Here is a 144179-nt window from a genome sequence, read left to right as displayed (position 1 = left end):
ATCAAATAAACTGTTGCTTGTGTCCTTTTTCTCTGGGCTGGGCTGCCTGTGTGGGCACTTGATTAATGGCGTTGCAGATGCCCCTTGCTTGTATATCTTCCTTTCAATTGACTCTGCGTGACCTGGAGCATAGTCTAATTCTAAATCAATTGGTTGAAAAGAATGTATTCAGAGTAATGGCATATATGAGAACCAAACACATTTGTCACACTGGCGAGAGCGTTGAAGAACAGAGGGAGGTGGCAGTGTGCATTTTGCTCAGTCTAAAGACGCGATATACATTTCTGCCTTTGCATGTATTTAGGAGTTTTACCTCCATTCTGTCATTTTGGAGATGGTAGAGGTCTTTGGACACATTATCTCATTATCTCTTTGCCTTCCATGCTTGTCCTGCCTGTTTGAACACACCCATATATATCCCATCATGCCTCTTTCATCAGGGCAGAATTCTGAAGTCTGTCATTGGTGGTTTTCAAGGTGGTGTTCCAAGAGTCTCACCCTACATGAAAAGATTTTAAAAATGAGCACACCAGTAAGCGGCTTCATATGAATTTGAGTTCAGTCAAGTGCTTGAAGCAGATGTTGCTTTTGTATTTATTGTTTAACCACTCTCTGTCACCAGTTATAATTCTCCTCTCTATGGTGTTTAATGACTGCAGATGAATTGCACATTTTCTCATTACTATTCTATAAAATGTCAATGATCGTGCAGGCAGTAGGTTCGCTGTGCTTGCAGTGTAGAGAGTCCATTGATTCCTTGGCCTTTGTACAGTCACCAAGTGCATATTTAGTGGAATAGAACATCAAGAGAATACAATTTCCTGGATGCAGAGCTGTTGAAACCAACATTATGTCATCACACAAGATCCATCCACGAAAGAGATCGCGTCACTAAATTTTGTTTCCTCCTGTAGATAATTAGTTCCGCATCGCATTTAATTGCATTGCTGTTTATGGTTTCCAGCACTGTGCTGCGTTCCCTTTCTCCTTCCCTTCAACGTATTAACCTCACGTGTCCCTGTTCCCTCACCCTTGAACTTCTGATGTGGCTCTGAGGCCAGAGGTGCATTAATGGCCTGCATGATCAACCAGAATTATGGAACACAAGGTTGTCATGTTTACATCCCGCACAGTATTTAACATGCAATGTGTCTCCCCCTGCGTCTCCGTCATTATAGCCCAAAGGAATAAAGGCTGTTATCCTGCTGTGCAGTCAGCAGCGTGGAGACAGAACAGACTGATAATTACAAGGTCATAAAACTTTCTACCGAGGAGGCTGTCCTTGCTGGACTGTCATTTCTTAGAACGTAATGAAGACTATAAAGAGAGATGAAAATATCGGATTCTTTGATGAGGAACAATACGTGCATTGCAGTAGCCATGCAATTAATGGATGCGTGCCCTTTAAGGAGAACATTACGATGTCCTCGTTATGTCAAGGTGTCTGGCAGCTTCGCCGGAAATGTAATAGCAGACATAAAAATGTAGCTTTGGCATGAGATACAGTTTTCCTTTGGCAGATAACAATAAAACCCTGTGTAATAAAATCACATGCAAAACACAAACAGCGTCTCGGATAATCCCGTTTCTGCCCAAATAGACTGCCCTTTTCCACAGAAAAAGTGACCTTCTCCAGCCTCAGTGACTGTCAATCTGAGTCAGCTGCTTTGAGGGTAAATGTGCTGGCTGACTTTGGCTCAGTCTCTGTAAGATGACTCTAAAGGAGACCAGATGGGGTCTGTGTGTGTGTCTCTCTGTGTGTGCCTACAGTCTATGTCAATCACCGCCCACCTGTCTGTTTTCTGTAATGAGACGGACCGCGTTACACCAGCTCATCTGTGGCCTGGAGGATTACTGAGAGCCACGGTCGGCTAACTGTTGACAGAGAAAGGTATCATCTTCCCAGCTCATCCATATTGCTTAATTATTATCATGCTCTGTAGTTCCTTGTGCTGTGAGGGACTAACACCTGCTAGAGCTGGCTAAAAAAGAGCGATAGGAAAGCAAAGAGATATGAAGAGGCCAAGCCATGAGTGCCATACTTTATGTCCATAATATAAGCTCAAGCATGATAATACATTCACCCAAAAAAAGGCAAAAGTGAGATATGCTACCCATAATGCTGTGCTTCATGTCATAAGAGTGCAACAGAGGCAGTATACATTCATATTTATTGACAATAGGTGGTTATCCCTGCTGGGCAGGGCACAGTGGGTCACCTGTCTCTGGTCCAGTCTCTCGATGGTGGCGTTGGCGCCGTAGGCATTGCAGGACTCCACGATGTAGTCGGAGCTGATCCCCAGCACAGAGCATGACTCCCCGCAGGAGCCGTCCGCCACCACGATAATGCGCGGCCAATCAGGGCCGGGGATTCTCCGCAGGTAGTCCTCCGTGAACTGCCAGGAGACAAAGTGTTTTAGTGCGTGTCTGTTAGCGGCGTAAACCTCAGGCTTCACCACGACAGGATATGAATTTGATTCTTAAGGCAACGCACTGATACGTGGCAACATCACAGATTTTGCTCTGATACAGTATGAACTCAACATGAAGTTGAGAGTGCAGAAACTTATTGACGTCACGGTCAACAAAAGAAAAAACAGCACTATCGTGAGCAATGGTGAGCTTAAACTGGAAACATGAACAATGATGTTGACTGTGTTGCTACAGAGCAAACTTCTGTATGATTATTTAAATAAATATTTTGCTGGGATTCATAATGATACGGGTCGAGTTCTGCAGGTTGTATTGATTGGATCGGATCGTTGCCCTTTGAATCGATACATCGTTCCAGATCAATGTATCATTACACCCCAAATGTCTACTGTCTGCAGTGGGGACTGTATCGATGGCACACTAACTTTGCAATTGGCTCATTTTGCAAGCTTGCATTGTGGATTGTAGCAAATATGGATATGTGAAGAAAATAAATTTAATTATCATCATCATGTCATCATCATCCATATTATCATCTTCATAACCAAGACTAAACAATGCTTTACAGGCTGAGTATAACACTTCTGAAATACTGTAACTGAAACTCATTATTAATGTTTACACTGCAATAGTGCTTCATTATAGTTTCCTTTTCTCCCTTTGAGGGGACCTGTAGTTCAGTTTTCATGGTTCAAAGCAATCACATTAATTTGCGTCTTGCATTAATCGCATCTTAATTTCATGTGTTGTCGAACGTCTGGAAATCTGAAAGCTATGAAAAAGCAATCAGAGCCTTGCACCTGTGCAGGCTTCAGATTGCTTTTTTTTTGGACCTGATTTTGTATTTCTTATCTCTTCATAGAGTGAGCGCACAGATAATGAAAACTTAATAGGAAATTGAAACTTCTCCATGTTATGTTAATTGAGTCAAATATTGTATGAAAAGGGGGAAATTGAGTAAGAATTTAAAACAAATGGCTGTTAACCTGGATGAAGAGATCTATTATTCAGTTTGACAGTGGCAGTGATGAAGTTCCCCATTAAAACTGCCAATCCATAAAACCCTCCCGCTGCTGCATCATATTAGACCTTAGACCTGTCATCCAGTGTATTTGAGTCATTTTGCTGTTGCCATGCATTCACATGAACTATGCCTACTGGCAGTCAGTATAAAATCAGTCAGACCAGGTCAAAACCTAGTATATGGCTGGACCTAACACACTTCATCCGGCCGACCAATGGTGTAACCTTATAACTCGGCCGACCTATGGTGTAACTTCATCACTCACATACTCACTCACTCATTCACTTAGTCACTCAGTCACAGACATTCGTGCTTGTAGGGCTGGCCCCGCTGTTGCGGTCCAGCCAAAAATGAAAATGAAGACTACTGTATGTGAACATGTGTTATCTCCAGTCAGCCTGTAAAAAATGTCCTTGATCAATATGGCACCTCTTTGTCACCCTCACGGGTTTAATGAATGTTTGCTTTGGTAGCGGTGATGCACGGAGATAGATCAGTTGATCCACCAGTGCTGGGCAGTGCAGGATTAGTCTAAAACAAACAGTGAGAGAAATCCTGGCCCGTATTTGCTCAACAGCCAAGGAGCTAACGAGTGACGGTCAAACACCAGCCAACATGATGCCTGTGTAAACCAGCAAAAGGATATCCTGTTTCATTATCACCAATGAAGTCCGCTTGCAGTTTATCCTGACAACGTAATGGGAAATTAAAGTAAACAAGGCTCTGTGGAATGAGTTGCTTAATTGCACAGGGGTGCACCTTGATATGTAATGTCTTGATGTCTTCATTATTTACACTTTACTATAAGCAATAAAGCAGGGCCTTTCATACTGTACTTAACAGGAGCATTGTAGGGTTAAATAAAATGTATTGTCAATGCATACACAGTATAAAAACAAAACACTGAGTAAAATATGGAGCATCGCGTAGTTCTGGCAGGTCACGAGAGTCAAGCGCTCCGGCCGAATCAGCTGAGGGCTCAGCTGAGTGATGTTAGCCTATCACAGTACATTCACTAACAGGGCGGTCTACTTAAACAGCCTCCCTCTACTCATTCGGCTGCTCCTCCTGCATGCAAGCGCTGCACGTTGCTTCGTAAATCCCCTCCACCACCCCAGCTCCTTCCCCATGCGTCAAGAATTTGCATTCTCCATCCTTATGTGTTAAGAAATTGCATTTGTTCCATTCCTATGTGTTAAGAAGTTGTATTGCTCCATCCTTATGTGTTAAGAAATTGCATTTGCTCCATTCATATGTGTTAAAAACTGCTTTGCTGCTGGATCTGTTCCGTGTGTACCCCTCTAGGGGGGGTTTGGCTGCTGGCCTCCCGGCCTTATCCACGCGGGCTGCGTGGTTGGCGGGAGAGCTCCAGAACAGAGCCATACCGCCAAACATAACTGTATTGCCTTTATTGTCAATAAAGTTCTACTTGATGACAGTGGCCCTGACAGAAATTGAAATAATATACATTCTCATCATTAGGAACCATAGAAATTCCTAGTCATGCCTAGTGACATCATAACCAGTGTTTCAATCTGATCACGGTAGACATTTTATTCTCAGAAAGTAATAGATAAAATGCAGGTACATGAAATTATCCCATGAAGGATTTGTTAAGAATAAGCTTGTCAGCACAAGCCAATATTACGTAGCAGTCAGAGAGTTGTACCCACAAAGTATAACATGGACACACCAAACACATCTCGAAATATTATTATAGAGAAAGGGTTTTGTGCAACATACTATTTACTGTTAGACAACAGAAGAACATCAGTAATACACTGGCATTTGACAGTTTGGCGAAGGATCGGGGGCGTTCTCTGCCAAGAAGGGGAGATGACAGCTTTGAGAGCTGGCATAATAGTGCCATTCATCAGCACTAATGTTTCCTTAGCACACTACAATGAATAAATAGAATTTAATAACTAGGCAACCCGTTGTCCTAATTTATTAATCGTCTTAATTTAATTAACTGTGAATTAACTCCAAATAGGCATGGACTATATTATGTAGCACAATTGTAAGATGCAAGATCATTGTCTCACCCTGTGAAGACACCTCACTACTCGCACCTAGCTCTACGGGAGCCTACCAGAATGGAGACACCTTTTTCCAAAACAAAGGAATTGATTGGTCAAAGGGTGGTGCTTTTATATGTTTCCATTCGTTAGCCTGAACAGGGATGAGGTTAGCTGTGCATATGTTACCATGGCAATATTCCCCAATTGAAAGTGAGTCAGCTTCACGATACGGAAAACCCAGGGTTCAATCTTGGACCAACCCCACAATCCCACTTCGCAGTACGCCCCCCAGGTCTGGCTGTTTGTGGTTGTGTTTATTTCCGCAGCAGAGTCTTACAAGAAATATAATATATGCTTCTTCTAAAAATGAACCTTTTGAGTGTGTTCCTGTAAGGGGGAAGAAAAGGCTTTTGTAAATGCTTGAATGGTCCTCTGCAAGGTCTCTGTTAGGGGGAGGGTGGGGGCGGAGGCAGGACCGACAGGATTCCATTGCCTGCGAATATAGCCCTGGCTCCTTTTGGTGTAAAACTGATTTTATCTGGTTGCATTTCCTGTCTCGGTGAAACAACACTGTGCACAACAATCTGTAATTCTTGAAAGCTGCACTGCTGAGCTCCATGCGAGTCACCCTCCTTTAGCTGCTCGTCAATCAGGAGACACTGGTGTGTAGAAGCATGGAACACATCGAGTTTAATAAAGCCTATTTCCCTATCACCAATTTAATATCTGCATTTAACATATGTATCCTGTTTACAAGACATTTTAAATTGTGCAGCATTTACTGGTTTCCCAGTTTCTTTCCATACCTTTCGATATAAAATTGTTTAGGTAGGAAAGAATCTGCAATCTTAGGGAACACGTGGTATTTTATGGGGTTATGCCTAGTAGGCAAGTTTCATTTTTTATCTAATGGAAGCTGTGTTTGGCCACTGGGGGAGAATAATGAGAATGGGGAAAGACACAGAAGTGGCCAGTTAGCCTTAAAAATTTGCAACCTGTTCCTAGGTCACCCAGGAACCCACATTTGGAAGAATATCGTATTGCATATACCTTCATTTGTTGACAGGTCTTTCAAGCAACTAATTAGACAGAGCTTAACCATATGCTGTGGTAGATTCTGTGCCATAGTGCTACGCCATGCAAGCTGTTCTGGTGGCATATGATGGCCCAACATCCTGTTAAGCGATTTGATATTGGTATCTGAACAGTTTTTTGAACTGTACTTTCAATGATCATTGAGGTCAAACAGGTACTGACATTAATTATATGTAAATCACTTCTCAAGCTTTCAAAACTTCAGCTCACAGGGTGGTGTTTATCTTCTGTATAGCACATAAAATGAAACAAGACTATAGCCCTTTGTAGTGTTCCTGCACTTTCCTCCTACATGGAATTTTCATGTGCCTCCAAAAGGCCACAATGCATCACTCTCAAACTTCACTTCTTATAGATACTGGTGGAAAGACCTGTTTTAATGCTCCACCAGTGTGCATGTGAGTAAACTATTGTATATCAGGAGGTCACAACTGTTCCTAGAGAGACAAGGAGTATGTTATTTTTAGACACAAGCCCCATAAATTGTTCATTTGCATGAATAGATGAAAAAAATCATTGTCCACCTAGACCAAAATTGTCCCTGTTTTCATGGGGATGTTATCTCATTAATGAAAGGTATTGTAGAATTTTTTAATTGGACATTGCCTCTGAGATTAAAACGGCAGATGTGATGATAATGATCATATTTCAGGGGATTCTGGTGCGCCATAACTGCTGAAAGGCAAGTAGCCTCATCGCTTCATTGACATTCACTGTTCCTCACATCTAAGAAAATTAGATATTTGCAAATAGCTTAAGTTTCCCCTACCTCTAATTCAATGCTGATCCACATCTGTCATGTAGTACAAGACTTTGACTCAGAGTAACTGCATTTTGAATATGATAAGAGTTACCAGCAGTCATGCCAAGGGATGCATATGAAACAAAGCACAATTATGGTGATGATTCATCTTTTTTGCCACCCCTGCAGAAAGCTCACAGCCTAAAAAGGACCAGCTGGCAGACTTCTGTTACACTGTAAATTACCCAGAATCGAAAGCCAAGAATGTCTTCCAAAACGCTTCCGTTCCAAACTACATGGCAAATTATGTTTTGAAATGTTAAATGAAGGAGCTGTCAGTTGCCTTAACGCCACTTTTTTCTAAAAATGACCTCTGGGGAAAGATCCAATTTTTGAGCAGTCGCTGTACGTGCGGTATCGATGCCTTGAACTATATTGGATGTAAAGCCAATCGAAACTTTCCTTGCAAATTGACCCTCCAAAAACATTAGCAAGGAAAGCTGAAAAATTCAATTGTTGCCTCCTTCACACAAAACCATTACTTGCGAACATAACACACATCTCTCCGCAGGGAGGTATTGATCTCCACTGAGAATAAAAGACGGTTTAAAATAAGAGAGCTAACTCGCTGACTGCCCAGACTGTAGTGTAGGGCAGGCACTGTGGTCGCACTGGTTTTACCTTTTCTCTCTTATAAAACCTTGGCCTCTCTGACCTGGTGGGAAATAAAAGCCACTTAATTAAATAAGAAATACCTGACATACCCGGAAGGCAAGTATTACCCTCATAATGATCAACGTAACAAGCCGAATGACTGCATCTCAGGGAGAGCCGTATTCTCTTCAAATAGAACTACAACAGGAGATAAAATAATGGCTCAGCTGAATCCTAATAAGAGTACATACAGATGAGAGTACTGTGCCTCAGTACATATATTTGCATGCATGCACACACAGACACAAGCACGATGCCAGAAATACTTTAGTCCCCTTTGACTTAGTGTGAACTTGGCTGATAAGCTGTGAATGATTATGGTTACAATAGACATTTTACTGTGTGTGGAATCAATACAGGGAACCGCAAATGTACACATGTAGATGCGTACTGTACGTGCACTTTTTACGTAATTATTCTACCCTTCAACAGTGAACATAGCCCCTCCCCACATTTTATGCCTAGACTATGAAGAAGAAGGTTACACTTCTTACACTGAAACGTCTGGAGGAGTTCTGTTCTGTTCTATTAAATTATATACACGCAGCTCGTTTTGAGTGCTCCAGTTTTTTACTCAGCTGGTCTCAGTTGTCTTGGCAAGGAAATTTGATAACCCTTTACTTGAACCCTGTGACATAAGGCTGATATAGCACTGTTATACGCCACAAAATGGCATAACATGATGTCAGTTTATGTCAAATGACATAAAACTGGAACTATTTTTACTGGTAAATGTTATGACAGTAACATAACTGGTATGCCATCTTATGTCAGCCTTATGTCAGTCGTAAGTTTGTGTTGCGGGTGTTTTGTTTTTCCAGTTCATCATCAGATTGGCATTTCTACCTCTGGTTACTTCATTTGAAAAAGCCGTCATATGCCACTTACCAGTGGAGACTAGCTCGTCAAACTTGTGCTTGGTGTGTTGTGTATAGTGATTGCTTCGTTTGACTTTTTGTATTTGACCCTATTTTGTTTGATTTCGATTTCGATTTCGATTTTTTTTGGTGATTGGATTTCGTGTTTGACCATTCGCTTGTTCTCAACCTTGACTCTTGTTTTGCCCTCTGCTCGCCGTATAGTGCTCTGGTTAATTAGTGTGTTCCCAGATGGATTACAAATCCTCCCATCGGGACACTACTTTGTTATTTTGCTTTGTTATGTCTCCTTTATTATTTTTGAAGGTTACACAGTGTGGAATTTTAGATCTTCGTTGGGGGTACGCTATTTAGACAATTGGTTCTCAGACTGCAGACGGATTGCCTCGAAGCTTTGTGTTCAAAGCCGCCCCATGCCCAGTAATGCTTCAAAGACTAGTCAGGTTTTGTTAGCTCTGGACAGACAGATACAGACCAGAGTTACTCATCGGTCTGCAGTACATTTCCCTCACCCATTCCCCACTCATTTCCCTTATCATACATCCTGTTACGGTCTGACCCTTGACCAGGTCATAACAGGATGGAGTAAAGAATTTACCGGAAATTCTTTATAGCATATTATTGGGCCTCCACCCTTACTGCTGTTTTATGGTCTTCCCGTGGTGGTGTGAACACACAAGTAAGACCTAATATGTTCCAAAATATAACCAGTCTATCAGAGCAGGGGATGAATTCACACCAGATACCTAATTCTGAAATACTCCTCCAGTGTGTCCGCCGTCGGTTGTGCCCCTGCAGGGGTGTAGTGTGCTTGCAGTTCCAGCCAACGCTCTTTGGCAGCTGCAGTGTAGCGTGCTTTATTGGCTGGGTTTCAGGGCAGGCACTCATCCAGCATGATTAGATAACATGAGCATTTGATACATCATTACGTATTTGCTTTTCTCAGTCAAATTATAATAAATAAAACCAATTTTTAAAAACAGATATTTGTTTTATTTTATGTATTAATCAGTTCATTTATTTTGTTAAATTCACCCTTATGTTAGTCCAAAGTAATAACCGAACCATGCAGTTATATAAAGAGTTCTCATTTTACCCAAACCCTTGAATGAATTTTGCCTTTATATTAGCTGAATTTTGAACTTAAAAGTTTCACTGCTTAAAGGTGCAGTATGTATGTTTGTTTTAGAATACTTTTGTTCATAATTAGTTACATTTCCTTCGCATCCTGACAGATATCAATAAATTAAAAGCTCTAAGAAAAAAACTTGTCACTGTGACTGCCCCAGGCTCCAAAATCAGGTACTCCAAATTTCACCACACCTGAATCTTTACGACCAATCTGGACAGCTCTCTGCAAGGACACTTCCCTAACTGCCTGTAAATCCTGTTGCACATTCACAGTGCTGCCAGGCCAGAGTAGACAGGGCAGGGCTACACAGATAAGTGCAGAGTTAATGCAGAAAGGGTGCTAAAGCTAGCTTGCTAATAGAAAACAATAGGTTGAGATTCTAGACATCTAAAACAAGAATGGCGCAGAAGAATCTGCCAGAATTACCAGTTCTGCCTTTGCCTACAACAGCTTATACTGAACAAGAAAAGGTTTTGACCAAAAATAAATTGAACTTAGCAAGAGACAAGACAGGAATGAACATTGGTTTGGCTTTTCAGGGATGGCAAGAGCTTGCTAGATTGGCAGCACCAGAATGATGTCAGTCACTGATGCAAACACAAGTAAATCGACAAGTAGCTTGGTAGCTACTGGCTTGGTTGCAAAGTTACTTGCAGCTGCTTCATCTACAAATGTTATAGGTGAAATGTTCTGTATAGCAAAAATTATATATAATTCAAAATATAGTCTGTGCATCATTGCCAACTTTCTTGTTTTTTTGGGGTTTTTTTTAAGCTTTTCTACAGATGCTCTACTCAACTTCCTACTTTTCATGCTGTATAGCTATGTCCTATCTCCAGTACTCCAGTCAGGCAGTGTGTGAGCATGTGTTTGGAGGGAGGGGCCTTGGAGGGAGAGCTGAGGGGAGGGGTGGGGTGTGGCGAATTTTTTTTCCTCCAAAATTCTTGCTAATTTCTCCAAATTTACATGCTTCACCTCTAAGTTTGTTTACAGCATACTGATTATAGACAGGATGAATCCATTGAACTGACGCTGTGTTGAGTATTATGCAGCCATATCAGGAATTGTCGCTGCATCATTTATCACAAATAGCCTACATTCAGGTTGCCATGTTGATGGTTTTAGTTGCTCCAGGTACTTTTATCCACCTGATAAGCAATAATCATCCAACCATGAAAATGAACCCATTTAATTAGTCTTGCATAGGATCCTAGCCAGTCTAAAAATAAATGTTGATTGTACAAAATGACCTAGTAATAAGAGGAATGGAATATAAATTTATAAAATAACATGTTTGAGATTCACATTCATCCTTCAACTCTTAATTTAATGAAAATGATCACTGAACAAAACCAACATAATTTAGTTTGTTATGTCCATTCAATTATATACTATTTGTGTGAAAATAATCACCTCAGTGAATGTGATGTTGTTTTATACAAAAATGCAAGCTGTAGGAAGCTGTGGTGTGTAATAAATTTAATTCTTAATCACTTATTGTCAACGGAGAAGTTTTTTTTCATGAATGGTTTTCAATGTGTTTATGATGCATAGGATCTTAATCAGCCACATTTAAGAAATAAAAATAATACAGGAGATACACACCGAATGGCTTGAAATATGCCTGTATTTGTATTTGCCATGTATGCTTGAACCAGTTACACAACAACTTAATTATATGGCTTTGTATAATGGACTTTCAGATTCTAGTTCAGATTTCTACCCGTCTACCTTCCAATACAAATATAGACGTAACCAGCAAATATTGTTAAGAAATCTTCTGACGATTAATTTGAACGCACTACCGGTTCCTATTCAGCGAAGTTGTCACTCATCTGCAAATGCCGATAACTATATCTATACAAGTAAATAGCCGTGAAAGTTGCATGTGGTTTAGAAACTATCAGTTCAAGAATATGAATCTCCCATCGTCTGAGAAGGTCACATAGACACACTTTTTTGTTCTTAGTAGAAACAGGTACGGCTTACCTTTGTCCCCAAATGGACTTTGATGTCAATCGTCTGTTTCTTTTGCTCCAGAATGCTTAAGAGATATTCTTGAAATACACCAATTTTAGTGAAGAAATGATCGTTGTGCCAGCACCCTTCCATATTGTCAAAATCCACCCCCAGTCCGAGGAGAAATTTTACGCTTGTGGGGTCCAACGCGATTTGCTGAGGTCTACAAAGAAGAGCGGTCCTGTAGCGCTCGTCCAGCACCGTCAGTTTCAGCACCTTGCCAGAGCGGACAGCGACAAGGGCAGCGGTGAGGCCAATGGGACCTGAACCCACAATAAGAACCGACACCCTCGCTCGCCATTGCCTTATCCCATCTAAACTCACTTTCACGACCACATACACGAGTACTGCCAGTAAAGTACTAAGTGCAGTGTCATAAGCCAAAGCTCTGTACTTCTCTTCCATACTGCTGTTGAAGCGGTCTCCGGAGCTTTCCATATCTACCCCGTTCATGGTATGACCGTACGTTAAAATTTACCACGTACAATGCATATTTGTCGAAGGGCACTATTTAAGATATTTTCACACATAATTGTCGCTCTCGACGTTTTTCATGCTTGACAATGTCCCATTGTGACTTGCAAAACCGGCTACGGCAAGTGTTTTGAGAAAGAAGGAAATGAAATACTGCTATCCAGTTACGAATAAAGATAACTAAGGAGCAGCAGAGTGCTGCAGAAGAGCTAAAAAAAGAAGAAAGATTTCTTAAAGTAGGCGTCATTAAACGGCCGCGGTAAGAAAACAGCGTTGAGAGTCCTTCCTAACCCCTCGTCTTGCCGTTTAGTTCGCCCAGAAGTATCAGCTGTGCGCGCAATGCGACTTGACAGGACTGCAGCAGTGCTTCCGACTCGCGCTTGCTGTGGAGTTCTTTGGAATACAAGGTCTGAGAGAGAGACTTGCGGGATCGTTGTCTTGACCGGATACTGGGGGCAGCCTGTTTTTCTCATGTGACCATGTTCACCACTTGCGCTCTGTAATAGTAGAATACTAGTACAATAAGCTGTTTTTTTTCTTTGTTTTTTTTTTTTCTTCAGTTTTAGTTGAGGCTGTCTTCTTTTAGAGTGCGCATTTCAAATTCCAGATTCCTTTGACTAACGAATCATAAAAATAATAGGCTGTTCTGAACATATGACTTCAATTATCTGGGCTATGAAAAATTGTTATGGATTTATATTTTTCCATGTAGAACTGTTAGGCTTCACAGTTAACTTGTCTTTTTTTCAAAATCATCAATCACATACGGTATATCACCATGGCACCCATAGCAATGTGCTGATTATGAATATTATGAGGATTACAAGCAATCAGAACTCAACATGTGAAGGCTTTCCTCATGTGAGAATGTGTATATTCCAAAAAAGACAACATATACTGATAGTGAGCTTTTGACCATAATGATATACTGTCATCTGTTATTCACCATAATGTCAATTTCTGACACAACCAATTTAAAAAGTCAGCTGAAATTTGGTAGAAGATGAAATACAGGAACTTGGTAATATTGGTAATAAAATGATGCAACTTAATACTGTAGATGGAGCTGACAAACTCTAAGCAGCAGATTTCAGGTAATGTGAGCTGGATCAAGGCAGCTGGTAATATGACTTCGGCCACAACAAAGACAATGCAATTCTGTGGGGAAAAAATCTAAAGAAAATTGCTTGTGTCAAGGGCAGTAAAGGCCCTTGTTTATGATGCTAGCACAGAAAGCAAGCCCACGAGAAAGGAAATTGCATTCTGTCCTTCTGAATAACTGTTGATGAGATCCAGTGTTTCACCAGCTGAAATCACTGTGAGATGTTTTCCTTTATTCTATTAATGCGGCATGTGCAAACCTGAAACCATAGCAAGACCAATCAATCCTTGAGCATTATACCCTGCAGGAGTAATATAGAAAAACAAACCTTATCTGAGAATTTTGCCAATTTTTGTTTTAATACCAAACACCAGATTGTATTTGTTGGCCAGCCCCATTTCTTGTTTAATTCAGGAGTGCACAGCTAGCCCATGTCCTCTGAGGCACATTCTGTCAGTCACTGGTTCTGTTCACCCTGATGCCCACCAGCGCACTGACAGATGACACACGAACAGCTAGCACAGTGAAGCTAGCACAGCTAGCAGACGCAGACAGCAGCCATTCGACTGACCCACAGAGCCACTCTTGTGAGATGGCAAAGAGGACAGTTTGTTAAATGGGACCATCCCTCCTGGGGTCAATTATAGGGGGCCTGAGCCACAATCAGCTCTAGTGTAGTCAAGATTAATTTATGGGCTTTGGGGCACATATACTGCTGCAGGAACTGGTACTTTAGTCTGACAGACAAACAAATAAACCCTTGTACATTATTATGCTCCCGCTTTCTCCATTTGAGGACCTATTTTAATACAGTTCTGTAAATAATATGCCAGCCCTATTTTAACATACATGATAATTATGATATATTGTAACCTTTCTGTATATTCTAAATGCTTGCATGTGTGCATTTGGCAGAATTGAAATCTGACACCAATTTACCACCCAGGCTAATAATAGTACAAAACAAGAGAGGCAAAATAACTATAAATGTAGAAAGGTAATGGTGCATAAGTGCAAGATAACATAAATCACAGGGTTAAAGATTAAAGGCATTACATTTCCCCAACCCCCCTCTGCCCATGCACACACACACACACACACACAAAGCAAGCATAATGGACCATAATGACGAAGGCTTTGGTTTAAGGCTTAATGATACCGAGAAAGTAAAATGGCTATCCGCCCAGCCATTGCGAGTCCAGCTTCCACCATTGCATGAAACTGTATCAGTCATACCTGAAGAGCAACACGACTCTTCAGACATTTGAATGACACCATTTGACACCATAGCCTGTGGACACAGTCCACACTAAAGCATCCCAGCCCAAAACAATAAATACAATTCTGCAGGAGCACTGAAAAACATTTCTTTATCTTTATCTCTCTTGACAATGTCGTACTTTTTCCAGGGCAGTTTGTGAAAGGGAAATATATCTTTGATGACTTTAGGAATATAACCATTATAAATAATTTCATTACTTGCAGAAACCCTTTACACAGGATGCATTATGGGGGATTGGATATTAATGTGCTTAATTCAAATAAAAAGTAAAAAAAAAGTATGTTCTAATTCACTGCATGGGACCACCTTGGTATATACTGTAAATTTGCAATATATATATACACTGGTTGGGACTGTACATATTATTGGACAGTCAAAGGAAGGAACCTGTTGGATCCCCTGCTATTATCTATCTTTAAACCTATAGTGCCAAACAGAGCTAATGCACTCAAGCTAATTGCCTGTTTTTATTAGTGCTCCCTGCCATCTAAGTGCACCCTCAGACAACCAGATAGCACTTGTCACATTTGAAGGAGGAGAAAAAATGCTAATGATTCTTGGAGACGGTGAAAGGGAAGACAAGCTAAGCCACCTTCAGTAATTGGTTTCCACCTCTGCTCTGGTGCTTGGCAACGTGCAGTCTCCGTCTGCTTCGTCAAAAGAAGAAAAAAAAAAGGTGCTAATTAGAGATACCAGGCAGAGACACATGCAGTACCATGAAATCTGACATGGAAACCAAATGTCATGCATGTGGTCCTCTGCAGCTCTGGCTGGATATCTAACAGACCTAGCTGCCCTACAGCTGCTATTCTCCCTTTAAATCATTACATTTTTTCGTGATACAAAAAATGTTGGCAGCAGCTGCTTCATCAGGCTCTTGTTTATGCAATCAAGCCTTTAATATAATTAGCAGCCTGAGCGGACATTTTGGACAGAAATAATACAGCATGCTAAAATGAAATGCTTTGAGAAAATGGCACATTAATGCTTGGATGGCTTTCACTACTGTGTATGACAAGGCAATGACAACTGGGTAAATTAGTATTCTATATGAGCAGATAATGAACTGTAATTACTCTCTCCATTATCCTGAATAAGCTGGTAGCTGTTCAGGAGCTTTGTCATTAAAATGTTTTTCATAAAACCATTTGGACAAGGAAGGCACCATCTGCAAAAAGTTAGAAGCAGAGTCATGCAACTGCAGATATCAAGTTGATTTTAACATGATACAATATAATTTGGAGATCATTGTTATCTATTATTTACATATATTAAATAACTAGATATGAGTATCTGATAAAATTCAGAAATTTCATATTTTCTAGCTACAACAATATCAGCAAGAGGAAAAATATCAGAATGAGATGGCTATGATATTATAATCATAATTTTTCCCTGCCTTCATTTGTTTGTCCCAAACAAACATGAGGACCTTAATTTCCAAGTGGTGACATTTAAGAATTCCAACATGTTGTCACTGCTGTTACTAATTAGTAAAAGCAGTGACAACCATAATACACACAAATACACACACAAACACACACACACACACACACACATTAACCCCTTCTGTATCACCCCCTATTTTAACACAAACCATCCCCAAAATAAAAAAAAATTAAATGGTTACTTTTCTTAAACCGTTTTGACTACAGGCATAATTCTCATCTCTTCTGAAAGGTAACCCTTGCGAGTCTGTTTTCCAAGAGTCCAAGTTACTATAAATATTACTGAAACAATGTAACGGAAGCTCAAACACAGTGGGAAGTGTAAGCTTGTTTCTCACCTAAAATATTTTATACAGATGCTTGTGGTTGTGTCTGGTGGGCTTAGAAACACAATACAGCCACAGCCACAACACTGGACAAATGAGCATTCTGCATTGTTTTTTCTGAGCTTTGTCTAGGCAGGTTTCCAGAAAGGCCATTTGGAGACTCCAAAAGGAACCCAATCATAGTATGGATCTTTAGAGGTGTAAAATTATATGTATTGTATATTATATGCTCATGGAAGAAGTATGCTTAAAAGTAGCTTGCTTTCACCCTGCCTGTCAATACTTTCGGTGTGCATGCAATGGCGCACCAGACAACAATGATAATTCCTTTGTAAAATTGCAAGTAAACAATAAACAATGGACATTCTATTGAGGTTTCTCCGAGTTCAAACCTTTTTGGGACTAAAAATTACTATGGATTTTTTTCGCTGGATTCCTGCTGTGACAGGAATATTGACTTTATATGATTTGTGTCATCTGTGGATTTCCATGTGTACCATGTTTTAAAACCATCTTAAGGAATGTGACACTGAATGTGACACTGGCTCTTTGCTGAAGAGATTCAGTGGGTACAAACTACACTTGTGCAGTTGTGTCAGATTTATACACATCCCTTCTTCTTGATAACTAATGCAATTTCTGTTGCTTTGCTCCTCTTGTCATCCCTACTGCATCCTCTTCATTGGTTACAGACCTGGATGTGGGACCAATGCCTCAATAACTATGTTGCCATGACAATCACCCAAGGCTAAGGCTTCATAACGCACAACAGGCAGTCAACACACAGATCCTTCACTGTTCTTCAGCTTCCACTTGGGAGGTATCATGTATACACACACACACACACACATATATGTGGCATGTGCAAACCTGAAACCATAGCAATATGTATATATATATATATATATATATATATATATATATATAACAGACATATATACACATATATTTAAGTACTTCCAGAACAATGCTTCCCAATCTTAGTCCTAGGGACCCACTGTGCGTGTTAGGTTTTCCTCCAACAGAGCTAATGAATTATGTTTTGCTGATCTTAATTAACTGATGAAGATTAATACAGTCATTTTCAAGCATTTTTAAGATATTTTATCCGAATCTAAACTGGATTAGCTTGCAACACATGCCATGCCACCATTGTGCATAGAAAATCAGATTTTCTTGACAGCACAGATTTTAATTGTACTGTAAAAATACATTGTTCAGTTAACAAATGACCAGAGGAATAATGGAAATAATCAATTGAACAATGCGCTACTTGATTTTGTCTTCTGAGTTACAGACACAGAACAGATAGCATTAGAAGTGGTAAGATGTCTTCAATAGGCATGTTGCTATGCAACTTGCTGCTAAACCAAACTAAATAATATTTCGTAGTCAAAAGTAGTATTACTGTGTTAATAAAGGTTCAGATTATATTGTTTGTGTATTGTATTTATACAGTGTTTCATTTCTCTATTTTCATTCGAAAATCCAAGCAACTTCAAACCACTTAGGATGTTAATATATATGTATTAGTCAGCGAACACAAAGCTGATATACAATGAGACAACAAGGATCCAAGCATGATACAGAACAGAACATGTGCATAACAGGAATTCAAATGCTTTTGTTGGAGAGTAGAGGACATAATGCAGTGAATGAGTCATTATCAGGGTGCCAAAGCTGTCCAGATCTTATAAGAGCTAATGGAATCAATCTGTGTGCAGATTTAAGTGCCTGTTCATTAGCGGGGAGAACATTCCACATTTAATCATTTGAAAGATGTGTGGACTGGACACATGTACAGTGGTGTCTTTCATGGTCTGGACTGTTTTTTTCCATCCCACAAAAGAAAATAATGGATAAAATGAATTTTCTGCATGGTTATAAACTGCGGTACATATTAACTGAGGTGTTCAAGCTCAGAACAGTGGTGGCTGTGGCCTTCCATCTCATGATTACACACTTGTATAACAGTTCATGACGTGGTCACACACATTACCTTGTGGTAACGTTTATGTTCCATAAATTATGAGCACATTACACTGTTAACAGGCTACCAATTTTACAGCTACATGTGCTGCTGAAGGTTTGATTAGTTCATCCTGGAAGGATGCTCCAATTCAGCCAAGGAAATACTCCAAGCCAATTAAAACATTTAGCACTAACCTAATATACCTACCTATTTTAAGATGTCATATCATCCCATTACAATTTAATTTATTTTCACTCTAACATTCTAGCAATATATAGAAAGCAACTCATTTTAAATCAAAATGGTTATCATTCAAAATATGTCAAGATGGAGGCATGTATACAAACACGGTGTCTGGCAGTCCATAGGGGGGCTGACTCTCAACCCAAAAGCAAATCCCCCACATGGCCAGGGGTTTGATTCTCCACCATGGCACTTTCTGTACTACGATCTGATTTATATCTGTAATTTGTATGTGTAAAGTGGATGGACTCTTCTGCTCTCCTTTAAAATAACACTGTCAAGCTGTTTCAAATGTAAAAATTAATAACTTATTTCCAGTGGTGTTGAAGGAACTAATTCTGAATTACCATCAAAATAACTGAGAAAGGGGGCTGGAAAGATTCATGCCTGATTCGCCATGGAGTCCACACCTCCTATAGACCAAGTTGAAGCATGTTGGCTGCAACGTGGGCCAATTCATTCATCAACAAGGTATGATTATGCCAATACCACTCTGCTGTGTTGGAATCCTTTTAAAGGCCAGGCCCTTGGACACCTAATGTCAATCGCTAACCTTCTCAGGGCCAATCTGCATTTCTTCATACATTCGTCAAAGGATGGCAGCAGCACAGGATCAATACTCATTCCCAGCAGGCTGATGATTTCAAGGGCATCTGGGCGCAAATCGTCCCAAGCTGCTGGGGCCTGTTGAGGCAGTGCCTCGTTGTATCAATCAAACTGTTGCCTGCAGTAGTTGTTTCTGTTGTCCTATTATGTTCTTTTTGCAAGGTAGCACATCTTGAAGATCACCATCACTCTTTAGTTCCCTCTAGTGCTGTAATGGAGACACCATTCCTTTGTTCAGCAGATGTCATTATTCGGGAAATTTTGCTCAGGGGTCCAAGGAACTTCCGAAATGTAGATTACAAATTCAGTCGTGTTACTATTGCTTGTCACTGCCCGAAACCTGACTGGTGTGAAAGTACATGTGCCTGGCTGCTACACTGGTGACATCATCAAGCCATTCAATTCTCATTTTCTTTGCACTTGAGGTGCAGATTCAACACACACTCCATCCTGATTACTGCACTTGACACTTGACAAGAAGGTTCTGCTCTAGCATTATGACAATCGCACATGCCAGCGCACATTCTGCCTTGTTGCAGTTGCCCAGGACATAATCAAAATGAATACTTTATGCAAACATGTTTCAGCAGCAATTTGCCCCATGTTTCAAGAAGGGCCGTTTGACACAAATGAAAGGAAATGTCATCCAGTCTCCAGGCCTCTGAGCCTCCTGGGCAGACAGTCAGCCCTACAGAAATAAATAAGTTTGACATTTACCTTTCCTAACATTTCCATATATTTGCATAATATGGTTCACAAATAATGCGCGATTGCTTAGATTATTTATCCTGACAGGGTTTAGGCACTTGCATCATCCACAACACTCAATATTTGCCATTTGGATTTTTTGGTCTGTGGTTCACCTGTTCAATCGAGACCATAGCAATAGCGAGCAGGGTCCTTTTGGACCAGTAAAATGGTTGACAGGAATCTTGACAGTGCATCTGTACTGCACCGCTCCACTTGATGAATAATGTGCCATTGGTTTCAGCGCAGGGGAAGGCAAGCTTTGGCATTGCATTTACCGAAAGGTCGGCTTGCCTTTTCCATCCCCGCACTAGAAAATAAACCTTTTGAACAGGAGAGACCACAGCACGGGGTAAGTTCACAGCACATTGGGGGAGGCGAGGGGAAGGGTATAAGATTCTGTGCCCAAGGAGTGAGGGGGCAAGACTCAAGCTGACCTCACTCAGCTGTGCGCTGGCCTTCTCAGGCCCTTCTGTAATGTCAGGGGTTTGAGAATTTCTCACCTCACTGCTTTTTGTGTGCACTGCCACACAGACACTGAGTGCTCACCTTCATGGGCTTAGTGATGAATGGGCCCTGCCACAGTGAAGTGCTAAGAAGGCCCGGGCTGCTGGTCCAAGCTGTGACACGAGTGTCCGCCCCCTGGTCGTCATGGTGCTGATGCTGGAGGAGAGCATGCCAGGCCCTGGCTCTACTCTAAGCTATGGGCTCACATGGCTGCATTCATTAAATGGCTTCTAGATCTTAATTGCCTTTTATTTGTGTTTGGCTGACATAGTAAAGCTATGGCCTTCCTTGCGTTATTATACATCAGCTACAATGAATGTCTAGCAGTGAGATTGAAAATAGCGTTTTGTTTTTTATTAGCTGCGACCGCAGCTCTATAGCTCTGTCTGTAGGTCGGTCGGTTGGTTGGTCGGTTGGTCCACAAAAGTGTCCCACCCCGAGCGGCCACAGTTTTCGCCCCAGGAGGCTGAAATTAAAATTTTGGCATGGAGGTTGGTCATGACCAAAGGTAGAGCTGAGTAACTTTCAGGCTGATTGACCAAGAGGGGGCGTGGTGATGGGCGTGGCCTATCACAAAAGGGTGCATAACTCCCGAATGGATTCACAGATTCGCACAAGATTTTGTGGAAAGGTTGGTCATGAGCCAAAGAAGTGGTCACGTGTTTGTGTGAGGGTGTGTGTGTGGATGCATGATGCATGCACACATGGATGTATGCGCGTGTGTGGTCGCAGCTATTGCGGATTCGCGCCTGTTTTTTTTTTTGCTTATATATTCTGTTATGTGTAATATATAATTTATTTGTTCTTAGGCAACATACCTCACCTGTTTTTATGAAGTTACTTATTTGGCTTTTTAATTAATGATGATTAGATTTTCTGACATGACCGAATAAGGACTTCCTCCCGGCATTTTCTTTGCTGCACTTCTCCCATTCAGTGCTGCTTCCCGACCGATTTCACAATAAGTCCTCTTGCTGTCATTTTATGGGAACATCTTTCTGCCCAGAGATACCAAATAAAGAAGCATTTGTATCGATTTTGAGATAGCAGTATCAGTCTTCAGTCAAAGACCTCTGGGTAATTTCTTTTTGCTGTGACACTGGGAAGAAATGTGCACAGAGAATCATTTCCTGTCTTTACAATCAGGTTTGACACTGCTTCAGCCTTGGAAGATAATGAAAACAAATCAAATGGGCTTAGGCAATGAATTAAAGGGAGGATCGTGTTGGTCTAAAAATAGGTGGAATATTTTTGTGTGAGGAATATCATGCTGAATCCTGTGTACTGCTCATGCTCTCATAATTCTTTGTGATTGCAGAGTGCTGACTGTGCATACAGAAGATCTAATCTGCTCTTAAATCAGAAATTTGCTAGCAATAGCAGCAACAGCAAACCAATTGGAAAGTGATTTGATTGAGGCTTTTAAATTCATAAAGGATATCAACAAAGTGAACTACAAGAGATTCTTCAGGTTGAGTTCTGTTAGTAGAACAGTACGGGACATAAATGTTAATTAGCTAAAGGTAAATTCTGTACAGACATGAGGAAGAATTTTTTCATGCAGAGTAGTCAATGTGTGGAGTAGCCTGCCAGGTCACGTAGCAGGGGCAACTCTGAGGATTTTCGAGAGTAGGCTGGATAAGGTGTTAGATGCTATCTAGTCTGTAGGTAACCAGAACACTAATTTAGTCAGGGAAATGGTGAGCATTGTTTGGCTGAATGGCCTGTTCTCGTCATTATGTTATGTTATCTTATGTTATGATACCTGCCAAATCAGTCTACTTTATAAAATTCAGAAAACAATAGAATATATCTGAACAGCCCATGTACAAAAACAAAAGCGGAACAGTATCTCACAGACAGTGTTTTAAAAATCAAATTTGAATAGAAAAATTCTTGTGTTTTTTCACACAGTAATGTTAATGAGTGTGCTTGTGTCTAATCTTGAGCAGTCCTTCTGCCAATCCTGAACTAAGGCTTGAGCATGGCCCGAAATGGTAACCATATATTTTATAAGAACAGCTTACCAAACCGGGCATTATATTTCACATTGAATGGTGTGGAAACACTGTAAATTGATCTGAAAACAGCCTAAAAATAGTTTGCTGCAAGTATTTGGTTTGGCTTGGTCAATCATTATGCAGATTACGGCTCCAGTATCAAAGGGACGTCACGGGAGGTTACTTTGAGGGGAACCTTGAACTCACTCATTAAAATAAATCTTCATAAAACCATATTTATTATGGGTCACTAATGCAGTTGCTCTTTGGTTATGTGATTTAGTGTTAATGTATTTTCTTCCGTCTGTAAAGAGTTACCTGAAAGCAAGGCTGTGCGTTTTTGCTGTCACACAGAAACAGCTCACCCAATCTGACCACCGTGCATCCGCCTGTGCTACCTACCCACTACAGTTGCCCCTCTGCATTTGCCTCTGAGCCTTCTTTCACTGCAGATGACCATCAGACACTGTCACGTCCTCCAAGAGCAGGGCGGCTTTACTGACCACATCATCACAGCATCAAAAGAAAGACAGTCCCAGTCACTCCATATATGGATTCTCCATTCTCGTCCCAATCACTACATGTAGTTTGATCCTCTTGTGTTCACCACATGTTCACCATGATATACAGCAACTATACTGTAACAGTCAAGAAGATGCCGATGATTAATTTTACAGTTATTTTTATCATAATCATCTTCATTGTCATCAGCTTGCGCTCTGTGTACTTCCACCCAGAGATCATTAATTAGGCATTATCATCTATTTATCCAGCTGGTTTGATTCACAATATCAGTGTAGGTGATTGCATAGTATTGCTCTCACCTCTGAAACATAAATTATAACAGAAAATGCATGCTGTATTAAAAATACATTAACAGCAGTTAGCAGTTTGCACGAAAAGTTCATAAAGAGTATTTTTGTCACATTAAGACAACTGCGTCTGTGACAAAGACATTTTTGTCAAGTAATTTAAGTATTAGCATATAAGCGTTAAGTTTTCATTTTTGGTTCCCAAGACATGAATATTAATGCGAAAAGTTATTTGTACAAAATGTCCTTACCTCTGAGCGTGGCTTATGGTAGCACTGTGTCCATTATTAAACAGAGCAGGGAGCTGGTTTCGCATTGCCTCCATCGCCTGGTCTGGTTCAGGCAGACAGCCATTCATTTACAGTGGAAATCCGATGGGGGTATAATTGCCTCAAAAATAAATAAATAAATGGACCTGTTCCACAAATAAATGCAACTGATCCACAAATAAATGTATTGGATCCACAAATATCGCTGCATTTATTTGTGGATCAGTTACATTTATTTATTTATTTATTTTTGAGATAATAATACCCCCATAAAATTCAGTAGTGTCATTCCAGTGAAAGGCAATATGCCTGAACATTTTGTCTCTGTTTTATCGAGATAAGACTATTTGTTCAGCCGTTATCATTCTCCTCTGAATGAAGTTCCACTGCCTCCTTGCAATCCTGAGTTTCAGGGGAATTAAATGTTTCTATAACCGAACCCATACGACAGAAGAGGCTCTTTGAGCTGCATGTTCAACCACCCCCTGGTCTCTTAAAACAAAAGAAACGTTACTCTGCTTGCTGCATTGTGTTTTTGTGACAAATGTGTTTGCAGGAAACAGCAAACACAGAGAATCCATGTATTTGGAAAATTCAGGGACACTGTGTGTTAGCAATATTAAGCCAACTAATCATTTTCCATTCATTTTTTTTAAAATAGAGGATTATTACTCATATTTTCCTTGTACTCCTGTATTGACATAAGTCAGCCTGTGAGTGAGTCACAATGCAAGATGTGCAAAGTCATTATTTGATTCTGAAAAGTTAATGATACAGAGAGCAGAAGGACGAGGATATCACAGAAACTGTAGGCTATATATTTTGTACCATTACAAAAGCCCAGCAGTTGGTGTAGCAGTAATCAGGAGCCTTTGTGAGGAGTCTATGATTGCTTTGTCCTACTGTGCAGAGTGAACAAGGACCACACCTCATCATCTATAACTAATAACTGTGTTATAGCTAGAGTGCTGAAGAAAAGAGGCTTTAAGAATTGAACTAGACTCCTTTTTTAATGCATTGGTGATTAGCCTGCTTCAGTTCTGAAGATGTTGATTTTTGAGGATTATGCAGCGACCTTGGAACAGCATACGATAATCTGTATACCAGTAATTGGTACAATCTGGGTTTCGGTTACTGTCAGTCACACAGAGTAGTGACTATTTGTCCCAGGGATACTGCTTGGAAAGTAAGACAGACAGAGTCTAAATGACTGACTTAGTTCGCAAGCCCTTGTTATGATTTGATTCATAAAAACTCCAAAGAACCGGCCGTGCTCCAAATTGGGGGCTGGTAATTAGGCAACGGTGTCTCAGACCTCTTTCATCAGCGGATGCATGAAAAACTGGAACGAGCCTATGGGGTTGTTTAGATCTCTTTTAATGACCAGCATGAAGAACCTGGGCACCAGCGGCCCCACCCGTCACCACGCCGACGCGCCGGTTATGGGATGAGGTATTCGCAAATGTACTTTTTGAGGCTGCGGCAGACCTCGTCGTGCCACTTGCCCTGGGCGGGGAGCGACAGCGCCACGCAGCTCTCCCTCTTGCCCCCGGTGGGCTGCTTCTTGGAGCGATCCCAGTTGAAGAAGCCGACCGGCACGCTGTTGACGTCCACGTACTGGCCCTCCTTCACGATGTCCGTCACCCCGATCCAGAACTCTCTGGAGCCCGGGGAGACCCTCCGGGCGTAGTTCCTCAGGTCGTTGTTCTCCAGCAGGTCCCGCGGGATGGCCAGCGTGCCGCCCTGTGCGATGCAGTCCTCGTTGGCCTCGTGGTAATGCTTCGGCTCCTCGATGGCCAGGTAGCACTTCCTGTGGGCCTTGATGCCACGGAGGCAAACTGAAAACAGAGTGACACGGTGACTCCATTACAGCATCAGTTACCCTGTTGTTGGCTATACAGTGCCATCAAAATGTATTTGCCCCCTTCCCGATTTCCTCTATTATTGCATATTTGTCACACTGCTCTGTACCAGAAAATTCTTAAGAATTCAGATTCCCTTTGTCTAATAATAGAGGAAATCCGGAATGGGGCAAATACTTCACAGCACTGTACATCCAATGATACCTATTCTAAGAAACAAAGGTCAAATTACCACTAATTGAACTCTGCAGACCTTTTGATGTATCATCACATTAGCAGAATACAAGAATTATGCACCAGTTCTCTGAAAACATTTTCCAAACCCATTCAACAGTTAACACATTAGGGCAAATATTCACCATGGAAGGCTCATATATTGTCCCTGAAAGTGTTTTGGCTTTTGTTTGATCCAGCCCAGTTTGGTCATTCAGGTCTTTTTCGTCTAAATGCAACTAACTGCTTAGCTGATGGTGGTCCGCTTAGGAAATCAATTCTGATTCAACAGAGTGATTACTGTAGTATGTGTTTTATTCTTACTTCTTAAGAAAAGCATCAATGAGTGAAGCATGTGGATCTATTTTAAAGCCTCTACAAACATTTGCTGAATGTTTAAACAAGCATAGCATTTTTACTATGTCCTCGTGTCCCAAACCAAGTTTCCAGTAGGATATACTGGCCCTTTCAGCTGGTGGAGACTGAGGGACAGAAGCACTCTGTATTTAATGGTAAACACAGATACAAAATGTTCTATTTCAAAATTCCTTCTCCCAACAGAAACAAACTGAAACATTGAATTCAGTATTACCACTACAAATAAATTACGAAGGAAAATGTGTCTTGATCAGCATGTGATAGTAAATAGTCTAGATGAAGTACTGAATGTCTGAACATTGAACTACAGGGATTTTACTCAAGAGCACACTTAGAAAGTTCTTGTTTGAAATTTAGCATCACACAAGTGAATAAGTTCACAGAATACATATACATTCCTTGCACTAGAGCTGATTGTGTGATTAGCTGCAAAATGGCTGCCAGACATCACCCAAGTGGGTGTTACACTATATAGATACTGGATGAAGTGAGTTATCCCCTCAGTGAAAAGTGCTCTAAGACTCTTTGAAAAAGGGGCCTATAAAAAAGAAATCATCATGACTATACAAGTACTACCATACCCACATTTATAATCAATGCAGTGAATGCTCTTGCAGGGTTCAAGCTGAGTTGTTGCTGACCCCTGCTGGCGAGCTGTGATATTGAGCAGTACCCTGTGTGGCAGTTCTACTACTGAATTGCGAGAGTATGTAGGTATGACCATGCAGTTAAATTTATAAAATAATATGTTTTTTCTGGTAAGGTATAGGTATTGCAATGCTAATGCAATGCTAAGCCTACACTAAAGCCCACACTAAAACCAATTACCTAAGCATCCCATGCCTCTCTGAACGATGTAATTGTGTAGACTTTAAAAAATAAACATTTTATTAAAATTTATTTGATGGTGTGCAATAAATATACTGCACCAGATTTCCATCTGCTGTCCCTGGGCGCTAGATAGGTCAGAGCATTAAAAGCAAGCAAAAATCATAACATCATAAAAATTGTAAATACCGATCACAGAATCAGCAATTCATAAACTCATTTCAGAATCATAAGTTCATAGGTTACAGCATTAAGAGCAGGTGAAAAAATCATAGGGAACAACAGAACACAAACTGCAAACACCAAAGTCACCATGCCTAAACCCTCACAGAATCACAAACTCACTTCTAGCCACACAGACCATTTTTAGCCACCCGATCACATTATTCATCCAGGCCCCTGGTGCGGCCGCCTATAAAAGCTGTTTGTTCACTGGCTTTGGTCAGTCATCCACGTTAGATGGATGCACCAAATTAATCAATGGTGTCTGGTCTCATCCCATCCAGAAGATGTGCAGACCTGTGGATCTGCACAACACCCAGTTCTGAAACCGCTGTCTGCACACAAGTGCTCACTTGTAAAATTATGCACTCGCCGTGTGCAAGCAGATTTCAGATATGCACCCTGTGCAAAAGGGCTCAGGGCTGCAGGCTATGAATTAGCCTCTGTGCTCAAGCCAGCCATTTATCGCAGTAGAGAAATATTAAAAACCAACGTTTTGAAATACGAGTTCAGTTCAGTTCTTCCCGACTCTGGCTTATATGTATTTCACTGGGCTTTTCCTGTAACCCATTAGCATTGCAATCGTTTAATCATCCCCCTGGCCGTGGGTAATGTGACAGGAACCCTCTACGTTTATGCCATCGTGGCTTCACACCTGTGACAACACAGGGCAAAAGTGATGTCTCATCTCCTGCCTCACACTGTCATATTTCCACTGTTAAGAGTTGAATGCGCTGTCCCGTGGATTCTGAATTCTGGATCAGGTCTGAAGGCAGCAGGTGCGCTAACATGTGAGATTACTATAGAGCCCTTACTGTACACTAGAAACTGGCCATCTGATTGCTTTATGCCTGCTTTGTCTCCTTCATGAAGAGAATGAGTCACCTCACTGCCTCCGTCAGCTTGGTTTAGGCTCCCAACACTAAACGGAGAAGGACAGCAGATCCCTCAGCTCACCTGTTTGCAGAGCCTGCATCTCTTTCAGTGAGTTCACCTCCAGCCACAGCTTATTGATCTGGGACTTCAGGTCATCCTCATCTCCGTTGGACAAATGGACAAAAAACAAACAGGAGATTGCCCAACAATGTACTCAACAATGTACAAACAATGCACTACCAAGAGTAGCACAATATCATTTTAATATTTAAATCAACAAGCCATTATCGCAAATAATATCCACAAGTTTACAAGTAAATATCCATGTCAAACAGTAGATTTTTTATCTGCTTTTAAATATTTATATCTAACTACAGCTTGAATTTAAATCTAAATTTCACCAAGGATGAACCAAATAAATGTCCCTCACCGTCATTTTTTAAAACGGCTTCCAACCTATCACACTCCCTTTATCCCCCATCACAGTAGAGTGCAGTAGGTGCCGTTTCCCGAGAGCCTGTGTCATTAGCGCGTGTTACCTGTCTGCCTGGTAGACACTGCTTTCCTGGTGCGGGAGGGCAGGCTGTTCCCCTGCTGCAGCGAGATGGAGATGAGGGCCAGAAGAAAAACCAGTCCGGGACGTCCCATGTCTGCAGCTCAACACGGGGGCGCTGCTTATATCACTCAAAAATGTCAAAACACCGTCTGGACGGCTCGCAGAATTCTAACTGACTGCGTCCTTGTCTCGCGACTTGATCTCATTGGCCTGATCTGTGTACTTGTGCTGCTTGCTGCTTTTTTGAACTACAGAAGGTGATTGAAATACCCAGGGTGGACAGACCACAAAGATCCCCCTGTTTCTGCCCATTCATAAATATTTGCTTGAGACTGCATGCAACTCTTTCAGTTTTTTTTTTCACTCATTACACAACCAGCCCTTTGATTTACTGCTAAATGACTGTTCCACTTTCATACATGATATATATGAACAATTGTCACTTTTCTACTTGATATATATGAACAATTGTGACAGTTACTCAAACTACAATTAAAAAGTGACTCATCTGGTAGTCATGAGTATAAGCTCTTTGAGACTGCAATGTTAGAAATGACACTTTAGACGAGAATAAAAATGTATAAGCATACTTCACAGCTTAAATTGGGACAAAAAATATGCATACTGATTACACGTGTGAGACCCCCACAAAACAACATGATACATTAGAAACAAATTACCACAGTCAATTGTGTGTAATTATATACAAATAACACCCGAGGCTGCTATTCAAAGACATCAGCCTCAAAGGTACCAGGAAATAAACATATTTATCAGGTGATGCTACCATTGAACTTGTTCTCAAACATTATGAAGGAAAGTATATCACTGTTTTTTTTTTTATAAGCACTACCCCTGAAGTCAGGCCAAGACTGCAGCAACAGGGAAACTACAGTTTGTGCCTAAGGTCATTATGTAAACCTGAATATTTAAAGCAAACACCAAAGTGTCCTACTGGGCTTCTGATTTTGTGAAAAGAGAACTTGTTAAGACTACAGTGGTCTAGCATGTATCCTCTGGCAGGGATTAGGTTGTGCTATTTTAAGCTGCACAGCTATAAGTTGACATACACAGAGTGTAGTGCTGTGCAGAAATATACTAGTGTCTGATAGAGGGTTGCTCCACAGAAAGTGAATCCGTTTAAGGCTCCAGTCTGCATTCTCTTAAGCATTAGTTACATGTTTTCATTGAAGAGACCTCTAAATAAAAGAGCTAACATGCTTTACTTGTGAAAAGACGTTGATAAATTGTTGGAGCTTTAACTTAGAAGTGTGTGAGAAGTTAGTTAACCTAAACAAATCTGGGAAGGTCAAAAGCAAAGTTAAAATTTCAACACGCACAGGCATTAGTCTAACTGATACGCATGGCATGGTTCAGAGACAAATGCTGATTAATAGCAGTTTCAACTGGATACTTCTCAGCACTTTCACTGGTGCTTCAGCATAATGCACATGAAATTAAATGATAAATGTACTTCACAGTAGGAATGCATGACTGACGCAGATGCTGAATGTAAAAGACCTTTCTAGACCTGGCAGACCGCAAATTGAAATAGAAATGACATCAATCCAGATGCTGCTGACAGTGAGGTGCCACACAGTGCAACTTTATCCCCACTGGAGTGACAAACATCACATGACACCAGGGTCAGGCCCTGGAGATGGGACAGCATCACTGTCCATCTAGTGTCCTCTGCACTTGTGTGGGAGACCCATAAACACACCAAATGCCCTGTGTGGACATTACTAACTGAGAGAGAGAGCTTTCCACATTGTAGCTGTGCTCATTGAAAAATATGCCATGACTTATTAGGCAAAAATAAGTCAAATTAAAATGGCAAAAACAGAAACATCTTCTAACATATGAACAGAACATTATCCAATTGTTCTCAATTATACCATATCTTCACTAATATACAAAAGTGTAATAGCATTCTTAAGATCTAAAATTACATCTTTAAATAATACTTCAAAAGTATGTTATAGATTTTAATTAAAAAAAACAACTATAATTACAAACCTAGTTGCATGCTGATACTGTTTGCAAAAACACATTGATGCTTGACGTTAATAACAGGCCATCTGAAGAGAAAACATTCATAATAAGATGTGGGCTGAACTATATACAAAATTTATATGACTATAAAAAATGCATGTTTAATAGTTCAATCAAAGAATTCACTTCAATGGCCAGGTCCAGATTCACCCCCTTCCTTCTGCCAAAAATTGTTTTAACAGTCAAATTGTGACAGAATTATTTGACAAGCAAGTTTATACGCTAATTAATCTACTTACAGTTGAGGGATATCATATATCAATGTAGCCATTCAAAGTCATTTTTAATCAGCAGACACAACTTCTTATAGTATTAGTAACATTCAGCAATGGCATCGAGTGTCTTCAAAGTGGACTTTAAGAGAAACTTTATGAATTTTGTTTCTCTGGCATTTACCTGAACTGCATTCTGGGTAATTTTAACCCCTGTGGCAAAAGGGAGCTCCAAGCTGTCAGCTAGCATTTCTGTTGGTACGCTCAGATTCATTATGATGACAGAGTGAAAAGATAACACAGCACCTTCATGAAGCTGTCTGCAGAAGATTTTATTCAAGTAAACAACTGGCTGCGTATGCACGACATAACAAAAGCACTAAGAACAACAAACACATTAGGACAATATTTCTATATCTGTCTGTAAACCAGCCTTGTGCTGACAAATAAGCCTATGAAGTTCTTTTAAGGCAAACGAAAAGCTACACATCATGCTGAACTTATATAAACACTGCTGATTGGCCTAGACTTTAGACTAAACCATTGTTAGGACTGCCACATGACAATCAGACATGGATCTGCTGAAGTTTCCTTCAGTTAATACTCGTATTCATTTTCCATATGTTCATCCATGGATGTGTGCTATACTGTATTCTATTTCAGAGTTCATTCGTAGGTCTTAAATGGGAGGAAATATGAGTTGTTTGGCAACTAAGCAAGTGTAAGTTAGAATCCCATGTGCTTCACTACTACACAGTAATTTAAGAAGCTACAGTCACTTTACTGCAGTGATAATCCGTGATTTCTTTTCTAAAAAATGATCTGTTAGTTTTAACTACATCTCCATTTGGATTGTTTAAAGCTAGCAGCTGGTCAGGATTTTTGCAGATACAAAGTAAAACATAATCTGATATTAACCCAAGACCTATAATACAACAAAATACTTTCATATGGACCTCAAATCACAGTAAGCCTCTGCTCTGCACTAACAAGATTAAATATCTCACATTAGCCATATACCATTAGAAAGACAGCAATTCTGTGAGAGACCTGTGCTCTCATAAAATTCTGATCAACAATGGTATGACAACACATGACAATTGAACAAATACTTAAAATAGGAAACACACACACACACATGTGAATTATGATTAGGCAAGAGTATATTTCTTTTATGGAATAGAAAAAAATATGGAAATATACCTAAAGACAACACCCACCCACCAACACTCCAATAATGTGCTATGGCACAGATAACAGCTAGTTTCGTAATTAGTAGTGTACTGAGTCTACTGTTGTACTGTGTCAGTGCTTTATGCTTCCCTGAAATACTAAAAGGACTAAACTGATATCAGCTGAAATTCCAATTCCAATACATCTTTTGAGATTTTTCCTGAAATGAAAATATGCGAACATACATGTGAAAATACTGATTTAAAAATATATTTGTCATTGTTACAGTAAATCTGTACAATATTTAATCATATATGGTATTATTTATCCTTCACACTGTACGTTATTCTTTTTTTCATATATATACTGTATACATATAGGAAGTGCAAGGTTGCCAAATTATCTTGTAAGTTTGGACTTTTTGTACAGTCAGATTTGCCACTTTTGAAAGGAAGAATTCCCTTGGTGATCACATAGATTCTGTCAGAAATCCATACATATCTTACTTATAAATCTTTTATATCATTTTAATTGCAAATATATCCAAATAAAAGTAAGCGTATCAGAATTCAAAAACATACTGTGTGACATTATTATTTCTGTACCCTTAAAATAGTTCATGCTCTATGTAGACATGGAAATTTTCATTTTGTAATATTTATTCTTGTCCAATTAAATCGTAAATTAACCCTCACTGTTAACAGTAAAACATTGACAATGTCCTTGCATGTACTGTAGGTTTATTATTATTATGCTGGTTCTTGGTTTAGAGACAACTTACTTAAGACAATATACAAATATACTGAGATGAATTATGAATCTATAATTCCTTGGTGCAGACAGGCCAGGCAGCCCTTCTATAACTCAGACTCAGGCTCGGGTAACCTTGTGTGGTACAACAAACAATACGTAGGTGCTAAAGTAAACATGATGTAGCAGGCATTATAAGACAAATGCAGTCAAAAGTAGACAAAGTCAAACAGAAAAGGTAGGTTCACCTGTAACAGTGACCAAATCAAAGCGCTGTGCAGTTGCTAGGTTATTTTATGGGCATACTATACAATGGCCTGGATTCAATCAAAATAAATGTGTGTTCATTTTTTTTTCCTATTTTGGCAAGTTCAGTAAAACTCAAAATGAAGTTACCACTGTGTTTGGGAAATTTTGAAAATTGGACTTGAATTTAATTTTTAGTCTTTCTCAGAGAACATTTGGTCTTGCTTTATGGCACACATTTGGCTTTGACAGCAAGTGGCTGTCCAAAAGCATAACTGAGAAAATGGACAAGAGAACCTCAAAAGGACTCTACACTATGGTCATTAATTCAACAGAAAGGTTTCTAAATCATGAAGAGAAATGGAGGCTAGGAAAAGGTGTGAAGGTATCTGCCCCTTTCCTAAGTCTTATTTCTTCCAGCTCAGCTCCAATCGGATATATATGTCTTAACACGACAGGAAGTGTATAACTGTTACAGTATGAGAGGAACACTGTAATCCCTGCCAGTCCTCCCTGACCTGTGGGGAAATGGTGATGCAGAGCCTTTCATTTCTACTGAAAATAGTGAGCTTTTCCTTGCAAAGAAGTTCATCTGTGGGCATGGCAACATCACTGCCAGGGTGTTTTTTTTTTCATTCCCGGCAGTGCGAACATAACAACAAAGGCAAAAGTGATTTCTGGGGAGCAGTCAGCCAGAAGAGGAGATGATTGCTTGTGGAGGTGTCTGACTGACCGTTGTGAATGGCGTGTGTGCAGCAGCTCAAAGACAGCCACGTACACTACAATCAAATCAAGCTGAGAGTGACCACCCGACGGAACGGCACACTCTCCAGGCGGCTATACTTTTCTGCAGCAGTCCAGAATGCTCTGACAATGATTTCACTGAAGCGCAGCCACACACCAGCTCACACACATACACACACACACACACACACATGCCTGCACATGGTACAGACACTGCCCTACACTACAGCAGAACCCAGTAGGCTGTAAAGAAAAGGCAGCATCTCGTCACAACCGCTTTTTTCCTGCAATGCTAAATATTGCGCATTCTTAATACAGCACATGGAATGGCACTTCAGTTTTGTTTTTTTTGACAAATTTTAAAAGCCACGTTTTCTTCCCAAACTGCTTGCAGGCAGACAAATACAACCCACACAATGCACAAAATGCCCAGACGCACGCGCACACACACACACACAGAGTGCACTACAGCATTTGTTCAGGGTGCACAAGGTACAGGCTGACAGGGCCTGGGACAGTCCCTTTAAGACTTCTCTACTGGCCACTGCAGGACCTGTTACTGGATGAATGGCATCCGCTCCTTATTGTCATTGTTGTCCTCATGTTCCTCCTCTTCCTCACCAGCCTCACTGGTCTCTGTGCTGTCATTTGCCATCTGGAAGAGAGGAAGTCTAATCAGACTAATGCATTATATACCTTTGGCACCGATTTGCCCACACAGTGCTATTATTTCTTCCATTTGAACTTAACTGTATTTGAACTTAACTGCATAGAAAGTTAGCTGTAAAAAGTTACCAGTACAATAGCACTACTGACAGTGCCATGACTGTAAACAGATGATATAGAATGCACTAGTAGTGCAGGGAAAAGAAAACCATATCCCCTTCCAGAGTTTGTTCCTGATTAATTTTATTCAATCAGGAAACAAGAGAAAAACTGGCTCCCATTTACTAATACATGGGGAAAATGTTAGTATAATATGTTTCAAATATAAATCAATATAAATCCAACTGTCGTGCTGAAAAGCAGATGTCAAATTTATCAGAATAACACAAACGAAGCACAAAAACGATATATCAAAAACTTTTCTAGTCATTTTTCAGCATGTACTCATGGCTCATAGTATGTATGATAATATAAACAAAATAGGTTTCTCAGTATAATATGGATGTTCTTGAAAATACCCCATTTAACTTGGTGCAGGGAGACGGGATTCCAGCAGGAACTTAAACATACACGGCTTTGATTAGTGACATCAGCATACAAGGCCTAACGTCAGAGGGTAATGTGCTAATGTCACTTCCTCTGCACTCCCACCAGTTCCCATTACCAGCAGACATATCTGAAATGCAGAGCTTCGTTTCAGCAGAACACATTAAGGGTTCTGATGCACTTACCAAAGGAGTGGGTGATTTCTCCACATCGAGGATAAGTTTTCCTAGGTTGCCTCTGTCGTGAATTCTCTGCATGGCTTCTTTTACCTGTGAGAAACACGGTGTTTCAGTCCTCTGCAGCTCGCCCACATTCACAGCCACACTCACATCGCCAGCTGCCTAATCCTCTGATGGAGATCGAGATGTTGGTGATTCATGCAAAACCGGTAGATTCTAAACTGTTTCACTATCCAAATACAGTTTCTGTTTTATTGACTGACTAAAATATAAATCATGTTAAAAAATTCTTCAAGCTAGTATTGTATTATTATAATACACATCCTTACCAGGTCTCTGTCAGCTAGTCAAACCTTTCATTTCTGTTGATGGATGGTTAGTAGTGTGAGTAATGGCATATGACATACTAGTAAGCAATATAAATATGGCATATATACATCTCTGTGGTCACAGCAAACTGGCCAGGAGCAGAGGCCTCTCAGCTCACCTACTGTACATTATTAACTCACATTCAGTGCACTGTTCTGCCTTGAGCTGTAGGTGGCAGTAAAAGCAAAGAACACAGGGGGGATATATTCCAGTGGGAGACCAGCGAGGTCCTTTCAGAGTCAATTAAAACCTGTATCCAATTCCTTTATCAGCCTCAGAACAGTTCAGCTCAGCTAACCAACTCACCCCCCACCATAACCCCACCCCCCACCGAGATTAAGCATTAAACTGCGACAAACTGCAAAAACAAAGAGGTAGCTCACTATCAGACAGGACTGCTTTATGACTGAGCAATTTCAAATGTACACACTACGGCAGATGTGTAGCAACAGGCTACCAAATGTGCACTGCAGTCATACAAACACAACCAGAATATGCAGCATCCTCAAAAAAACCCATGAAACAGGACTGGATTATAACTGGAGGAAAACAAATCACAAATTTTACTTTGTCCCGGTTACTGTTATGAAATCTATCCAATACACAAGGAATGCACACTTGCAAGATACAAAAGTGAAAGTGTTTCTAATTGCATCTAGTAAATCTTCCATCTGGTAAGGATAAAATTACTGCATAAATCAGTTGCCTTATTGGAACAGTAGCAATATCTCCTGATACTTTTCATGTCACAAAAGTAAGGACAGACCCACAGAGTTCATGCATGAAATATCTAATGTCCATTCCCTTCGGGTCAGTTGTTTTTTAGCACGGCAAATGCACGCAGAAGAAGACAAAAAGTTTCTGTTCAGCTCTCCAAAGAAAGGACGAACAATGAGTACTGTACTGTGTGAAAACGGCAGTTAGCAACTAGAGCGAGGATGGAGGCCAATCCAGGCAGATGATTAGCTGAGACACAGGGGGAGGAAACTGTCCTGTTCTCCAGGATTGGAACAAGTGTGTGTTCTCAATTCTGAATGAGTGTGACTCACAGACAAAGGTTCTGTGATTATTAGTCTAGAAGCTACCGGCCATACAGCTGAGTGGGTGAAAGATGCTCCTCTTTAATAACCCTCTCTGTTTCATACTGTTCTTCTCATCAGGGCTTTTCACTGAATCACTCAACAAACACACACGCGCATGCACACACACACACACATGCATACACTCACGCAAGCACATACACACACACAGTTGCACTTTGATAAATAGCATCAAAAATATGAAATTTCACCATTGGTAACAGTTTGTCCATATAGGCAATTAAAACAGAATTGCTTGCTGAAATAATATTGTCTAAAATGATATTATGGCTGAGAAAATTCAATTAATGTCTGCAGCTTCACCAAAGGAAATCAAAGCAGGGCCTCTGAAATGCCTTTCTGACTGAATACAGAAGCAATTTCTGTGAATTATTTTCCAATACAGTCCAAGTAAATTCCCATTTTGCATTCAAATGTTCCAGAAATAGTCAGGTGAAGTGATGCACATTAAAAACAGCTGAGTTTGATGAATCAAAATACAGGAGGTGAATGCATGAATAGCCACAGTTGCACCATTTTAACAAAATCATTAAAATCTATGGGGACTTGCAGTGGCAATCATGTGCATAATTCACTGGCAGTAGTCCAGCATATGCTAGACATTTCCACTGCATGATGACTCAATTTTTCTTCTGAAAAAAGCCCAAGTTTTGAGCACAAAAGAAACACATGTACATCACTGTTGATTGAAATTAAAAACGTGTGTAATTCATAACTCATGCACATATGTGTGGATTGGTTAACCACACAAAGGCTTAAATGCATTTATACACTCAGGCCCAGCAGACACTGCAGTCCTCCAGGACTGGATTCAGGCACCCGTGATTCAGAAAATGCTGGAGCATACCTAACCTAATTTCCTTCATTACAAAACAATGAACCACTTATGCTCCTTGACAAATAAATAAATAAATAACATTTTCCCAATATTTTAATGAGTAATGTGAAAAAAGAAACCTCTTTCTTTGTTATATATTCAGCTTGTTGGGTAATCAGGTCTCCATCATTGTGAAGGAAGGCAGAGGTCGAGCACAAAACAAAAGTGGGTCATGGTGGGGGGCAAAACAAAACAGATGAACAAAAAGTGGACAGGGCAGCAGGACTGTGCTACAGAGGAGACGGTCAAACACCTCCTCACCCTTTGTGTCAGCTACAGAACACAAACCAGAGGGCCCATTTACAATCGCCTCCACACAAAATAACGGTTAGTGCTATGTCAATTCTAACACAGTTTACATGAGTCCACAGCGTACAAAACAAAATTCCCTCAGTTAAAATTTACACTAGTGTAGACAATGATTAATTTGTTGGAGAGGCATCCTAAACTCCACAGGACTGTTGTGTCTAAGTTGTTCCTTTGGCAGTCCCCGCCCACACACTCCAGCTCTGGGGGAGTGTGACCGCCTGATGAACTACATGCCCCACTACCCCGTGAACTTCTCCTGCCAAGGCCAGGAGGGCTGGTGCTGAGCCGTGCTGGCTCACAACCGTCTCTGATTTAATAAGCCTCTTCACAGGGCCTGATTTTGGAGAATGGACTGCATTTTCCTGCCAAGCCCACCCCAGCCTTCTCTGAACTGACAGCAAGAAAGCTCAGGTGGTCTTCTCTAGAAAAAGAAATGAGTAAATACAGGGTCAGCACTGAGTAATATGACCAGGAATGGCAGAATAAAATGGCAGAGTAAAATAAAAACTGTGTGTGATTGGACAGGTGCCTTGCAAGGGTCAGCAGCATTTAATGTACAGAGTTCTACACTGCTTCAGTGGACTCCTGCCAGTGGCACTTTCAATCTGGAGGTTTGCTGAGGTGCATTCTTGGCATGAAAATGCCTTTCAAATATAACAGGATACTTTGGCAAAGTACAAAAAGGCACCAGCCACCACTTGTTCAGGAAGTCGAGTCTGAGAACTGTCATATATCCTTAGGAGGACATCCATCCATCCATTATCTATACCCTCTTATTCCTGGTCAGGGTCACGGGTGGTGCTGGAGCCTATCCCAGTGTGCATGGGGTGAGAGGCAGGAATACACCCTGGACTAGTTGCCAATCTATCACTCATACATTCATACGTATGGGCAATTTAGCCTCCCCAATTAGCCTAACCTGCATGCAAAATTGGACTGTATGCAAAATTGGACTGTGCTATGAGATATTGACTGACACACCCGCAGCAGTGGCTCCCCTCCCACTTTGGCACATGGCGAGTCACAAAATTACCAAATGGCTCAGGCACATCAAAATCCATGACGAAAATACCATTTGGCCAGTGCGACAGCTCGCCATGCACTGACTGGAAAATAGCCATCAATGTGGCATTTCTTTCCCAAATACATGACCAGAAGGTAGGACCTCCTCCAACATCATCTGAATATTCAAAAGTAGTCATTCTTGGAAATCCAATATCAGACTTGGCTATTCGCATTCTGAAGGCATCGAGAAAACACCACTACATGAGAAGTAGCCAATTCAAGTGAGAGATTTATGTAGCACATTAACAATTCTACCCAGATTCTTCTAAGCAAAATAACTATACAGGGCATCTTCTTAAGCAAGCATATTAGTGGCTTTGTTTTCCTACTCTAGAAGAGTATCACCACCATGTTAAATGAAAAATAATCTATTTTTTTAAATATACAAAAGTGTTGTGAGAGGGCAAAACAAATCTAAATGCTGATTAAAACACAACTGAACAAAGACCTGGTTCTCGAGACCTGAAAATACCCCCTTAATCAGATTAATGGTGCAGACCGCAAAGAATGTCCACGCTTCTTTTGTGCAGCGTCCAGAACCAACACAGACGACAACAGCGGCTTTCTCTGGGTCAGACAGACAGGGGAACAAGCCTTTGTAAAGAAAGCGTCATCACGGGCCTTATGGCGTGGCTAAGAGCATAAAGGAGAGTCCAGGTTTCTGTGCTATAGCACAAAAGCGGCCATTCAGCAGTTCGGCTTCACCTCAGTCTTACACCTTTTCCTTGCCGCCTTTCTCATTGCGAGAAAATCAATCAAAACTGAATTAACTGCAGAAATGACTGAACATCAATCAAAAACTACTAAGATAGGTTTAATAAATAAGTTATACATATAATGTATAGATAAATCATGCAATAGGTATAATAGCTTCTATTTTTTTACTTTTTCTCGAAATTTGATTTTCCCAAACTTCTTCATCACCAGCACTCGTTTCTGCAACTTCTGCTGTACATTCAGCAGAGCGCAATCAAACGTGTTCTCCTCCAAAGCACATAATATTAGCTGCCGCTTATTTTCACACCGCAGTCCACATGTCGGACTGTGGGCATACAGTTCACCAACAGGGATCGCTAGTGCATGATGAGACACTGCCACCCCTGCCAACTGAAACCACCCCTTCCCTGGGCAACACTGGTGCCAACTGCACGTCACCCTGTGGAGGTGCAGGCCACAGTCGGCACTGGCAGGGTCTAGATTCAAAACCAAAGTGCAGGGCCCACCAGACACTACATCCCGTCTTAACAGGATGAGCCACTCAGCAGCCCCAAATCTACAGTAGCATTTTGGCAAGTGGAAAAATGTTGGCATGTTCGTCATTAGAAATTACAGTCTAGGGGAGGCCATATGGCACAATCCATCGGGCGGCCAACCCTCAACCCACATACAAATGCCCATGCAGCCAGTGTTCGGTTTTCCACCATGGCACCCTCTGTACTGTGATCTCATATCAAGCTGTATCCCTCTCGGCTCTTCCCCTCTGAATAAAATGAAAAAGTACATAATACACAAAATACTGTCCACTCTCCTTTTTCACGAATAAGGAATGACTGTGTTAATTTTTTGGTAACTACACCCTTTCCCACAACAAATAATAAATTAAAAATACAGCACAATATATTTAAATAAGTGCACTGTGACCATTTTCACTGAAGGTCCGAGCTAAGGGCGGTGGTCACCATGTCATAAAATTAATTGCACAGTTGCCTGAATGTATTTCGTTAAAAAAAATAATAATAATAATTAAAAAAATAATACTAAAACGTATTTCAAAATAACTGCTTTTCTGTGAGGAAATATAATTTGTAAAAATACACAAGAAACTAGTGTCATGATAGCCGAGGTGTCCAATCTTATCTGAAAAGGGCTGGTATGGGAGCAGGATTTTGTTTTAGCTCAGCACTGTGACACCTGATTCTACTTATCAAGGTTTTGATAGAAGTGTGATGATTAATTCATTGAATCAGGTGTCATAGTGCTGGGCTAAAATAAAAACCTACCCCTACCGCTGTACTAGAGAGTGAATATCTCTGCCACCCATAAAAGATATTGCAATAGTCCCGGACCGTAATTTTTTCCATACCATACAAAATGTCACTTCACTAAAGCTGATTGCAATCTGCCCTGAACAAGTTCAGCTACCTGGTTCAGACAGGCAAACAGACATGCACAGAGTGATCAGACTTGCTTGTTCTCCATGGAGGATGTAACACGGGGTCTCCAATAGGATTTATTCACCACGTCTATTCATTGCTTTTGCAGCAGAATTATATGCATGCCAGAGACCTTGAGAAAAATGGTAACTAATTGGCTCTGCTACAGGAGGGAAAAGGGATTACATTGAATGTTCTGTGGGGATTAGGGAGAGGCTGGACTTTGAAATACCTCATGACCCCAGCGCAGCCCCATTAAATATCCCAGCTGAACTCACAGCCTCTCGGCTCCCTTGTCCGTCTCTCAATGTTCTCCAGCTCAGTCTCCCCCCTCCCCCCTCCCCCTTCCCCCTTCCTTCATTAGGCACAGCACTATTCCACATGCACCGCCGAATGCACGGAAAAAACGTTATACAAAAACAGCCTCGGCAATATTGTACTCATTAAAATTGTGTGCCTCTTTTTGTCCGGTCTTATTCTAACACGCTGTTTTTCTCAGAGGCAATTACTGTTTCCAATTACCGCTGAGGTTTTTTGGTGCCACTACAAATGACTAGCTTTTGAACTCACAGCAAGCTGTTACTCGGATGCCTGGGGCCTTGTAATGAGTGGTGCTTTATCAGAGGCAAGGAGAATGAAGAGGCCCAAATACAGCGGTTTCATACGTCTCATCTGTCCTTACCCTTCTGAGAAGTTCTATTACTATCCAAACTGCTTCCGAATGTCGAGGCGAGCATGCGGCGTTAACACGATCATATTCATCTTTTTTTAAACCAACAGAGGAAATGAAGTGCTCTCATTTATGGGTATCTGTCACATCTGCCTAATAACATCCTGAGGCCAGCTGGTCTGTGGAAAAAAAGAACCTTACGTACACACACTGCATTATCCTGACATGATCTCACATGTGAAGAGGGCTGTCAAACAGATTTTTCAATGCATATAATCCAGAAATAACAAACAACCTTGAGGGCAGCATGTCATTAATAATGCTAATCTAACTCATGGCTATCCAGTAATCACGACAATTATCACTAAAACAAATTTCACAAAAAAGGTGTCATCTGAGTGGCCTCATTAAAAATGGTTCAGAATAGAATTTACATTGAAATAAACCACTTATTCTCGGGTCTTCAGTCATTCCCAGGGGCTCCAAGAATAGCATTCTAAACAGATGTACATCATCAAACTATTGTGATTTCACGTAAATGCCCATTCCCTTGCCTTAACCATTATGCTAAATAATGGAAGGCAGGGTTGCCAGATTTAGAATTAGTCATAACGGGACAACATGCGCAGCTGGAAGCATAATTGCGGACGAGCCTGGGATCTGTCTGGATCTGGGGGTGGGGGATGGTCTCCCTGAGGAAGGAACTGTCATCGAAGTCTGGGGAGGTTTGGGGAAGACACGCAAATTCATCGATAATAAACAATGGTAAATTTATTCCATTAATTCCTCAGACTCAGTGTAGTTTTCCAAGTTTTGGAAATGGACTTGTAACCCTGGTGAGTTTGACTCACAGGAGGGGCACTGCAGTTTGACCACTGAGCAAAGTATGTAACCTGAATAGCTTCAGTAAATACCCAGCTGTATAAAAGGATTGTATGTAAATAATCTAAGTGGTGTAAGGCATTCTGAATAAGATCATCTGACAAAATGTTACTGTAACTTAACTTCACTAGAAAAAAGAGCAATATGTACTATATTTTAACATCAAATGCATAGAAAGGGTCATATACTACTGTGTAAAACTAAACCTTGTTCATGTATAGCCCTGACAGGGCTCTTTGATTAAACTTAAACTTGATTAAACTCAATTTTCATTAATCCAAAAAACTCCCTTGGTGCCTATAATGATGATCAGGTTAAGTGCACCTGTTGAGCTGAATTTGGCAGTACCCTAAGTGCAAGATAATTCAAGCAATTGTGGAACCCTTGGGCAAGCTCATGGACATTTCACTCAAATTATAATATTCAACTGATAATAATAAACATAAAATGGCAGACTGAGGTTGCTAATTGTCGAGAGAATGGATATGGCTTCAGTAGGAGATTTATGATCAAGAGAAAGGAGTTTTAAATCAGATTATTCTAGGTTTTCTATGCCATCCTCTAGAGCCATTACCAAAGAACCCTTTGTGAAATGTAATGTGTGCTTCATTTCCAGTAACAAATCAAATGCAGCCTTGTGTTCTGAACCATTTAATGCAGCATTCTGTATTGGAGGAAACAACCAATTATGGGAAACAGCATTTGGTCCTGATTTGAAAATCCATTAAATAACATCAGCAGTTCCTCCAGTGCTTTGAGCAATCTAGGCTCACCCCTACCACACAGACACACTTACTCAGCTGCAGTCTTGCTGGTTTCTCTGTTTTAGAGAAATGCTATAAAATTGACTTTAAATGATGGAAGAGCTCCAACAAAGCTATCAATATACCTAGGGAGGCATCCAAAACGGCTTCTTGTGACAAAGCAATACTACAGACAGCCCCTACAAGATTAGATCAGTGAAACTCCTGAGGTAACTGTCCATCTATGAGGGCCCAGGTCAGCTTACAGGATTGTTCTTTGCAAAGCTGTACTGATAAAGCAATTTCATGTCAAAAACAGAATCATTCTGGTTTGAGTAATGATTACATTATACAATTTATTGTATAATTTACAGTAGTTTTCAAGCAATTTGGTAATGCTCAAAAATCTGGAAGAATATTTGAGCCCCAATCATTTCAAGTGGTATTTCGAATCAAGGTTTGTTTTTTTTAATATATTATGTACCTGAAAGAGCCTGCAGGGTTTTGGGGAAAACAAGTCTTGTGGACAGATGAGACCAAGATTCACTTGTATTTGAGTGATGGCAAGAGCAAAGTGTGGAGGCCAACAGAAACTGCCCAAGACCCAAAGCACCCCCCTCATCTGTGAAACATGGTGGTGGGGGTGTTATTGTTTGGGCATGTATGGCTGCCACAGGTACTGGCTCCCTTGTCTTCTGTGATGATGTAGCTGCTGATAGCAGCAGCAGAGTGAATTCTGCAGTGTACAGAAGCATCTTTTCTACTCAGGTTTAAGCAAATGGCACTAAGCACACCGCTAAAGGGACAAAGTTTTTCAAAGCCAAAAAAATTGACACCGAAACAAGCAGGAGCGGAAGATGGCAGCAATACAGGCCTTGCAGGGCACTAGCAGAGAAGATACTCAGCAGCTGGTAATGTCTGTGGGTCACAGACTTCAAGCAGTCATTGCATGGAAAGAACATGCCACAAAGTCCTAAACAGGATAAATTTCATTAATATAACATTAATATGTCCCAAACATTATGGTGCACTATGTAAAAAAAGTGCTCTAATTTCTACATGGTGAAGCCAAAGTGTATATAAATACCCTTCAATGAGTGCATTTTAACCACATAATTTATTTGATGAGGAAAACTAATGCTTTTTGTTTGGAATTTACTTTGAAAACCCATTCTGTTAGAACATGTGTATTAGAGTCCACAGTAATATCTCAAATGGAAGTCCTCTTACAATGCTTAAACTGCAAATGAAAAGGAACAGTGCTTTTAACAGGCTATTTCTGTTCTGTAGCACTGTACAAAAATAAACATTTCATCAGCCATATGTCCATTATGTCTGGCTGAATCTGTCCTAAAACTGTGTTTTCAAAAAGAAAAATAGGGTGATAAGAGCATCAAGCCAAGAGCCAAAAGTCCTCTAAATATCATCAGTACTCAATCAATAAGAGAAATTGGACATGCCACCATCTCACCACAGGGCCAGAGGGTCAACCTGCTCTGACACATTTATCACACCAGGTCCCATAGCAATGCAGGTTATGTCCCCATAGCAACGCTGCAAAGCTTGGCTCTACAGGAGGGATGTTGAAGCTTCAAGCAGCCGTGTGCTGGAGAGAGGTGCAGCACCATATTCCCTGTTCTGCCACAAAATTAATGACGTGGCTCTGCTATTAATAGTCTGTCCACAAAAAAAAAAAACCCTAGTGAAATAATGGACAGAGATCGGATAATGCCAGCACTTGCTGTATCGCTGACACTTCTTCCATCAAATACGTGCTGGCTCTGGAAAATTATTGAAGTGACAAGACATCCATGCATAATTTAAACATTGTTTCCCTCCTAAGGGACAACATGACTTGTTTTGTTGTGTCACAGAGCACCCACTGCTTGTCAAATGTGCTCATGAGAGGCAATAGCTCATGAGCCGAGAGAGACATGTTAAATGATCAGCTTTGAAAGCCCTGTGGAAGCCCCAGCAGGCAGTGAGCATCTGACTGTGCAGACCGCACTTCACAGTAATTTGCTTTCCGGGCAGACGACCCAGGATGATCTGTCCTTCCCTGCACAACAAGTCCAGGGATCAGGGTTCCTCTGCAGCTCAGCAGAAAACCAGATGTGATCCAATATATTTTCATCTGGTCTCATCAATAAGTCTCCTTGAGAATTTATGAGCAAGGCCTACTGTAAATATCAACAAGGCGCGCAGCGATATTTTGCTGTTCATTACTCTTAAGATGATATCCGGCACTGCTCCGAGTATTTTTAGTTATCAGACTGAAACTGAATTGCCTCTGTCATGCTCTGGACTTGCACTGGTAAGTGTAATTTGGGCCTACAGCTTCAAAGTCGCTCATCAAAGCAGAATCCTGGAAAAAAAACAACAACAACACACAGCATCATGTGTAAGTGGCACCTATCTGAGATACTGAATCAAATGCAAGACTAAGCTTCAAGAGGCCGGCTTTTATCTCTTGTGTTTGTGTTCGTAAGGTGCAGCCTGTTTGATATGCCGCTTTGACATTCTAAACTCAGCAGCAATAAAAAACAGGCTGAAAACAGGAACCTCATCTTGTCAGGAATAAAATGGAATTGGTTATGAAACCGTTATATAAAACCAGATACGTATTCTATAACGTTTAAAATAAACAATTTCATTCATGAAACAGGGAATAATTAACCATTTTTATTTTATATATCTGTAATGTACAACTGTCCAATTGTTGTCCATTTTGTGAGCTGCGGCTTGGTTTACCATGGTGAGGTTCAGGGTTCTGGGGTTCCAGCCCTCCCTCCCTGTGTACCACCCACCTGCTATGTCCATCCCCTCATTAGTGACTGCCTTCTGGTGGAGATGTGCTGAAGACTACACATCCCACAGACAGATAACTCACTTAGGTAATAACAAAGTGCAATTTCAGAGAACACGGCCTGCCTATTCACCTGCAACCTGGGAGGTCTGTTGGGAGTACAATGTTATTAGATATTAGGTAATGGAACTGAAGTAGGGTGTTTACTAATGGAAAGTCAGCCAGCACACAAATATGCAGTTGCTTAAGGACAGCAGGGCCATTAAATACAAGATGACAGATATATGCTAGCTCCACACGTTAGCTCACAAAATCATGCCCATGGCATTTATTATACTGCAACTACCCACAACTACACTCCATTCCACATCTCACATTCAGAACCAGTTGACCGTATTCTCTGTCAAAATCTGTATTTAAAGGAGAACATGGATCAAATTTAATCTTTTATTACATGGATCCCATACTAGGGAACTAAGTTCCGTAAGCCTTGAACCCAAGCCTCCTCCTTCTTGCTGGCAAGACTGCTGCTAGCAGAGCTTTCCTTAGAGTAAAATACAAAGCAATATTAAGCCCTTTCAAAAAGAGCAGTTTTTCACACAGATGGTTCTCTGATCACTTAGACACAAAGGATTAAGTACAAAACCCTCTTGAGTGTATCACTGTGTGCCTTGAGCATGGTTATGAATTGAATGAATGTCTAGTGAACCACAGTTTAGTGAACCACAAATTTGTGCGCTCCATCTCTAGCTTTAATTGAAAAGGTTTTCATTAAATTTTTAAAAATTATCCATTAGATGAGCTATCCGTGGAACAAATACACATTTTTTGCTTTTCTCATTTCAGTTTAACAAAAAGCTATGTAAAAAAGTAAGCACTGGTTGTAAGGCTGGATTGTATTATCCACCGAGGAAGAAAGATCGGTTAGGAAGGCTCTATCATGTATATATCTGACAGTTTCAAACGTGCTCCTAGGCAACCACGTGATGAACCCATCTCACAAGATGAGATAAAAATAACCAGGAAGAAAATGCTAAAACATATGTAAAGGTAGTCTTCCCAGCCATTGTAGCATTTCCTACTGGAGATGGCAGCACAACAGTCCTATTCCTGATTTGCATTAAAACCAATAAACCAATAAAAAAAGGCATTAAGATATTAACTAATAATATCACCATGGCATTAGCATTAGGTACATCTCATTCACTAACATTAACACCATACAATTACAGTTTGTTCAATAATGTTGACAAATTGATGATTCCAATAGTGACAATGTTTTAACAGCCTTAGATATTTTGTCTAGTGAAAGCACACAAGAGCCAAATAGATGGATTGATTTGTTTCCCTACATTCACACTGATGAGATTTTAACCTTCTATGAATATATACTGCTCCTTTGTATTTCTTTAAACATTCTTAATCTGAACAAATGATTTCAAATAAGATATATAAAGTATCATTTAAATGAATTATCATATATATATGGCTCCCATTGGAAACTAGCCTTGGAAAGAATTCTTGTCTTTCAACATAATACATTTGAAAAAATAGGAGCTGTGCTCTCAAATTCTTTTTCAATAAGCTTTTAAATTCAACAGGAGTCTTGGTCAATCGCTCAGTTCAATTTAAATTCATGGCTGTTACAATCAATTTTTAGTTACCACCCACCCCTGTATGAGTTTGCTTTCTGCAATGTGTCTCTAAAACAAACAAACTGCTGAAACCATGGCTACCCTGTACATGAGTGGGGAGTTGGTCATCCCTCTCACTTTTCCCCCAAAATCAACTCGGCTGGCATAGCAATTACAGAAAGAACAAACTCGCAGTGAGCAAAAGTACCTAAATATTTTTCACCACTCAAATCCACTGTTCCTTACTCTAATATAAGTCATGTGATAACAGTGTGAGAATGTGAACCACGGGCCACTGCGTTGGCTATTCTGAAAGGAAAACAAATTCTTAAGAGCCTGGTAACCAAGAATCTGTGCCTGCTCCATGGTCTCCTGTTGCCTGGCGCCAGTTTGAAACTCTCTCAGACATATCAAACAAAATAATATGGCCCAACGGATTCTTTCACTGAATTTCAAAGCGCCAAACTGATGGGACTGAATGGCTTGGCCATTAAAGGTGCCCCCCTGCAGTGGAGATTGGACCTGTAGTTACAGGTGCAAGTTTTGGCGGGGTTGCATGCCCTGGCCCTGGCCTGATCAAGCCATAAGATCAAAAAGGAGTCTGGCAAAAAAAAAACAAAAAAAAAACATCAGTGTCAGACTAAAAATGTGCACAATTGTAATTCACTCAGTTCAACATGACTTCATTGATGGAGGATATGTTGAAAGGCTGATTGAAAGACCACAGAAATCCATGCTGTACAATCCATTCCGGTAAACGCAAAGACCTAAAATAATAAAAACCCTACAGATAAAAAGAAGTAAAATCGATCACACACAAGTCAAACCCTTTCATTTCATGGGGGCCAGAAAGTGAGAAATGAGAACAGCAGTGCAATGAAGGGAACACAGCTACATACTGTATGAATGCCAGATTTTGCTGCAGAATGTAGCACTATACAGGCTACAAGTAAAGAGAAGAAACACGCAAAGTAAGATATGAGTATTGCCAATATACTACCGCATACCATTCAGGTCTGTGCTTGAATTCAAGCCATGATACAAGGCAAAAATCTAAATGGAAAGAAAAATATTCTGTGCTAATTAAATTCTAGCAGGGTATACACCAGTCCAAAAAGGAATATTGCTCTATTTTCTTATTTGTGTAAATTGTGCTCTGTCAGAGTAAATTTTATTATAATTTTGCGGTGTACCTTCCTTCTAATCAACAAGACGCTGAAGGCAAAACAAAGGGGGCTGTGCACAAAGCGTACTTCAATCACCGAACTGATTTTCTTCACACTCTGAAGAGCAGCGCAACCGTCGCCGTCTTGCGAGTCTCACGCCTACTCTGCTCATCCACGACGGAGCGCTGCGATTGCAATGCTGTGCTGCAGCAGGCTGAAAAACAGACTGAGCAGCGTCCGGGTCGGAGAAGGCAACACTGTCAATCACACGACAGCAAACGGACACGGAGCAGAAAGCCTCCATTTTTATTTATTGGGGCGTAACTTAGTACTTCGGCCCTGTTACAGCCCCACTATGATCCGTTCTAGAAATAACGGAAAAACACGAAAACACAGAAGATTTATGAAAGGTGACAGCACCATAAACCTGCTTCTCTGCAGTGGGAAAATAACTGAACTGGTTTCCACAGACTGGTATAGCACAGGTCCAAATGTGAGATCAATGGCTGCTCTCTAAGCAGATGTAGGCCGTCTGAATTTATGGGCCCTGTTTTGGCGACGACGGTAGTAATGGTATTTGTCCCCTCTGCCCGGTTTGGTAATTTTGTGGTCTGCAGTAAATCTGTTTGCCTCTACATGGGTTGGGCATTGTAATAGAGGTGTGTCCATAAAAAACATTGGGCTCTGAGGAAGTTTTGTGTTAAATAATGTTTGTGGCTTTAACCAACACAGCATACCTTTCAACTCTAACACTGGTGCATTGTGCTGTTGTTGTGCTTTTACCAATGCATGCATATGAACATTGAATAAATGGGGCAGACAAGTGACCATGCAGTAGTCAAAAAAAGACAAAAAGAGAGAGATAGAGAGACCATCTCTACACTATTCAAATAAATTGTTTTACGTATTTGTTAAATTAAAAATACATACTGTACCTACTGTACAGTAGAATGTATGTTTCTATGTTAACTTATATGCTAATTTAAATTATTACATTATTATCATTGGAATTGTTATACTTGCATGACTGTTTCTTTATTATTTAAATAGAACGCACTCATGCTGTAGGCACAGGCCTTTGTTTTAGTCAGTAATCAAACCAGCCTATGACCTTGATGAAGTGGAATTGAAGGGAAATAAAGCAGCCAATGTTAATAACCATACGTTTCCCCATGGTTCTGAAAATAGGCTTACGTATGAGAGCACATCATACACTGCAGTGGCCAAACAGTCAGCACTACAGTACTACTGATGCTCCTTCAGTCCACAACTCCTTCATCCACCACCACTCCCCACTCCAAGTGTCCTTACCTCCTCTAGAGCCCACAAGGAGTCCACCCGTGGTTTGATCTTCTTTTGGTCGTAGAGAGAGAGGAGTTTCTGCACCACCGTCTTTACCAGACTGCCTCGTCCTTGTTTGAAAAGAAGATTCAGCAGCGAGAATCCAGAAATGACTTTATTCTCCTCGTAGAGCTTAATGGGGTTCACCTTCTCCACTTGCCACCACTGCCATTCAAACACAAAACAGACAGCTACAGTTAAGTCACTAGCCATTAAGCATTTTACAACTTCTCGAAGACTGATCTAGACTAGACTGTATGACCTGTATCTCTTAAAAAAGATAAAATAAGCACTGATCATATGAATTACGCAGTGTTGTGTGATTCTTTTCTTTGAAGATATCCTGATTGAAAAGGTACAACAAACAGTAAACAATCGAGAAAAAGATCACAGCTTCAACGATACTCACAGATTTTGCAAAGCTGAAGAAACTTTTGGTTTCTCCTGTCACCATGTTCGAAGAACCTGGAAGAGCATGGCACAAGTTTATATAGTCCATTCAGATGGACGCCACGTGTGGGAGGCTTGCTGTGCAAGTCGTTAGGAGAGCTGCGAATAGTATCAAACTTTGTGGAGAGGAAAATGTTGGCAGCTCTGGATCATGTATTATCTGTCTAGCACAGCCTGTCTAACAAAAAAAAGATGAATACGATTAATGTGATTCATTAGTTTGTTTTGCAATTATAACTCTCAGGCATATGAATACCCTGACTGCTTTCTAATTCTACCTAACACAAACAGACATTAATGCAATCTAGCAATCTAAGGCTGGCATTGTTCTTTCCAGTGTAACCTTTCTAACATGGCTGAAAGCCATTGCAAAGCAAAATAAAATAAGACAAATATTATTTTGGCCTGCTTTTTTTAGCTTCTCCTGCATGGTTGTTTTCCAAACAGGGTCAAGCTGTATGAATCCCACTAGGAAATGTCATGTAATTTTTTTTCCCAGTAACTTACATACAATATATAAACAGATATGGTTGGTTACGACAACACTAACGGTAAAAACAAATACAAAATGCTTTTCCCTAAAACACATCAAAACTAAGCAGACAAACCCAAATCTAAGACAAATTAAATGAAACCAAAATCAAGCTGATTCAATAAATGCTACAATTTAAGTACAGAATCTTAATTACAAAATTGTCCAAATCACATTTCTAGTAGCTGTTATAGATTCTTACTAGTAAAACGTCCTTAAAATAGATTACAATTGCCAAGATATTAAATGTTTTTTTTTCTCCTTTTAGGAAATTTGTCTTGTCGTTATCATCTTTCACAAAGTCTGCCAATATCAGTGCTGTTCACACAGTGTTCACGCAGCCAACTTCACTTCATTTGCTATTTTAAGAGAAGAGAAATATGGTGACTACAGTGAGACAGAAATTGTGAACAGTATGCCTTGTACAGTAATTTGTAAGCAAATTACAGACAAATCACAATTACTGCACCAATCACATTTCCTGCAGCAGGGTCAACACTAACAAGATGAAACATCTGGTCATTTCACGGAATCTAATTCAGCAGCTGGAATAAATACTACCTAATCGGATATTTGTTCTGAAAAAGGTCAGATATCTCCAAGTTATTCTAAATACACAGCATATATTTAAATTGCATGTGAACAGGGCGTGTAAAAATTCTTGACCATGTGATTTAGAGGCATGACTGGTTTTCAAACCTTCAAAGCATCGCTGTGGCACTGTAATCTCAGAAATTATTTGATAAAACAGTCCAGGTAAGATCAACCATGCCACCAAGAGTTAATTAGAAGAGCTTGTCAGCACAATTCAATATTAAAATGCAAGTTAAATGGAAGTGGCAACAAAGTGAACATAGTAAAATCACACAAAATAATTATCTGACAGACAGCAACAATATCCAGCTGTTTCACTAAATGTCAATGACACCACTTGTTTTGCACAATTTATCATTCGACTAGACCCACAAAACAACAATAGTTTGGCATTTCGAAACTAAAACCTTAAGGAACCGAAGAAACAAATTGCATTACGCATTTGCAAAATGATATTACTGTATGCGGTTCTGTGTCAAGGTCATAAAGTTCTAGAACACAGAAGACATTGATTTTTTTTACCATCAATCTAATAAATGGAATGCACTGGAAAACCAATCTTGTAATTGTATTGCTTCAAGAATATCTGAAATTCAGAGAAAGTATGTGGAGATACGGTATGCAGCCTCCTTAACAACATAAAAACCCATTAATATATAAACACCATTCATGAAAATGAGTTACAACACTGACATGAACAATTGTAGCTATTATTACAATACGATGTTACATAATACCACTATGACGTTTTATTCCTCCACAAATAAGGGGATATACACACATTATAAATGGCAATGAATACTGTTAATTGGACAAAATGCTAATGCAAAGGAGTTTGAGAGCTCTGAAACAACAACATGTTAGTCATGATTCAAACTGAAGCAGCGACATGTTAGCCATGATTCAAACTGAAGCAGCGACATGTTAGCCATGATTCAAACTGAATTTTTTAAAAATGTTAGCCATGATTTGAACTGAATTCTGAATTTGAATTTGAACTACCATCTAAATAAGTGTGCACTTTGGATATGCCAAGTGGAAAAAGGGGGGAAAAACCATCTCATATACATAATAATAATGTTAGCCACGATTCAACATGTTTGCCATGATTCAAACTGAAACGGCAACGTGTCTGGCGAGGATCTGGTTTACGGTAGCAGCCTCTGACAGCGCCTGCTGTGTGAGTCATGCGTCTGGTGGTGAAGCGCTTCCTGTTATACGCACCGTAGAGGATGTACGTTCCCAGGGGCTTGAGCAGACCCAGGCCTTTTCCAGTGTTCTCTCCACACAAACAGTCGAGCACAATATCCACCCCGTCTGGAGAGATCCTGCAAACAGCAGAGAATGAACCGTCATCCATGACTTTTCAGTTGCACACAGTTCCGACTCCAAGCTTTCCCCCCAAATCTTCAGTTACATTAATTCACCTTTTGCCAAATTACACCAATTACATAAATGGACATTTTTGGCAATCAGCATATTCTATTTCAAACTGGTTTCATGAGAGTGAGATTTGAGTAAGTATGACCCCTTTGTCATTTTCTTTTAATTCAGGAGATTACAAGAGCATCGTCATTGTGACGTAAAATTTCAAATCAGAAACATCATTATTTATATTACATTATACTACAAAGCAACAACTAGGATTCAATTTGGTGGGCACGTACTCCTTGAAAACATGAAAGACATGAACTCTCTGACTCAGTCTGTTAACAAAGACTGCCCAATCTTGCACAGTTAGATCATTTTATAAAATGATCTGCTCACAAAAGTAAATTAAGGCGTGAGTCAGTGTTTTTCATTGAAACAGCCAGGATAGCCATACGTTCTGACTAATACTCATGCCTTGAACTCTCAAGTTCAAACATCATCTTCCTGGATTCCAAAATTGGCTTGAATTACAGGTCAATAAAGGCTCCTAATAATAGGCTTAAAATAATGATGTTTTTTATTTGACATTATATTTTTAATTAAGCCTCATATTTTACGCAAACCCCATGCTCATTTACCAGCTTAAATAACCTAACCATCAGCGAAGATTATCAGAGAACAAACGCACATTTGATATCGCTGGATAAATTGCGTTTAAAAGGTCCAGTGCATCCTGAGTGAAACTGTAGAGTGGTAAGCAACAAAAGGAATCATCCTGCATCTCAAATTCTCAGTGATCTGTCTTGGGTTGAGCAAATGAGAATCTATTTTAAAGGCAATTACTTCTTTGTGAAAGTGAAACAATTACTGACAGGACCATGCAAATTATTCCTTTATAGCGAACATACTGAAGCATTTTGTACATGCTCAGAATTACATGGATTTGAACTACCATCTAAATAAGTGTGCACTTTGGATATGCCAAGTGGAAAAAAAGGAAAAAAACCATCTCATATACATAATAATAATGCCTTGCATTTATATATGCTTTTCTTACACTCACAGCGCTTTACAGTGATGAGGGGAAAATGTCTTCTCACACAACTAATGTGTAGCACCCACCTGGGTGATGGCATGGCAGCCATTTTGTGCCAGAAGACTCACCACACATTAGCTGAGGCGGAGAAGAAGAGAACAATTTTTAGCCAATTAAACTGGTAGTGATTAGGTGCCAGGTTGAGAATTTAGCCAAGACAGCGGGGAAACCCCTAATTTTTGCGATAAGAGTCTCCTTTATGGCTCCTTTAATGACCACTGTGACTCAGGACCTCAGTTGAACGCCTCATTCGAAAGACAGCGAATTAACAGGCATAATTAGTTATTTTTAAATTGTTTTCAGTTGACTCAAATTATACCTGATAACTCCAACTACTGTAGTATGATTGGATGATATGTACTATTAATTTGATTCATGCCCTTATCTCCAACCGGTAATAAGCGAAGTGAATAGGCCCTACGCAAGTCAGCCAATGAATTCTGATGTGTATGGCATTCCACAGAGAAGAAGCAGTGCTCTTCTAAGTACTTACAGTACAATTTGACTCTGGTATGAATAAGCAGTCTGTGTGGCGTTGAGGCCGCCCAGTAAGCTGAACAGCTCAACAGTCTTGTGATGCCTATTGTAAGACGGCTGACTTCAGAGCCATTTAATTTGACTTTCCTCCTGATCCCAGGTGGTATGCAAGGCCACAGAGATGAAAGGCCTATTAATCTCCCTCTTTGGGATATTCCTTTTTTATTGCATCTACAGCATGTGCTTTTCTTCCTACACATTTCACCCTTTAGTAAGACCTCAAGCCTCTAAGAATCAGTTTGACCTCATGTTAACTGACAAGACCATTGGACCAATGGAATACCCAAAGAGTACATTAAGGGCACACAGCAGTAGCTGTAATAAGTACAAAGAAAATCACGCATTGCACTGACAGTACTATTTTCATGAACACTGCCATTTCCCAGACCACCACTCTGCTACTCGAGGTCATTTAACTGCCAAAGCATTGTATCATTAGACTGCTTTACAGCTGAGATTCAGGTGCACAGGTTTCCTCAAAGAACAGTAAGGAATTTACATCGCTTTATGGAGTGAGGTCAATATGGTCTTTGTATGGTCTAAATTTTCTGCGACTAAACACTTCTAAGCAGTGGCAGAACTGAATGTCCCAGAAGAATGAAAAACACCATATTTTCCAGCACAGTAGATCTGTGTACTGAATAAACCAGGTCCTTGCATAACCTCCACACCTTGCCTGTTTCAGGTTTATCGGCGTCAAGAACCAGCTGGCACCTCACCCATACTCCTTGGTTATTTGCAATGCAGAGCTTTATGTTGCCATAGAGACCAGTGCCTCTTTAAGGCCAGAGAAACAAATGCCAAATGCCATCTTCATATCAACGCTGGACTCTTCATGTGCAACCACAGTGTATGTCTCGTCATTCACCGCTACTTCCTTCCTACTTCTGCCACAGTATGATTTGTGGAATCATTGGACATGAAAAGTGATTTTATAACAACAATAAGGACTGTAGAAAGCTAGGCAATGAATGAAATAAATATTTACAGCACTTAGTCCAATGTGTATGCTTACTGTAATAGCAATTGAATCATTTTTAATTAGAAATATATTAAAACTGGCTATTGCCCTATATGATACATAGTGCTGTTGTATCTATAACAACTGCATGAATATTGATCCATCAACATTGATAATACATTGAAATTATTTCACATTGTCATTGAATGGGTTTCTTCATATCATTGTGTAACTCCCTCAGTGCTGCCATGCCTAAATTTAACTCACAGTAAAATAGCATCAGTACTTACTTCTTAACTTCTTGCACGTAATCAGCACTTCTGTCAAAGAGGTGAGTCACAGAGTCTTTAATGGCTTCGTGTTTGGAGGGAGAAGCTGTTCCAAAGACTGTGACGTTGGGTACGGTGGAGCACAGCTGAACAACAGCTTGTCCCTAAAAAAAAAAAAACACACCAGTCATTGCCAGTCTGTGCATTCCGAAGACTGCACAGCATCTCATGCCCACCTGCTAACATTCTAAACAGTTTCATACATGCTTGGTCACTGTAGAACACTGTCAGACCAATGATGAGCACCTGACACACAACAGAAAATGAGCACAGCAAGGCATGATCCCTTCTTTCGCACCTAACTTTGTACAACATTTTAAAGTGCCAACACATGCATAAAATTTACATATATGTATAGTGCATGCCAGACATTACAATTGCTGTATATCCCACAAAATCACAACCGTCACAGCAGGCTAACAAATTACACACTTTAGCAGTTTGTGAGGAACGTCCCCAAAGTGTATTTAAGCTGCTAGTTCTCTTAAATAATTAAGGACAGCACATCACAACACCATCTCATTATTCAGAAGAAAAGCTGCACAATTACTGGGGAACTGAATAGAACAGACCAGACCTATTCAGAAATGTTATTGCCAGGCAATATTACTGTAGAACCAGCTAATTAAAATAGATTGCACAGCTCATCATGGTTCTTTGTAAAAATCCAATAATCCTAACATCTTTTTGTTTTCACATGAATCTTTTTTGTTCATATTAAATTGTTTTTGTTTCTGAATGTAATTTGTAAATAAAGTATCAGAGTTGAAGTAAATGCAAAATTTTGGAATTCATTCTAAATCAATCCATGAATTGGAATTTGAATTGGAATAAAAGGAAATGGAATTTAAATCAATGACATTAAAATAAACTCTACCCATTTATGATTAATCTACCTCTGGCAGCTTACAAAACCACCTATCACTTTAAAACAATCCCAATATTATTTAAAATATTACTTAGAGGTCAGATGTCAAATGGTGTTGTGAAACAGTCAGTAATCAATTGTTTTTCTTTAGCAATCTTTTAAGTAATGAATTCTGAGAAATGCCTTTTTCAAATGCTGAATAAAATGCACATTAATTATCAGACTACATCCAAACTTATCTCAAAATTAGCTACATTGTTTCTAAAAATGAAAAGAATGATTCATAATGATGTGTATTAAAAAGTAACTGTTTCAAACTTGTTTTAGAAATAGTCCTTGTAACAATATACCACTGACATCAAAGTAAACATTGTTTAAACTGAACAATGACATACATTAGGTATTGCAAATCTATTGAAAAAAATTCAATTTCCTCTCATTCAAATTCAAATTCTCTATTTTATCACCATTTTCAATTCAAATTTATCAGCAATTCTCTCGCAACGCTGCAATGCATGTAAATTATTTAAATACTAATGTATGTCAACATCTCAGAATACAGTCAGCAAGCTCTGCCACTACTGCTAACATAACTCAGGTGGGTGCACTCCTACGGTGTAAGTCGCTGTTGACAAGAGTGTCCTGTCATTATAATATAATGTGAATCAAAAGAATTCCATCAAATACAAATAATTACTGAATGCTGAATGACTCTATAAATCATTCAGTAATATGCACTTTTTCAGCACATTTTTACATTTATGTCTATGATTACAATCTTATGTCTGGTCTTTTTTTCCCCCATATCCTTTGAATTGCATATTACGTATACTAAATATTGTCATCATAGTGACATGTGAGATCCAATGACTTCTCTGTAAAAGTCAGTTAGTAAGATCAGCCGTATTAACAGGCCTGTTCTGCTATAGCACACTTCAAAGCAACTCTTGGCCTATTGTTAGCCTTCTTGAGCATGAGCTACTGATACAAACACACACAGCTGGCCAAGAACTGAGCTGCCAATTGCCCCTTTACTTTTGCTTCCATAAAATGGGGGACTGTGTATAAAAAGGGCTGTAATTCTTACATGGATCACCCAATATCAATGTAAATACCCTCAAATCAAAGCTGTCCGAATCTTAACCTCGTATTCATTGTTTTATTTCAAATTCATTGCGCTAGAGTACAGAGCCAAAACAACAAAAATTCAATGTCAATGTATATTTGTATTGAACTGTTGGTGGCTAGGTTTTTATTAGGCACGACATGCCCCTGACATATTGCGCACGATATCCATTGCAGGACAAAGCATCTTTTAAACTATGCATTTTATACAGCACATTGTTTCCTGATCTGACATTTAATCATGGTAACACCATTATGCAAATCGCTATCTGCTGCAGCTCATACTATTTTCTGGCTGCCTCTCTGACTATGAGTTGCAATGGTTTCTCACAAAGTGATACCAGCTGTCTCTATCTTATCTATATAACATCAGCACCATTCATTTCAAGTTTCTTTTTTTTTTAAACTCAGAATTTGTCTAACACAACTCTGCTCTGATTTGATGATAACCTCCAGCATTATCATTTTCCACCATTTTCCAAAGGGCTGCCTTACCACAGCTCCTCCCACTGAGTGAACCAACACGGACATTCCCTCCCGGAGATGGGCGATCTCAAACAGCATCATGTAGGCGGCCACAAAGTTCAGGGGGAAAGCAGCGGCCTCAGGAAAAGTCATGTCATCTGGGATCTTATAGACAAACTCCAGGGGTGTGCACACCACCTCTGCCCAGGCGTTGTAATTCAGAAAGGCCATCACCCGGTCCCCTATCTGAAATGGGTTGAAATATTAATGGTCTTGATTGGAAGAGTTAACAAAAAAAGGCTACTTTCAGGTGCCTTTCACCTGGTCTGGTAGCTGTGGTGTGAAAACAAGTTAGAGGACACAAGTTATCTGTGAAATCAGCTTCCATAGCAGAAAATGAATAAACTTATTTGTTATTTGTTTATTCTTTCTTTCTTCAATTATTTGCTTAAAATTTACCATAAAATACTGTCGTTAAAAAAAGCTGTTTCCACCTTCTTCAAGAGACTGTTTTGGTATATATTAGAATCCATTGTTTCCATACTGCCGTGCATAACATTTACCTGAAAGCGTGGAATTCTGCAGGGCTACTTCATAAATTATAATTTAGCTGGAATTTAGGTAGCGAAATTATACAAATAATATATTTACTCAGATTGTTTTACTGTGTTCTGTGGCCTGTTCACACACCACTACTACTTACAGTTGTTATCTCTTTGTAGTCATATTACATTGTGTCTTCACTCCTTTTCCATTGTGAGTATGGTATTTGTTTTTTACAAAACCAAAGTCAAATTCTCTTTCAGGGTGATATTTGTTACTAAAAGATGTTACATGTCCTCTTTGATGAGATGCTGACTTAGAGAACAGTGTACTGACAGCTTGAAAGGCATATTTAAACAAGTGCACATGTAAGACATTTAACCACACACATACACATGCATACATTTACTCCCCTCTTTTTTAAACAAAAAATATTTTTATTATTGTTTTGTTTTTTACCATAATGTTTTTCTGTATAACCTAACATCTTTCTTTATGGTGCTTTATAAATAAAATTATTATTATTATTATTATTATTATTATTATTATTATTATTGTTGTTGTTATTATTATTATTATTATTATTATTATTATTATTATTATTATTATTATTATTATTATTATTAATTGGAACTTTCTCAAAAATAGTTTTCAATCCCTAACCTGAAAACCTTGACTGATCTATGTTTATAAGGGAGAAAAATCAGCATTCATTTCCTTTCCACTGTCTGGTAACCCATGACAACACTATTAATATGCACACTCTGTCAGGTCAAGTTAAGGTTACGAATGACTGATGCAAATGACATTTCTTAAACGGTTACAATAGATAGATTGTCACGGCTTAGCCTGTGGCCTCATCCTATGCTGAAGTCTGAATCACCATCATAAATATTCAGCACCATAACCTGAATAAAGAGGCTTACAAGGGTGGGGCAAAGTTGTTTAGGAAAGGTAGACATGTCTGAAACCTGCCAATTTATTAAAGGGCAATAGCATTGTCAGTACTGAACAACTTTCATGTGATCCATAGCTGAGACAAGTATGGCACCTGTTATAAACCGAGAGGACAATAAAGGCATACTGACAATTTAAATTAATTTGAGTTTAATTCATGTTAAGAGTATATATTTAGTAGAACTGTCTTAATAATATAGTGGTTTAGGTTTACTATTTCAAAAGAATACCCAAATGGGTGTTCAGTGTTTCATGGATTACTAAGGATTCTGTTCCATTTATCTGCTTGCACCATTAGGCAGATGTACACCATTTTTTAAACCAAGAAGAAAATATTGTCTGTTGAGAGCCTGAAGTAATAAAACTGAGCGAATCATAGCAATGTTTACTTTGGATATAATGGGCAATGAATCATTTTAAGTATGTCCATCAATTAATTACTGCTTCATAATTGTGATCATTAATCCAATCAGAGGAGTTCACTGAAAAACATTGAACAAGCACCTAATAATTGGAAACAAGTAAGGTTTTGACCTTTTCTTATTTGAATTTACTGGTTTCAAGTTTCTCATGAGTACTGTATGTTTCTAAATTACTTATGAACCCACCATAACTTAAATGGCCCCAGATTGATGACTTGACTGTGTGAAACTGACATGAAGGTTATGTTCAGACTGACCTCAAATCCTTTTGTGTTGTCTCCCATTGCTTCCACTATTCCAGAACATTCAAATCCGGGGACAAGTGGTGTTTTGGGTGGGTTATCAATATTTCCTTGGCGTACCATCAAGTCAAGGAAGTTCAAACCACTGCAGAATGAAATTTTACATTATTATTGTGATCACTATCAAATTTCTTTGTGTGTGCCACTTTTACTTGTGCTCAAGCAATTAATTTCTAATGATATCAAATTAAATAGCAAGTATCATTGAAAACTACACATATTCATTATAAAAACAATTAATTCAAAGTTACATGGAGACGTGCAAAATGAATGGTGTTGGTGGTGTGCCTAATTATATAGTTTAGTATTCATAACAAAGCATAGAGCAGATCAACTTGCTGAGGGTCATCACTGTCTTCCAAGTAAATAAGCACAACTATGCTGTATCTTCCAAGGACACTCTGGTTCATGTCACAAATATTCAAAAAAGAATGCATATGTTAATGCTCTATTTTATGAATAAAATATATAGCAAACCCCTGAATTTTTCAAGAGGTTGATTAAAGATGAAATCACACTTTTATAGCCTAAAGCACAAAAGCAATGCATTCTAGTTTTTCTGCTGTCAGGCTGTATTATTTTGTATCTGTTCCCAGTGAAGTAGTGGGTGGGAGAGATGAAGCATAAATTGGATACTGGACTATAGTGTGTTCCCAAGCTCCCCCTAACACGGAGAGCTGAGGGGATGGAGAGTACCATTCTGGTCACAGTCAATTAAATCTGGTACAGGGAGGATATGAATAAATAGCCAACAGTGTGTTTCGCTCCACACCAATCTCTCAAGAATTCAGGTCCCTGACTGAGGAGAGGACATAATCTCACTGTACCCATAACACTGCAGAAGATAACAAAATCAAATCATGCTTACCATTTGCTACTGTCCCTAAATCTCTACGCTACTATACAATGTAATCGCGTTTTTCCATTATGATGATTAATAAAACTACTGATCGACACAAAAGGTCTAATATTTAAATACATTAAACTGACAGCTCTCTTGATAGTACTAATGCTAGCATACAAATAAAACTTCTCAAAGATACGGAGGTTTAAAAGACGAAGTTCTCGTTTTATTACTGAGACCCGCATGCAAATTTAAAATATGAAGAAAAGAAAAAAAAAACAGCTGCAACAGGGCAAAAGCTTGTGTTATGAATCATCTTGGAGAAGAAAATGTAAACTCATCACACAAATAGGAAGGAGCTACAGTACACTCAATGTCGCAGATCGTCTATTGTCGCCACATTTCAGTGTTGTATGCACCTAGCTGCAGATTTTGCGCAAATCATTCGGGCACCTGTGGCTGTGTGGGTGAAAGAGATCGATATGTCATGTAAATGAAACAGTGCATATGACTTTTCGTGGTGTACACACACATACAGTGTTACATGTAAAAGCCACATTTGACTCGGTTGATTTGAATTTTCTGTAATACCGAATTATGCTATGCACTAGGCTACTTCTGGCACCGCCTAGCCCCAGTCCTTTTTCCTATGGGCTATAATAAAACAGTTGAATGAAACAACGTAGGCCTACGATAATGATTAATGAAACATTATAGGTATAAACATGCGTTCTGTTTACAAACTATGTTAGACATTTCATGACACAAACTCCTATTTGCAAGCTACAACTTAATACCTTGCTGAATGTACATTATAGCCTTCTATGCAATACCGCTACAGCGAGCTACATTGCCCAGAAAATTACTGCAATAACGTTGGGCCAATCGAGAACGGTCCAGAAGTGGCAGCGTGCACAACGTATAAAAAGTTAGAAAATTAGATTTAAGGGAAGAAGACCATTGTAAGCTGTCTGCAATAAAGTGTCAAACGTGTCCCAATTACAATTACAATTACAGTCAATGAACATTTACCAAGCTTTGACACGGATTTTCACTTCTCCTTCTTGCGGTTCTGGCATCGGTCTCTTGGTGACCCGGAGTTTGTTGAGACCCCCGAAGCCAGTCAATACCACGGCTCGCATTTCTTTAGTGCCTGATGCAGACAATAGGTTTTCCTGCTCTTTTCCAGCATTCTTCTCTATCATTTGCTGCGTCTCCTCTGTGTTCTCCACTCCCTCTTTTGCCATGTCTCTAGGTTTCCTGAGATGCTCTAAAAGCGATGCCTTCTTTCTCCTAGTATCAGGTGTCGCTTCCAATACGCTAGTGGTTGTCCCCCTCAGTACGCAGCAAGCAGCAGGCAATGGTTGAACAGATTTTTAGCCTTTTCTGTGGTCTCTATTTACCGTAACTCTGAGTATAAATGTGCACTAGAGTGATTGGATAGCCTACTGAAAATATTGAGATGCTGGTTTACCTCGGCTGCACAGAACAGACGAAAACTTCAGCTGATGGATGGTAGTCTAGATTATTATTTAGAAGCTGTAAAAAAAATCAATAAAATAAAAACATCGGATCGCATAAAATCATTACAATACATTTACACAATGAATTAAAGAACGTGATATTTCGTTACAATTTTCAAGAACATAGTGCTTTTGGTTACTTTAGTATATTAAAAATGGAGAACTCTGCTGCGGAGACAATACTGTGCCTGCTGCTTCTGCAGCTAATATTCTTTTCTATGCGTTTGCTACATGTAACCGCGTGGTGGGCATAGCAAGTGTTGCAATCTGGCCAGAATGTTTCCATGACAACTCTCATAAGCTAAAACAAAAAGTCAAGGGCGTCACCATATTGGGCGGCCCTTGATCCATAATATGCTGCACTGTTGCGAGTGACGGGCTAGTTATAGCTAAAAAGTCAAGAGGTAAACGGAATTTCTAGGCCCACATAACTGATTTTATTCAGTTCTGTGGCTAGGCCCCAACTGGCAGCAGGAGCCAATGTTACATAGAGTTAAAACTCAATAAATTTGAATTTTCACTGTGGAGGGCCTCACTTGAGGGGAAACATTTTCAAAAATAGACCTAGGCTACAGAAGTGAGCTTAAATAAAATGAGTAGCCATAGAATGTGAGCCATTGACGGATAAACCAAGCCATGTCGAGCACAAATCCTCTTATCTCGTGTTTGTTAGGCTAATAGGCTATTTCAATATAGCCTTTTTTTATATCCTCAGTTGACACATCAATGGACTTTCCGCCAATCACAGCCAATCTACCGGCTAGGCTACGTGTTGACGTATGCGTCAATTTAGGCGTTAACATCTTGTTAATGTTGAAAATGGGGAAACAAATGAAGCCAAACAAAAGCCATTTTTTGCTCATCATTTCACCATTCAAAAAACTTCTTTAAAATTGTTAGGACTACTGATAAAAAAGAGACCGAGCTGGAAAGTGACGTGGATGCACGAGCTGCACACAACCGCTACTTATTATTAGTCCAATCTTCCATTCCGTTTTCTCGATTGAGAAGTAGGCCTATGATGAGAGGATTTACTTCGACGTAGTCGATGAGACATAAGCGAATATGAAGAAAAGAACACAGTTGGAATAGTGGACCCTTCTAACTTTTTATTTTTCATTCTTATTTCAACTGTCAAGAACAACGTATTGGTAAGTAGTTTTGTTCAGCTGTTCAGTCTTAAATGGCTCCACATCCTAGAATCAATGAATCCATGTACACGTAGTATTTGTGCAAGTAACCAATACAGATGCATCTATCACAGAGTTGTTAAAGCTGTTAAAGTTCCTAGTTAAAACTTCCCCCTCAAAGTTATGCCCTAGAAATCTATCATTTTATTTGAAGTTAATCTTTCAATTCAGCTGAGGTGCTTTATCCAGTACTTTAGCCCAGAGGTATGAAACTCTGATCATGGAGTGCCAGAAATGTATGATACATTTACATTTTATATCATCTGAGCTTTTATTCCATCTGGCTCACTTCCTCTGGATTCAGCTAAACTGGGAATGAGTCCTTAATTCACCTTTTTGCAAAGTAGCTGTCCACTTGTAATGGAGAAAATTTCAGTGTTAGGCCTCCCATTACAATCAGTCTTCCTCAAGGAATTTATTACATAAAGCTGAAAAACGTTGTGTGGTTTTTCCATCTCAGAAAATCACTGTTAGGTGGTGCACAACTCAGAAAACAACATTTTAGTTTGGCATTGTTCTCTTCAATTGGTTGAGGATGCCATTAGTCAAAACCAAGTTTCAGGAATACTTTGCCACCTCGTGGTGTAACCAGGTACTGTACTGGCCATATGAATAAGCTCACTGTACAACAAGATCACACCAAGCAGAATAGTCGAGTATTAATTTGCCAATAAAAGCTGGAGCAACTTTTGTGAACTTTCATGTGCAGAGTACAAGGACTTCCACAGAAATTGTGTGTCTTTAAAGTTAATGCAGTAGTCTCTACAGCAGTAAATGGGAAGAGCTCCTAAAGCCATTGTAGATAATTCACAATGGAGAAGCAGAGCTATTACGTTATGACACTCAAGCTCTTTGGAATTTCAGCTTACTGTGCACTTTTTGATGGATCTCACATGTACTTTGTGAGAACTCCAGCACTTATGGTGAATAAAGGCAAGTGTTTTCTGTGACAATATTGGGGAAACTGCATACTTGCAAGATGCTGTAGTGCTGTGCAGTTTCACAGTAATTTCATTTAAATTTAGAAATAAAACAGTGTGACATTCATGGTTATGCTCTGGCACAGTTGTCAAAATCTATAAGAATAACAACAGACAGCCTATTTTTCAGAGTTGGAAAAAAGGACATGTCTATTTTGGTTCTAAAGAATGGGAAAAAATATTTTTTTAAACTTGCTAAAATGTCTGAAAAATGTTATAAAAACAAATAGATAGACAGTAAAACAATTACAACATCTTTAACACATGGTTTCCTGTTAATCTACTAATCAACTCAAGTCTCACAATTTGGAGACTACTTTGATTGTACTTTGGAAGAACAAACATGGATGTTATTGATCACATCTGAGAAGATGTCTGTCAAGTAGTGATTAAACATCAGTCATGAAATACTACATTTTGACTGAGTGTTCAGTTTAATTCTTGTCTTATTGGTTACACTATGCATATACATTTCTACAGAGGCGACTCTTAGTGGATTGCATTTAGACAGAACTGACACTCCAATAGCATTACTGTAAAACTTTAAAACTAAAAATAAAGAGCAACAAATGTGTGATTAATCTTAAATGCATACTTTTAAAATGCATACATGCATTTTAAATTATTTACAAAATGAAGTCATGGAGTGGCAAATGTGTAATTATTTTTGTTGTTTCATCGCTGAAATGCTTCATTTGTCACTGAACAAACAACTTTAGAGTTATACCATCGTGTTATGCTGCCTGTAATATTAACACATTATCTAATAGAAAGAGGTACTTTGGGGTTTGCTGCTTTTTACTTAATGCCGTCAGAGGTCTTCCACCATTGGTCAAATCAACAGTTTCTTCTGTCTCAATGAACTCTTGTTTCTACTTTTTGGGAACATCTGTGAATATTCTTAATCCATGCATCCCTTGTATCTCATCTTTAAGTGCCTGTAGAAGAAATAAGAATATGGACAATGATCGATTAAAGCAGCACCCCCAACACCAGCCCCCAAATAAATTACATCCAACTGTATATAATTTCCCCAGCCTTTATACTATACACTTCTTTTGAATGCAAATTTAAATCTGACATTTTCCCCGCCCAGTTATGTTCATATAATATTAAAGAACGTGCAACATCACCTGGTTCACTAGTTGGTGTTGTTGCACTGTTCTTTTTCCTTTGAATTCATTTGATTCTATATGTACTTCATACATGGCTCCACAGCCACCTAGAAAACATACAAGTTTAATCACGTTTGATATACATACTTATACATACTCGTTATGGTTTTAGAGGGCATCATGTATTATCACACAATGCCTGGGGGTCATTCAAAGACAATTAATTATTTTTATCCTTTGACCAGAGACTAAAATCAATATTATTTTCATTTACATAGTTTGGTGAGCTTTGAAAGAACTAAAACTAACTTACCAAACTTAGCCATTTAAAAAAAAAAAGTAACCCGTGATTGATTCTTCAAAGCTATAGGACAAATGTTAATTGAATAATTCCAAGCCAATGTATTTTTCTTAAAAGAAATACTAAGAGAAAAGGAATCGCATCTTAACAACCGTTGAGCCAGTTATTTGAAATGATGATGTTGGTTAACCATACTTACCAGAAATATCCACGACTTTAACAGACGTTGCTTGTGGGAAGCTCTCTTTTAGGATTTGTGTGATTCTGACTTCTCCATTCGTTCGGGATGACATAAATCTTTGCACGCAGTTAAATCCTAAAACATACTGTCAAGATAACTGGTGAGTAAGTAACAGTACCGAATAAAGCATCGTTAACATCACGACGTTAATTAACATAATGGTAAGTAGTTAGTTACAGTATAAGCAGGCAGCTATTATCGTAGTTGATCTTATCAAATCTGACACTGATCAAATACGCCTCTATAACAGCCAGGTAAGCTTGTAGCTAGCGTGCTATTAGCTGATACTATTGTGAAGAGTTAACGTAGCTACCTAATATTCAGTCGTTACTCCTGTCACATTACCTGTAACATAGCTAGCTAAATAGACTGCCTAACGAACTACGTTTTAAACTTACTTCATTTCTTAGAAGAAATCTGGAAAGTGACATCATTATGATGTTAAGGTGGTGGCAAAACTAATATTTAAACTGAAATAAATTAAACTAATGAATAGTCCATCCGTTCTCAGTAAGATCCATTTAAAAAGTCATGTCCTATGTCTTGCGTTGTCTCACAAATATGACGTATTTTTCTTCTTCAATTTAATTGGGCAAATGTTTCACTAGGGACGCGCATTACTGCCACCCACTGTACAAGAGGGTAAATGCGCCATACCAATATTTCCCAAAAGATTGTCCACATCGAAATAAAACATTTTAATTACTTTGTTTTCTCACTTTGCTTAATAGGATATGAACTGTATTCCTGCCATTATATTGATTACACAGACCCTGTAGTATGGAAATTTATTCTATTTAACGGATACACAAGTTTTTACAGAAGAAAAGTCATTTAGTACACTGAGGCAAAGCCCATCTTTACATGGAGCAAAATCTTAAATCTTAAATACCCTGTTGCTTGCTAATGGCTTGAAACATTTTAAATTGGTCACAGATGATCAACATTACAAACCACTTAGATCAAGTTATTAGTGTGGCTAATGGTTTAAGTAATGATCATCTCTTAGGTTTGTGTATGAGATTATATCAGTGTATACAATATTATGTTATCTAAATGGCACATAAATAATCATTAAAAAATGAGACATATAATGAATAACAATAATGAGGAATTGCTTATCAATTCAGAGTGAATATGTGGTGCTTATGGCATGCATTAAAATGTTTTATTCAGAATGCAGCAGAACATCACCAATATTGATTATTTTTTAGCAACAATACGTTTGTTATTCTTCTTGTTATTAAAATAACAGTAAATGAAAATACTCACTGATACTACGCCTTTCATCCAAAATATTTTATTGAATCAAGAATATTTCTTATTCTGCAACAATCATTTAAAAATATTTTAAAGCAATTTTATTCACTCTAAATTAATCACAAAAGAAACATATCATGCCTAGTTTATGCTTCCCTGGCATTCATATTTTCTTATTCTTTATCCAGTTTTAACCATTGATACATGTCCTATTCAATTTTTAAATAATTGCCACAACTAATTAGTTTTACAAATAGAAATGTTGGTTATAATATCGCTAATGTTCTGAATGCAACCAAACATTTTAAATGAACAGAAAAAATATTGTTTTGTAATCATAATAAAGAATGCATAGCAGCAAATTGAGCACATTTCATGTAATTGACTGGGAAAATCTCATTCTTTTGCTAATAATCAGCTCAACTGACTTGAGACCTACATATCTGTAACATTACTGATATAAGTGTGTAAATAAAGGCACAAACATGACAAAATACATAAATCAAATAAGCAGAGTCACATAGAGATAGTACTAGATCCAAATTTATTATCTACCAATATTATCTATTATTTTTATCTCCCAAAAATAATTATTGCTGCAAATAATTTATCTTTAGAACTTCACAAAATAAATACATAGTTTTCACAAAATAAAGTTTTGTCACCAGCCGACATGAAACAACATTCAGTCTTACATTCCATATTTAAAAGAAATGATCAAAATTATTTTTGTCTTTGGGGAAAACATTACAATGCAGAACATTGTGTGTATCAAGGACTAATCAAACTGAGTGAACTTCTGCTTTGCATTGTCCCCAGACATGTTTTCCCCATTATGTGAGATTTAATATGTAACGTAATGATTATGGGGAAAACGTGAATATTTTTTCATTGGCATAAACCAACTAATAATAACCAATAATAATATTTTGTATCTTTTGTAAAATCACCTATTGAACAGAAAGAAAAGATATTTAAAAAATGAGAATTCTCACCACGCACTCATTTATAAGGGTATTCACTTAGAAAAATAAAATACATTCACGAAAGAAATAAAAACTAAATACGGAGCTTCACAGTGCTCTAGATTTCCTGTGGATGAGCAGTCGTGAGTTTCCTCTCTTACACTTTGTACTTCACTTTTCCATTTTCATTCAGGACACAGATGTGCTGTGGAATGAATGAATAAATAAATAAATAAATAAATAAATAAAGCAATTAAAAATACCCACAGCCAGTGCTAAGCACACTGGGGTCTGCTATTTTTATTGTCCAGTTAAGAAATTGCATTTGGGTTTTAATATCAGTGGAAGAAGAGCAATGCATTGTGAAAATGAAACCCTTACGCTCAGATCTCTGAAATATTCATTGTAGTCCAGGGCGTATCCAACAAGGAACTTATCAGGGACCTCAAAGCCGATGTCTGCAAATTGAATGCATACATTTTCACAATGACAGTGTCTCACGAATCACTTAGAAGAGTGGGAGCTACATTTCTTATTCATCAAATTAGAATGGTTTGAATAAAAAAATATCTCATGATACATAAATGAACATGTGTGCCTATGTGCTTTTCAGCAATTTAGAAAAACCATTTATCCTCCTTGGATAATCTGTTCAATTAGCAAACATTTGACAGCTCAAACTTGAGGACCGCATTGACTCATAAATCAATTAGTGCATAGCCTTTACCTACATTTCCGTGTCTCATAAGGACGAGGATATAACGTGCAAATAATACCTCTTTCTGGGATGTACTTAAGGAGCTTATCAGATTTCAGCCTAAAAGCATTGCATAATCAGTCTGAACACGTGCGCTAGTACATAAATCTGGGGTTCAACTACATCTAAAGGGATTTTTTGTATAAATGCTACCTTTTAAGCACAACATGGTTAATACACTCTGCTCTGCATTTCATGTTGTCAATGATATGTCATTTCAGAGTGATAGCACATTATACAGCTCAAGGATCGAGAAATCAGATTTTGTAAGAAAACACTTACAGTCTGGCCTGTATCCTAAGCTTTTTGGTGTTCTTTTGACCAAAAGGCTGTAATGAAATAACACTGCATGCATTCAATATGTTTACAAAACAGCACATGCACACTATATTGCAATTTGCTATGCACACATACAAAAACACTACTAGATGTGTAAATAAACCAAAGCAAATTCATGCAACTTGCACAATATAGTGAAAACAAACTTTGGACCATTAATTAAACAAAACTCCTGCTTTCCCCAGCAGATTGCAAAAAGAAGACAATCTTACATAATAATGATGGTATGAACTGTGACTGGTCTGTAGGTAATTTTGTAACAATTATGCCAGAACATGGTTTAAATCTTCTTCTTAGCACCTGTGGTCCTATTTAAAGTGGATGCCTCAAGATATACATTTCATAGTGCAGCCCCCATCTGTGTCCATATAATACATTATACAGGAGATAAAAAATGGAAGCTTTTTGTTATGGCCAATGGCCAGTCTGTAAGAATATACGAATCAGAGGATCAATTTAGCATTTAGGCAATTTGCAAGTGAATTCCATTTTCCGTATTCAAACCCATTTAATGCATAGCCTGTTAGATAGTAGTACATATATACAACTTTACCTCACAACTTTAACCATCTTGGGGTTGTATCCATTCAGTAGAGACAGCAGAGTCTGCATTGTTCTGCCTGTTTCTACAATGTCCTGAAATGCAAAAAAAAAAAAAAACCCCAAGTCACTTGCCATCTTATGTCATCAGAACATGCACCTTGATAGTAAAGTACAAGTAATATCTTGGTTTTATTATATATTCTTACTTGTGCCACAGATTTAAGACTATAATTCAGATACAAAATATGCAAACACAGTATGTGTTTAAATATAAATAGAAAAATGTATTTAAATGATCTTACCTCAACAATCAGAACATTCTGTAGAGGAAAGTGTGTAAATCAATTCAGCATTCAGGCCGGGGTCATAAGTGTGAGCCGCAAAATCTTAATTATCACATTTGTACTTAATTTTACCCTCTCCAACTTCCAACTAATATTAAAACATTTACGTTTTCATCATCCCATCGTTGGCGTTTTTCAGTTATGAAAGAATTTTAAAAATGTGTGAGCAGGCACATTAAACCATTATGAATAAAGTAATGCAATAACATTTACACACTCACTTTCCCAGTCAGGGTGGACAGCTCATCTCCTCCAAAAACTTTAACGCTGTTTGTAGACTGATCATTCTGGGGAAACAAAGACTATTATGTACAAAACATAAACAATTTCTCTGTATTTTCAGTAAAGCATAGTATTCACATACAAAATAAAAGTTGCAGGTGCAAAATCAATGATATAAGAAATTCATTTAAAAAAATAAGGAATTCCATAGGTTTTCACTAAACATGATATTGACATGTTATTAGCCTGCTTGTGTGTGTTATTGTGCCCTCCAAAATTATTCACACCTTTGATAAACACAAGTATAATATTTTCCACATAATTAATTCCAAATTTAATTCTCAAATGTGTGGAAAATATTTTATTTTAATGATTCAATGGAATTAATCAACACAAGTGTCACAAATATTCCCACCCCAGTTTCCAGTACTATGGAATTTGTTTTTTTTGGCGGGGGAGGGGGGATCTTAGACCATTTCTCCATATAGAATTTTTTAAGAGCCTTCTGTCCATGCGTGTGCACTGCTCTCTTCAGTCAAACCCACTTTTTTATTTAGATACAACTCTGGAGTCTGCAATGGCTATTGCCAATCAGTAATTCTGTGGACATTTAAACATTTAATTGATTTTGAAGTATGCCTGGGATCTTGCTGAAAGATCCATTTGTGGCCAAGTATTTAATATTTTTAAATAATTGTTTTCTCTGAGAAATTGCATTAGTGTTAATTTTCTCATTTGTTTTTGCACTATAACTCATTATTTGTATTGTTTATTTTATGCAGTCATCTTTGATTATTTTTATTTAGGGTGTGAATAATTTTGTGCATGTATGAACAGTACCGAGGGATCTATAAATGTTAGAAAACATCAACAGCTTAAAAAGCGAGATGAATCTGTCTGTGAACTGTCTTAAAAGCATTCAGCAAGGCCAGTAAAAGCATTCAGAAATCCTCTTAAGGCAAAAACATTAACATACATGTACACGCATCAAGACTGTGCAAAAAAAAAAAAAAAAAAAAGGCAAATCACAACACTGCACAACGCTATGTAGGCTTAAAAGTGCAGTATGTACCTTTGTTTTAGAATACTTTTGTTCATATTTGGTTAAATGTCCTTCACATCTTGACAGGCATTAATAAATTAAAAGCTCTAAAAAATTTTAAATGTAAAAATATGGTCTCTCTGACTGTCCCAGGCTCTGAAATCAGCCAATCCAAATTTCACCTCGCCTGAGTCTCAATCAATCAGGGCAGCTCTCTGCAAGGAGGCTTCCCTTCCTGCCTGTCAATCCTGTTGCACCTTCACGGCCCCGTCAGAGCAGGCAGGGCAGGACTACACTGATAAGAGCAGAGCAGTGGCGCTGCAGAGATAGTGCTAAAGCTAGTTAGCTATAAAATGATTGGTTCGGATAGGTCTGATGCAAACAAAAATAAATTGTCAAGTAGCTGGGTAGATTAGTTACTTGCAGCTGCTTCATGAAATGAGCTGTAGAAAAAAAATAATATTTTTTTATTCTAAATTAAGTTTGGTTATGCAGTATCACTAACTTTGTTGCTTTTATTTTAGCTTTTTTTATTTACCGCAACCAGCTAAAGCAAACTCTACCGCTACCTAGCCAGCAATACTGCATTAAACTCAATTATTCTTCCCAATAATATCATGCTTGCTACAGCCTATAGCTGTAAGTAAAAACTATAGCAATGTCATTATGATGGCGTTATGCGTATTCCTTTCCATCTGCAAATGACAGATGACGCGCTGCACTTCTCTCCCTATTTTTAAATGCTCTACAGCTATGTCCTCTCTCCAGTACTCCAGTCAGGCAGTGTGCGAGCATGTGTTTGGAGGGAGTGGCTTTGGAAGGAAGCTGAGGGGAGGGGGTGGGATGTTGTGGAATGTTTTTTCCAAAATCTAGCTCTCTCTTGCTTGTTGCTCCAAACGTACATACTGCACCTTTAACAATTATTTTGGAATTAGTATTGCAGCAAAGTACACACAATTTACAAATACCAAATGAACCGTTACTGAAAAAAAAACACAGAAATAGTGACAGTGATGGATAAAAAGGAAGAGAAACGGATGAGTCACTCACACAGTAGCTTTTAAGTCTAATGAAATCCACAGTCAACGGTACAGATTTATCGCTGTTTTGATTAAGTGCCTTGATGTAATCTAGCAGGTCGGCAAAGAATTTATAACCACCTTTCAGAACACACAGAGCAACAATATGGTGTCCTCCCATGTCTTGCATTATATCACGGGCCAAACGTTCTGTCCTACAGAAAGAGGAAAACACGAAGTTGCTCTTACAAACAAAAGCTTACAAAAAAGGTCAGTTATGTTCAAACAGAAGATCTGATGTTCTGCAAAAACAAACACGAATATGTTCATGTTGCCATTGGGTGCTGGTGTGTGACTGGCATGTTTGTTCTGTCAACTAAATAAATGAACAAAGAATTTGAAAACACATATCTAACACTTCAGTATCAGTATCTAGCAGTATCAGACTTCCATTGTGAGGCAGAACTGTTTTAGGGGTAGTGAGAGATTGTGATCCCTAATGGTAAAAAAAATAATAATTAAAAAAAGACTTTCTGCAGGCAGGTACGTGTGCCAACAACTGGTGCAGTAAGAGATGATCAGACTAACTCATACAAGAGGTCAAATTCCACATGTATATGGCAGTGTTCACTACTACTATGGAGAACATGAGAGCAGTCTCCATGTTGATTACCTATCCATGATAATTCCATGTGGAATAATGACCCTCTCCAAATCGTCTTCATAGTGTTTGGGGACACAAAACAAATTCAAATCATGGCCCTTTTCGGCATCAGGAATCTGCAGTGAGAAGAGGTCATTTGTTTAACAAAGTATTTCCCGGTTTAGTTTCAAATGACAACATAAAAGCACTAGAATTCCGATGATCCAGCTATCAAGTTGTTTTTGAAAATATTGACATGCATGTTCTAAAATAGTGTTATTTAAGTACGCATATGAAGGTGAACGTGAGGCAAATCTGGCTGGCGTCGCCTTAGCAACAAACTACAGCGAACTCGCGTTTAACTGACATTAAGGGCGAACATGCATGCATTTTTATTTTTTAATACTCTGCATCAGTGTTTCTTAAACCTATTCCACCCCAAGACAAATATACTATAGCAATCTCTGTATAGCTTATATTTTTTGTACATGCAAACGATCAAGTTCTATAAAATTCCCTGGCTGCTACCGTAATTTGCAGCTAGTTAAGGCGCTCAATTTACAATTGGCTTTGTGGCTGGCTTGCTAAATAGGGTTGATAGAACAGCCAGTCGCACCGTGGGCTACACATCAATTTCTTGCAAATTGCCCGCAATGATTTTGTACTGGCACGCTTCTGTCCTGCCAGCAAACGTCGTGCAATCTCCAAAATTAAAAATAAACGTCACCGCATATCATCCTTTTATTTTGCGCTCAAATTATTATAAGGCTATTATTGTATTGCTAGCCGTTCCCTTACCTGCAGAAAAGAAGCCATCCTTCCGCCGTTTGTTCGTTTTCGATATTACAACATTTGAAGTGCCATGCCCGCCCCCTAAAAAAAGGCTTAGCCTACTGTTGTCTGTGCTACCTATCTCCCGATTTACCGTGCCGGCTACACGCAGTTTTAAACCCTGACGTCACAAATCCATTTTCACTAATCTGATTTACCACCTATAACCTGTGCTTCAGTACACTCTCTGACTACGAAGGCGAACTCAGGATAGTAAAAAAAAAAAAAAAAAAACCTTTTTTTTGAATGCCCTATTTTCTGAATGCTGTTTTCGTTGCTGACAGTCCTTGCCTTTATGGAGCCCGCATTTTAAGTCGAATTAGGAAATAATTGTATAATTTTGTTAATTAGTATAATTTTCGGGAGCATAAATATACCGCTAAAGTTCTTACAATGATTGCTGTAGTTTATGTCATGTAATGGCCTTTAGTGCAATGTGAAAATGAAAGAAGGATGGTGGATTACAGGACAAACACACTGTGTATAGATACCCTGCTTAATCCTTTGAAATGGTAATTAATTTTAATATTAGGACTATTGATCTATATTGAGTTATAACAGAAATGTCATGTGAAATCCACTGTGCTTATTATAGTGAATGATCTGAAACTAAAATATTTTACACATATCAGATAATAAGCCCTGGAATGAATTGCACATTGCTGATACACGTTTACTAACAATGAATATATTGTGGGATAAAGTTGTGTATATTGTGGGATGAAGTTTTCTTGCAAAGTGGATGAAAACAAAGGCTGATTAGTGGCCCAGTAGGAGGCAGTCTTACCTTCTGAGCGAGCAAAAACGGAATACGCCTGTGCAGTGATGGGGTCAGTGCTGTGGAGGATGCCGTCTTTTGAATGAGACATCAAAGCAAGGTCACAACCCCCTGTGGCCATCAAAGATCCTATGGGACATCCTCCCCACCCCAGTCACCTTGTGTTCAGTGTTGTGGTGTAAGATGATAACTGTACCCACACAGGGTGCAATAAATTGGGTGTGAAGTGATTTCTCCCAAAATCCCCCTTCATTATATATGTGAAAACATCACATATAATGCTATTCATTAATATCACAATCATTCGAGCCAAAAGTGAAAAGTAACATATTGCTATACCTTCAGCATTAAGAAAAATCACATATTTTTCTAAAATGCATTAAGTTCACCCTAGTATGGATGTTCACTTTGGGTTAGATTTTACATAATGGCCCATACCTTCAGAAACTGGATGTACATTTTCATTTTGGATTTGAATCTGTCCTGTGCAGGTACAGGTATTGTAAAAAAATGTTTTTTTGTTTTTTTTTTGACAAAGCACAACCCCTTGTTGCCCGATATAACAACATTTCTGTGCACACTGTTATTTTTATGCACCTAATGCACCTAGACCTTTTAGTGTACCTCTTCCTTTGCATCAATGAGAAATCCCATTTTTATTTATCCATGGACAGCACAATCCAGTCAGGTCAAATCTCTGTCCTGTTTCCTTCATTATGTTCCTTGCACTGAAAGGCAGGTTGTTAACAGTTCATTTGGAATAGGAAAGCCCTTTATCTGCTGTTTACCACCCGTTTCAGTCACCACTGAACAAAAACAAGGGTTAGCCCAAGGACTGTGGCCAGGAAATGCCGTGCCAAACCTCACATGGATAGTGGTTATCTTGATATAATGGTGCATCAGTTACTGACAAAATTTCTGGTCCACTGACAGGAAAACGTGACTTGGACAAGATGGCTATGTCCGAGATGCTTCTTTTAAACTATGACATTGACTGCACTGATTGGTGACGTATTGAGCTGAACCTTTTCTATTCATGACACTAATCCCCCAGAAGTTCCTGAAACAAATTTCAAAGCATTTGCTCCTGTTGTCCGTTTTGATTCACACAAACTACAGTGTACTGGAACCTTAATTTGTATTTTGTATTGTGACCACAATACTGTTTTTTTTTTTTTTACTACTTTATTTTGTCTGAGAGGACATTACACTCTCACCACATCCGCAGAAATCTCATACAATGACCACTGCAACTTATCTTCTTAGACATACGTTAAAAAATGCATCTGTGATATAGAAAATACTATTTTAAGTGACAACTAATCACTTAGTTTAGCTACTTGTGTACACATTTCAAAATGATAAACTAAGTTATCTTCTGTTTTCACATGCATCTTAACATAAGTGCATCTTAACAGGAAGCACACTGTTAAAACATTTTGTCTATTTTACCATTTACATTCATAGAAATGAACGGTGGTACTTTACTTAAAAAACCTAAATGAAATTTCCACAAAAAATACTTAAAAGGTATACAAGGACTTTTTAATTAAAATAACTTTAGGTTCATAAGGAATTGATATGCTTACAGCATTTCCACTCACTCAAATCCTTTGGATTACAGTATATTAGAAAACGTTTGGCCTTTCATTATTCTCTATCATATTTAATGATGTCATTTTGATGCTAACCTCTTTTTTGTCTGAAGGAAAATACAACTTTAAAAATGCATGTCACTTTATTCTTATTTTGACTAAATTCAGAAAATGTCCTCTTAATTAAAAAAAGATCAATACAGTGCCGACATAACCTTGTACTGCATATGATAACAGTAGGTGAAGCACAATAAAATTTAAAGAAAAAATTATTATTTTTTTTTTATTATTAAAAAATAACACCTGCACCGATCTCAAATATAGGCATGGCTGTTGTTGATCCTTGTCTACAGTCACTTATTTCTTCTCCTTTTCATCTTTCTTACCTATGGCCTCTCCCTTGTCTTTGTCTTTATCCTTGTCTTTATCCTTGTCTTTATCCTTGTCCTTGTCCTTGTCCTTGTCCTCCTTTTTCTCTTTCTTGCTGTCATCCTTCTCTTGACCCTCTTTCTTTTCCGCATCACGGTTGGCGATCTTGTTGTTGATGAGGTTATGAAGGGCCACTACTGAGCGGATAAGGGAGGCCAGGTAGACGACCAGCATCTGGTCATTGGTCTTCAGATAGAAGGCCTTAATGAAGTCCTGCAGGTTGACATCAGGCAGCAGGTTGAATACGTCCTGAAGCTGGTAGATGATCTGGTGGTTGATGGGCAGCTTACCCGTGGCCACCTTCTCCAGGTAGCTCTTGATGTCCAGCAGCTTGGAGTTCAGTCCCTTCAGCCCATGCACCTGGTTCGTGATGCGCTGTGATAGGGTTCCCACCGTTGTGTCCTTAATGTCTCTGCAGAGGAGTAGGCAAAATATGTCCAATTACAATCATCTTCACAAAGCCTGTCGTCATTGTAATTAGGCATGCTCACAAAAAGGTACAGTCAAGAAGCTTATTATTGTATTGTAAAAGTTACAGGTTTTGTATACATTTGCTCTTGAACTTCGTTTAAATTTAAACGTCATTACTGCACACATAAGAGTAGAATATAGTAGTAATAATAATTTTGGTACAAGGAGCCTGTACATGGAGGTTTAGAGCACATTACATAAAACCCAAAATTGAGCTCAGATCTGTGGTGGCAAATCAGTGAAAAAACATGCGAGGAAAAACTAAAAACTTTGCGCATGAACAAAAGGCATTCCTACACACAAGCTTTCTCTCCATAAGATCAAAAGACACTCACGCACGTGAGTATTTTTTCCACATGATCAAAAAGCACTCGCACACGTGAGCAAAAGGCAATACTTGTGCTGCCAGGCAAGTGTTCTCTCCGAACGCAAAAGACCTGTGTGCATATGACAATCCTCACGCCACAAGTAAAAGGTACTGTAGCGCAGTGTTAACTCTTATGCTCGAGTGAGGTCAGTCTTTGCTAGTAAAATTGCAATTTTGTGGCTCAGCCTCCACGAATAGATTAAGAAGATAACTTCACTTTGTAATTGATAGTAACTGATCACAGGCCTACCTGCCATTTAGTCGATAAGCAATTGAAAATTTCAATTAACATTTAACCAAGTTTTAATGTCAAGATGATACTTTATTAGTCTCTTGTGGGTTTTGTCACCAAGTTTAAAACCATACAGATCCCTTACCTGAGTAAATGTTCCACACCCACTTCCTCTGCCTCCTCAGCTCCAATCTCACTTGTCACATGCTCAAATGTCTTGGATGTAGGAGTGCCATCCTGAGAAATGATTAAATCATTACAACAAACGGCACCATTTCCAGTGCAACTTGCCAGACGCACATCTAATTTATACTGCCTATTCACTCAGGCCAGAAGTACTTACATCATGTACTTCCTCTACAGAGGTGTAGGCTTCTGTGGGTAGACCCAAATCCTTAGGCTTCACATCAATAATAACTAAAACCTGAGACAGAAAGCAGAAATTTTATTACATGGACCTGCTTAGAAAGTATATTGTATTCTATTGTGCATCATTTCCTAAAGTATCATATTAAAACATGCATACAGAATTTTGCTCAGGCAGAAAATAATTACTCACAGAATTTGAACAGTATTGCTTCATGAGTTCATTGATTGCAATGTCATTCTTGTGTAGTTTTGGGCCTGTATGATACCAGCCAACTACTCTTTCTCTGGCTAAAAAAAGGAAGAAATAACTTTAGCTATTAACTATTCAAAAATTAGTATTAAACTGTAGTTGCATTGAGTTACTGGAAAAGGTGTTTCAAAATTAGTTCTTTCTTGTAAGTGTACATTGACTATTCTTACCGTTTACTTTCTTGAACATTCCATACATATGCTCCAGGTAGTCATGGTCAAGGAACCACACTGAGTCATCCTTGTCATCCTCATCAAATGGTACTGAAAATGCAGTTATACATCCATCAATCCCAAACAAGCATACAGCTAATCTACAGGCCTCTTAAAGGAAACCTTTATCGGCAAGAGTATACCGTAATCAGCATATGCAAAAGTCCTCACCATGAACTTACCTGGCACAAAAAAAACTCACCTGCAAAACTGTTGGACACATCAAGAACTTTCTTATACCACGAACCCAGCAACACACCCACAACTCGCTTTTGGTTACCAATTTTTCCAATTCTAGAAAAAATAAATAAATAATAATACATCAACAATTCAAATCAATAAAAATAAATCATTATACCAATAACGCATTGAATGTGTATTGTTTGGTGGTGGTGGTGGTGGTAGGGGTGTGGGGCAAGCATTGGCTGGAAGTTACACATTACATTGTTCAGTATGCCTGGAATTGTTCAAATTACATCAAAGACTATACCAAATCCTTCATGTATAACTCTAAATATACAGCTAGCGACGAAACCATTTGCGATGGTTTCGGTTACTGCTACACCTATACCTATAGGTACCGGAGATTCTCGGTAGTGACATACAGTAGCCTGGTTGCGAACTTGTTTGGCTAACAATAATCAGAATGCCTGACTAGATAGCTAGTGTTCGCTAAATTGGCTTGCCAGTTTACACTACCAATTTTAACCTCGGTCCTCTCAGCTACAGTAGGACTAACAGTTACACACCTTGCCCCATGAAACCCCGTAGCTAACACTGATTGGGGTAAATAACGACGTTGGCTGCCTCGAAAAAGAGACACATGCACTAAGCTTAGCATATGCTATGTTATATCTCGGAGTATCGTTTCTTAGTTCACACATGGCTGTTATCTAATTCAACTGATATAGCATGTTCCCTGCTTGTAACATGGTTGCTAATCTTAACACTTGCCAGTGACTGGGCATTTTCGTGACAGCAACGAGTCTAGTTTCACACAGAATGACAACAATTATAATATCAAATCAAGTTACCTATTAAAATGATCCACCACACTAAGCAGCACCAACGGGTGAACAACAACTTTTTCGACGGGTAAGTCTGGCATTTTTCTTCTAAAAAGTGAAACAGAATGTAACAAGGAGCTAGTTTTAAAAGAGACTAACACAACTCTACAATCCCACAATTCATCAGGCTTTCGGCAGACCCGTGTACGCTCTATGGTACATGACTCACTTGCTGTTGAGAGACGTTGCTCACTAGCGCCAGCTCGGTTGGCTCCGGTTGACTCCTATTATGTATTTCAGCCAGCCGTTTTTATTAAAGTCAATGATAACAATACGGTCAAACCATTTAGTCAGTCATTTTTCCACCACAAGAAAATGTAGTCGGAATAGGTGTATTTTCTGCGTTTAATGTCTTCATATGTCCCCATTTTTTATTGTGTTATTTGGATAAGATTGTGAGAACAAATCAGGCACAGTTTGCTTCAGTGCTTAGTCACTGCATCTCAGTTGCTTAGTGGACAACCGGACTTCATGTCCAAATGAGGGTCCCCTTTTCCCTAGTGAGCAGTCTCTGGCTCCAATTTGTATAGGGCGGTCCACAAACTGTATTTCCTGGGCTTTAAAGTGATTTTCACCAAGCCTATGGAGAGTCAATGGGTGACCATCACAGTGACTTGGTCCATATTTTTACTACAGTCTATGGCACAACTGCATTTTGGACCTTATCACAGACTAGGGGGTTTGATAGAACTGGACAGAGCCTTATCTTTTAACCACCTTAGATATAACCCACAATTATTGTATAAAACATGCATAGCAGAACAGATGTTCTGAATGAGTTTGAGCACTGGATTTCCGTGAACTGAAAACCTACAAAAGTTGGCGAACACCAGCTTGGGCAGAGGTGTCTAACTCCAGTCCTGGAAGGACTGCAGTGCCTGCAGGTATTTGTGGTTTCCTTGCTGTCAGCAGCCAGTTGCAGCCAATGCTGGTTCTATGTGGAGTGTTTCCTTATAGGTCTAAGAATTTGAAAGATTATGTGCAAAAAAACTAGGAATTAAATACTTTAGTGAAGTGTCAGTTGAAAGGGTGCTTGGGAAGATACAAGAATAAAAATGAGAAGGCAAGCAATGTGTCCTCACATCCTTTCCTCGATCCTTTCCTTGCATCCTCCAGCAGGTCAAGCAAGGAGCTAGGAAGGGACACAAGGAATGGATGCAAACAATTGGAATGAGCCCCTGGCTTCATCCCTATTTTTATACAGTCTATGCTTCATCCCCCTGCACTGCTAGCTTTCTGCAACATTGATTGCAGTCACTGGTTGGGAATCCACACACCTCACAAGGCCTTAATTGATAGAAAGGAAACCACAAGTTCCAGCAGACACTGCAATCGTTTTTGATTTGAGTTTGATACCCCTGAATTTCATAATGAATACATAGTGATCATAACAAAATACAATGACAAAATGAAAAAAAAAAACATTTTTTAAAGTAAAACTTTATCTATACTGGACTACTAGAGCAGCAACAATTTTCTAACTGAAATCAAGCTTTCCAAGTAAACACAAAGCAAAAGATGACACTAACATTTTAATCATGAATAGTTTTATTTTCATCTCACTAAAATTAGTTTAGGCTGCATTTTATGGATTGAGTTTCACTTTCCCTCAAAACAGGTTTAGAATGCCCTTACCGACAAGAAAACAATACACTTAGTAACAAGACCCCAATAACCTTACATCTGTGTTCCTTTCAATTTTCGGATAATTAGGGACATCCCAGGCAACAATCACAAGCTTTGTGAAACAAAAATAAAACATAATTCTGAGTTTATTTCCATATAATCAAACATTTTGGAAAAACAATTAAAATAGTCCTTCCCTTATTAGAGCACAGCTGTTACACGGTTTCCCCCCCAAGTTACATGGCTGATAATCAGAAACCTGAAACAAACTAGCCAATCATCTCCCAGCTGTTACACCCATGGCTTGAATGATTTTTCTACTGGCAAGGGTCATGAAAGGGTTAAAAGACTACACGGAGGTGCCTTCAGTAGGGGCGGACGTTTTATTGTCGTCAGGCTTCATGGCAGGGAAGAAGAGGACTTCCTGTAAAAGAACAGTCTCATCAGAAGACCCATTACTCTCAAGTCCACACAGCAATGTCCTTACAAGATTAGCAGACCAACTGGAGTTTCCATACGAGACTATGCTCCCTGATACCATTCTGCACATGCACTCAACACATGACTGATTAGAGTACAATACTCATACACAAAATCTCATACACATGCACTTCTAACACTCAATGGAGGTGAAATTTGAGTTCAATGAGTTTGGCATGTTCATGGATATTCCATGCATATTTATTTATACATTCATTTATTGATGCTCTGAAAAGTTTGTGTTTGGGACAAGACAGGTGGTATTAAAACATGAAGTTTACTGTTGCAACAAGTTTAGTGTAAACTGCATTCTGTACCCAAGTAAATGGGGTTTACCCCAGTCAGCACCTCTTCTCCCTATTGCCCAGCTCTGTGCAAGACCGTATTGACCTAATGTCATTTGCTTTGACAGCCCTGTGAGTTTCCCCAATTAAGTTTCAAATACATAAAAATTAAGAACATAATTGTGTTACAGTGCCTTTGTGTGTGTGTATGCTGTTACAGGAACTGCACACTTTCATATCTACATGAAATATGCTTAAGCAGTGACACTGACACTACTAGACGCCCCAGCCATATTCCCGTACCTTGATATTATTGGAGTCTGTGAGGAACATGGTGAGGCGGTCGATGCCCATGCCCCAGCCGGCAGTGGGTGGTAGGCCATACTCCAACGCTGTGCAGAAAGTCTCATCGATGAACATGGCCTCATCATCGCCCTCCGCCTTGGCCTGAGGTGAACACAGCAAGGCAAACACCTTTACCAGCAGGTACAGCTCACATGAAAAGCACAGGCCTTGGGTTCGCGGATGAAAAACGGCACAGCAGAGTCAGCCCTCTGGCAGATACAGCACTTTTTAATGCATTCCTAAAGTGCTTAACTCTGATTTATAAATAGGGTTCCATGCACAAGCATAAATTATCCTTTGGGGCTTTGCCTGCTGTGAGACTGCATCGCTTTGTCACGCGAGTCTAACCTTGGCCTGCTGCTCAAAGAGCTCCCTCTGTCTGATTGGGTCGTTCAGCTCAGTGTAGGCGTTGCAGATCTCTTTCTTCATCACAAAAAGTTCAAAGCGCTCAGTCAGCCCTTTTTGTGATCTGTGCCTGCGGGGGGAGCAAGAGACAAGTGTTCAGACTAGTCTGGGAAATATGCTGTTGCCTGTCAGATTTTTGCCCTTACACCATCTTCAAACAGCTCTGCTTTGAAAGGATATTGTCAGCTCACCATTTAGCCAGCGGACTCATAATCTGGGGGTGATCGCAGATGAAAGTGGGGTCGATGCACTTGACTTCCAGGAAGTCTCCCACCAGCTGTAAGAACATAAGGACACAGAGGGCCAGTGTCAGGGTTGCCACTACATTATTATTTTAACCAATCAGATTTGTGACATAGCTCTGAGGTGTACCTTGTCAAGGAGGCGAGCGGTGGTTCTGGGAGCTGGACACTCCACCCCTTTCTCAGCACACAGTTTATCAAAGAACTTGCGAGTCTCTGGAAAAGAGAATTATGGGCCAATGAGACTCGAGAAGTCTAGTTTGAGGAGGAACCAATCAATCGCTGTGTAGCCACACAATGGTGCATAACTGCACAGTCAGTGCCAAGGAGCCCATATTCAGTATTTGGCATTTCACTTGCTCTGAGCACTATATCATTAAAAGGAGTCAATGTCAGGGAGTGAATTTTACTGTTCTTTTCAGTTCCGCCATTTAAACATGGCTCAGAAATGTGTCACCCTGTAGCACCAAGGGGAAGATGTGAGTCATCTAACTGCCTTAATGAATTAAAACCTCTGCCAGCGTTCACTGGAACATCTCCTGGAAACAACCAACGTTTGCAGCAAGGCTGAATTGACAGCTTGGAGAAAGGGAAAATGTGTTCTGCACTGGAAGTCTGAAGGGCAAAGCAGCAGTTAAGCCGGGTCTCTAGGGCCTTCCGTTCTCACCATTGCTGTTATAGGTGTCCGGAGGTGGGAACTTCACACCCATCTCTTTCTCCAGGTCATGAACCATGCTGACCCTCTTGAAGGGAGGGGTGAAGTCGATCTCGTAAGCCTGCCCCTCTGGTCCATCCGGGTGATAGGTCACCTTGTATCCACCTGTAATGTGCTTCACCATTCCTGTGGGTGGGGAGAGGAATACTTGCATCCACGTCTTTCAGAGTAGAGCTACAAAGACTCTCAGTGCAGACAAAACACACAACAATGCATTCAATCAATATCTAATGGTTAGGAATTCTAGCGCTGCACCTGGCCCCGTTCTGCCTGCCTGGTCCAGGCCTCTCCCCACTGACCTGAGAGGAGCTTCTCTGTGATCTCCATTAGGTCGTGGTAGTCTGCGTAGGCCATGTAGAACTCGCAGGTGGTGAACTCCGGATTGTGAGTCAGGTCAATGCCCTCGTTTCGGAACTGCCGCCCAACCTCATAAACGCGGTCAATTCCCCCGACCACCAGCATCTGGGCACAGAAGAGAGACACCAAGCTATGAGCTGGAGCCCACATGGACTGTATTTTGTTCACTGGTCGCAAAGAAACAGTTCAGTTTCCTCTAAAGAGATTATTAGGAAATCAATTACTCATGCTGTCGATTCTATAATTACTTCAAGCATTCTATACAATGTCATGTGATCCACCACACACGTGAAGTCTCAATTCAATGTATGTATCCTGTGCTTAGTTCAGGTGTGCAGACAGTGTGAAGGGTATGTTACCTTGTGGTAAAGCTCAGGGGCAATCCTCATATATAGGTTCATGTCTAGTTCATTGTGGTAGGTGATGAAGGGTCGTGCCACAGCACCTCCTGGAATGAGGTTCATCATGGGCGTCTCAATCTGTCAACACAACTGCCCGTCAACATCACGCTCCAACCCTTAAAAACTTAAACTTACAGCTATAATATACATTGATACACATCACACAAAATGCTTGTCATACAAACCATACTGAGTTACATTGTAAAATAGAATGATAATAAATGAATTGTTCAAATGGTTTACATTCTTTTCCTAATCAATCTTTGAAGTTCTCATCATACAAGAACAGTGCTACAATAATATAACAAAACTGCACAGCATGAATATGCTTTAGATTTCAGTGATGCTGCCAGCTGCCTACCAGTCACATGTACTAAAAACTCTCAGTAAAACCATGGCCCAACGGTTCATCAGTAGCTGTGATGCATCCTCACCTCCAGAAAGCCCATTTGGTCGAGGAAGCTCCTCAAGTAGGTGATGATCTTGGCACGGGTCACAAACTTTTGCCTCACAAAGTCATTTAATATCAGGTCCAGGTATCGCTGACGGAAGCGTGTTTCCTTCAAGGAGGGAATGACAGAGCAAAAGATGAAAATGCACTGGTATCTTCTAAAAGTTCTGAAAGTTGTTTGTGAAATAACGTTTTGAAAGTATATAACTATCATCTTCTAAGATGCCATGATAATTTTCCAATTTGATGAAGCAATTAAAGGTTATGTAAACACTTTTTGTGTTCAAAGACAGAAGGGGATTGTCTGTAACTGTTTTATGGAAATTTTGAAAAAAAAATATTTTTACTTGTAAAATAAATTTTGATCTCAAGATGGTTTTGCCAGTTAAATAAAGGATAAATAAACATAAAAAATAAAATAATTGTAGACCCACATTCTCTTTGCCCGTCTTGTTTGCACTGATATTTGCCATGGTACCTTATTTTAAGGTACACATGTTTGTGTCAGGTATGTACTATATGTTAGTTCAGTGAACAGATTCGTCATTGGCTCACCTTATCCTTGAGGCCAAAGTGCAAGTGTGGCAGCATGTGGAGGCAGGGAGATAGCAGGGTAATCTCAATGGGGATAATGCTCAGCTCCCCCTTTTTTGTCTTCCCAGGGTTGCCATGGACACCAATGATGTCACCACGCCGCAGTTTGTTATTGATGCGCACAAACTCTTCCTCCGACTTGTAACTCCTAATAAGGTAAACAGCAAGAGCAAAGCACATATTAAAATGCACATCTGAGTAATGAATTGCAATTTGAGAAAATTAGGTTATTCTACATGCCTGAGCTGCATACCTGGATGTTGCCATCACCTGAAGTTTGACTCCCTCACCTCGCAGGTCATAGAACAGTAACTTGGCACCTGAGGCTCTCTTAGCGTGAACACGACCTGCATAGCACAATTGACAATACAAATGACAACGCCATTTACTATGAAAAAATTCAAAAGGGTTTCTGCAAATTTAACAACCTGACTACATTCTGAAAATTAGCTACTTTTCCTTTAGAATCATGTCTGTAATTTGAAATTCAACTGCCATTGTTTGCACACCAAATGAAAACAAGCATTGTGCGCATTGACAAATTTATACAAATGCTACACTTTAAATTTTACTAAACTGACAGTATGAGTTAAGAAAATGTGTAAAACATGGCCTAAATTCAAGTGAGGAAGGGAAGACCCATCTTAGTTTTTACTAACACAGAAGAAGCAATGCTCAAAGAGACCATGATTATTATAGTGTTCCACAGTAAAACTGGTTTGCTTCTGTGGAAATACAGCAAGAGGTTCGTAATTCTCACCAGACACATTGAGGACTACGTCCATCAGCTGGTCTCCAGGCTGTAGGTGGCTGTACTTCTCAATGAACTCTGTGAGTGACAGGTCCACGTGAAACTTGTGAGGGTATGGGTCCTCTGCCGTGCCCTTCAGCCCTTGGATGGCTTGTGTGCGTATCTTGTAGTATTGCTATATTGAGAAATAATACACTAAGCACTTGACACGTCTGTTGACTTTAATACTGCAATTTGTTGCAATAGGTGTATTATAATTATTAAGTCAGCGTAGTTTTGACCATACAGTATATAAGACCTACATATGGCTTAATCAAGAATCTGTGTCTGCATTTCCACATATTAATCAATTTGTCACGGCTCAATTTGATCCACAGTTCTTGTCAAACTCACATTGGGGTCCAGAGTCTCTTCGTCGGCATTGTAGAGGTTCTGATCTCCCTTGTCATTGGTCTCTTTCTTCTGCTCCACCTGATCTTTAACCTTTGCCTCCTTCTCTGCCGCTTTCTTGTCAGCTTTCAGGCGCCTCTTCAGCTCACTGTGTACAGAGCAATGCCAGAGTCACAGTAAGGCTCTCAGTATGGCCAATTTTCACTTTCACTTTTCAGTATGGCCAATTTTCACTTACCACCTTTAACTGCTGCTCTAATCGCAGTGCGAACCTCACATCAGGCTGAGTCTAAGTAGAGATCTACTACGAGTACATGCAAGCCCAGCCTGAATCTTTCAGGATGATGACAAAAGGTTGGTCATTTTTCTTTACAAACAGAAAAAGCCACCAACCTTTTGTCACCACGCCAACGATTTCCCTGGAGTTGTGTGGGCAAGGCAGCTAAAACGGGACGAGCAAACTCTGACTTCTGAGCCCTGACCCCAAAGGCCTGGAACACTTGCTGCCTGGCAAATCTGACCAGAGTCAGCATGGTGATAGGAGCTGTGCTACTGAGCTACTCAATCACTGCCCAGACCTGGAGAGACAGACATACAAGCACACATGAAGCGAGGCAGCACAGACTCTCAGATTCCCTTCCTGCTGTCCAAGAGTGGCCACATGCGTCACCTGAAATGCTACCCCATATAACACGTTTTCAATAATTATCCTGGCAATTAGATTGCATCGGAAGGCAATGTAAGTTTAAAACGGAAATGTTCTTAAATCAGCTGATGTAATGCTGATGTAACAATCACAAGTGGAAACTGAAAGTAACGGAGTTCTAGAATACTGACATAGGATTTTCCAAAAACCTACTCTTCAAATAGCCTAACTAATTCACGTTTAGCCAAGTGAAGTAGTAAAGTTTATCACAGCCTGTTACCCATCAAATACATTAACTATTTAGCTACATGTCTAATGTTAAATTGCAAATAGTCTGTTATATTTAGTCACGTATCACTAAAGAAGTAATACAGTAAGCTGTTGTCATATGTTTTAGGATAAAGGAAGCTAAGCCATAACTGGATAAAATTGACATTGGCGGACGCAGAGACGAACATAAATTACATATGTACGTCTATACATTAGCTACCAGTTCTCTAAAAGACGTTTCGGTCATTTCTCTTTATAGTACGGCTAGTTATAAGAGAATTCCTTAAGCATTGGTCTATAATGGCAAAAATTGTTTGATGGAAGTTGTAGTCTCTATCTTTTCACACGTTAAAAACACTAGATTCTAAAGCAAGTTACCTTGTCGCAATGGCTTATGGGAGATGTGGTCATATTCCACCGAAACTTCTTGTAAGCAACCGAGAACCGCTACAAAAGAAAACTACAAAAACCATGCGTACAACCCCATTCAACCATAGAGATAGTTGGACTTCGTGTTCTCTAAAAACCACGTGGCAAGGTCTAAATACTCATTGTCCCATAGTGCTTCATTGGCGCTGATGAAATTTTGTGAAACTGCACAGGTTAACGGGTGCTATCATTACTAGCTACGCACGCGTTGTCCCACTTGTTCATACAACAGTTCAGATGATATGTAGCGCCTCATTAAAAATGCAATGTAATAGAACATATTTTCTTACTTTTTACTGAGTTTATTTTCTCCATCCATCACCGTCGCGTCCGCCATCTTCTTCGGCGTGCACAGCGGAAAGAACTGTTTCCGGGCAGTAAGGCAACTGGTAGAAAAACATGCGTAGTAGAACCTCATTGGGGGCGGGTTTAAAAAATTTAATCAGCTCACAGAGCTCACTCGTGTTGTAGTTTTTTTTTTTTTTTAACCACGGGGTGGCGGAATGTCCAGCACAGAACCGTGTATCCTTGAAATATCCAATCGTTACTGTACAGGTATAATGGAAAACATTGTCCTGAAATCCCAGTGTGTTTAAGTGGCAGTTACAGTCGTCCTTATTAGACAGCAAGCAAAATAATGATTTAACAGGGCAGTTACATTTGCTCCTATTGAAAATGAAGCGTCTAACGCGCTCATTTTCTTCATTTTCAGCTCGCTTGCTAACTTGCCCAAAGCTAGATTTAGAAAGTAAATTTTATGTTTCTTCGAGGAAGGTCTGGCAGAAAAATTTGCACAATAGCTGTTCGGATCAATTAGTAGTCAGTACCATGCACCAAATGACCAGTCTTAGGCTAATATTAAACGCCAATAGACATTTTCATGTCAGCAGAAGGAAATAAGAAGTAAATAAAAATAAAATAATTAATACACAATATTCATTTATTTATATTTAACAATGAATTATTTTTATATATTAATCATTTATTTATGAATTTAGTTATATTTTCACATATTTATTTCTTCATTCCCTTACAAAAATGTACTATAGGATTGCTAGAGTTAGCTATACGAATATCATAGGTAGATCTAGTGTATTATATTTTTAACATTTCTGTAAAACACTGTTGTTTGTGTAGTACTTTGTTTGCTTATAATAATCCTATAGTATAGGCCACTTTCAGTTTCAATGCAAAGTTGTAAAGGACTCTGTAAAGTACAAATGATTCTGGGACTCCTGAAGATGTAGCAATAATAATAATAAAAATAGCTTCTATTAGGCAATCTTTGACCCTAACATGATTAATTAAAAACATTTTTAACAATTTAAGAGTTCATTATAATCAGCAGGGTGACCAGAGAACAGTCATCCCCAGACCAATTAATGTTTTGAAATCAAGGACCACTGCTTGGAGTTCCACTCCAAATGCACATAGAAAAGGTTTTGAAATCAATTCAAGTCCTCAAGTATGGCATTGGCATGGTTGCCATTCTCTCTTCCAATTTCTGATCAGATTTGATAGTCTGTGATTTTCACTTGGATTTATCATTTATTTAGTCCCCTCCTAAATTCAACTGGATTGGTGTCTTTAATCTGATTTCTCTTTTAGGCGTTTACTGAAGTGGTCCTTTGAAAGTCTCTACTGGAAGTATAGTTTCAACACGTAAATCACTGATGCACACACCTCACAAACTAATGCATCTTTTTTTTTATGTTAAAAAAGACGACAAAAACAAGAACTTAAAATCTATTTTTATTGATATAGATAGCAGCGAGTTTACAGAAATATATTGCAAGATTATACAAATGCCCCAACAAAAGCAAAATACATATATATTTCAAATTTAATATTTAACAAGTTGTTCACATGGTAGCTAAAAACACATAGGCTCCCTCGACCCACCCCACGTCAGTGCTATTTGTCAATTACTGAAGCCCAGAAATAAAGGGCACGTGTACTGGTAATAAAGCAAGCTTTCACATCAAACAACAGCCAGACAGGAAAAGGAACACACAATGACAATAGTGTGCAAACCAATTGACCAAATGACTGACTGATAATACTTTTTAAAAAGATGTTTAAAAACAAGAAGACAGAATGCTGGTGGTGTGTTTAGAAAGCAGAGAAGTCCATCTTCACGAAGTGAAGATAGCACTTTCAGAACATGATACAGCTGCTCCCCTGGAGGAAGCCTTTTAAGTTACCGTTCATTAACGTTTATCTATCATTTTCCCTTTCCCTCATAGTGAAGTCTTACAAATGACTAAACAGGGGAAAAATGGTAACAGATATGTAGGTGGGTCATGCTTCATAGCGGTTTGAGACAAGACTTAAAATGCACTTACAGTCAGTCTTGCAACACATATGCTTACAAATGGTTGACTACAAAATAAGCATGAAAAATTTACAAAAGTACATTTATCTGGTCATTAGATTTTTGGACATTTTTGAGAGAGAGAGAGAGCAAGAGAGAGAAAGATAGAAAGAGAACCTAATTTGTTTAGAAGACTGAGGGCTTATTAGTCATTCATGAACTAAGGACATCCACTGACTAACTGTACCACTGGTGAATTGAAATAGGCAGCAACGGTACAGGAATCTGATTCCTATTATAAATACAATATTTGTCAAGGCACATGTATTTCCTTCAAAAAAAAAAAAAAGAAAGAGAAAAAAGGATACGGTAATGACAGATACCCCTGGAATAAAGTTGGCATCTGATCCAGATGACATAATATAATTGTATATATATTATATATGTACACACGTGTGTGTGTGTGTGTGTGTGTGTGTGTGTAAGTTGAACACTACACTTTTACTTGTGTTAATGTTTACATCAGTCTTAACATGGTGTGGCCGTGAAGGCAAAACAAAATCTGTGCCCCAGCAAAGAATAAATTGGCCCCCTCAAAAGCACAACTCAATTTTATCAAGTGACAATTTAGAAATATAATTACTTAATATGATGTTTAACAAAGAGTTGGGTATTTATGACACATCAAAAAGACTTCATTTAGCTGCTGCCAAAAATATATAAATATAAAGAATGTCAATATCAGTTCAATTGGTCCGATGTCAGATGTAGTAGCCACAATGCTACTCACACTGCATGAGGTAATGTACACTTTTTTTCTTCTAAATTACACTCTGAAATCAGAGTTGTTGGATTATTTTTTTCCTGTTTATATGGCTTTGTGTTTGGCATTACTGTCCTTGAACCTTCTGTGCTTTTTTTTAGTTTAGATGATGATTTAATAATTCAAGATGTGACAGTAGAGGGTCAGTCTTGATTAAAACATCAATCTCAGGACTGTTACTGTCAGCTTTGGACAAAATACCGTACAACTGATTTTAGCCAGGCATTTGAACAACAGTATATTAAATGGAGAAACTACAACATCTGTGTCTATATAATTTTGTACATGGTACATTTAACTCTTAAGTTTCCAAATAAAGTGGAATTTGTCTACTTTGCCGCTTAATCTACAAAGAGAAAATGTGCTAAACATGCTGACATTTCACATGTTAACACCACACCCAAGTACAGGTTCAGCAGGGAAGAAAGAAGCAATTGTGAAAAAAAGAGACCAGAACAGAGTACTGAAAACCAACCATGAACAACCGGTAAACTATACAGCATGAAGGTTATACATACAATGCTAATGTTTTAAACATAAATTAGATATGATTAATGGAGATGGGAAATTGTCTAAAAACTAAACCAGTAAAAAAATGATAGTACAATTACTCTAAAATATCACAAAAAAAAACACACACACACACACACATAACCGTGACATACGGAAAAAGCATCAGTATTTGAGTTGAAGGTGACTAAATAGACAGCTCTTTTCTCCAGTGTATGTTTGTGGCTCATCCTTCTGCGCTAGGTCCCTTTAAACAACTGAAAGAACACTGTTTGAACACTGAGGTCAGGACAATAGAGGACTATATGGCCCTCTCCAATCACCTTCACCAGCCCAGAGGTCAAACATACACTGTCCATCAACAACGGTTGTTTGCTAAATTAATAAAGGTAATGATAATAATATAAGTTTTTTAAAAAAGAGTAACAAAAATGGTGACAGAAAACACCACAAAAACATCCAAAATAGGCTTCACTGAGCTATTCCTCTGGTTGCAAATATAGAGACAAGCCCCTTGGTTTAGTGAACACTCAACAGCACACTTTCTATAAACAGCACAACCAGTTCTGCCTCCTTTCCAGTCAGGTATCAACTCTCTAGCAGAGCAAAGCTTCACTCTCCATTTGACATTGAGAATTACAGTTACTTACGCAAAACAAAGCAAAAGAGCACAGATAATCTTTACTACTTTTCCCTCTCCAAACAATGCAAGCCTCAACCAACAACCACCAACTGACATCCACTTACTATATCCATTTGGAATTTGCACTGCAAACTGACTGTTTTTAGATCATAACTAAAAAGAGTTATGATCCTAGAGACATGGCCTCAGACCCCAAAGACGATCAGTCTCCTTTATTGACCCATGGTAGAAGGAGTTAGTATTAGGGATTTAATTTTAACCAATATAAGAATATTAATTTAAATATGAACATGAATGTCTGAAACACACACGTCTCCATCCCTCCTGCAGTTAGCACCACGAAGCAGAGCAAGAAAGACTGATAACAATGTAAAAATCAAAGAGGCAACGAATGCAACATTGCCTTTAGGAAACTAGGCTGTCTTCTGAATGTCCCACTGGTAACACAAGGGGCTGGAAAGCTTTCTGATCTGATACCAATTCATGTGCCCAGCACAAATGTGGCAGACATTTAAAGAACATCATAAGATCACAACATCTACCACAGAGATGTGACTACAAACAAACTATGTACAAGTTGTACTTAAACAGTACAAATAACATTAGGAAATAATTTATTCCATTACACACACACAAAAGTTACGTATATCGTTACACATACGGTTATGAATATGCATGTCTGTATTCACATACAGACAAAAAATGCACTTTCACACTAAAAAGAATGCTGTACATTTCTGATGGAAATTAATGACCTAAATATGGGTCTGCTTTTTCCTCCTCAATCATTTAATCCCTTGACTTCATCTCCTTTTGAATCATTGGGGAGCCAGGGCAAGAAAGAAATTAATGGTGTAATAATTATTAAGTTTTGGGAAAGAATGGGGTAGAGCAGGGAGTTAATTTTTTGTACTTTATGTCATGAATCCAACTTTATAAAATGTAAGCCACGACTCAAAAACATGCATGAGTAAGAAAATAGTATAAATATATACATTACACATGAGTAAAATATCCATATAACAATCAACGCTTCCAAATAATTAGTAAAAAGAACAAATTGCTGACTACAGAGTATACACAGAAAGCTATAGGTCAATATAAGGAGTAACTGGTCACAAAGGAAAGGGTTATAAAGTGCTGAATGTATAAGGTGAAAAATATCAAAGGCTTCTTTTGATTTGTATATTTTCTTTTCTTACCCCAAAGAGTTTTATTTTTTAAAAAGAACAATGCTTTATAAACGGTTACGAATACACACAGAGCGGTCCTGCACAATTCAGGACTCCCGTGTATTTGACTGCTGCAACACCACTAAAAACTGCAGAGTGCTGCACTGAGAACTGACGTGTTTAACAGACATTCCACCACGTGATATGTTTCATTCACAGCTATAGCCAAACGGCGGACAGCTACACAACAATGAATCGGATCGCATGTAGGGTTTCTCTTTCTCCACGCTCCACCCCAGGACTGGCAGAAGGCTGGCACTGCCCCCCTGTGCCACTCTTACACGAGGAATGAATTTTACAGTTGTGAGCTGCTTGATGGGGCTTGTGGGCACAGGACCTTTCCCGGTTCTTCTGTACCTCTTCAACCTCCCCGCCGTGACCGGGCCTTAGGTCCTGCAAGGCAAGGAAAATATGCATAGAAATGTATTTATAATGGCTTGGGTATATTGGAATAGGAAGCATTCAGGAGAACCTTTTTGAAGGCTCTCACCAAGTTCGGTTAAGTCTCGAAGAGATGAAGGAGCTCTAGATGAGGTTACTCACCTGCGTCCCACAGCCATACTAATAGGAGCGCGAGTGATTGTTGCCTTGCCCCTGAAGGCTGACCAGCAGGTCGTCGATCTTCTGCGATGCGGTCATGCTGTTCTGGATGCCTCCGGACTCGGACATGGACTGGTTGAGCAGGGACTGTATCTGGGCATCACTGTCGCGCTGGTTCTGGCCCGACTGGCTGATGGCGATGAGCTGATCGGACAGCATCGGCCCAGGGGAGTTTATCAGCGGGCCACACTCTTGAGAGGCGGAGAGAATAGGAAGTCAAAGACTGCAACCCCATCTGTTCAACATCTACTGACACTAAGGGCTTCCCCCCCAAGATTGATGGGAAAATAGGGTCTTCATCTGCTGCTGTGTCAACTAACGCCATAAAACCTTTGAACCCACTGCAAACCAAGTGGAAAATGGGGGAAGTTGAGACTGAGGGGAAACACTTCAGAACTCAAATAGCAAATGACTTAAGAGAGAAGTGCATTTTATTTGCAAAAGTCAGCACAGGGTGCTTGGGTGGGGGCTGGAATGCAGCCTCTCAGTACGATCTCTTTCTGTCCTTGTAATGGCATTGTGTGAGACCAAATCAGTCATGGTGTCAACACTACTCTTCCCCTGGAATGGAATTCAGCTTACTGTATAAATAGACACAGATAGCATAGCTGCTTCTGACCTATTTAGCCTCCACAGAACCCAACACATTACATTCCACTAGGAATTTGTTAAGCACATGTCCTTATCTTGGGTATTCCCCTATGCTGTCAGTCTTGCATATTCTGAAGACTTTTTAAAACACTGGTAAATATTGGTATTGGTTCTGTGCTCAATAGTACAAATGTCACAAATCTAAATCTAAGCCTTCTTCATCCTCCATTAGATCTTACTTTTTGAACATGCTATGAAGTGTGTACTAAATTACATCAACTAGCACAACAAATATAGACTTAAAAAGACACAAATGAACATCCAGTCATAGTCTGAAGGTAAACTACTGGATGTTATTTTGCAAATACTTTCTAGTCTGCTAAGCTTCTGCTAAATGACAATACAAAATTTTTCCACAATGTGAACACCTAACGGTGAAAGGGGGAGATGTCCTCACCGTTCTGGATTCCAAAGAGGAAGAGGCCAGGCTGCTGTGTTTGGCCCGGCTGGGTCATGGTCCCGCTCACTGCCGTCTGGAAGAGAGACCCCGGCTGCTGCACAGGGGAGGAGGTCGTGGTCTGTAGGCCAGCCACCCCATTCTGCGTGGCAAACATGGTGGACTGTGGGAGGTCCTGGGTGCCCATGCCACCCTGCAGGGCCGAAATGTTGGGCTGGGTCATGAAGATGGTGACGGACTGCTCGGGGGCATTGCTGGAGCTGGGGGCGAGCTGCATGGGCTGCTGATCCTGGAACAGGCCCTGCTGGGGGGGCTCGCTCGCCGGAGGATTCCCCGTCACTGAACTCTGGTCCTGGAAGGACATGGGCTCCGACTGCTCCTGCTGGGTGACCGCCACCGCGGTGGCCTGGGAGAAAAGGAGAGCGGGGTTCTGGGGCGTCTGGGAAGGAAGACTGCCGCTGCTCATGGGGGGCATCTGGCCTTGGCTGCTGAAGAGAATACTGGGGGGCTGATCCTGGGGGTTCATGGCACTGCTGCAGAACAGTAGGTTGGCCTGCTGCTGCTGCTGCTGCTGCTGTTGCTGCTGTTGCTGCTGCTGCTGCTGCTGCTGCTGCTGGCTCGGAGTGTGCGTGCTGGCAGTGGGGTGGGAAGAGAGGCTCTGGAACAGGGAGCCTTGTGGTTGCGGTGGCTGTTGAGGTGGTGGAGGCTGAGATGACTGCTGCTGCTCCATAGGGGTGCTCTGCTGCAGCTGGGGTTGGGGCTGGAATACCGACTGGGGCTCTGCGGCTGAAGTCTGCAGGGATGTGAGGAAAGCCAACTGCTGCTGCTGCTGCTGCTGCTGTTGTTGTTGTTGTTGTTGTTGCTGTTGTTGCTGCTGCTGCTGCTGCTGCTGCTGCTGGCTGCTGTCTACGGTGAGCTGAGCGGGCAGCGTGTTGGGAGAGAGGAACAGCCCGGAGGCGCCGGACTGCTGCTCGGGAGACAGCGTGGAGCCCGTCAGCACAGACAGGGTGTTCTGGAAAATGGCCGCCTGCACCTGCTCCCGTGTGGCGGAGGTCTTCTGAGTGTGGAACATGGTCCCCTGCGAGTCCTGTGCCTCGCCCATCGGGCTGGGGGTGTGGAACAGCTGCTGGGGAGGGGAAGGGTGAGAGGGAGGCTGCTGGAGGAAGTTGGAGGTCTGTATGGAGAGGAGCTCCCCCGCTTGCTGGAAGAGCGACTGCTGTTGCTGCGGCTGCTGCTGGGAGGCGGGGCAGAGCAGGCCTTCGGACGGCTGAAAGAGGGAGGCGTGGGTCTGCACCATGGCCTGTGGGGAGCCCTGCTTCTCGGGGGCCTCACTTCGAGAGCCGCCCTGGAAGAGGCCGCACTGCATGGGTAACGTAGGCTGGAAGAGCTCCGACTGGAGCTGCTGCTGCAGGTTCTCCAGAACTTGTTGCTGTTGTTGTTGTTGTTGCTGTTGCTGTTGCTGTTGCTGCTGCTGCTGCTGCTGCTGCTGCTGCTGCTGCTGCTGCTGCTGCTGCTGCTTGGCAAGGGAGCTCTCAGTCGGCTGCAGCTGCAGGCTGTTCATGTTCTCCTGGACCTGCTGCTGCATGAGCTCGTCAGTGGTGCTGTACAGCACCGAGTTGAGTTGCTGTTGCGCGGCTGCCTCCAGGACCTGCTGGACCAGGCTGTCGTTTCCAGAGCCCGCGCTGGAGAAGCCCCCGGCCTGAAGCTCCCGCACAGCCCTCTCCAGCTGGGCCACCCCATCCTGCGGGAAGATTGGGAGCTGCTGGGCCTGCCGCTGCTGGGCCTCCACCATCGGAGCCAGGCCCACCCCCACCCCAGCGCTGCCTCCGGGCCTCTCCTGAGGCAGGCTTTCTCTAGGCTCCATGAGGAACTGCTGGGGTACCTGCTGGAGCAGGGAGTCACCAGGCACAGAGAAGGAGGTGTTAGGTGCGATGTCCTGCTTCTGTATGGTGCTCAAGGACTCGGCGTTGGTGAAGACGGGAGCTTGCGGCTGTTCTGGCTCCCCTGGCTGGAGAGGCATCGTGCTGGGGAAGGGCATGCTGTTAGGCGGGACACTAGAGCTCATGGCCAGGGACTGCTGGGCCGACCCGATGCCATCTGAGGTCTGCTGAGAACCAGAAAAGAGAAGGAAATCAGTGGCAAAGCCTTAGAAAAGGGTACACAGTTGTTAATTAATTCTCAGCAACACACTTGTTTGAACCAATGAGCTTTTTCAGTACAGGAGGATCAAAGCAGATTGCACTTTATGAGACAAGTCATTTTCATTGTTCCGTTTTACCTTGAAGACACCGGCAGCAGAGGTATTACTGGAAACCTCCATTGGGGTGACGTCTTCCCTCTTGATAAGAGGCATCAATGGGGCCATCAAGGCACTGTCCAAGCTACAGCCGCCACTTATCACTAGCGACATCAATGTCAGAGAAGTCATGTTAGCATGCAGTCGCAATAGAGGCCAAAACACAACAAACGATAAACACAGTCCCACACACAGTTTACATTATATACAGAGAATTTCAAAGAGGCAATTAATCTGCTTTGACTGAACAATTGCTTGGTTACCGATTTTACATTCAACGATTGCAGGGTTTCAAGATTCCAAAAAACATAGGAAGAAATGTCCTCTATGAGGATTGCTTTTCTGTCTGGCTGAGAAGCAGGGGGAGGTTGAGAATAGCATTCCACGAATCCATTTGCTGGAATATGAGGAGCTGGATGTGCCCATGGTTTAAAGTGCACTTGTGTACAGCAGTTCAGGTACCCACCCTTTATCTGATCTTCAAACGAGCAGGGATTTGCCGGAGATGGAGCCTCTTTCTTCACAGGCACATCCACCGCATTCGCTGCTGCAAAAACAGCATTGCACTGTGGTGTGAACTTGTGGCCCCGCTCAAACGCATCACCTTTCTCTAATCCTTCTAAAGTTTTTCCTCAGGCGCCTCTCACTGCTCATGGATTTACCTTCTGTCATTGAAGGCCATGGTCCCACACTAAAAACCATTCTAAATGTGAGATCCTAAAATATGCTGGATGCACAGTAACAAAGATTTTGTTTAATTTATTCCACTATGGAATGGCCCGTTGTATATGCAGGCTTGTCTCATTTCTCTAGTGTCCTTCGTGCATTAGCTAAGCTGCATAGTTACTGTTCAGGCACAGCTACTGTAGCACAGGCAGGTGTAACGCAGATGCATTACTGACCAGAGGAGTCACTCTAGCAAGATGTAATACAATATCCCCAACAGAAACCAACCCTCAGCAAGGGAGACTACAACTAATTACGCAGTGCCCTACGGGGCTGCTAGGCACAGTTTGTACTGACATGGTCATAATTCCACACCAAACCTCAGTGCGTGCCAAACACCGAATCCCATGGGCCAGTCTGCAGCCCAAAACAATCAGTCCTGACTCTTGTGTACATGTTATTTGAGAAGATGAAAATTCTTATGTGGAGTTTAATATGAACTGGCTGAGCGATTCTCAAGAGAGAGATCATTAACATCCTCGCTTTGTTTCATTGTTTAACATCCATTCATTTCTGATTTGAAAAAGATTTGTATTCAGTTGTATTATATAGCTGTAGATTGTATTTGAGCCTGTCTAAGAGCTGGAGGTAAAGACGTGGTCTTACAGCAGAAGGGAAGTGCTGCTGAAGATTGCCGTTGGAACAGGAGAGAACACTGACCTGGGTCTGGTGTATATGTGAAAGCCTGCACGTCGTGGGACCTCCCTGCATTAGTCACCACGTAGATCCCCACAGATACGGGAGATGAGATGGCCTGGTTCTGATACGGAGGGACTTTCACTATCAAATGATTCTACATCGAACAAAAAAGGGGAAATGCACATAAACGGTTACTCCTTATAGAGAAATGCACTTCTCTGGAGTTTCCACACGCACTGCGAAAATCTGAAACAGCAAAACTGAAGACTTCTCAGAAAGTCCTCGGAAAGGTATGTTTACCTGATGAAACAACTCCATGTCAATCTCAGCCTCAGCCTTCCAGGAGTTCTCATCTTGAGGGAAGAAAAAGTAATCAGTTATCACACAGATACATAAACTAAGAGACATGCATAAACCACAAGAAAACCACATAAACAGCCACATTTTCACCAACACATCTGGCTCCAGGAAACCATGCACACATCACAGTGGATTTCTAGACACCCTCCCAGTGTACCTGCTGAATTCTCCTGGAATATGACTTTGGTTCCCTTGAGGAAGTTCTTGCCGATCAGGAAGACCTCCTCGCCTCCCTTCACTGTGCAGGTGTGCAGGCTCTTCTTCAGGATCTCTGGAGCTCCTGCAGGCTGGGCTGTGGACAGACCGTAGGCATACAATCAAGTTAATCCTAGTCCACACTGGCACAACACGATTTCAGTCCTGCTTTACTTTAGGTCTTTTGCTCTTCAGTTTGTGCCAACCTTCAAAGCATGTTCATTCTGAAATTGTACCACTCCTTTTAAACCAAAGGCACATCTGTGGCCAAAAGAGAGACTCTTTGTCTGTGCTGTGAAGATCTAAAAATGAATGACAAACTTGCAGACACACTTGTTTAAGAACAAATATTTGTCAAGGGAGAGACTCAAAACCTATACAAACCAAGATTAAAGTGGGGTAATGTGCAGTTTAGGAACAGGTTCACTCTTAGCTGCATCACTTTATTCACAAAGTGTGTGGATCAAGAGGGAAGCCAATGAAACAGCTTAAACCCATTACTGAGCATACATGATTCTTTGGAAGGTGAATGTTAGTGTTTGGGGGGGGAAAGGGAGCTTATTTGAATTGCACTGCATTTTAGCCAAGGATAATTTCTGGTCCCAGCCAAACACCATTCATTTCCAAGTCTTGCTAAATAAATGTAATTTATATTTAGATCAGCTGAGTATAAAAACATTGGGACTAATGTGGTAATTATTAATGGTTATTATTGCTGTGTTAGTCATGAATCGAGATGTGGGATTGCCTCTTCACAGAGCCCCTTTCCCACAACTTTTGAAATTAAAGTTGTAATAAACAGGATCAGCCCCACCCTCACTCCAGTCCACACTCTCATTGCTTTCAGAAGCCCCTTTCAACACCCCTGCCACTCACAACATAACACTGCCTTGTCAAGAGATTCCTATTTTTGCCATCTGACCAGAAATACCACGGGTTAGATTTCAAAGTTTCCTGTTAACAATAGAAGCTTGCACCTCCTTTTTCTGACTTAATGCCCCCCCCCCCCCCCAAACCTTAACAAACAATATGTGGAAGAAATCTGTCTGCCTGTGAGTGGTTTTTCCTGTTTGTGCCACCCTACATGCCAGCTTTGCCAACTTCATCTATAAAGCATCAATTTTTACAGTCTCCTTTAGGAAATGATGTTTCCTCAGGGAGATGACGGTAATCAGAAAATTCAGTAAGTCTAACTTTTTAGAGAAATGTTACAAATAAATAAATAGGTTCTCCCACGAGAAACACGTAGATACTATTAGCCAAATAAGCTTATTTAGGTCAAGTCTGCAAGTAGCTTTTCTTTGTCTGCTTGGGGTGATTTTAATTTAGCCCTTTGAGCAGTGGAAAAAAGGGGTCTTTTGTTCGCTCCTCATTCTGTAACCTAGTGGGCAGTGCAGTGGTGCCAACACAACAGCACAAGCACCAATGATAAGTAAACCAGCAGTAAAGTTGCAAGAATGTTAACAGCTGTCTCCAACCAGCCTAAACTTTATATCTATTTAACCATTAGTTAGATTTTGCCCATTTACATTATATACAGTACAGCCCATATGTATTTGTTAGTGACACAATTTCTGTTGTTTTGGCTCTATGCTCTATACTCCTTGTACCCCTAAAGTGTGGGAACTGTGTATAGAAAGGGGTGTAATTCCTACAAAGTTCACCCGATATGGATGTATATACCCTAAATAAATTCAGATGACACAATCTAGTAACAGACTGTATGGTATATATTGTTTTATGAATCATTTAATTTTAAATTTCATTTTTGTGTTACTTCAAAACAAATTAAAGATGCTCACATTATTTCCTCTAATTCCTCAGTATGTAAAAAAAAAAAATGGCCAAGCTCATCTCTTAGACAGCTCGTTGCAGAAGTTAGGACCATGGTAAGGCACTCACTGCAAAGGATGGGGGATGAGGGTGTCTGTAACGTGAGAACTGAGCCGTCGGGGCGAGGGATGTTGACCCGGAACACCAGCCTGGCCCGCGTGCTCTTCTTTTTGGAGCCGACCACGCCGATGCGAGCCTCCACGTCTGCGTTGCGGAGCTTCAGGACCCCCACGCAGTCCACCCTGCAGAGACACACAGCCGTGAGCCCACAGGGGCCAGCCCGCCGAGGGCGGGGACTCTCAGAGCAAACACACCTGCTCAGCTGTTGTTCAGTCCAAAGTCCTCACAACACTGCAACAGCCTGACTACACACACACCATTTGCACTCCACGATAAAGAGCTCAGGCTTGATTAACTAACATGTCATGTCAATACAAATGTTAATCAAACCTGAAATTCAAATCAAGTATTAGCCTCTTTAATGCAGTCTGCGAGACCGTGAAGTGTGCATACGCGTGTGAACGTGAAAAGGTCCTTACGCTAGGGTCATGCTGTTGCTGGGGTCCAGGCATACTTCGATGACCGTGGTGCCTTCGATGTCCACCTCCTTGCACGCGGTGGTGTTGCGGCCTGTCACCCTGCAGGCTTGGTAGAACCCGTGTGGCTTCACTCGGCCTGTGTCATTGCCTACAAACACCTGCAGGACCACTGGCTCATTGAAGCCCTCCAACTGGGGGAGAAGATTACCCCATTATAAATGGGGAAAATGCGTAAGGCTATGAAGTACACAGCTAATCAACAGCAGTAAACTAATATCAACAGCTTAACTTCAGATGGTGTTGAGCAATAATTAGAGTGTGTGTTGAAATGAGTCCTGTGACAAAAGAGTTTCTCTAACAACTTCAAAAAAATGTGCAAGACTGCCTCTTCCTCAATGATGATTTCTTTCAGGAGAAAGCTACTAAAATAGCAGGCATACAACAGTGTGTTAATTATCCAAGGCCAAGTGGGAAAATAAATGCAAACAATAAAGAAGGGATGAATGAAACGCTGAAATTAATCTCTCAAGTAAAGCGGCCCAAGTTGTTTTTTCTCCCACACTGCACATTCATGTGATCCACAGTATGCGAAACACCATTTAAAATAAGGAAGTGGAGCGGGGCTACTCAACTCCAGGTCCTGTTGGCCACAGTGTCCGCAGTCATTTGCTCCAATCATGCACAACATCACCTGATTTCACTAATGAGCTTACTTCCTGAACCCAGGAGGTAAAATAGTTAGTGAAATCAGGCGGTCTAGTGCATGATTGGAGCAAATACCAGCAGACAAGTCCCTCACAAGACAACAAAAGGAAAAATAAATAGCTGTGAGCTGGCAACACAAGCGCTGCAGCTCGGGGCTCTTACACACGTGCTTATTTACTCACTGTTTTGCAACAGTGATGCTGTCCCAGGCTGATAGTGGTAATAGCTAGAGGACAGATAGGGGTGCGCTAAAAAAAGAAAAAGCAGTATCAACACAGAATCCTCTGTGTGCTTGTGCTCACTGTCCACAAACACAGCGCTCGCGGGTACAGGGGCCTGCCGTTTGCTTTGAGCCTACCTTCACGGTGGGGAAGCTCTGCTGCGTGCGGTCCTTCACCGAGCCCCGGCTGCCCTCGGTCAGGTAGCGGGCTCGGTGCTGGGTCTCGGGCTGGACCAGGATTTTCAGCTCCTTGCCCTCGGCCTTCACGGGGAACTGACCGGAGAGGGTGCCGCCCTTCTGGATGGGCGTCTGGGGGCTCTCGGAGCCGCTGCAAGACAATGGGGTTCAGACTCCAGGAGTCAGTGCTCTCTTACCGCGTTTCTGTGCCAGTTCTGAACAGTGGAAAGGAAAGGATTACACAGAAGCATTCTGACGATGTTACGCAGTAGTTGTGTGGGCGGTCGGAAAAAGGGATCCGTTCTTTTAATTATGCGGTTCAGGTGCATCATCATAAACTGCTGGACTGTCTCTGGCAAACATGACTAACGTAACGAAATATGAAAGTGTTAGAGACAGGAAACGTATATACCTACACTGTCTTAAAACAGTCATTTTTTCTCTGTCACACAACGAATAATGCCAGGAAGTATCAGATCAGTCATTTCCCCACAGGCACTGTAGCTGTAACTCAAGTGATTTGGAAATGTATCATACTGAAATATTCATTTTTACATAATTTTGTTTTGCATCCTTTTAATGAACATGTTACACATGATTCAAGTGTGTGTAATACTGCACAAACCTTTGTCAATACTGTGTGAAATAAACTGCCACTCATTTTGAACCAAACTACCTTTTCTATATGTATTATAGCATAAACTAATGTACCAAGAACATTAAATGTAGATTTTTTATTAAGTTTATCTTTAAGCTCTTTGGTAATTAAATTAATACAAGACTGTGATTGCATGGGATTAACAGTTTTATATGCGTAAACTACGTTTTGGCCAGTGAGCACTGTCGACTAAATTTAAAGCAGGTAAAAATGTCTTTCCACTGCTCGCTGGCCTCATGGAAATCCTGAGACGGATATAGCTCTAGGAGCTACCTAGTTTTAATTTGGCAGCAGTTGTTAATTTTGCACTGTTGCTACAAGCCAATCGGACACAGCCAAATGGCTTGACCATCTGCTAAAGCCTGCATTAATTTAACTATACAGAACTGGGATTCTAAACCAGCATTCTGAACAAACACCCTATTTCCCTGATCACCATAGCAACCTGACGATCACTGTGGTACCATTTATCTATCGAAAATCAAAGTGAACATTACCTAGCATAAATAAAATTATGCTAAAAATTTTTTTAAAAAGGCCATGCACATTACAAAACGATACAGTAATGCTTAATTCTAGGCTGAATAATCGTGGCTGAATATATATATATATATATACTAATCTTGGCTGAATAAATATATAACACAACTTAAATCAATTCAACTACAGTTACACTACTATAATTACAGAATTTCATCTACAAGTGACAACTAGTAGTTCATCTACAAGTGCCAACTTTGATAAACTATATTTATCAAAAAAAGTTCCTGACCACCTTGCAAGCTCATTTAGAATTCATGGCTGCACAAAATGCATAGGCCATGATAGCAGTGAGCACTTCCTGAGAACTGACCTTCCTTTGGGACAGTTCTTGGTGTCCGGGCCCAGCTGGGAGAGGACGAAGTGTGGCCCCTTGGCGCTGTCGGCGTCGAACACGTCCATGCTGGCGTCCTGGGCGGAGATGGGCTTGGGCCCCGGGCGCTGGCGCGGGGTGCGCTTGCGCGACTTGCGGGGCACCTCGGTGTTGTCGTTGTAGGAGCTGGAGCTCATGAAGCTGAAGTTGGAGGTCGAGTCGTCCATCCAGATGCTGCTGCTCTGCTCCGAGTCCTGGAGGGGGTCCTCCTGGCACGACATGCGGCTGTCGTCCAGCAGGTCCTCCGGGGGCGGCGAGATGTTGAGGACCGTCCGGCGCTTGGAGGGGGTCGTCTGGTGCTGCTGCTGCTGCTGCTGCTGCTGCTGCTGCTGGGGCGGCTGAGCCCCTGCCCCACCCCCGTTGCCTCCAGCCCGGACGCTGCCACCGCTGCTGCTGGTGCCAGCTTCGGCTACCGACAGCTGGCCCTCCAGGACCAGCATCTCCGCCACCCCTCGGCTACTTACCCCCGGACCTGGAGTGCAGCCGCTGTGAGCAGAGGCCTGGTCGGTCACTGAGGTAGAGGAGTGCATGGTGGGGCTGGAAGAGGCAGGAAAAGCAGAGCGAGGACCTCCCATGGGCATAGAAGAGGATGTGGAGCTGGCATCTGCAGTGTGTACAATTGGACAGTGAATAAGGGCTTCTCCATCAGTGTTGGCTAGCAGTCCCAGTCAAGCAGCGAAATTTGGGGATGATTGCATTTGGGTTTTTTGTCCTTTTTTTTTCTTTCTTTCTTTTTTTTTTAAAGACTCCCAATTTCAAATCAGTTTTTTTGTTTTGTTTTATGTAGCATCATAATCTGTGTGTGTGCACGTTCTGTGCACGTGTATGTGTGCATGCTTGTCTGTCTGTTCATTATTTCATATTTTAGTGTAGAATAAAAATAAGATTTTGTGTCTGAAATTTGTAATTTTGGGAAATAAACTGGCCTCAGTTGAAAATAATATGCCAAATGTTTCCCAAATCAGAACATTAGGTTTTGTTGTACGGATTTAAAAATATGCATGAATGAAAAATTCACATATATTTGTATTAAATTTAAAATATATGAATGAAAAATACTGATACAATAACTGAGGCAGAACAAACAGAGTACCATGTATATTTATCAATATGAATATGTACAACAAAACAGTCGATCCTAAATAATTGTTTGGAACTAATGAAAATTATGTGTCAAATGATGCATGCCAATTGGAGCTTTTTCGTTACAGGTTCAGATAATTTGGTTGGGACTGAGCGTAGCCACAGAAACAAAATAAACAAGCTTCTGACCTATGAAGCAGAGAACTGCAGACCATTTTATATGCAGACACTCCCTGCTTCAGAGGGAACTTCCTGGAATAAAAATGAGACAGTGAATGAGCAACAAAAGCTGGTCATTCATGAAATTATCTTTTTTTTTTTTTTTGGTCAAAATTAAAAGAGAACAAAGCTACTTTAGTGAAAATGGAACTCAAATGCAAAAGCTGCCAGTCCTGCTCCCTACCTCGCCTGACCTGGTTTGGCTAAAGCTTTCTGGAAGACCCGCGGAGGCTGCAAAGGGTGACTACATTTTGAAAGCATTCCCAGAGGCATCAAGTGCTGAATGAAGGTCAAGACACAAGGCGGTATCGTGCTGTCTTCCAGCATTAAAGGTGTTGAATGTAGGATGGAGGATGGAGGATGGGGAACTTAATACATCAGAGTGAGGGGCTTATAAATGTAGTTAAAAGCTGCTCAGAATAAAACCTACGCATACTCAACGTAGATAGGGTGCTTCATTATTACACCTTTCTAAAACATTTTTAATGAGTGCTGGGAACGTTTTATGCATTGAGGGCCTCCACATATTAAGAATGTAGCAAAGCACTTATACTTTCCCTCATCTTTGACAGGCACTGCAGTGCCGTGGCCAAGACTTGACCCCTCTGACAACACCGGATTGGAGCACCCTGGCACGCACACAGGCACACTGACCAAACTACGCCAGGCCTTGCAAGCAGTGGTAAGTAGCAGCATAAGAGCAGTATTAGTCAAAGCTGAAATGAGCATTGGAAGCCCACCTGCTGAAGTACTGTCCCCTAATGAGGGAGACTGTGGGTACCGAGGTGAATGAGGCATATTTCTGCTCCATTACACCCAGTGGAGACGTTTCTTTAATGGAAAGACCTCACCAAGGTCACCTTGGAATTACTGAATTTTTACCTCAGGCCAATGCAATACACTTTATATACTGAAAACTAAAGAAGTCTCTTAAGTCTTTCCAACATACTGGAAGTTTCCCATTCCAAATGTTTCATTATTTTCTAATCCTGTAGAGGTGATTAAAGGGGAAACAGATGCAGTTATGATGGAGCATGAGAAGCAGTGATAAACATGCCTATCAAAATTGAATAGGGATTCTGTGCATGATGTCTTGGTGCCAATTTATGCCACACTTAATGACAAACTGAAAACGCGTCCAATACAGTTTTGTTTCAGAGTTTCACACAACGTGATTTAGATCTAGCATTGTGCTGTCTGAACTGGCATAAATGAGACTGTACTGGCTTTCTGTCTGATTAAAAATAGCCTCTCTCATATGGACAGCACGGTGCGCATTAACTAGGCATAGCAAGGCAGTGTGGACTCCTGTAACTTTGACGTTGCTACTGCAGAAAATAAGCTGGCCAACCTAGCAATGAACATAAGGGAAAGCATGATTCATTGATCAAAAACAAGTAATCTTTGTGCCATTAAAATGTGACATACACAGATCTTTAACTTAAAAATAAAATCAACAAATGTTGAACATCTAAGTTCAAAGGGATAATGGCAAGACTGGTTTTCCAATAAAAAAATAAAACTTCAAGGCTGCAATAGTTAACTGGCTAGCTAACTTATATAGGCTTAAATAAGTTGTTTGATCAGACAGCAATGTAAGAGAGCACAACACAGCATAATCATTTATATTATGTCTACAGTATATGGTGTATGATCAGCTAATTAGCAGCTAGCTATTACGTATCAATTATAATAAATGTTGAGGGATAACCTGCCATCCAGTTTGTAAACAAATAACCTCTGTGTACAGCCAAAGCGCACTATATACGCACTATCAACACCTTATCAGTGAGACACATTCATCACCCAGTCATCTGGGTCATGATAACCTCTGTGATAAGGTCATTTTCCCCTAAGAGCCTTGGAAGTCTGACAGAACACAAAATAACTTTACCCATATATGGATTTATGGATCGAAGGAGAACTATGCAAAATAAAAATATGTGGCATTTATTACACCAACAGGTAACAGCCAACAGTTTACGCACATGAAAGGTAGCTAAAAACAGCCCTGTGTGTGATGATGAAATTGTGCAATGGGTTGCTAACCACTTAGCTGTTAGCAATTTTTTTTTTTTTTTTTAAATTAGACCATTTTTTTTTTAGATTACAAAAAATGTGTGAAAAGCACATATGCAAACAAACCCAAATGCCATTCATTATTTTGAAGGAATTAGGAAAATACCATTCATTTTCCCATAGGCCATCAATTTTTTAGATAGGAAAGTCTCAAAAATGCCAACAAACATGAAGGGAAGGATGCCAACAAGACGTCTGTGGCCCACTGCCAACTAAAACATTGGCTTCTAGAGATTGTTATTCTTAAAAGCATTTCTTAACATATACCTATAAATGTTCTCTTTTTCATTAAATTACTCCAGAGCATGGCACCAGTTCAGATCAGACATATCCAGCCTTTCTTTTGTCCCCCCCCCCCCCCCCCCCCTCCGATATTGGATTTTCCAGACAAATTTAGAGAGCCACACAGTCTTATCTAGCATTGAGGCTATCAGCCTTTCTGCGGCATCAGTGTAGAATCCTAATGAATGCTAGCAATGGAATGGTACCACATACTTTCCTATGGGTCTCACTGATTCCACAGGTTAAAGTTCACAATGATACCCTTTCCATGTGTAACATAATATGCCTCAGTTGTCAGGGCTATAACAAGAGTGAAATCACAGAAAGGAAGAAAAGAAAAAAAAAACAACCCAGAAAGATAAGGAACGTCTGAGACAAAAATACAAATTTTGACGATAGAGTAGCTTAAAACTAACATATTTAAAATGTGGAAAGACAGCATAGGGAAGGTGACTGATGAAAAGACAACAGAGTGAAAAGGCCTTGCTCTGATGCACAAGAATGCTTTCAAATTGTGCGGCACTTTGCGTTACGTTATTAAATCATCATACATTAATCACCATGACACCACAAAGGAAATTTAGAGGCCCAAAGCACATGGAGAAACTGTACCTTTAAGGTGCCCGTTACAAGACACACACAAAAATATAGAATTACAATGTGAGTGAACTGAGTTACTGAAAGTTAAGAGAGCAAGCTGTATTTGTTATTTCTACGTACAATACTAGAGGCGTAGAGTAGCATGAGCAAAAGTAGAATGACCCTGAAATCTGAAGACCACAGAGATCAAAGTGCCGACAGAGTAATGGGTTTGTTTCTCACGACAATGTCCATACACACACACAACAAACAACAAACACAAGCATAGGGGCACAAAAATAAAGTGTTTCTTAAAGGCACAGTGAACCCCGCCAAGGCTTTTAAAAAAATCCTTTTAAGTGGGGGATTTGGCAAGAGAACTTTCCAGCTCTGACTCGAGCTCTAAGGACACTGCCTCCACTCTGGAGGCAAACAAATGGTGATGGGGGACCGCAAAGACACAGCTGTGTCCTCCCATACTGGGCCGCTGGGTGCCAACAAAAGTGGCATTCATTTGCCACGGCAGCAGCTGTGTGCCATCCTATTCTCAGCACAGACATTACCCGCCTACCACAGCCCACAATGACCCAACAGATAACTCCTAACCTGCCACATAACATTCAGCTTCCAGTTCCATTTTCACACATTCATTTCCCACGGTCACAAACCATAAAAACTAAAATGGCAGTTCAGAAAAAGAACAAAAAGACCTGGGGATTAGCTTAAAACAAACAAACACAAAAAAGCAAACAAACTTTAAAGGCCAATCAAATCAAACGCTTTTATTTAAAGGGCAAAGAGTATGTTTTCCATGCAAAGATGACTCATTTTAAAGCTCTAAACCAAACCTACTGTATGATTTGCAGCCACTATGAGGACCCTATCTGACTGTCCATTTTCTTACATTAGAACATTTGGAGGATTTTGTCAACAACCATCCACTGACTCTCACTCACTCAAACAGACTGAGGACAGTTGTCCAGAAAGGGGAGTCCATCACTCTTCAGATGAAACTGTCCAACCAAGCTCTGTCAGATCCAGCCAAACCTCTAAGGCTCAACTGGTTTTACATTCTATAACCCATTCCATGATGTCACATGAAGTGAAATAGAGGTGCAGAAGATAGAATGTAGTGTGTGTGTGTGTCTGTGTGTCAAAAATGATAAGTGGCCATGCTGGTAGAGGTCCATGTGGCCCAGCTGACTCCACATCAGGCCAATGTCCTGGTCAAAAACAAAGGCTTCAGCTTATGGAATAGATGAGCTCTGTAACCAATGCTTCAATCCATAACGCATTGGGGGTTTTTAACACCATAAATGCACTGAATAAAACCAGCGAATGACAGCTGGGTCTTGCTGTTGGCTTAAAAAAGGCAGTGGGGAAGTCCAGGAGAACATATCTGTGCCAGTGAGCTCGCTTCTGCTCTGGCAGTGGGGAAAAGAAAGCTTTGTTGAACACGTTCGGCTCAGCAAAATGTGCTTATTCTAATCCAACCGCTTTGTCTGAGTTAGAGATTCGATATGAATTACCCTCCCTACTACCGTCATTGCAAGAAACAGTATGAGCTGAGCGAGGCAGAATAGGACAAAGGAGAGCGTGAAAGAACAGGCAGTGAAAAGAATATAAATTCAGGTTGCGAGATACTGAAGACTGCCTTTCCTTTAAATCTCCATCTTGATTTTTAACATTTTTCGCCTTCCCTTGGTAACTTCATGTCGTGCTGTTTGAGCATTGAACAGTGAAAATATAGTCTCCTAAGTAGCAGCAAGATCACAGATCTATTTGAGGCTTGAGCAACTAAATCAGGAAGTCCAATGTGATGCCGGAGAAAGGTGTCTGACTGAGAAGTGAAGCCTAGCATTTACACATTGAGCAAGTGCCATTTCAGGTCCTCCCTCTGCACCCTTAAAGTGTTTAGGCATTCATTACTTTCATCCATTAATAGTAAAATAAGTGGATTTCTTAAGGGACACACCTGATTGATTGTCTGCAGCCAAATTTAAACCGGATGTAAACGTATCCCTAATTACACCAAAGCCAGGAGCTGAAGTTATATAAACACACAGGCAACTTGTTAGATGTTCCAAATTTATTTCACTACCATGACATTTATATCTAAATTATTTTTAATTAATCACCGATTGTCATCTGACTGTTTTGCATTGCAAGCCACGGTGCTGTGCACCTGCATGATCACAGTCTGGTATGGATGCTTATGCTGGTGATGAAGCTTAAGGTAGGTAACAGGAACAAACTGCAACTTAAATACAAACCGATAAGAAGGTCAACTCTCTGCTCAGAAATTGTAGGTTTTGGGGGCTCCCAAATGACACTTGCTGTTCAGTCTCTAATTCTCCTTGTGTGCCCCCTGTGAAGCTTGACAGCGATAATATTAATCGGTTTGTTTGTTTCAGTGAAGAGTCACTAGTAACAGACCAAACATAAGCTCTGTGCTGGAAACAATGGGACCTTCATTCCCCTTTCAAGGCAGAACAGACTGCGCTGTATTCATCTATTTATGGCATGTGTTAGAGGGAGCAGAAGGGATGCCCAGCACAAATTAGTGTTTGACAGACGTGGCAAGTAAGAGCTTAAAATGCAATGAAGGACAGACCTAAATACCAAACCCACAAACAGCTTCTTCGCATAAGATCTAAGCAAATATAATAAAGGATAAAAAGCTCACGGTGGCTGCAAACCATTGTTCCACTTTGCATTTAACCATGGGCTGCGAGTATTCTGCTTCTTTAAAAAAAAAAACAGTTATCATTGTAACCTGCGGGATCATTGCATGCACTCAGGCAGATGAGAGCAATAGTAACCAGGTTGCATGAGACTGGCCTCCCACAGAACAAACCAACTGGCGCTCAGCGATCCATGGCTTTTCGGATTTTGTCTTCAACAAAAATGAAAGACTGCACCATCGGATAAGCCTCCACTGTGAAATAGGATTCATATAAATTAATGTATCCATTAAGAATGTTCTCATTTTATTCAACTGGAAGCTTCAATATTTGGGGTGTGACAGCTTCTTTTGGCACTGTCAGACTCCAGATTCACGTGTCCATGAGCACTTGCTCGCACCTGAGGATGGTGCCTCACCTCTGAACCTGATCCCACTGAAATGGAGCACTGTCTGCCTTAAAGCCCTGACAGTGAAAATAAGGCCCACCAGCAGGATACAGAAGACATCTGGATGTATAAAGACAGACTGGTACTAGATGTGGGGTGGCCTAAACCCTGCCCTGTCCTATATATAGTTCCAGTGACTGAGAAAGAACACAAGTGCTTGCTAATCTAAAAAATATTTTACACACAGTTTACGGAAACAGTCAAGTTAGCTCAGTACTACAAGTATTGCAACATAAGTTGCATCTAGATTATAACAGTTACATTACCTATCTTATAGACCGATGAGTCCTACCGATCACTTGATCAGATAAGAACTGCAAGAATCTGCTTAATTGCTGAAGAAAAAGGTGATTAGCATTAAAAAGACAAGAGTTTGTGAGTAAATCACTGTCTTGTTTTAGCTAATAACAAAGGTGAAGATGAATGGAGATGGTTATCCCCTCTTGTTTAAGAAGGTTACACAGACTGTTTTTTGTAATGACCTCACATCCTGTGCCAGACTGTCTAGTGTACCCATTTGCAGCCTCCAGGCAGGCCATTGCTTATGACAGTGTGTTCCATAGCACCATGTCAAACTGCAGTGGCAAAGCATCATTCAATAACAATATATTTTTTAAAGAATTGATAAATAACATATAAAAAGACATTTATTACAGGAAGTTAAATTGACCTATATGGTACCCTGGGTGAAATTTGATGAGATAACTGTCCCTTGGACTATATTTAATTACCGATAAGACAGGCACTGTCAGGCAACCTATCACAGGGCCTGTTTCTGAGGGTCAGAGCTAGAAATGTAAGTCAAGCCCATTAACAGCAAAAGGACTAGCATCCTAGCAACAAAAAAAACATTAACTTTCACTTTGAGCATGTTGGGTCATTCCTAAAACATGACAGCAAATCAGTTAAAATGGTTAAGCACAACCAAAATATACACATCAGCTTTCTCTAAGGGCAAAAATAACATTTAAAATCATCGTTTTGAACCTCTTGCGTCATTGTTGAGGCGTTTTCTTGATTATATAATGATCAAAATGCAATGTTACTTGCAAACATAAACAGAGAAATACACATTCACTGCTCATGCAGCAAACCTTGCCTGGAAAAACTAAAAGTCTGATTCCTCCTGGCACCTCAGCCTGACAGCAGCTGGCCCTGTAAAAGTGGGGCGTGGAGTCTGGAGTCTGCTGTAGGGGGGGGCGGGGGGGAGGCACCGTGTGTGCAGCCCTGACTTGTAAAGGCCCCACAGGGTGTCGTGCCAGGCCCACCGTCACCACGGGCAACGAGAGCCAGTTCCATGACAACGGAGCAGTTTTCTTTCACTAATGGGGGCCTAGTGAGCAGAACATCAGTCTGCTCTGCTGTGCATACAAGGCAGTGTTCATATACAAACACGCCCAGAGAGATTACACGGACCCCTCTTCCACACTAGACTCCATTCCTCAAATTCACGCCCAGCCTAGGTATTCCCCCTGTTTTAGTGGGATTTCTTTCTTTTTTTTCGATCTGTATAACTAGGTTTAACTGGTTTGATAACAAATGGCCTGTAAGTCAAGGGAAAAGGTTGACGTGAACACTTCCATCTGACTGTGTAATGAGCATGTTGCTCCGATTTACTGAAAAGAGGCAACCATTGAAAGTAAAGGTTCAGAGCTGGGAAAAGGGTCTGAAATGAGGAAAGCTGAGCATCATCTACACTCAAACGGATGTGGACGATGGGTTTGGGGCAACAGGCAAAGGGGAAACAGCAGCCTTGAGTAATGAGGAGGGAGGGTGGGGGCGGGGCGGCGGGCACAGAAGCGAGCGCGTGGACGCAGACACACAGCCCAGGTGCAGTGTTACATGCAGCCTTGCGCAGCAGTAGCAGCAGCACCAGTGCAGACAGGGCATGAGCAGGGAGCTACCTGCTAAACAGAGGGCTAGCATGAGTCGGGGGGGTGAGTGTGAGTGAGTGAATGACTGTAAGAGAGGACGGGCGGGGGTGGAGCCTCACGCTGGTGAAGCAAAAAGCAGAGGCAGATGGAGAGGCCCAAAGAAAGACCTGCCCCTCCCCCCCAACTCCCTCCCCAAACCTGTCTGACACCTAAATACAGTTTACAAGAAGGGGAGTCATTCTGTCTGTTCAGCTGAGAGCTGAACATAGTGCTCTCGCCAGCACTAACACTATAAACGTGTTCTGACAAAAGCCATACATAACAAAAATGCTGGAATCCAGGATTCGGGTTAAAATAAATAAAATGATAAAAGAGGAGGAAATAGCCAGGAGAAGTGAGGCCAATTTGCAGTGATACCTGCAGTCCCGAATTAGATTCATTTAAACTGGAAAATACTTCACCTTCCTTCAGCTACAGCCAGCATGTCCCGCCTCGTCAGAGGGATGCAATTGGCTGCAGTTAGGTACTGATGTCCAAAGGCAACGGACTTCTGGTTCTACTGAAACTCACTCTAAACCTGGGCACTTTAATAAGGGGCAGAGTAGAAAAACTAAAGTGAATTGCATTTTGAATTTTAATATTTGTACAAATCAAATCTGTGAAGATTGTGGGGTTTTCACTCTAAATTTTTTGTGATGTTTTCTTTCCAAGTCAATACCAAAATGTGTAAGAATTGATTTTGTAAAGGCTGTTGCTAGTTTAATCCATCAGTTGAATGTTGAGCATAAATTATATACAAATAATTACCAACACTTGCAAAAATGTGTTTGGTTTTTTTTTTTTTTTCAAATCTTAATTGACTTTGGTTTGTGCATGCAGATATACATACACTGCAGTCTGTAAGTATTTGTACAGTGACACAATTTTTGTTGTTTTGGCTCTGTACTCCAGCACACTGGAGTTTGAAATGAAACAATGAATATGAGGGCAAAAAGTAATTGGACAATTAGCTGCCCAGCGGCCTGCTGTCTCTCATTGCATCATTGTTTCATGCACAAGAAAGCTAACAAAACATCTGTAGTCGATTCTAGGTGTGGGATTTGCATTTGGAGTCTGTTGCTATTGTTTCTCAAGATGAGAACCAAAGAAGTGTCAATGCCAGTAAAGGCTGAAAAATCAAAATAAACTGATCACAGACATAGCCACAACATGGGAGTGTTGGGTACATTGTTAAGAAGCAAAAAGGCTTTGGTGAGCCCAACAATAGAAAACAACCTGGTAGATCACTGTAGTGGATGACCGAAAAAGTACCCTTTTCAACTTCTGAACAGATCAAGAACACTCTCCAGGATGTAGGCATAGATGTTTCAAAGACCACCATAAAGTGAAGCGACACCAAGATGCAAACCACTGGTAAACCTCAGGAGAAGAATAACAGAACGACCCTACTTGAATCCAAATGAACATGCATTTAACTTGCTGAAGACAAGACTGAAGGCAAACCATCCCAAGAACAAAGAGAAGCGGAAGATGGCTGCAGTACTGGCCTGGCAGAGCATCGCCAGGGAAGATATCAAGCATCTGGTGATGTCTATGGGTTTCAGACTTCAGGCTGTCATCGAATGCTAAGCATTGGCAACCAAGTGCTAAATACAATGACTTTATTTACGAATATGTTTAATTCATCCAATTACTTTTGAACTCCTAAAATGGGGGGGAGGGGGGGCTTTGTATAAATATTCATACATTGATCACCCAATATGGAAGTAAATGCCTTCAAATTGAAGCTGATAGTCTGAATTTTAGCCTCATATTCATTGTTGCATTTCAAATCCGATAAGCTGGAGTACAGAGCCAAAACTACAAAAATTGTGTCACTGTCCAAGCACTTACAGACTGCACTGTATGTATAATCTTACTGTGCAATTCCAGTATCCAAATATAAATAGCAATTACACCAAATTAACTTCAAATGTTAAGAGGTGGAGAATACAAATAAGCTGCAACAGATGAAAGTTAACATGTTTAAAAAAAAAATTTTTTTTTAAGTTTTTCCAATAAATCTGACTCAACCATTTGAACATTTTGGATCACAATGTTTTTGTGAGCAGTACCGAAATGGTTTTGTATCCAGCTTTTGTCTCTCAGTCCTGAGCGACTGGTGGAATTTTTAAAAAGTAGAGATTTATATACAGAAGTGGCAAATTTAGATTAAGTTTGCGCCAACTGCAATTGTGAAATTCATGGGAAATGACTCTGGTTTCCCAGTAGAATTCAGGTTATTTGCATTTAGTTTCCTTTTTTTGTTCATTTTAGCCACCTTATTAATCACTTTGCCATTTTTATAACATGCCATTCTTAGGCCTTGTGTCCCAGAGACAGGGATGTTATTCTTACACAGAAAAATGTCACAAGTAGTAAATGAAAGGACAGTTTCCTTAGACTCCAACTGCAAGGCACAGTGTTCAACCAGAGGCGGAGCTGCAGGTCAGTTTCCCAATTCACATCTTAAAAAAACTAAATAAGAGTATTGAATATAATGGCATAGATGCATAAATTCTGAAATGAGCATATGTTTATACAATGCATTTTCACATCATATACTAAGTTGAGACCATTTCAGAGTTTGGAACAATGTCCCATTATCAATGCATTCATATCTCAGAGGTCCTACTGTGCATTGTACATGTTCTGATAGCATGTTCTCAATAGAAAAACACTTACAGCTTATGGCCAGGCAATTTGGTTCAGATCATACCCAGTCAGTATGATAATAAGCCTGAGTACTAAGAATGATTAACAAGGAAGCCCAAACAGGCAGGCACTAATAGTGTGTTGACATGATCAGCAATGATTACTCTTTAGGATTAACTGGGAAAATAAGATAAGCATGCAAAGCAAAAAAAAAAAAACTATGCACAAATAAAAATGAGAAAACTTTATATCCAGAAAAAAAACTGCTTGTTGTCCAAAGTGAGAGCCAAGTGATTGTGTTCTCAGAAATGGGTAAATGAAAGTTTAATCCAGGACTGCACATTCAGATGTTCAGTACTGTGCATTTACTGAAGGATGAAGAACGACCTGGGGAAATGGTGCTATCGCTGAGCCTACTTAGACGTTAACAGACTCTTGCTTAATACGTGTGATTTTGGCTGAACTTTTCTAGCAGCTTCTTTTGAGCTCGGGTACAAGCTGGAACTCATGCCTCTCCTTTTTGGACGGTCTTGCAGGTAGTCTAAAGAAGGGCAGCCTCCAGGAAACAGGATGGTACCATTGGCAGCACTGCTCACCGAAACCAAAGCAGGTAAAGAGGGGCAGGCGGTGGGGGGGGGGGGGTTTGGCAGCAGGCTCTTACCTGAAGCGACGGCCGCTGGGGGCGGGGGGCCGGCCTCGCCACCACTCTTCTGACTCATGGCCGTTTGGTTGCTCTCGCTCGACGACGGCAGCTGCAGCTCTTTGGGAAGAAGGTCATAGACCGATTCTGGGGAGAAAGAGGAACGCAGTCAGCCTCTGGACAAGGGCCTGCGCTAAACGGCTAAATCTGCGCATCACACAGCTGGAGGGTCTGTAGCCGCACTGCTAAACAAAAGCAGGCCTTGGACATCCATTTGTGCAAAGGCAGCAATAGCAAAACAAAACCTGATAAATACATGCATATGCATTACAAAATCCAAGCTAAAATTCTCACACAAAGTACTAGGGGGGAAAAGATTTATTTTTCACCTTTTAGTGAACCACTCCTGGTTCCCAGCAACCTCCATGCAACATGTGGCCCACATTAAACTCTGGCAGAAGTTAAGACCATCATGAGCCTGTCCGAGCACAGCTCTAAATTTACCCCACAGCCCCTGGCTAATCACCAGAGCTGACCATTGTCCTGCTTGGCCATCAGTCTGGAAAATACTTGGACAGTTCAAAAATGTCTTACAACCAGAGCCAGGAATAAATGAGACCTTAATGCAGCCTTGTTTCAGTGATGGTAACAGCCCGCCCCCTCGCCCACATAGTGCCCCCCTCCAGGATGGCAGAGGGTTATTATTAAGGAAACAAGAGTACACTGCCCTCGAGCTATGTTTGGCATGTGAACAAGCACAGATCCATGCAATACTCAGCTGGCAATTATGATGACAATGCTGATGACTGAACACACTGGCCACCTTTTCTTTCCAATAGCATCCTCTGACATCTGTCCTAAAACATCAAATGTTTATCCTCATGCGAGTAGCCGGGACTTTATCACAACAGTGATGCATTGTGGTCAGAAAAAAATGATTTGTGGACTAATTCATGAAAGATGGTAAATTCCAAATATTTCCATATGAAGGCTACATTTGAAAATTAACTAGGCCTATTCCTACTTCTTTGTAAATGGGTCACAAATTCCCCCAACTACTGGTTTTCCATCTCCTCAGCTATGCCCACAGGTTTCTGACATGCCCTAAATCACAGAAAGACCATAACCATAGTGCAGAGGTCATGACACACTAGAGCTCACTACATTTCCTTTACCTCTAGGTCAATGAGAACCTCAAGGTCAATGGGTACAATATAAGAGCAAAGATGTCCTGCCCGGCCTCTTCTGGTGGTGCTGAGGCCAGGAGCGCCTGGACAGTGAGGGTCTGAACAAATGCCATTGTGTATAAAGTTCATATAGTGTATATTGTATAGGCCTATATTGTAAAAATTGTAATCCGCTCCATGACATTTTTCTACTCTTATCCCAGAATTAGGCTCACTGGAGAAGGTATGGCTAGACTTGGACGTTTTTTTTTTTTTTTTTTGTCGTCAACTGACAACCAGTAATATTGTAACAAGCAGGCCAATCAGTATTACCAAACTGCATGGAGTCACTGTGCTACAGCACACTTCAGATAACACACTGTGAATCCCAGTTGGCAGTTTATCTACTGAAAGATTACATGTCCATCTCGCATCGTATCATTAGTTCCACCTCATCAAACATTCATTCTTGTCCTCCATAGTGATATAGATGTGTAAGTAAGCTATAGTTTCATCAAGTTCTAGGTTTACGTATCACACAAAGTACCAATAGCTGTAGGTTACAACCGCACCACTAGGAAAAAAAGGATAATTATGAAATAAAGCCAACAGTCAGTATTTTCTCACGGTTTGGAATGCTATCTGATTGACACATGTGTGACACATCTTTTGACACTCTGAGGCACAGTGGCCTTGCTTTGCGTTCTGTTGAGATGCATGTGACACATTACAGCCCAGCTACTGCAAAAGAAAACCCCAGTGAGCTTCCTCCTCCAGGCCAGACCAGCTTCCAGGTTGACTTGGCTTGGCACAGTTCTGTCAGAGAAAAGGGGGTAGGCTATAAAATCCTCCCGTAGAGTAAACTGGAGGCATGGTCCAGAGTTTAAAAAAAAAAACAGGGAAATACAACAATACTTTTAGTAGCATATGAATTCCCCATCCAAATATTATGGTATGCACTTACCACAGCCATTACACTCGCCTGACTCTCTGCCAACTGCCAGCTTTAATTACTTGAAGTTGAGCCCAGGGTATGGCAACACTGAGCCTGCTTACTGTCATGACTGACTGCCTAACAGAGAGACACTGAACTGGATTTGCTGTTTACTACAGGACTGAGGCACTGCACTCATAGCAGAGTAACCGTTTTCATGCCACTCGGTGCATGCCTCTGACCTCATTCTCCTCCCACAAACAGCACAAAGGCCTCTGCCTTCACCAAATCTCTCCGTGTTGAAGACGGGCCAATTTTGGGTTTTGCATGCAGTATATTAATAGCTCCCCCTGGGCGGTTACTGTGCAGGAGGCCCTCCGAGTACTTTCGGCACATGTGAGAACACGTGCACCCAGTGGAGGCCTGTTCAGTGAACAGTCTGCTAACCACACAGACAGAAAATATGTACCCGGTGCACAGAGGTGGTGTTGAAACAGAGGCTGGCTTCTTCAGAGTGTTTCCACAGTCACAGGGCATTCAAACAGTAAAGACTCCCACTCCACTGCATCGGTTCCCCTCTCAAAAGCACAGCAGAGCTTGCTTTCCGTACCGGGACATACAGCTGCCTCTTGTGAAGCAGGGAACGACAGATATGACTAATACCAATACTACCAACTCCATAAAGAAATAGAAAACATGTTTTTACCCTCTCTCTCTCTCTCTGATTCTGCAGATAATTACTCTTGCACCATACATGTAGTTTACATAGCTCCAGCACTACATGCTCCTACTAGCCCTCACACCATGGGTGAGGCACTTCTGCTGAAAACCCTTAATACAGTCAACTTTCTATCTACTATGCTAAGGTTCCAACAGTAGGGCTCTGAGACCAACAAAGTGGTGACAGTCAGAAGAACCTAAGGAACATGGCTGCCACTTAACTATGGCATAAGCCCTAGATATGAAGGAAACGAATGCAGGAATGGTTGAGAAATGATGGACTTAACCAGTACATTACTTTGCTCGTTCACAAGAAGCAAACAGGCATGGCTATGGGACCTCCCTTCAGGGGTTAAGACTGTCGTTAACAACTCCATATGGGCTACAGGTCACAGCATAGTAACAAGGCAGAGCAACCAGCTGAAATGCATTCTCCCCATGAGCACCTGTTTAACAAGAACTCGAGTACATTTAGAAAAAGCTCTTAAGACTTCCATTTGTGGAGGTTCCCATTTTCCAGAAAGGATAAAAAATTTTCAAGGAAGATTTAAAAAAGCAAATATTCAGTTATGCAGAGTTGTAAACAGGATGGAAGTTGTAAACAAGACTATAATAAGAGGATTCTCGATGACCTTTGACCTGGAAAAAATAATTTTGGTTCTAGGGGAACGTTTATATCTTCCAAGTTATATTATATTCCATGTTTAATGGGCTAAATTATAGACAAGAAAGCTCTTGTGACAGAAAGTAGGCTACATCTTAAAACTTAAAACGCTTAGACCTAATGGCCACTAAGGTATTATTGGTGGATCGTAAGTGCCAAAGTTAATGATTCCCAAACAGTGGCCATGTTAGTGGGAACAATATTGATAAGATAGCTTCTTTGTAAAAGATGTTAGCCCTGACCTCAAAAATTGCCCACTGGCCTCTTTCTTGAGCCATTCACCACCCCCTGTGACAGATATGAAGGAGACCTAATTTCTTCACCATGAGAAATGGACACTGACCTTGGCATTCTTTAAATCATTACAGATCACTATGACAGTTAAACACGATTGGTTATAAAACATTGGCAAAGCTTTGAGCCTTTCTCAAAGCACCACTACTGTAATAAAATGGTGAAAAAAATATGGTATAAATCAGAGATCAGGCCATCATTCCAAACTGAGCACCTGGACAAGCAGGATGCTGTTCCACAGCAAGAAAGCTGTCATCCATCCACATCAGCCACCATAATACTGCCTGCTCAAACAGAGGTGCAAGCAAGGTCACATGGTTGGCTGACGCCACCACCAAGTTAGCAGCCCACTGATAATCGTGGTGTAAATTACTGAAAAGGCAAGACAAATTTAAATTTCCAGTTATTAGCCTTTGATAACTGGAAAGAGTTAACAGTATCAGTGTTGTGGAACAAGTTTGAGTAGACTATACAAAAAAGCAATGCATACTTTTAAGTAAACTCCCACACACTTCATCAGATTGCAACCTCCTTCACACATTCCAAACCGATCTTACATCAGCCGTCCATCACAGATGAGCAGCCATTTCGACATCTGCTGATATAGGTGTATCATCCGTCTACGTACAACCCACAGTCCACATGAGGCTTGGCCTTTCTTTACACTGCATGCATAATGCACAGAAAGCACATCGGTCTAAGCTTTCCAAACCCTGTCTGCATGGTGAATATTTACTCAAAGGCACTCTTATAGCAACACAACCAGTCTGGTTTACGACCTGCTCCCCGATGCTTTCCTTTGACCTGGTCAGTCATCTGAGCCCCTTCCGTCTACAGCAGTTCATTGCGCGATGAATCTTTAATGGCACATTGAATTCAATCCTGGCCTACAAAGATCGCCTTTTCACACGCGCAGGAGAAAAGGATATATACACAGCGTTCTGTCACCCGCCATCCTTCTCCATTTCCAGGGAGAGGGGTTGTTGTCCCAGCCACAGATCATTACCTCAGGAAATTATTATTGAAAAGAAAATACAAGTGTGCCCCTGACCACTCACTCTCACTTTCATCTAACCCTTCCCGAACAACTCTGAAAATCAGAATGAACTCCTAATGACTAATGTTGATTTCAAGGATCTTCCCTCCTATAAAGAGCACTAACAGATTTTACTGGCTGATAGCCATATCTCAACTGCTCAGCGTGTTTCACTCAGTGTGCTAGGACATATGAACAAAGCTTTTTGATGTTATCCTATAAAGCATGACAAAGTTCTTGTATACACCTACTTCTGGATGGTTCCTAGTTCTGCACAATCATTCAACCGATCTCAATCTAAATTTTGATTGAGGCCAACGCTTTGGGGAGGCGGAGGTGAGGCAGAACTTTGGAATGCAGAGATGACAGTTGAACATCTCAGCCATTTGCTCAGGCATTCTCAACAAACAAGTCACAGTGTCTGCACCAGCCCCTCCGGCTTACAGCTCTGTGACTGCTGAGCCCATGCATGACTTCTTGTGCAAACATTAGCCTAACCTGTAGACGCAAGCACTGCTCCATAACCAATAAAACGCCAGCACCAGGTTGGAGGGGAGGGCGGGCCTGTTCATTTCATTCCACAGTTTCTACCATGTGCTTCCCATTACGTGCAACTTAGTTCTTACAGTAACAACGAATGCAGAAACCTGCCAGTGTCATTTTATACCAACGTAATGTAGCTAAATAAATTACTGAGATAAAGAAAGCGAAGTATAAGATATTGATGGCTGTATATCAGTAATATCCATTTAAGTCTTGGACCCATTCATCCCTTCAAGAACATTCAGAAAATTAATAGCAACCCAGGATTTATGGCAAGATTCTGGTGTCACTGGGTTCACTGTTCATGACCACTGTGTTTTATTGCCTCTAATCTAAAGATGACCCGAGACCACCTGGTGGAATCAGGTTACGCTTCGCGGACTCAAAACTGCCAAGAATTATAGGTCTTATTTAACAGCATGGTAACGCTATACAAATAAACACAGCTACATGTCCAAGAGCATACACGTTCTGCGTAATGCTACTTTGATTTAAAGTGACAGTTCACTTTCTGGGGTTTTTAGACATTAGCCTATATCAGTTTTAATGTTTTCAACTGGCCCAGACACTGAAAGACCAATGAAAAATATACACTAATATCAAAATAATATAAATGTTCTCCATAAAGTCAACTATTACATTACCAGCATAGCAATAAAAAAGTTTTTTTGGTTTATAAAGCATGCATTAAAGCATAATTCTCAGTAATGACCCAAACTACATCTTCAGGCAAAGGATTATATAAAATATTTAGATGAGAAATATCATCAGGAAAATATAGGAGGATGTAATGAGTTCATGGCAATGCAAAATATAAGAGAATCTCCTTAGCAGTGTTTCTGTATCATTCTCACATGTCTACTGTAAGTAGGAGCAGCAGAGAACCTGACCCAGGCTCAGAGACAGCGTGTGTGTGACAGCGTGCTGTGAAATGCAGGTTATTTATACAAGCCAGTACTGTACACACACACACACACACACACACGCCCAGTCACACCCACACCCACGCACATATGCATTCACGCATACACACACATGCCCACACACACACACACACGCCCACACACACACCCACGCACACGCATTCACGCATACAGACACAGACACACACACACAAGGCCAACGGGCTAGACAACACTAGTCAAAATCAGGGCCGTCATTCTGATTGAACCAGACAACGTGAAAATTCACTGGCAACCAAAAGAAAATTTACTGCCTACTGAGTATTTCACCTTACAGAAAATTATTAATTAAGAACCATTCATAGCTATATTCTTTCCATGTGAAATAGGCTATAGGTAGGGACAATGGTCAGGGAATTACCAGGGGCATAGCTCAATAGTCTAAACTATTCTAGTTGCACATTCGGAAAAATAAATATTTGGCTATATTGTTTTAAAAGACTATTGATTGATTTAATCTATTGATTTATTTCTCTTTATGCAATAAACTAAAATCATGTACCTATATGAATTGCATAAATGTGTTGCACAGTAGCTATAGTTGCCCAAAAAAAACCCCAGCAAAAATCCCACTCAGTTACGTACAGCAGAACATACAACCTGGCCATGCCTAGACATGCAATTCATGAGAGTGCGTCCTTTCTCCTACAACAGGCACTCATTTATAAACACCACGTGGAGCTATCAAAGGACTAAATATAAACACTCATTACTGCACTTTCCAAATGGCTTCTGGCAAGAAGCACATTTTACCCTGCTCATTCCCCCACCCCTGAGAGAGCACTTGCATACAAGCATAGATCCGTACGTTTTCCCCGCTGGAGGAAACGCCGTTTCAACTTACATGAACCAGAGGGGCAGAATATAAAACCTCAGATACAGTTCTGTGCTGTAGGGCCAAGTTGTTATTGAGGGTCCTGTTAGAACGATCAGGGCGATTCTTGGCAAGTGTCAAGGGACAGCATAAGTATCAGCGAGTCCCACGCTCACTCTGTGCCATTCCTGTGGTAGCCCAGCAGAATACCGAAACGGAGACCCTGCGTATAACGGCCATCATCACATAGTACAACTTCATTAACTTCAGTATTGAGGAAACGGATTGGCAATTAGGTATCCTTTTTGGTGAATAAAGGCAGCCAATGGCAAAGCCTGGATCTTTTGCAATGCCATCTTGCCCAGCCTGGTGACTCAGAGGAAAAGAAGCAAAACACAGGAAAGGGAATTTGCACAACTGTGTTGCGTTATATTTTACAAGGAGAGCTGCACTGCAGCGGAAGTCTTTGAAATGCCGAACAGATAAACTGTGCCAGGAAATCCGTCTGACCCCCAATGCTCGGGCACCGCAGAGAGAGTTTACAGCTTTAAAGAGAATGACTTTACAACACAAACATTTATGAATCCCGATTAAGCATTTGGACGGTCAGATAGCATTAGCTTTGGTGAAAGTTCATATGAACAGTGAAATAGGTACAGGACGGCTCTGAACTAAAAAGAACTCTGAAGCATTAATGATATGTGTAGATTTTAAAGTGTTCCAGTATGGTGGCTTTAATTGTTTAAATTTCTCACTTGAACATATTTGCTGAATTTGCTTATTGCTCGCTGGTGTCACCTTCATGTTCGCCAGCTTGCAGAGGAAAAATATTGATGTTCAACCTTTTTTTTAAATTTTTATTCCTGTTTAGAACTGACCACAGCAGGAGAGAAAGAAGCTGTTTAAATTACATAACCATTTAACTGCACAGAAAGGTTTAGTTTCTGGTGTGAAATATCAATGACGTGACAAAAATGCCATCCACCAGTCATAAGTAGGAATTCCTTTATTGAGGATAATTCATGCCTATGATATTTTAAACAAGATAAATACATACTTCCACTTTGATTTACTACAAATATTACTTTCAGCCAGTTGTCTGGAATTGATGAATGCAATCTCCTCAAAGATCCCCTAATCTTCAATTTTTGTAAGATGTGTGGTTGTGGCCGGGATCTCCATGTTTGTTATAATCATATCTTATTTCTCTGCAGTTCTCTTGCTGCTTCTGCAGAGAAACAGATGTTGGAACAGGGTCTTACTAATATTTTTCGGGATCAATACTAGAGATGTGCATATTCATCTTCTAAGTAACCTTGATAGCTCAACCCATTAAGGACACTCACTGTATCACTAAATCCACACTGTAAAGATCAGTGACCACACTTTTGGTAAAACATTTTAGCAGCCATGAACCTACCTCCTAGTTTGCAGGCACACACAAAAACAACTATCACATGTAAGCACATGTAACGCAACAGGATTCATAGTAGAAAGACAATGTGGGAAGACTTAAATGTACAAAAAAAGGGAGCAAGAAAGGACCATGGCACATTTGCAACTGCTATTAAGAGCTTAATAGGGAGCTAAAATCATAATGTTTATTTAGAGCAGTCCATGTAGTAATTTTCACACTCCAGGCTAATTATAATCCTGAATCTAGATTATAACTGTCAACGGTATGACCGCAGTAACAGAACGGGCTTTGTTGGTTCAGGGACAGCCACTAATCTCATGCTTTTACCATGGTGACCAGTTCCAGCAGTGGTAAACTAATCCACTGGGGATAATAGCAGAGGACAGAGGTGGAGCAATGAAGAGAAAAGGGCCTTTGAAAAAGGAGCTTTGGCAAGTTGGTCAGCCCCAAACACTTTCTCTCCCTCTCACCAGGGAGCGGTGAAAGATGACCCTGTGATCACGTCGTCCCGCACTGGAACAAAAGCATGTGTTTGGCTCTCGTTTAGTCCCTAAACACTCCACATCGCTGGTCACTCAAACATCCAGATTTAAAATGGAGGAACAGGAACAGCATGCAAGGCAGGATCATCCAGAACTCACAGCTGGCCACTGTTTGGTTCTCCAATTGCAGATACCATAGATCAGGAACTATCAGTCAACCTCCAGACAACCTGAAAAGCACTCTGAAATGCTTCCGTACTGACAACTGCGTCAGGCTAACATGTCAACAGTGGCGTGGGGAGGAACCTTCTGAAATAAGCGCCTTCAATAACGGTGATCAACTAAAGACAGACAAGAGCACGGAGTACCACATTAGGCTTAAAAACTGATAAAACTGTAGCCATCAAAGGCAATAAAAGTATGATGCAACGTAAGACTAAAACATTCCTGTCAGAACAGACCCATAACAGAATTGAAACAGTTCCTTATCACAGAGAACAAAGCTCAATATGTGGATTACCATCCTGAAGTACAGGGAAATATTTAGAGAAAAAAAGGAACAGCTGCAGTCTTAAATGGACCAAATCCTGAATTTGGCAATACAGGAAACAGGTTCAAAGAGGACACTTGGCACAGGCCACATACTAGCCGAAATGCCAACCATTTTAAACATGGAATAAATAAATAGATTTTGCTCTCCTCACTGCCCAGATCGACCAAGCTGCACCCCATCTCAGGTTAGCCTAGCACTGCCCTCCCCATCTCCAAGAAATGTTTTTAAAAACAAAGGGCACCATGAAAAATGATGAACAATAACACTGCCACGGTTGCATTAACACTGTAAAAGGCTTATTACTTGAGCATGATAAAAAATGTTACTCTGTGTAAAACTCCACAGCAAATTATCAGCACTGACTTGTGTGTTGAGTGCTGTCGGTAATGAGAAATGTGTGTGGACATCTTGTGTCGTTCGGCTGCTTTCAAGTTGAAACAAAGTCACACACAGAAAATATTGCAAGAATATTTTGACCTGGGGCCAATGATTCTTTTTACTGCAGTTTGGTTAGTGTTAACGATTAACCCCCTGAGACCACTTTAGGTTAAAGGAGTAAGCCGAAACTACGTTTACAGATCTTTCCGACAGGGTTGGCCCATAAAAAAGAAAAGCACATTTATACTATTTCATCATAATGTTTAAGGCAGAGGGGCAACGAACACCACACGATACAATGAGCCCAAATTCCAAGTTCTTTAAAAACGCAAAAAGAAATAACCAAGATTTCTCTGAATGTTTGGTGGGCTACTTTTCATTTTTAAGCAGTGCACGTGAATGAACAGGTAATTTTAAGCATTAAGATTTTAATATCAGTGACTTTAATCCAAAAACCAATACTGCAACTTCTTGGCTTTAATAGTCTCCATAATCACATATATTTCATTTCATTTCACACAGGCGGTGCCATATAGCCTATGGTATCCATAAGGTAGAAATGCTCTTGATAATTCCTTTTGATTTATTCATAGATTTTTCTTCATAATTTTATTTAGTTGAAAAATTGGTTTAGTGCTTTATTGGTTTGCTGCCTTTCCTCATTGGTCACCTTAATCCCTGTTAGAAGTGGGACTGCTGGAACACACCCAGGATCCAAACCCTTTTGAAGGCTGTGTCAAATAAATACTTTGATGTTATCTGAGGAGGACCATTAGGCTGAAATAAATACAATGAAACCCATTTCCATTGTGCGTGTGTGGCAGTTTTAGATTGAACTGTTGTCAATGCAAAGTCTTGGATAAGCAATGGATAAGCAAAATTTACCAATAGGAGGTGGTGTGGGAGGTTGCACTAGAGATGACAACCAAATACTAAATCGTGTAACATTACTCATTAGCTGACGAAATGTGGAAGGAGAAATTGTTGTTGGCGGTCTCTGGCTGCCTAGACAGTGGCTGCTATTAGAAAGACCAGAGAGAGAACCCTGGCCAAAGTGTTGGACAGGGGGTAGCCTTAACTGGTGGGTGAAATTATATACTACTTTCTGGCTAGCTTTTCAGGTTGATCAGTAGCAGCCTATTTAGCCATGACCTTTAAAATGAATTTTTTTATTGAAATGGGAAACTTGACCAATTGCAACATTGCAAACTATGACTAAATTTCGAGTAGCTAGCTAACTAGGTGCTGCAACTTCTCTCATGCTCACACTACATAATATGGCGGAATACCACTCTGCTAGCTAGCAGTTTCTATTGATGTTAACGTAGTGTTTGAATCTATGTGCAAGCATTATTTCTGTGATGCGTATAGCAAACTCTAAAAGAAGGTGGGTCAGCACCAATGGAGACAACTCACCGCCAACAAGAAAGAGTCAGTGATGGATTTCTTCATGATTTGGACCATTACAGTATGGCCTTGCATAGTCAATATGTATGAATCCAGAAGATTAACACAAGGCATTTAACAACAGCAAACCTGTTTGGATGACAGAGAGGAGCAGCTGAGCTGCCAGTGTCTTCACTCTCAGACATTGAAAATTTTATCACATGATGAGTTTCATTTCTGAATCAGTGTGGCAGTGTATAATTGTTAGGGAACCAGGCTTGTAACTCAAAGGTTTCAGGTTCAGTTCCCAGTCAGGGCACTGCTGCTGTACCATCGAGCAAGTCACTACCTGAATCGCTTCTGTAAAATTATCAAGCTGTATAAATGGATTGAATGCAAAACTGGGCTCAATTTCCTGGGTTCAATTTACAGCAGTGGAAGAACACAGGAAGAAGAGAAATAACAACTGTAACCGTGTATCTGGCCGAACCCAGGGTGTGCTGCTGGCCCTTTAAGACCACAAACCACTTCACAGGCATACCAAGCAAAGTGAATCGACACTGCAGTTCTATCAGGCTGATTCAATCACACTGGTGATGACTGAAGAGGCATGCTGCCACCTCCATGGATGACATATTCCATCCCACGCAAACAGCTAGCCTCTGGCCACAGCATGAGGCCAGTTTAAAAACTCTGGTCATTCCGGGCTTGTTCCACGTTTCCGAAGCAACAGCACGATCAGGAAACAGGGCAGTGCCCATTAATTGGACCTAGGGCTGGGGAGGAAGGTGGGCCATGGTATATGGGGCCTTTGCCGTGTTTAACGATGGTTCCTCCATATTAACTTAAATCATAATAACCTACTGTGCTTCAAGGATCCATTTCATTCACTCATTTTGTGACATTCACCAAGAAAATATATACCTAGTCATCTACTTAAAAAAATGGATTATTCACGTTTCAACGATGTGAAATGTTACTAACACAGAAACAGCTGTATTTAAAACTGCTCATCACCTGTTCATGTACAATTACTTTTAACCAATTAATACATTCAAATACACTATTTGTGTTACTTATTCTGCTTTTGGTTTGTCACAGCTTTATTCCTGCAATGTTTTTTTTTGCAGACCAATGCGCTGCATTTCGCCTCTTCTGTTAAAAAAATCTGAGCATTTTGATTCTTTAAATGAATGCAGGGTGACATGCCTAGTGAAAGTTAATATTTTATGGTCAGTCATTACGTTTCCTTGTGCTCTCTTCTCCATGGAAGACTTTAACAGAGAACAAAGCACCTCAGTTTTGTCATTTTCTTCTGTCATTCTGAAAAGGCTGTACAGTTGCCATGCCTACATTAGGTAGCCTAAATGGCTCTACCTGAAGTTGTAGGCTTTTGGATACGTTATACAGTCCCTAAGTTTGCATCAGTTCCCACTTGTTCATATTTATTAGCCAACACTGTATCTAGCTACATTTGAGCTGAATCTTATATGGTACCTCACTATATTGTCTGTGATATCAGAAAGGTGCATTTTTCTATGGTATAGGATTCACTGAATAGAGCTCAATAATGATAATGAAGAATATTCTGTACCATTGGAGGACACTAAGAAGTTAGTGTCAGAATGCTTTAATGCTGCACATACAATGCACCACAATGACGAACTTCCTTCCAAATAGGGCACTGCATTACACGTTCAGGAAAAGGAACAATGGGCTCTGTGATAAATACCTGTTTCAACGCGACCACAGGGATGTATAATCAGTAAAATCTCAAAAGAACTGTGCAAATGTTCACAAACACGTTGTGCTGAATCAATGCACAACATTTACAGGGTGAATTAAGAATCCATTCCAAGTTTTGGAGATGAATCTATGCTTTTGATGCAGTCACATTTATTTTTATTTTAACCTTTTTTTAACTAGGACAATCAAAAGAGAAATTAGGTTGTGTAGGGAATGCAGATAATGTTCTGGTACAGTTTGTCGTGTCATCTACAGTTCCAAAACAGTACTCTAACCTAGCTCTTCTTCACTGCTCGATATACAAAGAAAACCCATCAAGACTTGATGAGATCAAAAATCATTTAAATTTGGATGCTGAAAATGTATCATTTAAATCCATGGATGTCATCTGCATTTTCTTCTGAACTACTGTCAAGACCTGCTTTTTTGGATGAGATTTACTGTCTTAGAATATATCAGTGTCATCAATATTTTATTAACCGTGTCAAGTCAATCCACATATAGAGGGGGAGAAGGCAGGGAACTGAGAGATGTGAGCTTGTTGAAATTCTGAATTATATTGCTTTTGAAATATATACACAGATTACAGATCACACTCTCCACTGACTGCACAACTTCGGAGAGAGAGAGAAGAAATCCAGCACTGTAGGTGAGCTAGAGCAATATTGTTTTTGGTCACCTTCTAACCGTCTAACTTAACAACTTTTACCACATCCTTTCAGTTGAGTAAAAGAAGGAAGGAAAAAGACAGACAACTGTAATCACTTCATCATAAATGACAAATTCATAAATAAGATGACAAGATGGTTTCATCGAAACATCAATTACCCCCAGACAAGAAGCACCATAATCTGACAGACTAAAGATTTCAGGCCTTCAGTGCAACATCAGGATGTCACTTCATCTTCCAAAAAATAAAAATGACTCATTTTGTATGTAAACATATCTTCATTTGAGCTTCTGGAAACAGTTTATTCTATAAACCGTCTGCAGTTATATGCGGACAATCTAATATAGATTCAATCGCTGCACAAAAAGAGGACAAAGGGCTATTAGCAAATCATTTGCAAAAAAAAAAAAAAGTTGTTTTTTTTGTAGAGCTCTGCCATGTGTAAAAGCAAACAGAGCTTTAAAAATTGTAAATGAGCTGATCACATGATCAGGCTTGGAAATCAAAGCCAGAGGATTCAGCTGAGTATAACTTGGCAATGAGGCAAGTATTCACTTCAGGCAAGTTATTTTCAGTATTCACTGCAACAGGCCTCCTCTTGGGGCTTGAGAGGGATACATGGAAGCAAAGCACCCTTCTCACACCAGCGTCCACAAGAAAAAGTACCTCTTTAGCTGCGGTGGTGCATGCAATGCTATGCTATGGCCTGTAAGGAGGATGCTCTCAACTTCTAACATGTGTTAGGCTAATGCAGGTTTAAATAACCAAAATGCAATCCAGTACTGGTTTGCTTTTGCACAGCTAAGCCTAGACTGGCAATAGTGAGCCACAGCTTTGCTACCATCTCCAATGATCTGTAAGAACTGACAGAAATGATAAACGCAGCCTGATGTTGTTCCAACCATCAATTTCTATTGCGGAAAGGCTATTACCAATATGCCATTTACACTAATCGCCAAAAGGCCTGCGAGAAGAATACTTCATTGGATAAAAAAGGAATACCCATTTAATTAAAAAAAACAGTGAAAGCATGATTATTAATCATTAATATCTGTGGCCTCCCAAATGGCCCTTCAGATAAAGCCCAAGAGCACTTGGTGCACCCCCTGGCATTGATTTGAATAGTGAATGTGCCAGGGCTGACTCTGGCCAGGAGTCCCAACGGCCAATGCCCAATTAGCCAGAGTGATCTTATCAGAACTAACTGTGAGAGCGAGTCTGCTGCCTGCTATGTGCTCGCACCAGCTACAACAGAAAGACACAGCAGGAGAATAAAAGCAAAAAGGGTGGCAGTATACAACCAAAAACAAAGAAACTACCAATCCAAGCAACAGATCAGTTAAAGCTGTGCGGCCTTGGCAAATACAGAATAATCAGCATTTCAAAAGGATGATGAACCCCTTGAGGAACATAGTCAGGTCATAGAAACTCTGAACAGCCACTTTCAAAATTTGGCTTAATTTGAAGATTAAAAACAAGGGCACAGCAAAATCCTTCCTAATTTTCTCTGTGTGCCAACAGATGGAGGGAGGACAGAAAGCGCAACTCGGAAAGAAACATAGCAGTCGCAATGTTAGCCTGTGCCTCATGGATGAACACGGCTTTGTTTTTATTGCCAGTCAAAACTATTTCAGGGCCTTCAGCGATAAGTGAGCATCTGTGGACATTCAAGTGAATCCACTGTTTTCAAGCAAGGCTTGTACACAGGCCAGTTTGTTTAACAAAGCAAAGTCAATATTAATAGAGCGCACATACACATTTACACACAGCCCAGCCCAATTCCTATGTGATAGTTAATGATAAACCATTCTGTGGCGTTTAGGCAGTCTGAGAAAGCGTACACCTAGAATAACAAGTGGAGCTAACGTTCTGAAAGCTGCACACGTACAATGAAAATTCATTATCCCACCACCTCAGCTTCTTAGCTCAATCCCATATCTGAAGTATAGACTTTGTTTGGGCGAGAGAAACCAGGAGATGCTGAGCATGTGAAAGAAGGTTTGAGGCCAGTTATTGTTTTAACTGCAGCCAGAGTCTGCCTTGCCTCTGGTCCAAAGGTTCTGTCATTTCTAAATAACTTTACTGTCAGCTTCATTATACCACAGAGCAGATTCACCTGAGTTCTTATGAGAGATTCCTCACCCTAAGTTACTAATGAGACTGGAGAAAGTACATTTAAGGAAACAAAAATCTCTCCATACCCCTCAAGTGAGTAATTGCTAAAAATACATATCTATAAGCATCTCCAGGGTGGATTGCCATCACTTATGGCTCCATGTCCATATGTCCAGCTCCATTGCCATAGCAAAGCTTGCATCTTTGGTGCACATGACCCTGTAGTTCATTAGTGCACACTGGCCCCGGGGGCTCTGCAAAGCTAAGGCCAAGACGAGGGCTGTGCAAATTAGTGAAGACGATCTGTACGTGGAGAAATTAAAGTCAGCAAAAGTACAGAGTGGCATAAGCAAGTGTGCTTATTAGGAGGAAGCCAGCTGTTTTGTTAATGCTGGCATATCATTTTCGTATCAAAAGGCTGAGTTCTCATTAGCGCTCTGAAGCAGCTGTCATTCTAAGGGAGAAACCTGGGGGGGGGGGGAAATCATACGCAAGACAGAACAGAATAACACAGGATATGAAGTTAGCACATCTTTCCTACAAACAGACTCATGTTTTAACAAGAGATAATCTCAAAATGGTAGAGGCTTCATTTTACTGGTTTATCCTATTTAGAATTTAGTCCACACTGGTGCAATCAATCACTTAAAAAAATAACATTCTCATAGAAATGTTATTAGAGTACAAATTGTGCTTAAACAGGATTCTTTTATATGCATGTACAAGGAAATCTTCAAAGCTTAATCAATGATAAAAGCAGCCACCTTATATAGCATATTTAACGTGAAAATACTAGCCTACATGTAAATGCAATGCAAATTTATGTGACCAGAATTCATTTTAATTAGCGCAACCCATTACAGTACAATATAGCAACAGTAACCACGGCAGGCTGAGCCTCAATGAAAGGTCAATTTTACAGTTACATGGCAGTTACTCGTCTTTAAAACCAATGTTTGCCCATGACAATTAAATTAAAATGGGTACAACTGTTGTTGAGTGACAAGACAGGAATTGAATCAAGCTAAGGGGGACATCCTACATAGCCAATGTCAAAACGGTTTGAAGACAACATTGACTAGGATTGCAATTCCACTACCTTTTTTAAACAGTGTGGAATTGAGCTGTTGGTGTGGAAGACATGCAAGGAAATGACAGATCTGGAGAAAAGCAAAAACATTGATGACAATAACTTCATTTAAATCCTACAAAAGCAAGTAACAGATTATTAGCATTCTGCCAAAATGTCTAGCTCTAGTGTTCATTTTGAGGTCACAGTTCTTAATTGGAGGTTCTGATGATCGCTACATTGTCAGCTGTGGAATTACTGTCTTAAAACACTATCGCCTATTACTTATTAACCACTGAAACAGAATATTTTCAGATTCAACAATGTCTTAAGAAAGTTCAGCCAATTTTTTCTATTATTTTTGTGTTATATTATTTATGCTATTTCAAAAAGTTTGTAATGATGCACAATCAAAGCATAGGCTATATTATAAATCTACCAGATAGCTGGGGTCATGTCTTTTTTGTTTGTCAGATCGTAGATCAAAATGGTGAGAAATCATCAATAATTACTTTCTGGGTCAAAGAGAACCATGGATCATGTTTACAAATAAAGAAACATACTTCTGTGTAACCAAGCATGAACAAATAATGGATGTGCTTTAAAGTTCAGGATTTGTGATTAATGGTTAGAACTCATGATTTACAAGCATCGGTAGATGCATTTCCTATTTCTAAGGAGTAAGAACTATTAATTACAAGAGTGAATACTTTTGACAAAAAATGTCTGCAGGAATTGAGAACTAACCCTATTTACCCCAAGGGCACCATAAACCAAAGGTACTTTCAAAAACATCTCAGCATGGTGATGGCACAGCAAAGAAAATGGTCATTTTTCCAAAAGGTGCATGACGGCCATCATTTAACTCCATGAGTCCTCCTTTAATCACAGCACCCTAACTTCTGCAGACCTTGTAGGCCTACTTCCTCTGATACTTTACCACAGCTAACAGCACTACTGCAGGTCCCAAAATCCAGCGCTTCAGGGTAGGATCACAGCAGCTCCACAAAGATACATCTCCTATTGCTGGGAATGTGACACCTTTGGAATACCGAGTGCCTAGCATCCAGTTCCCAGACACAAAAGGCTTCCCGGATATTGAGGTCTTTTTGTTCATGGTCATTTCTGAGCTGCATACCACAGTGACCACATTCCAACATGGTCCCATTTTAGGGAAACATTCTCAAACAGCACTGCCACACGGACACGGGGGGTCAGACAATTCCAGACAAGGAGGCAAAAACCATTTATCCTTTGGTATCATTCTGTCCACTGCAAAGAAGTAGGCTAATAAACTATCAAAACAAGTCACAGAATCTTGATGAGACAACTACACCTTGATTGCTTGGTTTCCATTAATAGGTAATGACTGCAGGTTAAGTCTGCTTTAGATCCTGTAAACCACCCCAGACTGCATGAATCCAGCAATGACATCAATCCCGTAAAGGTCCTTGCGACTCAAATCCCTCAACATGAGTAAACCCATAAAACCACCATAACATTTTTTGCATCTAGGAAAATACTATGAAAAATAAAAATAATAAGTGCATTTTCAAATACACAGAGCACAAAAAATAGAAAGTAGAAACAAAAACCATTGTGATCTGCAAACCACTTAATGGTTCTGAGAACATTCAGAGTAAAGGGTCTTAACTGGTATACAGAGCCAACTCACAGCCTTTGCACTTTGAGCTGCTTTTTTGTATAAAGGTGCTGTACAAATAAAGTTGATTAATATATAAGCTGGCAGGGTATGAAGCTGGTTTCACATTCTATCAGGATTACTGTAAGTGCACACTTGTTCTTGTAAAAATACACTCATTATGACTTGTTCAAATGCCCCTGTTTTCACTGTCCCAGCCCCCTTAAATTTTTGGGCTGATTTCCTCTGAATGACTTTAAAGAGAAAGGAAAAGATCATTTTTAAAATCATAACCTAAGGGAAACATCCAGTTCAATATGTAGGCAGGAACTTCACAGTGCATGCAGACAGATGCACAAAATCACCAAGGTTTCTAAAACCACTGTCTGTCTGACACCAAGTCAAACATGACAGTTGACTGTGGACTGCACTTGTCGCCAGCAGAAACTTTCCTATTTTCCCTCCAAGTAGGCTAACTTTGTCTAGTAAACTTTCCACCAGAGGGTCTGATTGGTTAAAATAATGCAGGACGGGGCTTTTAGGGGGAGTTTTCCATTTGTTTCGTATTAGCCTACATAAAATAAAGTTTTTTTGTTGTTGTTTTGTTTTGTTTTTAAATAGCATACACTTCTGAGATGTATACGTGCAAAACAAAATCAGACCAAACTTTATTTTTTCTATAAGAAATTGGAAAAAGAAGTTGGCCTAACAGCAGAAACTTGGTGTTTGAATCTGTTTCTACATTACAAATAATAATAAAAATTATACCAATCATATGGGCACAACAAAAAGATTTTTCCGGGCCAGATCTGACTTGCAGATTCTAATACAAAAAGGTTGTTCTTCTGAAAAAAATGGGAAAAGGGCTTTCCCTGCTCCATAGAGTTCTTCCTAGAAGCATACTAGTAAACAGAATGGATGCATTAAATATAGCATGGTGGAAAACATTAGGCTAATTAAGCTTTAAATTAAAACATTTGAGGAAAAACTGATTCCAAATTATTATACAAGTAGTTCATTAAATACATCCAGGAAAAATATAGCTAAACAGTCATAACAGAAGGCCCTTTCCCTACAAAGACTGAGTCCCAGAAAAAAATTAACAGACCTTCCATTTAGAATTTAGGTTACCTTGACCACAGAAAACCTAGTCATTACAACTAACATTTACTCTTGAAATCCAGAGAAGGTAGATTTCAGTGCACATTCAAAATAAAATTTTGTTCATGCACCAGCGACACTGAAGACCAGTCGTCTAGGCAGACTATGCAGAGGTTGTTGCGCTCTCCCCCACAAACCACTGGCATCCCTACCACACCATAAAATCTGGCTGACTCTACACTATATCCCTTAACATTTCAAAAAGGAAAAAACACTGGATTTGGAAAGCAATTACAATCTGTAAAAAAACAACAATCCAATCACTGAAAAATGTCTATAAAATCAGCAGTGCTCCAAAACATCAACACAAACATGAGCCAACCTTATGCACATGAACTGACTTGCAGTGTACAGAAACAAGCAAATATATGGATAGGCCTAGACTTTTCTGTATGAATAATTCACAGTGATTATTCAAGTGGTATTATCCACTTATCCTTAAAGATTTTCTAATTGCACTACATAGTACACTCAAATGCTTCATAAAACTGTCTACAGCACTATCAGAAACAGCAATGGGTATGACAGATACGTAGGTTTGATTGAAAGAAGCCATAGAAGTTTAGACCACCATCATCCACGTGAGGCTTCAGAATTCATGTTAGTAAGCACTCTTCCCATGGATTCCACTGTGATTACACTAGGTCCAGAGACCATTAGAACTGACAGGTCTGCACAAACTGGTGCTTTTAAAAAATCAACAACACATTAAACTAAATTAGAAACATATTCTAGTAAGGAAATTTGAACTAAAGCATTCCCTAAAATAAAATGTTGGGACACCAAAACATTATTCAATCTAGACAACTCCAGCAGCAGTTAAAAAAGGAAGATGGGCTGTGGTGTCACATTTAATGTAGTCATCACTTGTATGACCCCCACATTTAAACAAAACCATCTAGGCCTAAATATTCAGTTTAGCCCTCAGATGTCTGTCCATATTTCCTAAAAGTCTAAAAGTTTAAAATCAAAACACAGCTTTAGCAGATATTACAGTGATGAGTAACTACCAGTTTAAACACAGCATGAGTAATATGTTGATCTAGCTTTTAGTGTTGAACGTGTAATAGTGTCCTCTCACACGGTAGTTCACCTTATCTGAAAACCCTCTGGGAGTTATCATGCTGAACCTCTTAACCCCCCCACATTAGCATAGCTTTTTTCCCCCACTAGTCTATAGCTTAATTTATATGTCAGCAGAGGCATGTCCCCACCCCTTCCCTATGGCCCAATTTCTGTGCAGGCACAACTGACACATAGCTATTTATGCTTAAATTATAAAACATTTCCAGCGAGCCCTAACATAGGAATGGGCCCTGGACACATCAACATTTAATGATTTTAATGGTCTATCTGTATGAGGCTTTGCATTAAAATTACATGCTGATATTCAAATTACATATTGGAATTATATATACTGCAGAAAGTTCCAGCTTAACCCCTTCTGTAGCACTCCTTTTTTAACACAAGTCTGAAAATGACATATCCAAAATACTATTCTTGAATCGTTTCAGCTATGGGCATAATTCTGGTCTCTTCTGAAAGGTAGCCTAACCCAAGTTGGGAGTTTGCTTTCCTAGAGTCAGAATTACTCTAAATATTACAGAAACAAAGTAACAGAAGCTCAAACACAGTGATAGTTTTTTTCCTCACCCAAAAGATTATTTATTTTATTTATTTTTTTGAGTAGATACAGATGTTTGTGGCTGAGCCTGGTCAGCTTAACGCAATGGGGCCACTGCCACAATGCTGGACAAATCCTGGTTCAGATTTGATGACAATAGCACCAAAAATGAGTACTGTGTATTGTTTTTTTTTCCCAAGCTCTGTCTAGGCAAGTTTCCAAAAAGGCCATTTGGAGACTCCAGGACACTTGGTAACCAAATGATATTATGGGTCTTTAAAGGTATAAAATACTATATATTATATACTGTATGCTTGTGGAAGAAGTGTGCTGAAATTAGCTTCCTTTCCCTCCGCCTTGTGACTCTCTCCCACTCCCACGCCACTTCTGGCAGCAGCAGGTCTGAAAGATTGTAGAAAACAACTACATTAGCTAGCTAGTTTACTAATCCATTGATTGAGGGGCACTGGTTGAAGCTTTATTCAAACACTTCACCCCATTCAACATGTCAAACACATTCCACAATTTCACATACCACATTTATTATTCAGAATTAGGCCTACTCCTTACTTATTAGCATACTGAATAATAATAAATAATATTTTTGAGAATGTATTTAGATGCTCACGAATATAATATGGGATCAAGTTCTTCACTGAATTTGAATAATTTTTGCCAATTAAGTTACCTTTCGAAACGTAACTTCAGTGTCTAAAATGCTTCTCAGTCGTCACTATAATAGCTTGCCACTGGCTAGCTGTGTACTGGGATGTTATGCCCTCCATGTTAAGTCATTGCTTGCGCACAGCAGATCCCACTGGCAGTACTTTTTAGGTGGGCTCATCTTGCTCCAGAGATTTTCAATGTACGCAGTACTGTCAGCTTGTATGCAAAGGCTAAACAGTCAACACTGTAAGCAGACAATGAACGTTCTATTGATGTTTCTCCGAATTAGTACATTTTTGGGAATATAAGGGGAATTTTATTTGCTGGACCCATGACGTGATAAGGCTACCAACTTTACCGTGATTCGTGCTGTCTGTGGATTTCCAAAACAAAAACACGAGGACCCCCCAAAGCCTGTTTTGCCTACACGTTACAAAATAAGCAATAACCAGCTGACCACCCTATACCTGGCTAGTCTAACAGTTTGGGCACCAGTTTACTCTACCAGCTTAACCAGCTTTAACCAACCATAGACTAGCTAGAACTACCTACAGACCAGCTTTGACCAGACTAGTCTTAGCTGGAATTTTCAGCAGGGGTGTGGATCAAAAAATCAGTGGATTAATTTGACAGTTTTATTTTTAGAATAAAAACTACAAACTGTGAATAAATACAATAATCAGTCCAAAATATAGCCACCTGAAATTAATTTGTACAAGCCAGTTATGTTTTCTGTGAACTACCATAAAATATGGTGGTGTTACCCAGTCTGCTGCCAATATAGGGTTTTAATCAGACCAAAATATAGCTACTGAAATGTTATTTGTACGTGCTGTGTTTTCTGGGACACAACCATGACATGCGGTACTGTCCCTCAGTCTTCTGCAAATGTGGGGGGTTTTTTCCCTGGAGCAATGTAATTATTGATAAACAGATAAGCTACATATCTAGATACATTACTTAGCTAACTAGTTAACTTACACAAAATTAACAGGATACATAATTCTGCCCGATATTGGTGACATTGCTTTATGGCCGACAAGACCTCAAACCAGAGAAGGTCAGTCGGTCACACTATTCTCTCTCTCTCTCTCTCTCTCTCTCTCTCACGCACGCACGCACGCACGCACGCACGAACTCACATACACAGAGCAGCCGAAAAAGGAATTTACAGCTTTTGACGTTAGCTAGTATCCAGCAATCTGATTGGCTCCACTAGGTAGGTTTTAGCCAGAATTATTTTACAGGTCGATGGGTGCGTTAGCTTTAATCTCAGCCTAAAATTTGGAAACCCAACTACAAATAGCCTATTTATTAACGTTACAAATAACTTTTACAAATATCAACAATACTTGAATTAATGTTTCAAGAAGCCCCACGAGCCTGAACACAAAACAAGTTCTAAGAAATGTACTGTACAGCCCATAGTTTACAGTGCATCCGATTTAGTCAATTCAGGTGACTGTCAGCTGTCAAAGCAACGTTAAATTAACGTTACCATGCTAGCAGGCACAGAGAGCGTGCTAGCCTAGCGCACATCGTGCAAACCCAGCAGTCATGAACTAAGAATAAATACACCATTAAAGCTAGATCACACTAGCTCCACAGCTTGCATACAAGAGCATGAACCATATCTTATACCAAAAAAACCCCCCCAAAAAACAGAATTTTTCTCAGGAACAGTCATTAGCTAACATGAGACCTCGCTAGGTAAGCGAATACTCGCCTTAAACTTTGTACGTAAATAATGTACATAATCTCATCATTACAGATATGTTGGCAATTGTACTCTTACATTTACTTTCTCAGTAGTATTCCCTTTCTAGCGTTGCCCGGAAAAACAGATTATGGCTCCGAAACAGTCCCCCAAAGTATTACTATTAGCTACGTTAACTAGCCAGCTCCGCCTCCTTCTCAGAGATGAGTACCCTAGCAAGCCACAACTTCAACATTACCACCAATATTAGTCTAGATACATGCCAAGCCACGGTTAACCAATCCATGATTTCAAAGTTACTCAAACGTTGGAGGAAAACGAAGTAACATTAGATCTAACTGCTACAGATCAAAATCATTTGTCAAGCAGTTAGTCTAATTGCTTACATTCTCTACAGCTAACATGCTAAAATGATCAAGGCTGCTAGCAACATCATTTATTGCTGTTGCCTAGCTATGTAACGTGGCTAGTCTAGCTATGTTAGTCTAACAATAATACAATAGCTGCCGTAGCTGGTAAACGTCAACAGAGTCCGTAAAGTCAAAATAATTGACACCAGCCACTTTAATGTACGTCAATTTAAGTAAACATACTGTTTCGTTCTGGGTATGGAGTGAACGTAACGTTAGCTACGAAAACACACAACACGCCTACAAACTCGTAACTTGCTAGCCAAGGTTAGCTAGCCAATTAGCCTAGCTACCACACACGTTCAGAGTAAATGGAATCGTAACGTTAAAGAGATAAGGCCCACACAAGACGAACAGATAATCATCCCACAGACAAACACAAACATGCTCACCAGTCAAATAATTAATTTGGTTTTACCTTTAGAATATAGCGATTTTGGGGAATTAAGGTCGAGATCAGCGCTGAGCAGCGATATGAAATCAGAGGGCATCGCAATGCCTCTGAGGAGGGGAAATCGGACACCCTCTTGATAAGAAATGTAACAGACTAGCGATCGCTGTAATGTTGAAAAGATGTAGGAATAAAAGTTGAAGAAATGAAAACAGAAAAGTAAGAAAAACGCAAATGTACCTTTACTCAACTGTATACTGAAATATGAGTAACTAGCTGCGTTTCTTTCTCTATCCCTTTCAAAACTGACAACGCTTCCACACTTATTACTCAGTCAGTAGCTACGTTCCTCTATTTTCTTTGCGACTCCTCCCACTCACGCAGGCGCGTCAATGATGAGAAGTGGGCAGAAGCCTGTCACATGACAGTCTTTAACAGATTACAAGGACCGTAGAATTCAGTGATGAATAACTTCAGTTTTTGATGAAGCTTCTTGTTCGTTTTGTTTATTGTTTATTTTGGTTGACATAGTAGTCCTTAATTAATTGATTGCTTTACGTGAAATTGAGTGTTATGAAAGGAAAGTGAACAGTCGAATTTAATTCCAATTTAAAATTTAGGCAAAATATTTTTAGTAAACTCACTTTTTAAAATTGCGATGGCACACGGATAGCTTTTAATGTGTGTAACAAGATGTTTCATCACAGAGTTGTCACCGGTTGTATGCTTTTGTATGCAGGGATTTGGGGCAATGTACAGAAGAGTGACCTTTATAGGCTGAATAATGTCATAAAAAAAGATTAGCTCCACATCAGAAGGGCCTCTGGAGACCATTTATGTTGTAGTTCTGAACAGGATGGAGAAGAAGACCCTGTCCTGATGATGTACTCTTATTTTGGTCATTTCACAACTCCCAAGTGTTCCACTCAACCTATTAGGTTCTTCTCCATACCTGCTTCATTTTGCACTTTTAATAACACGAGGGCAGGGATGGGCAATTCCCGTTCTGGAGGGCCTGTGTGTATGCAAGTTTTTGTGTCCGCCAGTTATCTTGGCTAAATGAGCCACTTGGCTGTGTACATCAACACTGGTTCACTCTGAGATAAGATCACAGTAAAACGTTTCATATGGGGACACAGGAACAGTCTTTGGCTATTATTCATGTGTTTATCAAGAAATGTAGCTAAAATGTCAGATGATGCAAATGTTAAGGCTGATTATGTCATTAAGGCCAGAAGTTGGCATGAAAAAGATTCTGATTTATTTAGCATT

General features: G+C 40.2%; 8 protein-coding genes across 14 annotated transcripts in view; all 8 read right to left on the bottom strand.

Annotated features, from left to right (window-relative positions):
• si:dkey-234i14.6 (uncharacterized) overlaps positions 1-12950 on the bottom strand; it is a 23602-nt gene extending 10652 nt beyond the window's left edge. The window contains exons 1-2 of the mRNA XM_064313811.1: positions 12029-12950; positions 2220-2396 (exon numbers count right to left, since the gene is read on the bottom strand). Of these exons, the coding sequence (XP_064169881.1) occupies positions 2220-2396; positions 12029-12511 (660 nt within the window). The 5' untranslated portion in view covers positions 12512-12950. The remainder of the gene's footprint in view (positions 1-2219; positions 2397-12028) is intronic.
• A 12257-nt stretch (positions 12951-25207) lies between these two features.
• On the bottom strand, positions 25208-29266 carry clec3a (C-type lectin domain family 3, member A). The gene is made up of 3 exons (XM_064312130.1): positions 28765-29266; positions 28307-28387; positions 25208-25684 (listed from the first exon to the last, which is right to left on the bottom strand). The coding sequence occupies exons 1-3, from the start codon at positions 28871-28873 to the stop codon at positions 25287-25289; spliced, it is 588 nt and encodes a 195-aa protein (XP_064168200.1). The 5' UTR covers positions 28874-29266; the 3' UTR covers positions 25208-25286.
• A 2098-nt stretch (positions 29267-31364) lies between these two features.
• On the bottom strand, positions 31365-63349 carry LOC135241604 (synaptic vesicle membrane protein VAT-1 homolog-like). The gene is made up of 9 exons (XM_064312127.1): positions 62896-63349; positions 60975-61104; positions 58826-59041; positions 56299-56441; positions 53268-53371; positions 50877-50932; positions 50438-50632; positions 35359-35442; positions 31365-34616 (listed from the first exon to the last, which is right to left on the bottom strand). Exons 1-9 carry the CDS (start codon positions 63108-63110, stop codon positions 34518-34520), a joined length of 1242 nt encoding a protein of 413 aa, XP_064168197.1. The 5' UTR covers positions 63111-63349; the 3' UTR covers positions 31365-34517.
• A 1126-nt stretch (positions 63350-64475) lies between these two features.
• Positions 64476-67780, bottom strand: bola3 (bolA family member 3). Its single transcript, XM_064312131.1, has 4 exons — positions 67612-67780; positions 67172-67298; positions 66690-66778; positions 64476-66494 (listed from the first exon to the last, which is right to left on the bottom strand). Exons 1-4 carry the CDS (start codon positions 67645-67647, stop codon positions 66429-66431), a joined length of 318 nt encoding a protein of 105 aa, XP_064168201.1. The 5' UTR covers positions 67648-67780; the 3' UTR covers positions 64476-66428.
• Positions 67781-69000: 1220 nt separating this feature from the next.
• Positions 69001-75305, bottom strand: hprt1l (hypoxanthine phosphoribosyltransferase 1, like). 2 transcript variants are annotated; one of them, XM_064312128.1, is made up of 9 exons: positions 75146-75301; positions 74378-74484; positions 73736-73919; positions 71643-71708; positions 71380-71397; positions 71088-71170; positions 70478-70524; positions 69820-69896; positions 69001-69643 (listed from the first exon to the last, which is right to left on the bottom strand). In XM_064312128.1, the coding sequence occupies exons 1-9, from the start codon at positions 75161-75163 to the stop codon at positions 69596-69598; spliced, it is 648 nt and encodes a 215-aa protein (XP_064168198.1). In that variant the 5' UTR covers positions 75164-75301; the 3' UTR covers positions 69001-69595. The 2 variants fall into 2 exon arrangements, with proteins under 2 accessions (XP_064168198.1, XP_064168199.1); XM_064312129.1 differs by lacking the exon at positions 71380-71397 and having other exon boundaries at positions 75146-75305.
• A 2174-nt stretch (positions 75306-77479) lies between these two features.
• Positions 77480-81139, bottom strand: LOC135241577 (26S proteasome non-ATPase regulatory subunit 7-like). The gene is made up of 7 exons (XM_064312082.1): positions 80916-81139; positions 80084-80175; positions 79840-79932; positions 79610-79707; positions 79394-79474; positions 79196-79287; positions 77480-78392 (listed from the first exon to the last, which is right to left on the bottom strand). The coding sequence occupies exons 1-7, from the start codon at positions 80987-80989 to the stop codon at positions 77909-77911; spliced, it is 1014 nt and encodes a 337-aa protein (XP_064168152.1). The 5' UTR covers positions 80990-81139; the 3' UTR covers positions 77480-77908.
• Positions 81140-82478: 1339 nt separating this feature from the next.
• Positions 82479-89763, bottom strand: kars1 (lysyl-tRNA synthetase 1). Of its 2 annotated transcripts, XM_064312080.1 has the most exons (15): positions 89625-89761; positions 88383-88567; positions 87993-88137; positions 87609-87774; positions 87102-87195; positions 86810-86996; positions 86238-86363; positions 85762-85881; positions 85345-85507; positions 84998-85171; positions 84461-84546; positions 84280-84365; positions 84032-84158; positions 83642-83785; positions 82479-82998 (listed from the first exon to the last, which is right to left on the bottom strand). In XM_064312080.1, the coding sequence occupies exons 2-15, from the start codon at positions 88520-88522 to the stop codon at positions 82924-82926; spliced, it is 1833 nt and encodes a 610-aa protein (XP_064168150.1). In that variant the 5' UTR covers positions 88523-88567; positions 89625-89761; the 3' UTR covers positions 82479-82923. The 2 variants fall into 2 exon arrangements, with proteins under 2 accessions (XP_064168150.1, XP_064168151.1); XM_064312081.1 differs by lacking the exon at positions 88383-88567 and having other exon boundaries at positions 89625-89763.
• Positions 89764-91073: 1310 nt separating this feature from the next.
• On the bottom strand, positions 91074-143277 carry nfat5b (nuclear factor of activated T cells 5b). Of its 5 annotated transcripts, XM_064312850.1 has the most exons (15): positions 142935-143277; positions 140031-140125; positions 118369-118494; positions 105706-106369; positions 104156-104345; positions 103093-103283; positions 102623-102795; positions 100683-100817; positions 100466-100518; positions 100187-100319; positions 99267-99347; positions 98783-98904; positions 96505-98611; positions 95400-95647; positions 91074-95249 (listed from the first exon to the last, which is right to left on the bottom strand). In XM_064312850.1, exons 3-14 carry the CDS (start codon positions 118424-118426, stop codon positions 95418-95420), a joined length of 4137 nt encoding a protein of 1378 aa, XP_064168920.1. In that variant the 5' UTR covers positions 118427-118494; positions 140031-140125; positions 142935-143277; the 3' UTR covers positions 91074-95249; positions 95400-95417. The 5 variants fall into 5 exon arrangements, with proteins under 5 accessions (XP_064168920.1, XP_064168918.1, XP_064168919.1 ...); XM_064312848.1 differs by lacking the exon at positions 140031-140125; XM_064312849.1 differs by lacking the exon at positions 140031-140125 and having other exon boundaries at positions 96505-98608.
• Positions 143278-144179: the final 902 nt, after the last annotated feature.

Source organism: Anguilla rostrata, chromosome 16, assembly GCF_018555375.3.
Source record: "Anguilla rostrata isolate EN2019 chromosome 16, ASM1855537v3, whole genome shotgun sequence".
NCBI classification, from domain to species: domain Eukaryota; kingdom Metazoa; phylum Chordata; class Actinopteri; order Anguilliformes; family Anguillidae; genus Anguilla; species Anguilla rostrata.
The sequence above is the reverse complement of the archived record's forward strand: the minus strand, read 5'-3'. Positions and strand labels throughout refer to the sequence as shown.

What these genes read in the sequence shown, in the direction of transcription:
- clec3a (XM_064312130.1), bottom strand. Translation starts at nt 28,873, where the DNA reads ATGGGACGTCCCGGACTGGTTTTTCTTCTGGCCCTCATCTCCATCTCG. An exon ending in AGTGTCTACCAGGCAGACAG is followed by an intron (nt 28,388 to 28,764) that starts GTAACACGCGCT and finishes TGTCCAACGGAG; the next exon opens with ATGAGGATGACCTGAAGTCC. An exon ending in GATGCAGGCTCTGCAAACAG is followed by an intron (nt 25,685 to 28,306) that starts GTGAGCTGAGGG and finishes CTCTGTTTTCAG; the next exon opens with TTTGCCTCCGTGGCATCAAG.
- LOC135241604 (XM_064312127.1), bottom strand. Translation starts at nt 63,110, where the DNA reads ATGGCAAAAGAGGGAGTGGAGAACACAGAGGAGACGCAGCAAATGATA. An exon ending in ACAACACAAAAGGATTTGAG is followed by an intron (nt 59,042 to 60,974) that starts GTCAGTCTGAAC and finishes AACCCATTTCAG; the next exon opens with ATAGGGGACCGGGTGATGGC. An exon ending in AGAAATCACCCACTCCTTTG is followed by an intron (nt 34,617 to 35,358) that starts GTAAGTGCATCA and finishes CCTCTCTTCCAG; the next exon opens with ATGGCAAATGACAGCACAGA.
- bola3 (XM_064312131.1), bottom strand. Translation starts at nt 67,647, where the DNA reads ATGATGTCACTTTCCAGATTTCTTCTAAGAAATGAA. An exon ending in GATTTCTTCTAAGAAATGAA is followed by an intron (nt 67,299 to 67,611) that starts GTAAGTTTAAAA and finishes TTATCTTGACAG; the next exon opens with TATGTTTTAGGATTTAACTG. An exon ending in TAAAGTCGTGGATATTTCTG is followed by an intron (nt 66,779 to 67,171) that starts GTAAGTATGGTT and finishes TATGTTTTCTAG; the next exon opens with GTGGCTGTGGAGCCATGTAT.
- hprt1l (XM_064312128.1), bottom strand. An exon ending in CATGGAATTATCATGGATAG is followed by an intron (nt 73,920 to 74,377) that starts GTAATCAACATG and finishes CTCTTTCTGTAG; the next exon opens with GACAGAACGTTTGGCCCGTG. An exon ending in AAGATGGTTAAAGTTGTGAG is followed by an intron (nt 70,525 to 71,087) that starts GTAAAGTTGTAT and finishes ATTTCATTACAG; the next exon opens with CCTTTTGGTCAAAAGAACAC.
- LOC135241577 (XM_064312082.1), bottom strand. Translation starts at nt 80,989, where the DNA reads ATGCCAGACTTACCCGTCGAAAAAGTTGTTGTTCACCCGTTGGTGCTG. An exon ending in AGCAATACTGTTCAAATTCT is followed by an intron (nt 79,475 to 79,609) that starts GTGAGTAATTAT and finishes TTTCTGTCTCAG; the next exon opens with GTTTTAGTTATTATTGATGT. An exon ending in CTGTAGAGGAAGTACATGAT is followed by an intron (nt 79,288 to 79,393) that starts GTAAGTACTTCT and finishes ATCATTTCTCAG; the next exon opens with GATGGCACTCCTACATCCAA.
- kars1 (XM_064312080.1), bottom strand. Translation starts at nt 88,522, where the DNA reads ATGCTGACTCTGGTCAGATTTGCCAGGCAGCAAGTGTTCCAGGCCTTT. An exon ending in CGTAGTCCTCAATGTGTCTG is followed by an intron (nt 87,196 to 87,608) that starts GTGAGAATTACG and finishes TGTGCTATGCAG; the next exon opens with GTCGTGTTCACGCTAAGAGA. An exon ending in ACTTTGGCCTCAAGGATAAG is followed by an intron (nt 86,364 to 86,809) that starts GTGAGCCAATGA and finishes CCCTCCTTGAAG; the next exon opens with GAAACACGCTTCCGTCAGCG.
- nfat5b (XM_064312848.1), bottom strand. Translation starts at nt 143,007, where the DNA reads ATGCCCTCTGATTTCATATCGCTGCTCAGCGCTGATCTCGACCTTAAT. An exon ending in AGCAACAGCATGACCCTAGC is followed by an intron (nt 102,796 to 103,092) that starts GTAAGGACCTTT and finishes GTGTCTCTGCAG; the next exon opens with GGTGGACTGCGTGGGGGTCC. An exon ending in GTTTGAAGATCAGATAAAGG is followed by an intron (nt 98,905 to 99,266) that starts GTGGGTACCTGA and finishes TGATGTCGCTAG; the next exon opens with TGATAAGTGGCGGCTGTAGC.